General features: G+C 45.0%; 1 protein-coding gene and 1 long non-coding RNA gene across 4 annotated transcripts; one reads left to right on the top strand and one right to left on the bottom strand.

Moving 5' to 3' along the window:
• Positions 1-7,905: 7,905 nt before the first annotated feature.
• On the bottom strand, positions 7,906-45,216 carry LOC140206763 (NACHT, LRR and PYD domains-containing protein 3-like). Of its 3 annotated transcripts, none has more exons than XM_072274966.1 (12): positions 45,067-45,216; positions 41,299-41,465; positions 37,103-37,199; positions 34,797-35,156; positions 34,061-34,227; positions 30,873-31,044; positions 30,708-30,773; positions 13,321-15,058; positions 12,643-12,729; positions 12,317-12,487; positions 11,994-12,161; positions 7,906-11,829 (listed from the first exon to the last, which is right to left on the bottom strand). In XM_072274966.1, exons 3-12 carry the CDS (start codon positions 37,110-37,112, stop codon positions 11,742-11,744), a joined length of 3,027 nt encoding a protein of 1,008 aa, XP_072131067.1. In that variant the 5' UTR covers positions 37,113-37,199; positions 41,299-41,465; positions 45,067-45,216; the 3' UTR covers positions 7,906-11,741. The 3 variants fall into 3 exon arrangements, with proteins under 3 accessions (XP_072131067.1, XP_072131068.1, XP_072131069.1); XM_072274967.1 differs by having other exon boundaries at positions 41,299-41,461; XM_072274968.1 differs by lacking the exon at positions 45,067-45,216 and adding an exon at positions 44,638-44,772 and having other exon boundaries at positions 41,299-41,461.
• Positions 45,217-50,866: 5,650 nt separating this feature from the next.
• Positions 50,867-66,159, top strand: LOC140206762 (uncharacterized). The gene is made up of 2 exons (XR_011888382.1): positions 50,867-51,112; positions 65,200-66,159. It is a non-coding gene; the product is annotated as an uncharacterized lncRNA (long non-coding RNA).
• The last annotated feature ends 61,325 nt before the right edge of the window (positions 66,160-127,484 follow it).

The raw sequence follows: 127,484 nt of genomic DNA, 5'->3' as shown, positions 1-127,484 counted from the left end.
AAGGTAACCTCACCACAGTGACAGGGACGGCATCAATCTGGTTAGCAGCTCCGGTGCCTGCCTAACGCTCACCCGAATTCGACTGTATACCAGTACTAGCCTGATAGAGGGAAACTCCCTAGACTGATAAAACTCACTGCATTTCACCACTGGATGCTCTGCGTCAGGTGAACAGGACAGAGACACCACCGATACGTCTGTGCACAACAGTCATAAGGGTATTCCACCGCCTTTGTCTTTAAAAGACTAAACTGCCCTGTCTTTGCAGATTAAGGTCTAGCCATCAAGCTGTAGTGCTGCGTCCAAAATAGCGGAGGTGAGCCAAGTTATCATGAAGTACACAGCGGTCTCTGATGTCCGTCCAAAACGACCATCTTGTTCTATAGTCTTCAGATATATTTTCTAGAGACCGTACACCCGAAAGCAGAAGATTGAGAGTGGGTCCAGGCCTCTGAGCTTCAATCATATCCGCAGACCAGGTCCGCACCCGCGCTTCCAGTTGTTTACAGCGGATCTGCAGTCGCAACAATGTCTGCAGTGTGGGATTCGCCGATATCGCTATGTTTTATTATCGATAGATTATTTTAAAGTTATACAATGATGTCCTTGCAGCACCTGATTACCTTGTGATCTCTGTCTCGGAACTAAACGTCAGAACATCTTCAAGAGGGTCAGACCCTGATGGCTTACCTGTTTGGGTATTTGAAAGCAGTGCCAACCAACGGGCGGAAGTGCTCAGGGACATTTTCCATCTCTCACTGCTGTAGTCGGAGGCTCTCAGCTGCTTCAATCGAGCGACATCATGCCAATGTCCAAGAAGAGCATGGTGAGCTGCCTTAACAACTGTCATTCAGTTCAACTCAGATACTATGATGGAATGCTTTGAGAAGTCGGTCATGGCGAAAATCAACTCCTGCCTGAGCAAGGACATGGTCCCGCTGTGATCTGCCTACTGCCCTGACAGGTCGGCAGAGGATGCAGTCTTAATGGCTATTCTCTCTCCCTAGAATCACATGGACAAGATCAATACCTACATCATGTTGTTTTTTTATTAATTTCTTTTTATGAACGTTGGATATAATCATACCATCGAGTCAAATAACAAAGTCCAAAACCTGGCTTTCTGTACCTCGCTCAGCAAATGAATCCTTGAGTTACTCACCGGGAGACCACAGACAGTCCGGATCGGAAATAACAAATTCTTTTCGCTGACGATCAACACTGGTGCAGCTCAGGGATGCATCCATAGTCCACGGATCTACTCTCTCTACACCCATGAGCACCAAATATACATTTGCCGATGACACAAATATACTTGACAGATTTTCAGGTGGTGACGAGCAGGTCAGCGAGATAGGTTTAGCTGGCTGAATGATATCGTGACCTTCCGGGCAACGTCAGTAAGACCCAGGGATTCGTAGTGGACTTCACGAAGAAGAAGTCGAGGAAACGTACATCAGTACTTATCTAGGGGTCAGCAATGGAATGGGTGAGCAGTTTCAAGTTCCCGGGTATCAACACCTCTGAAGATCTCTCCTGGCCCCAACATATTCGTGCAATTACAAAGAAGTTTGTGGAAACTTGGTAAGTCACTAAAGACACTCGCTGTTTTCTACAGATGTCCGGTGGAGAGCAATCTAACTGGTTGCATCCACATCTGCTACGGAGGCGAAACTCTACAGGATCGGAACGGTTGCAGACACAGCCACATCGATCATGGGCACTGGCCTTCCCGGCATCGATGGCACTTTCAGAAGGCGATGTCTCCAAAAGCAGATGTCGAGCATTAAGGAACCCTACCTTTCACTCATTGCTCCCATTAGAAGGAGGGACAGGAGGCTGAAGACAAACACACAACTTTTCAGGAACATATTCTTCCCCTCCTCCATCAAATTTCCGAATGAACATTGAACCTACGAATACTATCTTTTTTTTTTGTTTTCTTTTTGCTTTCTTTTTGTACGATGTAGTTAGTTTTATATACATTTCCTACTGTAAGTTATGGTTTATTTTTCAATACTATGCATTGCAATGTACTGCTGCCGCAAGGTCACACATTTAACGACATACGCCAGTGATATTGAACTGGATTCTGATTCTGTCAGGCACGTTCGTGTCTATCACCCTGTGACCGCACCACCGCCAACCCCCATACAGTTCAGCAAGTGCGTCTCCCCCACCACAACTCCACAGAGGTTCGGTTCCCACGCCTGATTGAGAAATATTTCACACCATATGGAAATATCAATATTTTTCCAATAATGTAGCATTATTCATTTTCTGCTCAATTATTTAAAACTTCATTATAAACAAATGTGAAGGCAAATAATAACTAAATTCAATTGTCAGTACCAATGGAAATCCTTAGAGCACAGAAAAGTACACCACACGAAAATACCTTTCGTCCTACCCTGTCTGTGCTGAACGATGCCAATCCAAGTATTTCATGTGAACATACGAATATAGATATAGGAACACGCAGCAGCATCTATTCAATCAGGACATGGTTGATTTGACCATTACCTCCATTCCCCATTCCCCCACCTCACCATCACCGGCGCCATAGCTCTTCACTCCATATCAAATCAAGAATTCGCAAGCTCCGACATAGCCAGAACTCCACTGGCCTTTGAGGAAGAGAGTTCCAGTTCGAGTTCCGTCTATTGTCATTCAACTGTTCTCATGTATACTAGCAACGGAATCAACACTCCTCCAGAGCAATACAGTCCCAAAAACTCACACACATATCCCATCAAGTAATATTACAACAGATAAGTTAACAGATATTAATATATGCAATGCAAGTTAAAAAGAGAAAAGTATAACACTACTGGCGATTCATATGTGACGAGAACTGCGTGGTGATAGGTGTTTCAATAATTCTACTGTCTGGGGAAGAAGCTGTTGCCTATCCTAACAATCTTGCCTTAATGACACAGTTTCTCCTTCCTGATGGTAGGAGGCCAAGGAATTTGTGGGATAGATGGGAAGGATCATTGTGAATGCTGATGGACCCGCGGACGCAGCGCTCCTGATAAATATCTCTGATGGGTAGAAGAGAGAATCCGATGATTCTCCCAGCAGTCAGCACGATCTTTTGCAGGGACTTGTGGCCAGAAGCCTTTCAATTCCCGTACCAGAAGGCGACGCAGCTGGTCAGGGCGCTCTCGATGTTGCTGTTTTGAACCCTCTACAGTTTCAGCACATCTTTTCTAAGATAAGGGGCCCAACATCGCTCACAACCCTCCAAGTGAGGCCTCGGCAGTGCTTTATAAAGTTTTAACAGAGCATCCTTGTTTTTCTTTTTATTCTACTCATCTAACATTGCACTTGCTTCCTCACCACACACTCAACCTGCAAATCAACATGTAAGAAATTCTGCACAAAGACTCCCAAGGTCCTTTGCACCTCAGATTTTTACCATTCTTCTAATCTGTCTATGTCCCTCTGTAGCCTCTCCTTTCCACCTATGTTCATATTGTCTGCAAAATTAGTTACAAAGCCATCCAAATCATTGACAAAACTCTAAAAGGAATCAGCATCAACACAGACCCTTGTGGAACACCACTAGTCGCCGGCAACCAACCAGAAAAGGCTCCTTTTATTCCCACTCTCATGCCAATGCATGCTAGAATGTTTCCTATAATGCTCGGAGCTTGTTAAGCAGCCTCTGTGGCCTTCTGAAAATCCAAGTACATAACATCATCCGATTCTCCTTTGTCTCTCCTGCCGACTATGTATTTAAAGAATTCCAACAGATTTGTCAGGTAAGATTTTCCTTTGAGGAAACCATGCTGAATACGGCCTATTTTATCACGTGTCTTAAGTACCCTGAGAACTCATTCTTGATAATCGACTCCGACATCTTCCCGACCACTGAGGTCAAATTAACTGGACGGTAGTTTTCTTTCTTCTACCTCTCTCCCTTGTTGAAGAGTAGAGTGACATTTGCAGTTTCCCAGTCTTCTGAAACCATTCCAGAATCTAGTGATCCTTCAAAGATTATTACGAATGCCTCATGATCTCTTCAGCCAACCTTTTTAGAACGCTGGGTTGTCCACGTTACTAACCTACCTTCAGACCTTTCTGTTTCCCAAGAAACGTCATTTCACATTTCATGGCCCCAGAAACTTGGAACTTCCACAATACTGCCAGTGGCTTCCACAGTGAAGACTGATTGAAAATACTTAATGAGTTTGTCCGCTATTTGGATGATGTCCACTTTCGCCTCTCTTTTACGCTTTCTGCATTTGAAGAAACTTTTGGTATCATCTTTAATATTATTGTCTAGGCTTAGTTACTTATTCCATCTTCACCTTCTTAATGACTTTATTGACATGAACAGACTGTGGCCTTTGCATTATGAAGCCCGGGGTATAGTTACGGTGAATGAACGAGAACAGTTTACCCACCAGCTTCTGTGAGATAAAAGCCAAGGTGGAGATGATGAGCAGTGTCCTGGCGTATGTGTTACTAATTCCTGGTGGGACGTGAAGGAGTGGAGGTGCAGAAGCATCAACACCATCGATTTGAGTGATAGGTGACCTAGAAATGTTTCAATAAAGATCGGATTGAATGCCATCCATAATGGGCAGCTAAAAGCAATTCATTTCTTTTTTTCAGAGGTCAGCATCTCTGGACTGCAGTCATTGAGACGTCTTTCCATCGACCTTTTTGGAACCGCAATGATGGTGGCCGCCTAGAAGCCCGAGGGGACAGTGAACTGTTCCAGAGAGATGATGAAGATAGCTCTTAGAACCTGCCAACCGGGCTGCACAGTCCCACAGAATCCTTCCACGTAAGTTATCAGGATCCGCAGCTATACATGGGTTGACCTTGGCTTGGGGGTCTTCCTCACATCAGCTGCGGCCAGACAGAGTGTCTGTTCCTTGTGGGTTTTGGGGTGGGGAGGGGTGAGTCATCGTTCCCGACATGTCGTTCCGTGTATCAAACTGAGCATAAAAGACCTGAGAACTGTCTTATTCCGCCAATATGACGGCAGAATCCCAATCTCTCACCGTCAGCCATGATTTGTCTTCACGTTGATATGTTTAATAACGGTGACTTCGTCAATGCCCTTCAGAGATCTGGCATATTCATCGATGTTAATGTGACGGTCGTAGGTAGCCGCCTCTCTGAACGTGATCCAGCCCGTGTTTTCAAAACAGCTCCACAATGCTGAGGTTTCTCCCTCTGGTCAGGTCTGTATCTCCCTCTGAACTCGTTTGACTAGTTTTGTCAGTGGCTGATATGCAGGAATCTCCACAACAGCTAAGATGTCAGAGAGGCAGACTCAGTGCAGAGACCCTCCTCATCTCCAACCTAAATCTTCTCCCCGAATCTTGAGGCAATGTCCCCTAGTTCAAGGGTCCCCACCCTTTTTCGCACTGCGGACCGGTTTCATATTGACAATATTCTTGTGGACCGGCCGACCGGTGGGGCGGGGGGGTCGGGGGTGGTAGGGTTGCCAACGGACTAGAGCAGCAGTGCAGTCAAATACGCTGGGTTTACCCCGAGAAAGACTACAATTACCATGAAGCCGTGCGTGGGCACCAGTGTGCATGCGTGTACGATTTCCACCCCCCCCCATCGTTTTTGGCGATTGTCTTCGGAGGAGGGGGGTGGGGGGTGTTAATCACTACCAGAATATTGGTGATAAGTGGCTAATGCACTCAATTTCCTTTCTAAAAGGGTTTATCTAACGAATTTAATATTAAGCACACAGCGCTTATTTTCCTCGCATGAAAATAGTGATAAGTCAATTATCAGGGGAGCTTGAAGTAAGTGTTGAATGAACTTCCGGTAGAAGTGATAGAGGCAGGTTCGATACTATCATTTAAAGAAAAATTGGATAGGTATATGGACAGGAAAGGAATGGAGGGTTATGGGCTGAGTGCAGGTCGGTGGGACTAGGTGAGAGTAGCGTTTGGCACGGACTAGAAGGGGTGAGATCGCCTGTTTCCGTGCTGTAATTGTTATATGGTTATATAAGTCAATAGCATCATAACATTTTAAGTAACGTTTGGATATTAAACACACAGCACATATTTTCCCCGTATGAACATATAAAATCATTGCAACACACCAATATCACTGAATCAGTGGGAGCCCTGGGCTTGTTTTCCTGCAACAAGACGGTCCTATCGAGGGGTGACGGGAGACAGCGATACTCGAAGGAGGTTCCTTATGTCCAGTCTGTTCCGCAATTTAGTTTTTGTTGCATTCATTGCAGAGATTTGATGGAAATGGAAGCAACGTTTTCAGTGCTTCCGTGACTATCTCAGGATTTTTAGCCTTGACTTTGATCCAGAATGCCGGCAGAGATGTTATGTCAAGCATACTTTTCAGCCCGTCGTCATTTGCAAGCTGGAGGAGTTGATCTCCTTCCCGCGCTGACATTGATGACGCGCTGTTAATGACCTCGCGTGCGTAATGGCTCCACAGTGGGCGTGACGGGGAACGAGGAAAGGTGCAGCTGAGTCATATCGCCAAATCATATCGTTTCCTCGCGGCCCGGTGGCTGGGGACGGCTGCCCCAGTTCTATCTCACCTACCAATGGAAACAAATTTCCTACTTCTATCTTATGTCAGAGAGACAGACTCAGTGCCAGAGACCCGGCCACTGTGACTTTTCTCTATTAGGTCACCGCCTCACAACAGTATCCAAAGTGGTGAGGAGGCTGGCCACAGGGATACTCTGCACTGGCTCCCGAAACCCCTTTTTCTCTTCCTGGTTGTCACCCAGTTTCCCGTGCCCTGTACCTTGGGTGTAACTACCTCTCTATTTGTCTAATCCGCCACCCCTCAGCGTCTCGAATGATCCGGAGTTCATCCAGTTCCAGCCCCAACTCGTTTAACACGGCTTGTAAGAAGCTGCAGCCTCTCGCAGTTGTAGTTGTCAGGGACACTGGAGGTCTCGCTGCCTATCCACATCCCTGAAGAGGAGCATTCAACGATCCTGCCTGGAATCTCTGCTGTCCTAACTGAGCAGATGTAGTTTACCAGGAGATGTTACTTTATTTCTTTTTCTTTCTCTGACTGAAGTCTCTCTTGCTGAAGCCTCGAAGAGCCTCAAGATCACCACTCTCACTCCGTCCACTTAGACAATGGCCACTGCGACAATACACAGTTACTGAATTGATTGTACACACTACTATAGAGTTTTATCAGGTAGCAACGTAGCTTCCTGGCTTTTTCACTCAGTGCCTTGACTAATAAAGGCAACCATGCCATTTGCCTTCTTAAACACCCTTTCAATCTCTGCAGCCACAGTCAGGGAGCTGTGGACTTGGATTCCAATATCCCTCTGTTCATCAACACCATTCAGGGTCTTGCATTTAACAGTGTACTGCCTTTTTACATTTGACCCAGTGAGGTGCCAAGGAGAGGGTCTGATTCCAGGAATGAAAGGGTTATCATACGATGAACGTTTGATGGCTTTGGGTTTGTACTCGCTGCAATTCAGAAGGCTGAGGAGGATCTCACTAAAACCATTCAAATGCTGAAAGGCCTGGACAGAGTAGATGTGGAAAGGACGTTTCCCATGGTGGGAGAGACTAGGATAAAAGTGCACAGACTCAGGATAGAGGGCTGCCCTTTCAAAACAGGGATGCAGATAAATTTCTTCAGCCAAAGGGTGGTGCATTTGTGGAATTTCTTCCACGTGCAGCTGTGGAGGCCATGTCACTGGTGTATTTAAGGCAGAGATTGATAGGTTCTTGCTTGGACATGACAACAAACGTTATGGGGAAAATGCTGGGAACTGGGGTTGAGGAGGAGATAAAAAGGGTTAGCCATAATTGAACGGTGGAGCAGACTCAACCGGCCTGGTGGCCTAATTCTGCTCTGAAGTCTTATAGTCATATGGTCTTATGATCATCACTGCTCAAATCTCATTGTTTTCTCTCAGGTCCTGTTGAATTTATTGCCAAGTGCACAAATATGGGAAGGTACAGGTACAGAGAAACACTGACTTGTAGAAGCGTTATTGGCAAGTACATTCAGATAACACACGGAAAATCAATTATACAAAACTCTGCCAGTAACAATACAGAAATATACATTTTGTGTCATTATCAAGGTATAAATTTTGTGTCACGATCAATATATAACTGTACATTTTGTGTCATTAACAAGGTATAAATATAAATTTTGTGTCATGACCAATATATAATTATACATTTTATATTATTGAGAACATATAAATATTCATTTTGAATCAATAACAGACTCGGAAATGTTGAATTTGGTCCCTCAACCAAATTGTTGACACAGTTTGGGAACAACTGGGCTCCAACAACTGGTCCCTACAACACCGACTGGATCAGCCTGCAGGCCCAACAAGGGTCTGATTATTCCATTTCTTTAAACACACAGACAACAGGAACAGGAGCAGGCCACAGGAGATGGGATGGTGTGGTGGGAGGTTATCTCAATGACTGACCCTGTGTGTGTGTGTGTGATGTGACGCTGTGGAGGGATCTTCACTATGCCTGACACAAGAAATTTGTAATCGGATAGCCCAAAGTGAGACTTTCTCAAGGTCTGACCATGGAGATGTATCGTGGGATGGTGTGGAGGGAATTCGCTGTCTCTCACCCTGTGACTATGTGATGTGAGGGAGCATCACTCTGTGTCTGACACAGGACTTTTGTCATGGTATGGCCCGGTGTAAGCTTTTCCCAATGTCTGACCCTCGGAGTGTATCATGGAATGATGTGGAGGGAATTCTCTGTGTCTGATCCTGTAAGTGTGATGATACTATGTGGAAGGAGATTCATTTTGTGCCTAATCCAGGGATTCTGAGCTGGGATGGTGTGGAGGGAGCATCACTCTGTGTCTGATCCAGGGAGTGTTAACTAATATGTTGTGGTGGGAGATTCACTCAATGTCTGAGCATGTGAGTGGTGATGTGACAATGTGGAGGGAGCTTCACTCTGCGTCTGACACAGGGATATTGTAATTCAACGTCCTGGAGTGAGACTGATGGGACGATACAGACGGAGCTTCACTCTGTCCGACACCCCATGCTGTTTGCTTCTGTTCCATTCTCTTGTTCGCGACCTTTGTGGACGCAGGTCAGATATGACACAGTATATGACCTTCCTATCTCTTTTGTCGTTTTTGTCTGTGAGAGTAAGAGAGCATGGGGGTCAGAATAGTGCTCATATCTGGGGGTGCGAGGAAGCGGTAATCAGCCTGGATGGGGATGAGGAGTGAAGAGATCCTGGGGACCAGACACTATCAGACTGACATCCCTCAGCCTGGAGCTGAGAAGCTGCTGTACCAGTGTGAGGAGCTCAGACCCATTATTGCAGTTCACTGGGTGTGTGGGGGCAGCAGTATCCTCAGGTCACTGTTTCTCCTCGAATGAGACTCGAGTCTGACTCCAAGACAGGAAGTTACAGCGGTTTATTGATTTCATCAGGACAAATGTAAATTAAACAATGTGTGAGCTGCTGACGTGCAGGAATAAATAAGCTGTTCCCGACTCACTGACAGTCACACTGACCCGGGTGACAGATTGAATAATCAGCTACGTTTCTCACTGTCACTCTGCATCGGGGAACTGATGATTATAAAATCACACTTCAGGGCCGTGTCCGGGATCGCTGCAGATCCAGGGTCACTGCCGAGGTATTGGTCAATTTAACATCATTATATTGGCCAGACTGCCGAATACACCGTCCTCAGCAAAGGGAGCAAAAGGATTCTGTCAAACATGAGGAAATCTGCAGATGCTGGAATTTCAAGCAACACACATCGAAGTTGCTGCTGAACGCAGCAGGCCAGGCAGCATCTCTAGGAAGAGGTACAGTCGACGTTTCAGGCCGAGACCCTTCGTCAGGACTAACTGAAGGAAGAGTGAGTAAGAGATTTGAAAGTTGGAGGGGGAGGGGGAGATCCAAAATGATAGGAGAAGACAGGAGGAGCGGGGATGGAGCCAAGAGCTGGACAGGTGATTGGCAAAGGGGATATGAGAGGATCATGGGACAGGAGGTCCGGGAAGAAAGAAAAGGGGGGAAGGGAACCTAGAGGATGGGCAAGGGGTATAGACAGAAGGACAGAGAGAGAAAAAGAATGTATGTATATGAATAAATAAATAAATAAATAAATAGATAAATAACAGATGGGGTACGAGGGGGAGGTGGGGCCTTAGCAGAAGTTAGAGAAGTCGATGTTCATGCCATCAGGTTGGAGGCTACCCAAACGGAATATAAGGTGTTGTTCCTCCAACCTGAGTGTGGTTTCTCTTTACAGTAGAGGAGGCCGTGGATTGACATATCAGAATGGGAATGGGATGTGGAATTAAAATGTGTGGCCACTGGGAGATCCTGCTTTCTCTGGCGGACAGAGCGTAGGTGTTCAGCAAAACGATCTCCCAGTCTGCGTCGGGTGTCGCCAATATATAGAAGGCCACATCGGGAGCACCGGACGCAGTATATCACCCCAGCCGACTCACAGGTGAAGAAGTGTTGCCTCACCTGGAAGGACTGTCTGGGGCCCTGAATGGTGGTAAGGGAGGAAGTGTAAGGGCATGTGTAGCACTTGTTCCACTTACAAGGATAAGTGCCAGGAGGGGGATTGGTGGGGACGAATGGACAAGGGAGTCGCATAGGGAGCGATCCCTGCAGAAAGCTGGGGGCAGGGAAAGGTGTGCTTAGTGGTGGGATCTCATTGGAGGTTTTGGAAGTTATGGAGAGTTATAAGTTGGACCCGGAGGCTGGTGGGGTGGTAGGTGAGGGCCAGGTTAACTCTAACTGGTGGGGTGGTGGGAGGATGGAGTGAGAGCAGATGTACGTGAAATGGGGGAGATGTGTTTGAGAGCAGAGTTGATAGTGGAGGAAGGGAAGCCTTTTCCTTTAAAAAAGGAGGACATCTCCCTCCTCCTGGAATGAAAAGCCTCATCCTGAGAGCAGATGTGGCGGAGACGGAGGAATTGCGAGAAGGGGATGGCATTTTTGCAAGAGATGGTGAGAAGAGGAATAGTCCAGATAGCTGTGAGAGTCAGTAGGCTTATAGTAGACATCAGTGGACAAGCTGGCTCCAGAGACAGAGACAGAAAGATCTAGAAAGGAGAGGGATGTGTCGGAAATGGACCAGGTAAACTTGAGGGCAGGATGAAAGTTGGAGGCAAAGTTAATAAAGTCAACGAGCTCAGCATGCGTGCAGGAAGCAGCGCCAATGCAGTCATCAATGTAGCGAAGGAAAAGTGGGGGACAGATACCAGAATAGGTTTGAAACATAAATTGTTCCACAAAGCCAACAAAAAGGCAGGCATAGCTAGGACCCATACGGGTGCCGATAGCTACACCTCTAGTTTGGAGGAAGTGGGAGGTGCCAAAGGAGAAATTATTAAGAGTAAGGACTAATTCTGCTAGATGGAGCAATGTGGTGGTAGAGGGGAACTGGTTAGGTCTCTCCCGGGATAATCCCACCCCGGGACACTGGTGTCCCAGACTGAAACCCGCCATCCTCAGGATCTTCCTGTCTGAGTTATTCCCCGGGGTTTCACGTGGGGGAATCTCGAACCTGCACATCTGGCGGAAGCTGCATCAGCGGACAACAGGTGGAAATAAGACACTGCAGGATCGCTTCCGGTGTCACAGAGCACGAGGCTGGTGTCAGTTCCATTAGAACCGTTGGGAATTACATCAGGCGCGTGGCCATTAAAGGGGAGGGCAGGGAATCGGCCAAAATATCCCCATCCCGCGGGCGGGGAGGTTCACACATTCAGATGTTCACAGGATCACTGTCAGTCCGGGTCTGGGTTCTTGCAGAGATCTCAGCTCCTTCTTCCCGGTCTCACTGAACCGATTCTTCACAAGCCTGAAACAGATCGAAGAATAAAGATGAAATAAACAGATTACACAACAGTGTCAGAAACAGGGGACTGGGGTTAATGTTTCAACAACAATCACAGACAAATATCACTAGAAAGCCCGAGGATCCGCTGATATTTTATCACATTGAACATTAACACAAACACTCACTGAATCCGCTTCAGACTCGGTTGGTTCAGTATGAGGCAGCGGAGATCGGGGACAGATCGGTCTGTCAGCAAGTTCCATCCCAGCCTCAACTCCGTCAGCGACAGGTTTGTTCTGAGAGTAGAGACGAGATCCTCAGCACCAGAATCTGTGAGACTGACACTGTCCAACCTGGAGATAAGAGAGAGTGAGGGTGAAGGACACAGAGAGACAGGAGACGGTACAAATCCCCAGTGTTTATCAGTAACACACTTACTGATCACATTTATGTTCAATGTCAGACACCCAGTGACTGTAAACACAAACTCCCACAGTCTGGTACTTACCACAGTTTCTGTATTTTACACTCCGAGTTCCTCAGAGCCGCAGACAAAAGTTTCACTCCTGAATCTCCCAGTTCATTCTCACTCAGGTTCAGCTCCGTCAGTGATGGGTTTGTACTGATAGAGAAGACGAGATCCTCGGCACCAGAATCTGTGAGACCGACTCTCTCCAGCCTGGAAATGAGAGAGAGTGAGGGTGAAGGACACAGAGAGACAGGATTCAGTACAAATCCCCAGTGTTTGTCAGTAACACAATTACTGATCATATTAACGTTCAGTGTCAGACACCCAGTGACTGTAAACACAATCTCCCACAGTCTGGTACTTACCGCAGTTTCTCTATTTTACACACCGGGTTCCTCAGAGCCGCAGAGACCAGTTTCACTCCTGAATCTCTCAGGTCATTCTCCCCAAGTCTAAACACAAACAGACAAATTGATGAACAAAGTAATTCAACCAGAGAGTCTGAGGGAATTTCTCTCACATGGATATTTCAGGGAACATTAAGCCCTTCAGTAAGTCACTGATCGGAGTTCCCATCAGTGTCAATGTCCCTCACTGCCCAGCTCCAGGATGTTCACTGAATGTCAGTAATTTAGTCTGTTGGTGTGACCCTGTAAACTCCACATATTCTGTCTCATTCCCTGATGGTTAGAAAAGTGTTCCTGACTTGAGAGCATCGGAAGGGGCAGGGCCACAGTGAGGAAGATTTATTTATGGGAGATAGTGGACAAGACCCCACCTGAGGAAAGGGATAGGAAGAATGGGGAAGAGAGATCACACAGGAGGACGGGGGATGAGGGAGAGGTCCCAAAGGAGGATACCAATGGGAAAAGATAATCCAATAAGATGAACCCTCCCGTCCTTGGGAATTACTGACCGATCCTCTGGTCATTTGTCCCAATTCTTCACAATCTGATTTACTACAGTTTCACCCAAATTCTTTTATGTTGAAACAACACAATGGAACAGTTTCAGAGTTCAGAGTGAGAGATAAATAAAGTTACCTCAACTCCTGGCACTTGTGCAGCCCAGGTCCCAGCCGCTGAATTCCTTCACATTGAATGTGGCAGTTGTTCAGTTCAAGCTGTTTTATTGTGTCACAGAGTCCGATGGCATGAGACAGGACTGCGCAGTCAATCGGGGTCAGTGTCATTCCATCGAATGAAAGTGTTTCCACAGATCCCAGTGCGGCCTGAGCCAGTCCACGATTCTGAGACTCAAACAGGTAGTGCAATGTGTTCAGGAGGCTCCTTTTACCGGCTTCACTCCACGTGTTTCCACTCTGGCGTTTAACCTCCTCCTTCACCCAGTCAATCACCCGGCAGGTTGTTTGATGAGGAAATGGACCCAGAAACTCCTCCAGGCCTCGAGCTGTCATTGGGGAAGAGAGACCAGCAACAAAACGGAGAAATATCTCAAATCGCCCATCTGTCGTGTTGTGGGCTTTAGTGAGGAATTTGAGGATATTCCCAGGATGTGGATTCAGGAATTGTGCGACTGCAGCTACAAACTCTTGGATGGTGAGGTGTGGGAATGTGTACACCACACATCGGGCAGAATTCTCTCTCTCCAAAAGCTCCATCAAAAACCCGGACAGGAACTGGGAAGGCTGCAGATTGTAGTTGATCAAATCTCCATCTGTAAACACAATCTTCTTCTCGGACACTCCTCTGTAGGCCATCTGACCAACCCTGAGTAACACATCACGGGGGTTCTCAATCTCACGGCCGTGGTTTTTCAGGATGTTGTAAATATAGTAGGAGAACAGTTGGGTGATGGTCTTGGGAACTCGCTGCGGGTCCCTGACTCTTTGTGTGAAGAAGGGTCCCAGTGCCAGAGCGAGGATCCAGCAGTAGGAGGGGTTGTAGCTCATGGTGTACAGGATCTCGTTCTCCTTCACATGTTTGAAAACAGCTACTGCCACTGCCTGATCTTCAAAATGCCTGATGAAATATTCCTTCCGTTCCTCACCAACAAATCCCAGGATTTCAGCACAGACACTGATCTCTGCCTTTTCCAGTAAATGTAATGCAGTGGGGCGGGTGGTCACCAGCACCGAACACCCTGGGAGCAGTTTGTGCTGGATTAAACTGTACACAATGTCAGACACCCTGCATTTGAATTCAGGATCTGGGCACTGGTGCTTGGGTTCTGTATCTCTCCGACCGTCAGCAAAATCGATTCTGTGCTTGAATTCATCCAAACCATCGAATATAAACAGCAATCCCTCTGGGTTCTTCCAGACCTCTCTCAGGAAATTCCCAAAGTAAGGATACTGATCCAAAATCAGTTCCCTCAGGTTTACTCTGCAGTTAATGGAGTTTAAATCCCTGAATTTGAAACTGAAGACAAACTGGAATTGTTGGTATATTTTCCCTGTGGCCCAGTCATAAACAATCTTTTGTACCATTGTTGTTTTCCCGATCCCCGCGACTCCGGCCACTGCTGCTGAACTCCCAGATTTGGATTTACTCCGGGAAAAGCTGCTCTGGAATAACTGATCAGTCCGGATTTTTTCCAGCTCTCCGCGGAGATGTTTCTCTCTCCACTCCTCGTGGTCTCTGCCTCTTGCTAGCAGCTCATGTTCCACTAATCGTCGATCTCGAACAGTAGAAATGACCGTGAGCTCAGCGTATCGATCAACCAGCTGGAAAACCTTCACCTTCTCCCTCATCAGGATCGTGTTCACTCTCAGTGTCTCAGTTTGTGCCCGCAGAGTCTCCTTGTGTTTCTGTTGAACATCTTCCATGGGAACAGAGAACATTGTCAAAGTGTTAAATGGCTCATCTGACAAAGAATTTTATAAATTCAACATTCAGTGCTTGAGATTACATGAAGTAATTGAATGCTTCCATGGATATTGGGATAGAAAGTAAAACTCTGTTCACGGACACCAGAACTGACAGCGATGGATATCCCAGAAAATGCCCAACCCTCATATTCTGGTACTACTGACTTGTGAAGCTGAGCATCCCCCTGATATCCTATTGCACTTCTATTACAACAACATTTCACTACATTTAAAGCGTTGTTTGTAACATTAACAGACGATGTTAATGTTGATCTGGTGTGGAAATATGGAGAGCAGGACACTGTGCGTTTTGGCAAATCTGTACACTGGGGAGTCACAGGTGTCCACTGCTCTTGTATCTAAACAGGAGCAGAATATGCGGGAAATACTCAAGTCGGGCAGCATCTGTGGAGAGAATCACAGTGAGGTTTCGGATCGACAGCTCATCGGAAAGACAAGAAAGAAAATTGTTTACTTTCGATTTCAAAGATGGAGGAGCGGTGGACAGATGGAGTCTCTGTGAATGGAAGAGACAACAAATGTGTCAGTGATGTACGTCGTGTTTCTGGGAGAGGGCGGTGAAGTCTTGGCAACTGCTACTGATCAGTCTGGCAGTGGGGTGTGTGGAACTGTCTTATGAGGTCTCCGCCTGTCAGGGTCGACCATGGATGTTACCTCCCAGCTGACTCGATACGGGAGCCAGGACACTGCGATATGGAGAGCCAGCTGTTGCCCATGTAGCGTTCTCCCCTCTTCCATGCATCTGATGAAGACAAAGGAACGGCAGAGACTGATACAGCTTGGGACCAGAAGCATCGCAGGAGTAGCCAGTTTGCGCTGATCACAACATAAGTCTGCCTTAGGAGCTCCAGCTCTAGGTTTTTGCCTGTGGGTTTACTCCCATGAGGGATAGAGTTGCAAGGCAGTGGAGGATTGAGATCAGAGTTTTCCTTCCCCTGGATGAGATGCCAATCATGTCTGACGAAACCCAGCTGCCCGAAGCGACTAGTTGTAAGGCCCAGTAACCCGCCTTTGCCCTGTCTGCTCTCGGATGAAATGCTTCCACCGGGCTTAGTAGCTAAGCCACACATGAAGGCCAGGAGCTGGACTTGGTTGACAGAGGGTATTTGATTCGGACGCTATTGGGAGAATTTAATAGGTCATGGGGGCTTATCCCCATCACCACCCCACGGTATAACAATCTGAAGCAATCAAGGGTCACTGCATAATTGACAACAATAAATCGGTAAATTGATTTATTATTGTCAAATGTACCGAGGTACAATGGTAACTTTTCTGCATGCGATCCAAATAGATCATTTCATCACATCAGTGCATAGAGGTTGCACAAGGCAAAACAGAACAGGATAGTTCAGGGAAACAGTATTGCAGTTGCCAAGGAAATGCAGTGCAGGCAGACAATAAGGCCAAAGGATCTTCAGGGAAGGGTTCAAGAGCTTAATCCGGAAGTGTATTGAGGGTGTTGTTCCCCAGATATCAGTCACGGTCCACCCAAACCAGAAACCCTGGATTAACAGTTCCGTGCGAACAGCACTTAACACGCGGCAGACAGCTTACATTGCCGGTAATTAGAAGGAGCTCAAGAAATGCAGCAAAATCATCAAAATGCAGCAGGGAGCCCTTGGAGTGAGCTGTACTTTGGCATTGCTCCATACCCTTTACTTTTTTACACGTAACCACTCTTACTTACTTCAACTATTCCCACACTAAACGATTTATGTCACATTTATGTCATTGAACTGTGACTTTCACTCACTGAAAATGAATACCAGAGCACGAGAAGTTAAAGAAGGGAAAGGTCCCGGCAGGAACGGGAAGAAAAATGGTGATCCTGGAACATCGAAGGAAGTTCCGATAACTACGGAAGTAATGAAGGAACTTCCAGATGAAACAGTTAATCAAAGACTCACCCTAATTGAAGGAGTGTTGAAGTTGATGCAGGAAGATTCCAGATTACTCAGACGTGAAATCGATCAACAACAAGTTAGGATCTCTGAACTAGATCAAGATGGCTGCAAAAGGGATCGAAAAATTGAAGCTCTTGAAAAATGGTTAACTTCGGTAACTCAGCAGCTGGAACGTCATCAAGCTAAGACTATTGATCTTGAAAATTGCTCCCGACGACAGAATTTGCGAATAATCGGTTTTCCTGAAGATGTTGAGTCGGGAGATCCTACCAAAGATTTTTCTAAGTTGCTAATGGAAGTGTTTGGTTCCGATATATTGGAGGAGCCCCCACTACTAGATCGTGTGCATCGTACTTTTCATTTTAATCCGGAGAATTTGGCCAGACCGAGACCAATCATCATTCGGTTTCAATATGTTCATGACAAGGAATGAATTATTCGAGCTGCTCGAAAGAAAGGTATGATCCAATTTCAAGAATTCAAGTTCAGGATTGTCGATTACAGCCAAGATGTACTGAAAAAACGGATGGCTTTTAAACCACAGATGGCAGAACTTTATCGTCGGGTCTATAAAATAGCGCTACTGTTTCCAGCCCGTTTGAGAGTGGTTATGCTGGACAACTCGCACCGCCTGTTTAAAAATCCGATGGAAGCCCAAAGTTTTCTCAACAATCTGCCGCCCTCTGCGGAGAATTAATTAATGTATCATTTTTTTTCTCTCTCGTCTTTGATTTGTATAGTTCGAGGGTTTTTCCCCTTGATCTTGCAGTGTAGGTACACTTTATACTGTTAAATGATATTATGCTTTTCTGTTAGTGATCTTGTATATCTTACTCTATAATTTTTTGAAAGTTATTTAATTACAATTTTAAGGCTTGTTTTCTTTCTGAAATGTTACTGGAGTATTATATTTTAAGATGGTGGATTGTTTTCTTCTTCTTCCCAGAATCCTTTCTGTTTCTAACGTCACTTCCAATCATTTATATATGGAGAATTAATATAGTAATATGATCTGACATTTGATGTTCTTTGAAATATGAGTAAGAAGGAACTATTCGATGCTTCTAATCGCTGTAAGCTTTTTCTTACCGTTATGGCTATTTTTTTTAAAACTTTTTTTGAATATGGGTGGTATTTCTTTTGATAAACATATTTCTCTTGGGTTGCCTTCTGGAAAAATGGGGTTAGGATTAGCTTTAGATTTAGCACTGGCCACTGTCTGGCTTTTTTCTGAGTTTTTGTGGGAGGAGGGTGGTATTCTTGTTTTTATTTTTAATTCATTTTTGCTTTTTAAACAGGCTGACCTGAAACTACTAAAATGTCCGAAACGCCGTAACTTCCGGTTCCTCTTTGGACCTTTTTCCCTCTTCCGGGGTCATGAGTCTGTACTCTGGTCAACCCTTTACATACCTTGTGCTCGAGCTCGTTACGATGGATAAGATTATTAATTTGGTTTCTTGGAACACAAGTGGTTTAAACCACCCAATTAAACGGAAGAAAATGTTTTAAGTATTCCATAGGATGAATGCTCATATTATTTTTGTACAAGAAACTCATGTCCGGAAAGAGGATAATCAGCGTTTTTTTAGATTCTGGAAGGACCAACAGTATTAATCGAATTCACAGGCTAAAGTAAAAGGCATTTCTATTTTTATAGATCCGTCAATTTCGTTTCTGCACTATGAGACGATTTCAGATCCGAATGGCAGATTTTTGTAAATTACTGGTTTGTTATTTAACAAAACAGTTGTTATGCTTAATGTTTATGCCCCAAATGTTGACTTTCCTGATTTTTTAAGAATCTCTTCACATCGCTTCCTAATTTAAATGACAATATGCTGATTATGGGTGGAGATTTCAATTGTTGTTTAAATCCTTTGATGGATAGATCCAAGTGCAATCAAGTACTTCCGAACAAATTGGCTACCCTTATTAACTCTTTTATGACCGACTCTGGTATCTCAGAAATTTGGAGATTCTTACATCCAAATGAGAAAGAGTTCTCATATTTTTTCACATGTATATCAGCATTATTCAAGAATTGACTATTTTTTTTAAATCGACTCTCGACTAATTTCTCGTTACTGGTTGCGAATATGATTCTATTGCTGTTTCTGACCATGCACCGTTGAAATTATTTATTAACTTAAGGGATACATTTACTAATTCTAGATAATAGCGATTTAATACCACTTTACTTCAAGACTCGGATTTTGTCAAGTTTATTGAGGAACAGATTATTTTTTTCTTTACAATGAATTCTACGGAGGATATTTCCAGTGGGACATTATGGGATACTTTTAAAGCATATATTTGTGGACAAATCATTTCATATACTGCTGGATTAAAAAGGTGAACTAATAATGAAATACTTAAACTGGTTGACAAGATTAAAGAAATTGACAAGAAATATTCTATAGCCCCTAATCAGGAACTTTATAAACAGAGAGCTGAACTTCAAATGGAACATAATCTCTTATCATCATCTTTAATTGAAAGTCAATTAATCAAAACTAAGAGTCAATTCTATATACATGGTGATAAAACTGGGAAACTATTGGCTGATCAATTGAAATCAGTCTCGGTTAAATGACAGATTCTTAAGATTTGTAAACAAGATGGCACTTTGACAGTTGACCATGACTAGATTAATAAATCCTTTCAAGAATTTTATACCTCCTTATATCAATCAGAATTTCCTGATGACTCTACTATAATGCATGGATTTTTTAAGAAATTGAATATTCCAAAATTATCATCTAATGAACGGTCAAAACTAGATGTACCTATTACAGTAGAGGAAATAAAGAACACTATTTTTTTGATGAACTCAGGTAAAGCACCTGACCCAGATGGATATACAGTAGAATTTTTAAAAAAAATTCTCTACTATACTGACTCCTTGGCTATGTAGAGTTTTTAGGGATGCAGTATCTATAGGTAAATTACCACAATCTTTTTATCGAGCTTCTATTTCCCTAATTCTTAAAAAAGATAAGGATCCTACTGAATGTGCATCTTATAGGCCTATATCCTTGCTGAATGTGGATTCTAACATTTTTTCCTAAAATATTGGCAATGAGATTGGAGAATGTATTACCTCAAATTATTTCTGCTGATCAGACTGCATTTATTTAAAATCCTTACTCTTCTTTTAATATTAGGAGATTAATGAATATTGTTTATACGCCTTCACCCAGAATTCCAGAATGTGTTATCTGATTGGATGCTGAGAAAGCTTTTGACAGAGTTGAATGGAGATATTTATTTAACACCCTTGAGAATTTTAATTTTAGTTCTATATTTATATCTTGAATTAAACTAATATATTTCACCCCTTTGGCTTCAGTATTTACTAATAATCAAAGATTCACTCTTTTTCATCTATTCCGTGGTACTAGGCAGGGTTGCCCTCTTAGTCCACTACTATTTGATATCGCTTTGGAACCGCTAGCTATTGCTATTCGTGACTCCCCTAATATATTTGGCATTACCCGTGGAAATGAGACTCATAAATTATCACAATATGCAGATGATCTACCGTAATATATTTCTAACCCAGGAAAATCTATTCCGGCAGTATTAACTTTACTTGCTCAGTTTAGTAGTTTTTCTGGTTAGAAACTGAACCTAGGTGAGAGTGAACTTTTCCATTAAATATGCAGGTTCCCATTTACAGAAATTCTCCATTTAGAGTGACCACTGACTATTTTACTTATCTAGGAGTTAAAATTACTAAGAGACATAAGGATCTATTCCATTTCAACCTTTCACCATTAATTAATCAGGTTAAACAACTGATCACTAAGTGGTCCCCATTGTCTCTATCATTGATTGGCTGAATCAATGCTATTAAAATGATTATTTTACCTAAGTTTTTATATTTATTTCAAACGATACCAATTTTTATTCCTAAATCCTTTTTTGATACTATTGATTCTAAAATTTCCTCTTACATATGGCAAAACAAAAGTCCCAGATTACGTAAAAAATACTTCCAGAAATCCAAGAAAGAGGGTGGTTTGGCATTGTCCAACCTAAGATTTTATTATTGGGCAATTAATATTCGATATTTAATATTTTGGACGCAAGATTGGAATACAACTCCAAGCCCACATTGGGTAAACCTTGAAGGCCACTCCGTACAAGGGTTCTCTTTAGCTTCCATTTTAGGAACTTCACTTCCTTTTCTACCATCTAAATTGAATAAACAAATGTTTAACCCTATAATTAAACATACATTGAGAATATGGTTTCAATTTCGTAAATTTTTTGGCCTGAATGAATTTATGTTATCAAGTCCTATTGTATCTAATTTCTTTTTTCAACCCTCAGTTTTGGACCAAGCCTTTTTGATATGGAAAACGAAAGGTATAATACGCTTTTGTGACTTATTTCTGGATAGCTGTTTTATATCTTTTGAGCAGTTATCTAAGAAATTTGATTTGCTTAGATTCCATTTTCTTAGATACTTACAAATAAGAAATGTTTTAAATACTACGTTGCCTACCTTTCCGACTTCAAATCCTACTGATATTATTGATAAAATTTTAGGTTTAAATCCTTTTCAGAAGGGATTAGTAGCTATTATCTATGATATAGTTATGAAATTACAGCCAGGTATATCTGATAAAATTAAAAATGAATGGGAAAGAGAACTTCAACTTTGTCTACCTATAGAGAAAAGGGATAAAATTTTTCAATTAGTTAGCACTTCTTCTATACATAATACATAAACATACATTAACACAATTTAAAGTAGTACATAGAGCCCATATGTCCAAAGATAAATTAGCCCATTTTCATTCCCATATAAACCCTACTTGTGATAGATGTCACTCTGAGATGGCTTCTTTAATTCATATGTTTTGGTCCTGTCCTCTTTTGGAAAAATATTGGAAAGATATTTTTGATATTATTTCTACAGTTCTATGTTTTGATTTAAAACCCCACCCTATTACGGCAATTTTTGGATTGCCAATGTTAGAACATAGATGTTTGTCTTCTTCAGCCTGTCGGGTGATAGCATTTGTTACGTTAATGGCCAGATGGTCTATTTTGTTGAACTGGAAGGAAACCAATGCTCCTACTACATTCCAATGGTTCGCTCAAACTATATTAAGTTTAAATTTAGAAAAAATTAGAAGTGATATTTTTGATCCTTCGGTTAAATTTGAAGAAACTTGGAAACCTTATATGCAACATTTTCATATGATGTAATTTGACCTTTCTGAATTTTTTTTTATTAACTTAAATTATATGAATAGAGGAGCGGAGTTGATGACATTACTGAACGTGTCTGATTCAAGATACAGGTGTCCCCCGCTTTTCGAACGTCCGCTTTACGAAACCTCACTGTTACGAAAGACCTACATTAGTACCCTATTTTCGCTTTCAGAAGGTGTTTTCACTGTTACGAAAAAAAATTCAGCGCGCAAAAAAATCAGTGCACGATAAAAGGCAGCGCGCCCCGAGCAGCTGCTCTCCCCTGGATTCTCGCCGGCATTGCTTAAACACGAGCCTGTGAGCAGCTGTTTGCAAGATGAGTTCTATGGTATCGGAAAAGCCTGAAAGAACTCGTAAGGGTGTTACATACGGTAAAACTAGACATAATTAAGCGTTTTGATCGTGGTGAATGAAATAAGGACAACGTGAGTTTGGCTTGTGGAAGTTGACAAAGATGATGTTGAAGACGTTTTGGCATCCCATCACCAAGAACTGACAAATGAAGAGCTGATACAATTGGAAGAAAAAAGGATAACAGTTGAAACCGAATGAGTAATGATAAAGTACAACTTTAATTTTGAAAGGGTACGTCGGTTTAGGGGATATTTGCAGGATGGTTTGAGTCCTTATTAAAGAACTGTGTGATAGAAAAATACGCAAGGCTCAGCAGTCAAGCAAGCCTCTACATCAGCCACAGCAGACGACGAACCTTGATCTTCGACATCGAGGCAGGCAGTCATAGGAGAAGATGTGCTGCCTGCTCTAATGGAAACAGGCAACGAGATGACACCCCAGTGTCCCACCACCCCAACCCCCAGGCCACCGACAGATACCGACTCATGGAAAATGCAACGGTAGCCGGGAGGCACACAGCACATCTTTAAGAAAAAAGCCGAAATAAACATGCTAATTAATTAGGTGCCGACGACACGTAATTGTCGGCCCAGATCAGAGACGACGCAATCGGAAATTGGCACTGATCTGGGCCGACAATTACGGATGGCACCTAATTAATTAGCAAGTTTGTTTTGGCTTTTTTCTTAAAGATATGCTGTGTACCTCCTGGCTACCGCTGGACCCCTGCGTTCTTCGCGGCAATGTATCGCTCAGCGGCCTGGAGGGTGGGGGGGGGGGGGCCACTGCACCACCCAAACTCCAACGACTCAGTCTAACACCATCATCAGTCTGCTCGGCGCTGAACCAATTCTGGTAAGTGATACTACACTGTACATACATTATTTCTACTTTATATAGGCTGTGTATTTATCATATCATTCCTGCTTTTACTATATGTTACTATTATTTTAGGTTTTATGTGTTATATGGCATGATTTGGTAGGTTATTTTTGGGTCTGCGAACGCTCACAAAATTTTCCCATATAAATAAACGGTAATTGCTTCTTCGCTTTACAACATCTCGGCTTGTGAACCATTTCATAGGAACGCTCTACCTTCGGATGGCGGGGCAAACCTGTACTGGTCTAGCTCTGTTCCTTTTTGTTTTTTTTCTTTTTCTTTTGGGTTTTTTTTCTTTTTTTCTTTATGACTAATTTCATTATGAGTTTGGAAGTCTATTATACCTATGTTACTTAAATCCTTTTTGTATATGCTTATTAAGATTATTCCAATCTCTTTGTATGAACTTTGTTACTGTGTTTATAATTTTGAAAATTAATAAAAAGATTTAAAAAGAAAAGAAAATCATCGAGGCAGCGAAACGACAATACAGGCACAACTCTCCAGCAAGAACACACGCCGCAAGGTCTGTACACCACTGCAGACTTAAAAGCTAAGCGCAGTGGTGTTGCCAACATTGCTGCCTCTCTCCCAGAGCAGCTAGATCTTTTTTACGCTCGGTTTGATATCGCCAACACTGAACCTCCGAGGAGAGCCTCCAAAGCGACCTGCACCTTGGTTATCTCTGAGGCTGAAGTTCACAGGTGTTTCCAATGAGTGGACAGTTGCAAGACTGCGGGACCAGACGGCATCCCGGGGCAGGTACTCAGGATGTGCACGGCAGAACTGGCAGGTGTGTTTACAGATATTTTTTATCTCTCCCTCTCCCAGTGTAGAATGTCCTCCTGCTTCAAATCATCCCCCATTGTCCCTACCTAAAAGACCAAGGTAACATGTCTACTGACGTCCGGTGGCACTCACCTCAATAATAAGCAAATGCTTTGAGAGCCCGGTCAAGGACTACATCTGAAGCTTGCTACTACCCACACTGGACCCTCCACAATTCATCTACCGACACAACCGATCAAAAGATGATGCAATAACCACAGCTCTACACACAGTCCTTACACATCTGGAGAAGAATGATGCTTATGTCCTTGAACCTCAGTTCAGCATTCAACACCATCATTCCCTCCAGGCTTGACAAGAAGCTCAGAGTCCTTACCTTGTGCAGCTGGATCGCGAACTTCCCGTCAGATTGCCGGCAGGTGGTAAGAGTGGGCTCCCTCACCTCTGACCCTAAACACAGATGCCCCTCAGGGCTGTGTCCTAATCCCCCTCCTTTACTGTCTGTATACCCATGACTGTGCTGCCACCCACAGCTGCAATCTTTTGGTGACACTACATTGATTAGTCTAAACTCAAATAATAAAAAGGCAGCCTATAGAGAAGTCATCACCCTGACCTGGTTGTGGACGACAGGAGGAATGGAGACAGGCTGACTCTTATTGACATCAATGGATCTGGGGTTGAGAGAGTGAACAGATTTAAGTTCCTCAGCGTACACATCACCGAGAATCTCATGTGGTCTGTACTTACCGGCTGTGTGGTGAAAAAGGCACAACAGAACCCCTTTCACCTCAGATGATTGAGGAAGTTCGGGAGGGGTCTCCAAATCCTAAGGACTTTCTGCAGGGGCACAATTGAGAGTATTCTGACTGTCTGCATCACTGCCTGGTATGGGAACTGTACTTCCCTCAATTGTAGGACCCTGCAGAGAGTGGTGTGGACCGCCCAGTGGATTTGAAGTTGTGAACTTCCCAGTATTCAGGTCATTTACAGAGACAGGAGTGTAAAAAGGGCCCAAAGGATCATTGGGGACACAAGTCACTCCAACCACAAACTGTTCCAGGTGCAACCATCCGGGAAACGGTACCGCAGCATAAAAGTCAGGACCAACAGGCTCCGTGACAGCTTCTTCCACCAGGCCATCAGACTGATTAATTCTCTTTCTACAATTGTATACATATATACACGCTCACCACACACACCATACTGTAATTGTGCAGACAATTTTCCCAATATTTGTCAGTGATATTAAAACCTGATTCTGAGAACTTTTATCTGACTGTTCTGTAATTTTTTTTTAGATCTCTTATTCTTCTTCCTCATAGTGTCCTAGTTTGGGTTAATCTAAGTGCACTCGAGTGCACATGGTATTTTCTAAAAATTGCTATTTAAGTTCTTATTTTTTTTTCCCCATATTTTCCAGATCTGTTTCAGACCAGGATATTATACCAAAAGACTTATCAATATGGGCATAGGGAGTGTTTAGTACCTTTGTTATAGTTTTACTGTTCAGCTCTGTTTGGCAGATTTTCTTGAGCCTTGAAGTAAATTGTGTTGAAAGATTTTCTTTTATCACACGATGATCTCTTTTCTTTGCTTGTAGATATCCTAAATATATGTTTCACATTCATCCTTCGGTTGTATTGCATCCTGATGCTCTGTTTTATATTCTACTGGTTCTATTGCATATTCCTTTATGTTATTTTTCTGTACTTTTCAAGTCTACAGTTCATGTTTTTTTCTTGGGAAGTTAGTGCCATTATTTGAATTGATTGTTTTAGCTTTACTGATGCAAGAGTAACTAATTTCAAATCATTCCTGTATAGCTGTGACAAGGTATAATTAGTTTTTTTTGTTCTGATTTGATACCCGATTGTTGTCCACTTCACTAAATTACAGTGGGTTTAAAGCCAGACTCTGGAAAATGGCTCCATTTATTTTGATAATGGTGTTTGCTCCTTTGTGGTTGTTAATGGGGAGATTATTGTACGTCACTGTCTCATTAGATGTTGCAGAGATTGCATGCATCTTGTATGTATTAGGAACTTCTCTTAACCTTGCAAGAGATAGAATGAAATGGTTTTTGATAGGCAATATAACATTGAAAGAATTCTGCTTTCCCCAGGGCTTGCTATAGAATTACGTAATCTATTATCAGTTGTTCCTTAAATCCGTTCATACCCTAACGGTATCTTTCCACTCTTCTGTCAGCATATTGTGGTTATCTAAGTGAGTGGTCATTAGCTATGAGATGCACGATGCTACAATTTTATATATAAGGTTGCAGAGTGGTGGTGGGGGAAGGGGAGACGGGAGTCGACTCCAGCCCTGAACTCCAGGCCAGGTCTTTATGTGCTGCTGTTGTGACTCCCGTCTCCCCTTCTCCCACCACCACTCCGCAGCCCCGTCTTCCTCAGATCCCACCGTCAACTCCTGGGCCCTCGGAGGCTCCATCTTCCTCTCACCCCAACCCTCCCCTCTCCATTGACACCCCCAGCCTCCCCCCTCCCCCCTCTGATCCCAGCTCTCATCCGTGCCGGGTCTTTACCATCCCCTCCGACCTTCAACTGTCGGAGGCAGAACGCTCTGTTCTCAGTAAGGGCCTCACCTTTGTCCCCCTTCGCCCACACCTCAGCGAGTTCCGTGTTCGCCACGATGCGGAACTTTTCTTCCGCCGTCTCCGTCTCCGAGCCTACTTCTTCAGCAAGACTCTTCCACTCCCACCGATGACCCCTTCTCCCGTCTTCAAACCTCCTCCTCTTCATGGACACCCCGCTCTGGTCTTCTGCCTGCTCTGGATCTCTTTATTGCTAACTGCCGATGGGACATCAACCATCTCGACTTCACCGCACCTTGTCCCCATTCCAACCTCACTCCTTCCGAACGCTCTGCTGTCCACTCCCTCCGCACTAATCCTAACCTTATTATTAAACCCGCCGATAAGGGAAGTGCTGTTGTAGTCTGGCGTACTGACCTCTACCTTGCCGAGGCACAGCGACAACTCGCAGATACCTCCTCTTATTTACCCCTCAATCATGACCCCACTAAGGAGCACCAGGCCATTGTCTCCCATACCATCACCGACTTTATCCGCTCAGGGGATCTCCCATCCACTGCTCCCAACCTTATAGTTCCCACACCCCGCACTTCCCGTTTCTACCTCCTACCCAAGATCCACAAACCTGCCTGTCCTGGCCGACCTATTGTCTCAGCTTGCTCCTGCCCCACCGAACTCATTTCTGCATACCTCGACACTGTTTTATCACCCCTTGTTCAATCCCTTCCTACCTATGTTCGTGACACTTCTCACGCTCTTAAACTTTTCGATGATTTTAAGTTCCCTGGCCCCCACCACTTCATTTTCACCATGGATGTCCAGTCTCTATATACTTCCATCCCCCATCAGGCAGGTCTCAATGCTCTCCGCTTCTTCTTGGATTCCAGACCTAATCAGTTCCCCTCTACCACCACTCTGCTCCGTCTAGCGGAATTAGTCCTTACTCTTAATAATTTCTCCTTTGGCTCCTCCCACTTCCTCCAAACTAAAGGTGTAGCTATGGGCACTCGTATGGGTCCTAGCTATGCCTGCCTTTTTGTTGGGTTTGTGGAACAATCTATGTTCCGTGACTATTCTGGTATCTGTCCTCCACTTTTCCTTCGCTACATCGACGACTGCATTGGCGCTGCTTCCTGCACGCATGCTGAGCTCGTTGACTTCATTAACTTTGCCTCCAACTTTCACCCTGCCCTCAAGTTTACCTGGTCCATTTCCGACACCTCCCTCCCCTTTCTAGATCTCTCTGTCTCTACCTCTGGAGACAGCTTATCCACTGATGTCTGCTATAAGCCTACTGACTCTCACAGCTATCTGGACTATTCCTCTTCTCACCCTGTCTCTTGCAAAAATGCCATCCCCTTTTCGCAATTCCTCCGTCTCCGCTGCATCTCCTGTCAGGATGAGGCTTTTCATTCTGAGACGAGGGAGATGTCCTCCTTTTTTAAAGAAAGGGGCTTCCCTTCCTCCACCATCAACTCTGCTCTCAAACGCATCTCCCCTATTTCACGCACATCTGCTCTCACTCCATCCTTCTGCCACCCCACTAGGAATAGGGTTCCCCTGGTCCTCACCTACCACCCCACCAGCCTCTGGGCCCAACATATTATTCTCCGTAACTTCCGCCACCTCCAACGGGATCCCACCACTAAGCACATCTTTCCCTCCCCGCCCTCTCTGCTTTCCGCAGGGATCACTCCCTACGCAACTCCCTTGTCCATTCGTCCCCCCCATCCCTCCCCACTGATCTCCCTACTGGCACTTATCCTTCTAAGTGGAACAAGTGCTACACATGCCCTTACACTTCCTCCCTCTCTACCATTCAGGGCCCCAGACAGTCCTTCCAGGTGAGGCGACACTTCACCTGTGAGTCGGCTGGGGTGATATACTGCGTCCGGTGCTCCCGATGTGGCCTTCTATATATTGGCGAGACCCGACACAGACTAGGAGACCGCTTTGCTGAACACCTACGCTCTGTTCGCCAGAGAAAGCAGGATCTCCCAGTGGCCACACATTTTAATTCTACATCCCATTCCCATTCTGACATGTCTATCCACGGCCTCCTCTACTGTAAAGATGAAGCCACACTCAGGTTGGAGGAACAACACCTTATATTCCGTCTGGGTAGCCTCCAACCTGATGGCATGAACATTGATTTCTCAAACTTCTGCTAATGCCCCACCTCCCCCTCGTACCCCATCCATTATTTATTTATATACACACATTCTTTCTCTCACTCTCCTTTTTCTCCCTCTGTCCCTCTGAATATACCCCTTGCCCATCCTCTGGGTTTTCCCCCCTCCCCCTTTTCCTTCTCCCTGGGCCTCCTGTCCCATGATTCTCTCATATCCCTTTTGCCAATCACCTGTCCAGCTCTTCGCTCCATCCCTCCCGCTCCTGTCTTCTCCTATCATTTTGGATCTCCCCCTGCCCCTCCCACTTCCAAATCTCTTACTAACTTTTCCTTCAGTTCATCCTGACGAAGGGTCTCGGCTCGAAACATCGACTGTACCTCTTCCTAGAGATGCTGCCTGGCCTGCTGCGTTCGCCAGCAACTTTGATGTGTGTTTCTTGCTAACTTGATTGAGTTCTTCCAGGTGTGATAGATGAAATTACACATTGATATTGTCTACTTGGATATTAGTCAGGTGTTGACAACGTCCCACATGGGAGGCTTATACAGAAAATTAACATGCTTGGGAACTGTGGTGAATTGTCCTGGCTGGCGGGGACTCACACTGGGAGAAATTTCTTCCACTGGCGGGTGGTGAATCTGTGAAATTATTGTCATAGACAGCTGATGAAGACAAGTCATTGGGTATATTTAAAATGTTCCTGATTAGGAAAATGGTCAACGTTTACTGGGAGAAGGCTGCATAATGGGGTTGAGAGGAATTGTGGAGCAAATTCACTGAGTCGAATGGTTTAATTCTGTTCCTAAGTCTTAGGGTGCATCAGGAGTATTGTATTCACTTCTGATTGTCCAGCTCTAGCAATGATTGGAGAGGGTGCAGAACAGTTTCATCAAGACGTTGCCTGGATTCGGTGGCATGTGAGACAAGTGAAGTTTGATAGACTTAGTTTCTTTACTCTGGGGTTAGAATAGAGATCTGACAGAGGTGTACAAGTTTGAGAGATAAGAGTTTGGGTAGATGGCCTGTATTTTGTTTTTTTTCCCACATATGACTGGTGTCTAATACCAGAGGGCATTTGGTTAAGGTGAGATGGGGTAAATTTACAGCACTTGTGGGTAGCTTTTCACAGAGTGGTGCGTGCCTGGAATTCACTGCCTGGGTCGTGTCGGAGGCAACTATGATATATATTGTCCTGGATATAAATGAATGTCCAAGAAATGGAAGGATATGGTCAATAATACAGGAGAGGATAACAATTTTTTTTTTCCCCAGATATATAAAGAGTAAGGAAAATGGAAAGTGTTGATATCGGACCACTGAAAAATGATGTCTATGCAGTAATGGGTGAAACGGAAATGCCAGGCAATCTCTATGGAAGTCACTAGCGGAATTACAAAATGAAAAGAGCATCCGTGAACAGAATTGAATGGACTGCAAGTACGAAGGAGGTGCTTCAGGATCTGAAAGGTCTGAAGATAGAAAAGTCACCTGGACTGAATGATACAGTGTATCAGGAGCCTGCCTGGGGTGTGTGGGGATTCCCAGAGCAGCAGGGCCTGGAGTGAAGGCTTCAGCAAAATCAACAGCTGGATTAGTGGGAAAAATTTATTCTCTGAATTGTAACCTAAATCCATAGACCAGCAAGTGATTTATGGTAAATGTTCATTACCAGGTTCTGCCAAGTCAGTGTAACATTTGAGATGTGGTTTGAACTTAGCATTTCATCACTCACCTATCAGATGAGTGGGTAACTCAGATAAGCCTTGGGCGATGTTCATGTATTCCCATGGACCAGGACCTGTTTAAATCAAAAATACGTCAATGAAAACAGAGCTAAAGTAATTTAAACTGTTTATTTCAATATGGCTTTGTGTTCACTGCGTGTTTTTTAACGTACCGAGCTCCTGTATTTCCTTCAATATTCTGTCCAACTTTGGTAACTCAGTCCTCCACGTCACAAAGGATTCCCACATCGCCCTCCGGGCCCTGGAGCCTTTGCCCATCACCAAACGGAGGAAGAGTGTGGAACTCTCTGTCCGGTTTCCCTTCTCTGTCAGTTCAGTGACTTTCTATAAAAGGAAACAATGAATTTATTGTGGAGCAGACAGACAGACATGGAGAATGTGGAGGAAAATATCTGTTCATGGCCCCAGTAGCTTCAGAACTGATGCAGTCACTGGGCTGCTGCCTCATCCTCCCTGTGTTCAGTCATTAACAGAGAAACAGTAACTGAAGGAAATTTTAAATGAATAGTGTGAAAGAATAAAGATTTACTGACACCCTGCAGTCGATGCAACGTGCTTAATTTCCTCAATCCGTCAATGTGCAACATTACATCAAAAAGATGTAACAAAAAGAATGGAAAGATTGAGATTGAGAGAGTGAAAAATGGATGGTGGGCATCACTGAATCGTGACTGAAAGAAGATCCTAGTTGGGTGTTTACATCCAAGGATAAATATTTAATCGAAAGGATAGGCAGGTAGGTGAAGGATTGCATTGACTCTGTTGTCATAAAAGGAAAAGTACTTAGAAAGAGGTAATATCGGATTGGATGATGTAGATGTTAAGAAAACGCATAGGTAAAATGAACCTGATGGAAATTATGTACAGGCCTCTTAACAGTAGCTAGGATGTGGGCTACTAATTCCAATGGGAGAGAGAAGAGGCATGTAAAAAGGTCAATGTTAAAACAGTCATGGGGAATCTCAATATGCAGGTAGATTTTGGAAAATCAGGTCAGTGCTGAATCCCAAGTGAAGGAATGTATAGAATGCCTATGAGATGGCTTTTTGAGAGAAGGTTATGGTTGAGCCCACTATAGGAAAGGTGGATCTGGATTCTGTGTTGTGTATTAAACCAGATTTGATTAGGGAACTTAAGATAAATAAACCCTTAAGAGGCAGTGATCATAAAATAATAGAACTCACGCTACGGTTTGAAAGGGAGAAGGGAAAGTTAGATGTGTCAATGTTACAATGGAATAAAGGAATTACAGAGGCATGAGAGATGAGCTGGGCAAAAATAAACTTGAAAATGGCACTAGCAAGGACAATGGCAGAGTAGGAATGGCTGCAGTTTCTGGAGAAATTTGGAAGGCACCGGATAGATAATCCCAAAGATGAAAAATTATTCCAAAGGATGGTGGACAGTGTCTGACGAGGAAGTCATTGCAGCACAAAAGCAAAGGAGAGGGCATAGAGTATAGCAAAATATCATGGAAAGCTGGAGGACTGGGAAGCTTTTACTAACCAACAGAAGGCAACTAAAAAAACCACAAGTAGAGAAGATATGAAATATGAAGGTAATCTAGCTAATAATGTAAAAGAGCTCACCAAAAGGTTCGCCTGATATATATGCTCTTTTAGGACAACCTATTGATTTTTGGGGTCATGAGATAACAGCTTTGTGCGTGGTAGTTCATGTCTAACCAATCTTAAAGCTTTTCCAGGAAGATACCAGGGAACTTGATGAATGGATGGAAGTGGGTGTTGTCTACATGAACCTCAGCACGGCATTTGACAAGGCACCACAAAGGAGGCTGGGCAAGAAAGTTCAGCTGCTCAGCAGTCAAGGTAAACTGGTAAATTGGAAAATTGGATTGGACAATGGCTTTCTGGAAGACGACAGAGAGTGGTTATAGACCATTACATCTCTGACTGGGAGTTTATAACTCGTGCGGTGCCACAGGGATCGGTGCTGGGTCCATTGTTGATTGTCATCTATATCGATGATCTGGATGAAAATGTGGTTATCTCGATCAGCAAATTTGCGGATGACGTCAAGAGTGAGGACGTGTAGCGGACAGTGAGGAAGACTACCAAAGCTTGCAGTGGTGTCTAAAGCAGCTGAGAAATGCGCTGAAAAATGGCAGATGCAATTTAATGCAGGCAAGTGCAACGTGTTGCACTTTGGAAGGGTCAATCTTATACAGTGACCGATAGGGCACTGAGGAGTGTGGTAGAACAAAGTGATCTGGGAATACAGATCCATAATCCATTAAAAGTGGCAGCAAAGGTAGACAGATCAGAAAGAAAGTATTTGTCACACAAGCCATAAATGAAAATATTGAGTACAGGAGGTGAGTTATGATGTTGAACGTGTATGAGACGTTGGTGAGGCTTAATTTTGAGTACTGTGTGCAGTTCCAGTCACCTACTAATAGTACAGATGTAAAGAAGGTTGAAAAAATACAGAGAAAATTTACAAGGATTTTTCCAGCACTGGAAGATCTGAGTTAGAAGAAAGAATTGAACAGGTTAGGTCTTCATGCCTTCAAACAGGGAAGACTGAGGGGATTTGATAGAGATATACAAATTACGAGAGGGAAAGATAGGGTAAATGCAGGCAGGCATTTTGCACTGAGGTTCAGGGGTACAACAACAAGAGGTCAGTAAAGGATGCAAGGTGAAAAGTTCAAGGGGCACGTGAGGGGAAACTTCACTCAGAGGGTGGTGAGTGTGTGGAACAAGCAAGTGGTACAAGCGGTTAACAGAAGTCTGGATAGATACATGAATGATAAGGGTATAGAGCACCATGACCCAGTGCAGGTCAATGGGAATAGACGTTTTAAATAATCCGGCATGGAATAGATGGGCCAGAGGGCCTGTTTCTGTGCTGTACTTTTCTATGACTCTGACAAGTCAGCTACTCATTGTTCAGGAACTCAGATGGAGACCAGACCAGCTGTGGTTGGCAGGTTTCCCTCCTGCAAGTACCGCAGTGAAGCCAGATAGCCCAATTTTAATATTCATCCTGGATTAGTGAGCTGAGGTGAATTTGACCGACGATCCCGATAAGATGTGAAATTAGTTTTAGACTGAATGTCTGTTCAACAGCCCAGATATGCGGCCACTGCTCGTATATCACACTGATAAATACAGCAGGCGTGAGAGGAAAAGGTGACACTGAACCTGTCGTTCCCAGTGCTCCCCACCTTAACAGCTGAAACCAGATCTGCGAGAGACAAGCTTGAGCTAAAAGTCTCCACTGTCATGTACAACTCCTAGAACGTGCAGCAGATTAATATTGATCACTATTCCCTCTGATACCAGCAGTTTGGTGACAATACACTAAATACACTCACCTCATTTTCTTCTCTACTGAAGTGTCCCTCCTTTGTCAACATCCAACCGAGTCTTTCAACCTTTTCTTCAATCGCTTGTTCCAGTCTGTCCCTGTAGAAATTTGTCAGCTGGTACAGTCGATATTCACCCACCTGCGCCAGGAGGTCAGAGATCGTAAACGCTGGCGCTGTGAATATAAAAAGAGAATGTAGACACAAACTCAAATATCGCTTGTCTCCACCGCTCTCACCCAAATTAAACCAATCATGTCTTGAACCTCAGTATTCACCTGCCTTCAGCTGGAAACAGAGATTTTATCCTAATCTCTGACACTGGCCTTAAAACCGACCCAACACCGCTCTGGGCATTATGTTACCAGAAGGACCACATTTACGAGAAACCTGTCTCTCCCACCATCCCACCCACTCACCTATTTCAGTTTAAGATGGGCAATAAATGTTCGGACTGTCAATAATTGTCACTTCCCAGAGATACTCCCTACATCCTGGTGAATACATTTCCCGTCATTCACCTCCTGGAAATATTCCCTTATCTGGAACACTGCATTTCCTCCAATACACAGCCTGGAAAACAGAGCAGGTAGTACATGCCTAGTAGTGGGTTAACAGGTGCCTCAGTAAGCCAGTTGTACCACACCCATACATTTCCCCTCTCTAGTAACCCTCCAACAAGGCCTCACATTTTCCCTCCTCCCTGCCGCATTCTGTGAACACATCATGCTCATATTTCACTCACCTGCTCCTGGTTGGGGACTTGACAATTCCGTGTTTAATGAGTCTCCGAGCTGACAGACAGTCGCCTCACTTGTACCGGTTCCAGGGTCCCGATCAGTGTTCCTGACGTCACTGTCTCTGGGCTGACAGACAGTCGCCTCACTTGTACCGGTTCCAGGGTCCGGATCGGTGTCTCTGACGTCACTGTCTCTGGGCTGACTTTGCTCTCCCTCCTCTGCGGCCGGACCACATTCTATTGGGACATTGCTCTCAATCTGACCCTGCTTTGGTACCTTGCTCCCCGTGTCCCGATCATCTTTCCTTGGTGAGCTGCCTGGTAAAAACCTCTTGAGTACTTTCCGTACATGATTTAATTTCCCACCTGAAATATGTGATGAATTGCAGGTTATACTAGAGTGATTTAGAACTGAGAAGAACTGATTGACAATGGGTGTCTGCAATGGAGCCGAGACTCTGGCTGACCTGATTTGGACTGGGACTGTGCTGGTGAATGTGAACCACACTTCTTGCTAGCTGACCCTCCCGATAAGCTGCTGACCAGACACATCCACTCCCAGAAAACAAACGGGGTAGACACCGTAATACTGATCTCCAATACACAGTAGTTGAACACACTGATGACCAGGACATCTTAGTGGAACCAGGAGATATTACTGCAATTATCTTCCACAAGCTAAAATCTCCTAGGGCCACTTACTGTCCAGACATCTGTGTCACACACAGACCAGCAACGGGATTACACATGGTCCGATCTGCTGGATCACACTTTCTCCAATCGCCTTGTCACATGATGTCCAGTCCCCTTGGTCACTGACTGACCATTGGCTTAAGATGCACATTGTCAGGTCTCCTGGGTCACAGACTGACCATTACCTTGAAATCTATGCTGTCCAATGCCCTGGTTCCCTTTCTATCCCCTGCAGGATGATCGTCATGTAACAATTTTGCAGGTCATTGGCAAAGTCTCCCTTAGAGAGCTCTGTGTGTAGTATCAGTTGCTAATCTATAGGATGGAAATGATTATGCTGGAAAGAGTGTAGTGGAGAATGACCAGTATGGTACTGGACTAGGGTGTTGGGTTTTCTGTTATGTGGATCGGCTGGGACAGTTTGCCCTGGAGCACAGGAGCTTGAAGGGTGACTTCACTCAATTACATAAAATAATCAAGGGTGCAGATACAGTTGATGGTCACAGTCTATTTCCCAGGGTAGGGGAGTCTCGGACTCGAGGGAAGAGATTTGAAAGGGACCAAAGGGGCATTTCTGTATGTGCAGGGTGATGGGTATAAATTACGTGCAGCCAGATGAGCCTGCTAACACTAATAAAATTACATTTTTAAGAAGATGTTGCTGGAAAAAGGATAGAAGTCAACTCCGAGGATAATTTGAGGAAAAACTGCATGAAATGGGGCAAGCTCGAACATTTAGATCAGCATGAATTAGTTGGGCCAAAGGACCCGTTTCCAGGCTATAATCTCTGTTTTATTCCAGCTGGAATCACAGAGTTGAGCACAATCACAATGCCTACGGGAGACAAAGACAGTTGGTTATTGGTTATACTGGGTTTCCCATCAGAGATCCTGGGAATTTAAATCCAGGTAGCAGATCATCTCCATAGGGAAATATTCAGAAATCATGTTCACTATTTGTCCACAGCCCAGGCATTCATTGGGGTATTAAAAATCTGAAGCAGACCACATGTTTATCGACAGTGAGCTGAGCATCTGAAGCTCAGCTTTTCCCAACACCGGCAATGTTCTCGGCTCAGCTACAGAAAACAGATTTTGGAAACTCCCCTCCTCACCATTGCGCAGCAGACAAGGAAACCAGGGGATTGATACCTGTTCTTCCAAAATCTGAAATGTTGTGTTATCACACAATCTCTCATATCCTGGAAATGCTCCAATCATCAGGCATTGAGCTTTTAGAATAAAAGCTGGAGATGTCTTACACATCAGGGCCTGTCTGAATGTGAAACAGACCCTGATCCTGGACATTTACATAACCCACAAGACTGCTGTGACATTCCTGTCTGTGTTTCACTCACAACCAGCTGATTCAGGACCTCCTGGTCCTTTCACTTAACTTAAGCTTTGCAAGGTGAGTGGAGTGATTTGACCATTATCGGTGTCAGGTCCCTGCACTGGAACTGTTAGATTATCAATTACTCAAGGCCGCTTTACCAGTGGGATCAATGACCCTGACGAAACTTCTCTGTGCCCTGTTAGCACCTGTGTAAGTTTCTTCATCTGATCTACTGTGGACAAACACAACAGAAGTTTAATTATAAATATCCCAGTGAACATACCTGTAGCCATTCTGATTCTGACTAACAATTGTTGATTGTCGTCTTCTTGCTTACATTTTGGTCCCGGTGCAGAAAAGCTCCGCCTGCTGGTGATGCCCTGAATTACACACAACAAGCAGACAGTGAGTCAGGGAGAGTAAAATTACCTTGCAAATGTGACAGTATCGCCATCTGCTGTATCAGAGCAACATTCCAAACATTCCTCGTTGCCATCAACTTAAACACTATGTCTGTATGTCTATCCAGTGATACCTAACACATCCTACTGATAGGGACACAGAGCAATACAGCAGATACAGACGCTCAGTCCGACAAGAAAATGCTGACGATATTGCCCACAGAGATGGTCCTAATTTCCTGTGTTCCATTTCCTTCTTGGCATTTTCATTCCATCTACACATCACAACTGCTTCTGGAATTATACAATTGTGCCTGCCTCGTCCACTTCCTCTGGCAGTTGTATCAACATCATCACCAACCTCTGCATGAAACCATTGCTGATTGTGTCGGTTTTGCAATCTATTTACTACTCCTCTGCACATTTAGATCCCCTATAAGCTATGATAATCTTCATCATTAGCACCATCTACTAATTTTGTGTCATCTGCAAGCTTACTAGTCAAGTCTTGTGCATTCGCATCCAGATCATTGCTATCAAATAGGAAGAAACCTTCAGCCACCACTCTTCGCTTGCTGCTTTCAAGGTAATGTTTGAATCCATCTAACTTTCTCTCTCTGTACCGCATGGGGCCTTATCTTCCAGACCAAGCTGTCATGTGGCATCTTGTCAAAGGCTTTACTGTAGTCCAATGTACAACATCCACTCACCCACCCTCATTGACAACCATCTTCAAACATCTTAAAAATGTATTGTTGAACACAACTTTCCATGCACAATGCCATGGTCACTCCTGATCAGACTCAGCAGATCCAAATGTTGGTAGATATTCTGTGTGTGACTGGTCCACATTGTGGAAAATTTTCTCTGTCATCTCCCCTTCCATTCTCTCTACTCATCAACAAATAGCCAAAGTGGCAACCTATAGTAAGATATTGTTTCTCCAAATGCTCAAAATTTCCTTTCCAAGCGTTTTCCGATGACTGATGTAACACTCACTGGATTTTCCCTTTTCCCTTTATAGAATGATGGAACAAAAGATGCCATCCTCCAATCCTGTGTTACTGCTTCTCTGGCCGGAGAGGACACAAAGATCATTGTCAATACCTCTGAAAACTCCTTACTTCCTGTCGTAATGTGCTGTACATTGGGAGCTTCATCAACACCTCTTTCTTAACATTGCTGTGCTCCTATGCTAACGTCACAATCACAGTCTATCTCATTGGTAACTTTGAAGCAAAGCATTCATTAAGCACCTCACCTATCACCTCATTCCATCTTTGCTCATGAGCAGTCCTACCCTCAATCCTTCTGTACTTCACCCATGTGGTGAAACGCCATGGGGCCTTCCTTAATCCTACTCACTAAGAATGTCAAGTCCCCTTTGAACTCTCAATCCCTTCTTAATCTCCTTGCTGGCTACATTATAATTCTCCAGAGCCTTGCTTGAATGTTGCTTCCTAAAACTGAATAATACTTCATTTTTCCTAAAGGTCCGCATCTCTTGTGAACCATGGTTCGTTTATATGAACATTCTTTCCCTGTCTGTGGGACGAATCTATCCAGAACCCCATATCAGTGTTCCAGAAACAACTTCCCAGTTCCATTGTGCAATGCCCTGACAAAATGTTTTTTCCAGTTTATCCTCCCAAGTTGCTATGACTACCATTGTAATTATCCATCATTAAATACTGTCCCATATCATCTGCTACCATCCTTGTCCATGATCATTATAAAAGTTGGGGTGTTGTGGTCACCCATCTGACCAGCATCATTGCCTAGTACTAAACACAGTATGGCATCTTCTCCAGTTGGCCCATCCACAGACTATGACAGGAATCATTCCTGGACACACAACACAATCTGCCCCATTGACACACTTTGAAATGACAATTCTGTTGGAATACTTTATCCTGCTTGGTTATTTCTTCAAAGGAGAATTGGTTGATATTGTGTACCCGGATTTTCAGAAGGTGTTTGACAAGGTGCCACACATGAGGCTCCTTAACAAGCTATGAGCCCATGGTGTTGCAGGAAAGATCCAAATATGGATAAGGCAGTGGCTGATTGGCAGGAGGAAAAAAAGGAGATACAGGCAGCCTTCACTGACTGACCCCCGGTTGCTAGTGGTGCTGGGACCGATTTGTATATGCCAATGATTTGGATGATGGAAATGAAGGCTTTGAATGAAGAAAGGCCTTGATCGAGTGGATGTGGAAAGGATGTTTCCTATATTGGATGAGTTTATAGACTGGCCTCAGAAGAGGGGCATCCTCTTAGAAAGGAGATGAGGGGTTTTTTTTTTTGGCCGGAGAGTGGTGAATCTGAGGAATTCTTTGCCACAGGCAGCCGTGGATATTTAAGGCAGAGGTTGCTAGATCCTTGACTGGTCAGGGCATGAAGGGATACAGGGAGAAGGAAGGAGACTGGGACTGAGAAAATTGGAACAGCCATGATAAAATTGAAGAGCAGATGTGTTGGGCCCAATGCTGCTCCAATAACTTATGGATTTAGGTGGGGCGCCAGAGTGATGTCACATGTGGGTGAGAGCTGTTTAATGGATGTTTTAAATTTCAGCAGGACAACGAAGGAAACAACGGGTTTCATCACTGAATCCAATGTTTTGTGATTTAAAGTCCCCTGCCAGGTGCCCTGCTCTACCATGTTGTCCGTAGAGTGGGCAGTGTGACCTATCTCTCGAGCTGGGTCACAAAGCCCCAATGTTTCTGAGGAGGACTTTCCAGAGTGATCTGGTCTGGGGTGGTTCAGTCAGTGCAGTGTCTCGTTGTTTAGTATTTTCAGAAACAACAGTTTTACTAATATACACCGGAATTGCCAGCAGGGTAAAGACATGTTCATATCAGTTAACTGAAGACCTCTCGTCCCTGTGGTCCTTGTCTCCCGGCAATCTAAACACCCCAACAGTGTAGGTACCCCTTCATCTAAAAATGAGTGAATCATTCAGTTAGCTGATCCCTGAGAGGAATTATATTTGTTGGTGGTTAAAATTGGTCCAGATTTGGCTGGATGGAGTTAATGCAGAGTTCGGGGGTGTCACAGTGAAAGAACCGAACAGCCAGATCCTCTACGTTGTCCCTCCAACCTCCGGCCACTGGTGGCGCCGTGGGGACCTCCTGCAAATCACAGCACAGGGCCAACCCCAGCTGTTGCTGGCGGATCTCCTGGTTGGGCAGCGATGAGGAAGGGAATGATCTCGGGTTTGTGTAAATCGAGGGGCGGATGCAGTGGGAAAGGGCCAGGACGGAGCCAGCCAGCTGGACAGTCTGGGCCGGGGATGTAGGATCAGTTCGTTCTGGCTCCCCAAGCTGTAAGAGTGGATTTGTTTATGTGTATGGGTGTGGGATAAATGGTGGGAAAGTTGTGGGGCTACTGGCAAGGTGGAGGGAGGTTGGGGATGTGGGTTATCGGACACAGTGTGACCCGGGAGGATGGGTCCTTGGCCAGATTAAGTTGTAAACAAGGGAGGATCTGGTCCATTGTGTCAGGCAGCTTTCTGGAAGCAACAAATCTCCCTTTATATCACTGTCTAATCTTGCTGCTAACATTGTGTTTGTCACAGAGCCCAGAGTCTGGGAACAGCAAGATGGTAGGAAGCAGATGGTGATGATGGGAGGCTGTTTATTGGAGTCAAGGCCCGTGCCTCGTGGAGTTCCCCAGGGTTACACCCATTGCTACTTGTCATCTATGTCAATAATCTGGTTGATAATGTACAGGGTATGGATCGTGAGTGTGCAACAAGTAATTTCAAACAATTACTTCTTTTTGAAAGATGGTAAATATAAACAGCCCTCTTTCCCTCTCCACACTCAGAACCGACCAAAAGCTACTTCAGAAGATGCAAGTTCTTCAAATGAGCAAACACTGAGGGAACGTGTGTGAGTTTAAAGAGCTGGGATACTGACAGTACATTACCAGACCTGGAGTGATTGCAACTGGGTCTGACAGATGCATAACTTGTATTTCTGGGCACATTCAGTCTCACCACAACTATTCCCTGCCTTACTCTGTACAGATATGTAATGTCTAAAGGACCAGTGTTTGAGTAAATGAGACTCACCAAACTTTCTCCTGATGAATCACTGGATTCTCCGAGTCAGATGGGTTCTCTCCAGTTGATGCTCTCAATCCTCAGGCTGGTTCACTTGTTGCTGTTCCCTCGTCTTCAGTCGTGGTTTGCTTCCAGTTGGGGTTTTTCTTCCAATAAATCTCTCAACGCAGGTCTAACTTTAACATGAAAGATAATGAAGTACGTTAACAATACAAAGGAGAACAAATATTTCTGCTCACTGAAATCTAAACATTGAAGACAAATATAATGATCTCAGTGAACAAGTCTGTAATTGTCCCTGACACCTCACAAAACCTGATAAGGAATAGGAAGGAGTCATCATTCAGTCATGGTAAGACATGAGATGTAGGAACAGAATAAGGTGATTCGATCCATCGAGTCTGCTCCACCACTCAACCATGGCGGAGATTTATTCCAACACCGTATTCTTGCCTTCCTCCTGTAACCCTGAAGCTACTTAGCAATCACGAATATATTAATCTCTGTCATAAATATACCCAACTAACAGTCTCAACCAACCTCTGTGGCAACAAATTCCACAGATCAGCCATCTTTTGGCTGAAGAAATTTTTCTCATCTCAGTTTTAAAGGGAAGCATCTTTATTCTGAGTGTGTTGTCAGATCACAGACTCTCCGTCGAATGGAAACATCTTCTCCATGTCCACTGTATCCAGGCTTTTCAGCATTCAGTAGGTTTACTTAACCACCTCCCCTTTCACCACCCCGCCTGACCTCCATTGAGCACAGCCCCATAACCATCAAATGCTCCTCATTCATAAAGCCGATCATTCCTGAGATTATTCATGTGAATCTTGTTAGCAACAACTACACTGAACACATTCCCAAGTATAACAGACAATCAGGAAATGTAAACCATTCCAGTGTGAATGTAATAAAAATAAACTGGAATCACCAGAATCACTCAACAGGTAAGGAACTGCTGTGGGCAGAGCAACAAATTTAACGATTCAGGTTCACAATCTTTTGTCAGAATGGATTCACAATTTCCCATTTTTAGTGCAGATCTCCAGCAACTTGAATTTCTGTTTGATTTCCACTGCCTGACAGACAGGTAACAGCAAGGAGGAATTTCCAAACACAGTTCAAACACTGAACCCCCAGGTCTATTTTGACTGGTGCTGTGACGCCAAACCAAGTTATCAGATGATTGAAGCTAATGAGAGAGATAAGGGAGACAATGGAGAAACGTTCAAAATGTTAATGAGAGAGGAGAGAGACATTAACAGAAAAGAGACACAATTCAGAATATTGACAGACCGGTTGCTATGAACCTGAACTGTTTGAAGTTTGATGGACAGGCGATACCTCTGCAGGGGTATAAAAAGAACAGGTTCGCTAAGGCACAGGACACACCACGAGATCATGAGATAACGAGACCCTGGAAGAGCGGTGTGCCCCCATAAGTTGGTGGGAGATTTGGAGGTCGGTTCGCGGGAACTGACCATAGACTCACAGGGTGTAAATGTACGATCGGTGGGAGCCTGGTGTGAATGTCCGCACTTGCCTGGGTGCCGGGATCACCACGGAAGAACGGTCGTATCCGGAACGGAGCGGTCACAGTCGGTGACCACAGCGGGATAGAAGACATAAAAGAGTCTGCTCGAAACCAACTGCGAAGAACATCAAAGGTCTGCCTGAATCAAATTTGCATCCCCCCCCTTCTCTCTCTCTCTCCAACGGCACAACAGCGATTACTGCGAACTGCACTAAGCTCAACTGAACTCTGCGTCACTTAAGACTGATCATTTTACCCCTAGACTGCGATAGAGCTTGGTTTGATTCCTATTACCCTAATTCTGTGTACATGTGTGTATTATCATTGCTAACCTGTTGCATTTATGTCCTTACGATTAGAGTACTGTGTTACTTATTTCTTTAAAACTTTATTAGTTCCTAGTAACCCAGACTCCAATGAGTGGTCCAATTCTGCTGGTTTGGCAACCCAGTTACAGGGTACGTAACGGTACAAACACAGAACAGCCCATTTAATCACAGCCTCTCCTCGTGAGGGATGGAATACAAACTCATTCTCTCCTCAGATTAACAGCCATTGCTTCCAAAGGAACTCCAGAGACAAACATCTGATCCCAGGCCAGGAATATTCACTCAACACCTCATAAACCCTGGCAGCTTGATCCCCAGGTCCATTTTACTTTGATCTAAAACTGTGATATCCCAGGACCCAACCTCACAGAGTCACACAGCTGAATCTGCCACTTACCCACCCTGAGAGTCTCACACATCGTTCCCGCATCTCACACTGGGTGGTGCAATCCGGGATTTCCCCACAACCAATGTCCAGCTGCTCGAAATTTCTGCTTCATTGCAGCAGGATGAACATCCAGCCCCACCTGTAGAAGCACTAACCAAAGTCAAAGCCAAAACACCAACAGTTCCATATCACAGGATTATTGTCCAAGCACCAACTCTCCCAGTGCTGTTTGCTGCCAGTAAAAATGCTGCAGTGTGTCAGCCAGTCACAATTCAATAACTAGCATCTCCACACCAATACACAACAGAACTGGTACCTGATGACCCTCTGGCATTCCAGCTAACAAAAACTGATTCTGGAAATAACTCAGCGAGGCCAAAGGTGTAAATGAACACTTCACAATGAAGACAAGGTTAGAAGAAAGATTGCTGATATATAATACTGAGGTGGTAGGATACAGGGTGGACTGAGGTTAACCCAGATGGCTGATGTATATTGCTGAACCAGGGGAGGTGGGGTTAGGAGACTGGACAGAGGTTGAACAAGATGGGCAGGGATGAGCAGATGGAATCAGGTGGGAGAAGGGATCAAGGACAATCACTGATGGTCCTCCAGCAATACACAGATACTGAATGAATAGTACACACTACTGTATAAAAGATAGCAAAATAACAAAGTTAGAACAAACAACAAGAACTTAGTCATATATACTTTGACCCTCACCAAATTTTTATCAACACACCATAGAAAATTTCCCATCCGGACACTTATCATTTTTGCATGGTAACTACTCTGCCCGTGTCTGTGAGGAACTGCACAGACCTTTGGATACAGATCTTGTCTTGTGCATACTGCACCAACCACCGTCGCTCGGCCCTTAACGTGCAGGAGCAATGTGTGGTTAAGTGCCTTGCTCACGGACTCAACACTCTGCTTGGACTGAGGCTCGAACTCACGACCTCAGATTGCTAGTTCAACAGGTTAACCACTTGGCCGTGTGCACATCACAAAAACCATTCTCCCCTCTAGAGTTCCCAGTCTGTCAGTGAAATCAAAGATCCCCACAATTTGGGATGTTCTCCTTTTTCACCCACCCCAAACAGGTAGAAGACACGACAGCCATGAAGCTCAATGACAAATGCGAGGAGCCTCAGGAAGCGAGGCGAGTTGGGGGAAGTTAATGGGACTCAGTGGCCAACATCAGATTTTACAACACAACATGGAGAAATATCATCACCCATCCGGGGATTCGGAGCACACACCACGTGATATTGCGTCACAAAGCGGAAGGCGGGCAGAACTGCGGTAAACAGCCTCACGTGACCTGTTGGCGGGACTTCCATTCAATTCTGCAGAAATAGACAGCCTGGGATCCTGGTTTGGATCGTTCAATGCAGATTAAGTGAAGTCTGCACATTTCTGACGAGCCCATCTAACTGGAAAATAAATGAGTAATTGGCCCTCAGTTTGGGGCTCATGGCCAACATCGGATCTCCCCGCTCGGGATCGGTCTCAATACTCACCGTTGGGAAAGTGATATCTTCGGCCCGCAGACAGTGATCCCGACCCAAGAGGCGAGGAGCCTTTGCCGATCGCGTAGACGATTCGTTTCAGCACTGAGCAGAAAAAAAAACCGACCACCCGGACACAGTGAGCATGCGCGAAGTGATTGTTGCATCATCCAGAGGGCGGGGCCTAGGCTGCCCATCTGCGGTTAAACAGGTGGGACAAACGGGATCACGTGACTGGTGGGTGTCTCCCACCCCAGGCAGAGACTCCAGCTACCCACCACTCCGTAGAAAGAAACAAACTTGCCGCTCACATCTCCTCTCACCTTAAATGTATTAGACATTTCAACCCCCAGGAAAAATATATCTTCTGTCCACTCTGTCTCTACCTCTCATCATCTTACAAACGTCTATCCAGTCTCACACCAGCCTGCGCCACTCTGGAGAAAATAACCCCCGGTTTGTGAAACCTCTCGTTATAACTCATGCCCTCTAAAACAGGCAGTATCCTGGTAAACTCTTCTGCGCCCTCTCCAAAGCCCCGACATCCTTCCGAGAATGGGGACGACAAGAACTGTATGAGACACTCCAGATGTGGTCTAACTAGTTTTATAAAGCTGTGTTACGAACTGTAACGTTTTAGAAACGATCCAGCAGCAACAGAGTTCACACTGGAATCTGGTTTTGATGTTAAAACCACTATCTTTATTAGTATCTACTAAAAATATAGTAACAACGAAATAAAGAAAAGTTAACAGTATTGTGTAAATATTGCTCCCAAACTATCGAGCCCGAGGGAGCAAAGTTTAGAGTCTTGAGAAGGTAAAGTAGGAAAATTCAGTAATCCATGGAATAAATGATGGGAGAGAGATATTTGTAATCCAGGGTGAAACGTAGAGAAAAGGCCGTTACATCAAAATAACCGTCGTCGAAGTTCTTATCCGTTGAATCCGTCCACATACGAGTTATCAGCGAAAGTGACCTGTCACAGGAATACCGTCTTCCAGGGGTTACCACACAAGCGGTCCCCCAAGATATTCCAAAATCCACTCCTATGGATTATACGAAGTGATAGCCACACACATTCGTTGTGGTTCCCTGTACCGATGATCAAGAGCATAGGAGATTTCCGAGCCTCAGCTGCGACAAACTGAAGCTATCAGCTTTTCCAGTCTCTCTCTCTCTCTCTCTTTAGACTGGCCGACTGCCTGTCTGCAGATCGCTCTCTCTCTCTTATGGTTAAATCCACAGTTAGCGCCGTCAGCCTGTGACTGACGTCATAGTCCCGCCTCCTCACTCCGGCGCTCTTAAAGACACAGTCACAGTCCGACCGCAGGCTCGCAACAGCCGCAACACAACTTCCCGACTTTTCAACTCAGTGCTTCAACTAATAAAGACAACCACGCCATTTGCCTTCTTAACCACCGGATCAATCTGTGCAGTCTCTTTCAGGGAGCGATGAACTTGGAGTCTAAGATCCCTCTGTTCAGGGTTTTGCATTTAACAGTGTACCGTCTCATACATTCGACCAACCGAGCTGCCAAGATGATCATCACTAATCAAATCTCACTGAGATATCTCAGGTCCCATTGAATTTATTGCCAAGTGTACAAGTACGGGAAGGTACAGGTACAGAGAAACACTGACTTGTGGCAGCATCACAGGCGAGTACATTCAGATAACACACGGAACACAAATTATACGATCTCTGTCAGTAACAATCTATAAATATGTTTTATGTCATTAACAATGTATAAAATACATTGTGTCGTGATCAATATTAAAATGTGCATTTCGTGTCAATAACAGACTTGGAAATGTTGAATTTTGGTCCCTGTCTCCATTCCTCCTGCAGTCCACAACCAGCTCCTTTGTTTTTGTCACCATGAGGGAGAAGTTGTTTTCTTAACGCCACTGTGTCGGGGTGATGACTTCTTCTCTGTAGGCTGCCTCGTTATTATTTGAGATTAGGCCAGTCAATGTAGTGTCGTCAGTGAATTTCTTTCGCAGATTGGCGCTGTGGGTGGCAACAAAAGTCATGGGTGCACAGAGAGTAAAGTAGGGGGCCAAGGAGACAACCCTGTGGGGTATGTGTGCTGAGAGTCAGAGAGACAGAGGTGAGGGAGCCCACTCTTACCACCTGCCGGCGATCTGACATGAAGTCCAGGATCCAGCTACACAAGGCAGGGTGAAGGCCGAGGTCTCTGAGCTTCTTGTCGATACTTCACGCCTTCGTATGGCTACTGCTCTGCCCATGACTGCAAGGAACTGCAGAGAACTTTGGAGAGCAGAGAACATCAGAGAAACAAACCTCCCCTCCATGGACTCTTCCTGCACTTCCCCTGTCTCGGAAAAGCAGGCCATGTACTCAAAGATCCTCACAACCTGGACATTCTTGCTGCAAACCCACTCCCCTATCGGGGAAGAGATACAAAAGCCTTAAAGCGCGTACCACCAGGCTCAAGGACGGCTTCCTGTCTGCGGTTATAAGCCAAATGAATGATAAAATGGACTCGACCCTACAATGTAAATCAACGTGACCCTGTACCATATGTCTATCTGCACTGCACTTTCTCTGCAGTCATAATGCTTTGTTACAGTTATTGTTTTGTCGCTATTCAGGTCACTGTACTGTTGCAATGTATAGATCTGGTGACTGAAGGCAGATGCAGGTTCATGAGGGACTGTTACTGTCAGATTCTGCAGTTCTTGCAGTTGCTCATCGCACCCAGGACTGACCCCTGGTCACTGAGCATTGGAGGAGTCTGTTCTGCTGATGTTAGCCTTAAACTAGACTGGTGTTTAATATTGTGGATCTGTGAAAGATAAATCAGTTCTGTATCAAATCCCGTGTCTCAGGTACATACTGTCTTTACTACACTCACAATGTACACTAGAGAGGCCACTCGGCCCATCTGGTCCTCGCCCATATTTCCGTTCCATATCAGTATATCAAAATCTATCCCTGCTGCTCCGCTGTCACTGTCCCTGTGATGACAGGTTGCAACTCCGTGGGATAGGAGATTTCCCTTGAATTTCATAGAATCATAGAAATCTACAGCACATTACAGACCCTTTGGCCCACAATGTTGTGACAACCATGTAACTTACTCTTGAAACTGCCTAGAATTACCCTACCTATTTTCCTAATCTCCATGTATCTATCTAAGAGTCTCTTAAAAGACCCGATTGCATCCGCCTCTATCACCGTTGCTGGCAGTGCATTCCACACACACACCACTCTTTGTGTAAAAACTTAGCTCTGACATCTCCTCTGTACCGACTACCAAGGAGCTTCAATCTATGCACCCTCGTGTTAGGCATTTCAGCCCTGGGAAAAAGCCTCTCCACACGACCAATGCCTCTCATCATCCTGTACACCTGCATGAATTTCCTGCAGGCGAGGACCGCCCCGTCTGCAAATGAAGCAGCAGTAATTTTGTGCTGCTCTTAGTTTTCTTTCTCTTCGCCTAGTTTAAACTTTGAATTTAAAATTTTTATTTGCTGATTCTTGAGGGGGAAACAATATGTCTATGTCTACAAAAAGTGGGAAGAATTTACCTGAACCTAGTGATAAAGGTAATGGGAAAGGAAAGGTGCAAAAGCAAAGATCTGATGAAATGCCATCGTGGGCTGAAGATATCGTTCGGACACTGAATTCAATTAAGAATCAGAATGGATGATTTAAAGATCCACTGGAAAAGAATAGTAATGAAATGAAGTCATTTCTGGGAAAACATAAAGACCTGGAAACTCAAGTTATTACACATGAAGAGGAATTGAAGATAACTAAGCAGAAGTTGCCTGAAGCTACAACTCATTTGCAAAGATAACAAAATAAGATTATAGACCTGGAAACTAGGGCTCGCCGAAAGAATATACGAACTGTTGGGCTGCAGGAAGGAGCTGAAGATGGAGATTTAACTGCTTACTTTGGTAAGCTTTTCCACACTTTATTTCCTACCATTCTATCAAAGCCGCCTGCTATAGAAAGGGCACACAAGGCATTTACTTCGAAATTGAAGGATTCTCATAAACCAAGATCTGTTCTGGTTTGCTTTCATCACTTTAAAATTAAAGATCAAATAATGCGACAGGCAAGAAAACAGAGAGTTTTTAGATTTATGGAAACTGATCTCCGCTTTTACGAAGATTACCCAAGAGAGATAATGGAGCAAAGATCAAAATCTCACCTGGAAGGATGTTTGGACAACGAGGAGAGTTCGGCCGTCCGGCCCTTTCACTGTGACCCCCGAACTCCACATCAAATCCGTCCAAACGAATCTGGGTGAACTTTAATGACCAATAAATATAATTCCTCTCTTTGATCAGCTGTCTGAATGATTCCCTGACTCTGAGAGGAAGGGGTGTCTATGGTCCACATTGTCAGGGTGTTGAGTTTACCAGGAGACAGAGACTGCAGGGACGGGAGGTTTTCTGGTCACTAATACACTGTGTGTGGACCCCGCTGGCAATTCTGGTGTTGTGACCCGAATCGAGACAAACACCACGCTGCCCACTCCACCAACAACACGGCACAGCCGGACACATAACAGGAACTTTACATCTCACAACACTGGATTCAATGATGAAACCCGTGATTAATGTTGTTGTCCAGCTGAAATCAGAAGAAATGTCCATTGAGGTGCTTTTAAACACGAGTGCTCTCCCACAGGTGACGTCACACACGCGCACCCACGCGCCTGACGTCACACATGCCCCCCCCCACACCGGGATCTGCCCTCACTTGCGCGGTGTCTTACGTCACCCACGCGCTGGTGAGCACGAGCTTTACCGGTTTAACGGCTGGGCTACTAATCACGTGACCAGTCCCTCCCCCACCGCTGTCAACAGAGGATTCAGGCGCTGCGCTATTCCCATTGGTGCGAAGCGATGTCAATCACCGGTTACAGCCAGTCGCGGAGGCGGACCAGCCGAGAGGGCGTTACCCTCGCTGACTCCGTCGTCCCCACCGTCAACTCCTCCATCAGAGCGGAACAAAATCCCAAAGTAAATGTCCGCTTTCTGATTTATTTCCATTTCCCTCCGAGGGAAGTTGGGGCGTTTGTGAAGCGTCTCCTGCGGCCGGAGTCTGATGTATCGCTGAGAGGTAGGAGGAGACCGCTCGGCCCGTCGGTTTGATGCCGGTTCCCCGGGGAGGGAGAGGATGAAGACGGTGAGAGAGGGGGCGGACAGGATGTTTGTCCCGGTGGGGACAGGAGGGGCTCATCTGTGGAAATGTCTGAGCCCACGGTGGTGGCGATTCACCACATTGGGGGGCAAACACTGGCAGACTGTTGCCCTGCAAGCGGGGCCAATGGTCCGGGCAAAGTGACAATTATTTGTGTTTTGTTGAGATTGTACCGGGAATATGGTGTAAAATCCCGCTCCCCACACTAACACGGGTTATACAGACCAAAGAACAAACTGCCGGAGGAACTCAGTGGGTCGGGCAGCATCTGTGGAGGGAAATGGACCGTCAACATTTCGGGCCGAGACCCTCCCTCTGGACTGAGAGTGGACGGGAAATAGTCCGAGAAAAGAGGTGAGGGGTGGGGATGGGGCAAGAGCTGGGGAGTGAGAGGTGGATCCAGGTGAGGGGGAGGTGGAAAGGTGGAAATAGTGACAGGGGTGGGAGGTGAGTGGCTGGGGCAACACGGGGCTGCAGAAGATGGAAATTAATTCCATGATGGAAATCCGGCAGAAACATGCGGTTGAGAGGGGAGAGTTGTGAATGTGAAATAATGAGGGAAATGTGGCCGGTGGGTCAGGCAGTCACCGGGTCACGTGGGAGACCCTCTGCCGTCACGTGATCCCGTTTTATCGCAGATCGGCAGCATCTGCAGGTTTGTATCCGAGGCCCCGCCCCCTCTCTGATGACGCAATATGCACATTGCGCATGCTCGCAGTCCCGGGACTGCCGGCGATGTTTTTTCCCGTCTTTGTCCGGAGCGGCTGATCGTCTGCGGGATCCGGATCGGGTGAGGGTCCTCGCCCCCTCGGGCGGGCAGCCGGATGGACGGATCATTTTCTGCGGAGCGAGAGCGACAAGATCCATGCGGTGAGTATTGAGTCGGTCCCGAGCGATGTTCGGCAGTGAGTCCCGTTAACTTTCCCGAAATCGCGGTCTCACCCCGCTTCCTGGACAAAACCTGCCGGGGTGGGTCCGGGTTGTGAGACCTTCACACCGAACCTTGGAATACTTTCCATGCTGTGTTGATAAAAGTTGGTTAGGGGAGAAGGGTAAATGCCAAAGTTGCTGTTCTGTTTTTGTCATTTTCATTCATGGTAGTATGTAGTGTTAATTCAGTATCTGTATATTGCTGGAGGACTATCAGTGATCGTCCTTGATCTCTTCTCCCATTTGGTTCTATCTGCTCATCCCCTGCCCATGTTGTTCAACCTCTGTCCAGCCTGTATCCCACCACCTCAATGATATGCCAGTATATCAATCATCTCGTTCAACTTCTGTCCAGCCTGTATCCCACCACCTCAATGATATGTATCAATCATCTTGTTCAGCCTCTGTCCAGCCTGTATCCTACCAATGATTATAAATCAACAATCTCTCTTCTACTGTTGCCTTCACTGTGAAGTGTTTTGCCTCACTGAGTGATTTGTGTTTGTTACCTGGAATGACCAGGGGATTTATTTAATGCAGAATGAGGAAGGATAAAGACAGTCACCACAATTTTAGTTTCAAAGTTACCAAATGGTCGCTATGTTAATCTTTGATAACAGAAGACTCTCCACATTTAAAGTTGAGTCTGTTATTTCCTGTTTTGGTCTTTTTTGGAGAGGCAATTTCCCGGTTGCCAGGAGCAGCCGCAAGATCTGCAGGGAGTGGTGCACATTTTTACAGCACTCTGGTCACTTCCCCTCATTGAGAGTTAGTGGCCTTGGGACCAGATGGAACAGATTGATAGCGGGGTGGGGAGGATGTTGTGAGCATTGACTGTGTTAACTCTGTGTTGGAATGAAGAGAAAATTAATGAATGTGGTCATTATATTTGTTCAACATTATTCAGGCCATCACAAACATCTTGTGATCAGTCAATAGTTGTGCGTCATTTAAAGTAAAAAGAGAAAATGCTGGAAGTGTTCTGCAGATCGTGCAACATCAGTTCTGATACTCAGTTTTCCACATTTACTCTTTCCACACCCCCAATCTGATGTACCGAGTTTCCAGCACTTAATTTCAATTTGAAATGAAAAGCCTGTTAATCCTGTTAGCCTACAGAAAATGTAATGGCCAATTGTGCTAGGCAAAATCTCATTTAACAATAAGATAATGATAAAATGTGTTCATTTTAGCTGCTGGAGACCCACACCCAGGTTTTCCAGCCCAATATCTGGCCCAGTCAGACGATTATCAGGTTCCCGTTCTACCACAGGTTGATGCAGGAGTGTTAGTTTTTGAACTCTGAATGGCCAACACACTGCAGCATGTTACCGGCAACAAGGGAGTCCTGGGGAAATTGGTGCTTGGGCTGTAATCCTGGGATGCAGACTCCAGGCATATGGAACTGTTAGTATTTGGGATTTGACCCAAGTCAGTACTTCTGTAGATGAGGCTGAATGTTCCTCCTTCCACAATGATTCAGAAGTCTCAGGTTGCTGGACATTGGTTGTGGGGAAATTCCTAATGTGGGGACGATGTGCGAGGATTCTGGGGTTGGTAAGTGGCATGTTCAGCTGCGTGACCCTATCACAGATTTTCACGAAGGTAAAATGGATTTGGGGATCAAACTGCTTGGATTTATGAGTGAGTATTTCTGGTTTGGGATCAGATGTTTGTTTCTGGAGATCCTTTGGAAGCAATGATTGCTAATCTGAGGAGAGAGTAAGGTCACATTCCATCCCTCACAGGGAGAGGCTGTGATTAAATGTTTGGAAAGGTAGAATTGGATCCAGGGGTTCAGAGTTCAAACCATGTTTGGAAATTCCCCCTCACTGTCACCTGTCTGTTAGTCAGTGGTTCTGGGCCTGTGCTGAATGGAGTTCAGAGAGATGGTGGGGGTGGGGGTGGTGCTTGTTTAAGTAAACCTACCAAATGTTGAAAAGCCTGGATACAGTGGACATGGAGAGGATGTTTCCATTAGACAGAGAGCCTGGGATCTGAGAGCACAGTCTCAGAATAAAGAAGCTTCCCCATAAAATTGATCTGAGGAGAATATCTTAAGTAAAGGGTGGCTTATTTGTTGAATTTGTTGCCACAGAGTGTGGTTGAGGCTGTCATTTGTGTATATTTGTGGCAGAGATTAATATATTTGTGATTGCTAGGTAGCTTCAGGGTTACAGGAGGAAGGCAAGAATATGGTGTTGGAATAAAAATCAGCCATGGTTGAATGGTGGAGCAGACTCGATGGATCGAATCATCTAATTCTGCTCCTACATCTCATGTCTTACCATGACTGAACGATGACTCCTTCCTATCCCTTATCAGGTTTTATGACGTGTCAGCGATATTTACAGATTTGTTCACTGACAGCATTACATTTGTCTTCAATGCTTAAATTTCAGTGAGTTTTATTTTTAGGAACATTGAACAGAATTGTTTTGTTCTCCTTTGCATTGTTAACGTGCTTCATTATCTTTCATGTTAAAGTTAGACCTGCGGTGAGAGGTTTATTGGAGGAAAAGCCCATAACTGTAAGCGAACCACAGCTGAAGATGAGGGAACAGCAACAAGTGAACCTGCCAAAGGACTGAGAACGTCAGCTGGAGAGAACCCAATGTTGCCTTGGGCTTGAGTGGGTATTGCAGAAGGGATGGGAGAGTCTGTCCTTCTTTCACGGTGATCCGGACAGTGGGGCAGTGGTACGGCCGACTTCATGGCTTCAAATTGCCCAGAGATGGGGAACAACATCTTGGGTTCGGTCAATATTAAAAGAATGTCTTACCAGATGTCCCGTCTTCACCTCAGACTCCTTCCAGTATTGGAGTTGGCCCACCAGCAAGTCTTGCCAGTCTCCCTCTGTGTTGGAGGCTTGTTTCATCAAGGTGTAGGCAAGGAACCCTAGGCTCTTTGGCTTGAATCCAGGGCAAACCCTAACGGTGGTATGGGGAACCACCAGTCCTGTCTGTCGCCAAAGGAAATCTGGAACTTTGGCCAGAAATGCACTGCTCTCTCTTCCTTTCACCTCTCCAATCACCGTGACTGGGAACTTCTGTCCCTCGAGGAGTGTATAATATTGGCTTTCCTCAGCTGAGCACCCCGTAGGCTCATAGCACAGAGTCACACGAGAGTCAACCGCTGGCAGAAGGGGTTCAAATGCAGTGGAGTCCAGGTTAAGTGCCCACCACTGGGGGGGTCGGTAACTGGGGAAACTGCCGGTTGTTCACTGGTCCCAGGGTCGTACCCTTGTCTGAGCATAGAATCTCGACTCCCAAGGTACATAGCAAGTCTCCCCCTGCGAGATTACACCCCAGTCTGGTGGTGGCTGTAAATGAAACATCACACTGGTTCCCCTGGAATTCCACCTGCACGTGAGTACATGCGTTGCGTGCTTTGGTTCCCATTTCTGATCCCCAGATATAGCCTGCTTGTGTCGTTCTTCCCGCTGAACATATTCACCTTTGATATTACTTCCCTTCGGGGTTCGTCGGGATTCAAAAGCCGGGTCCCAGTAATATGTCAAAGCTCATCGCATTCGATTTTGTTCATAGTCAGGCCAATCCATATTACTTGTTTTAATCATGTTGGCTAACTTAGTTGGTAAGCATTGGAGCAGTAAGGCATTAAACTGGGGGGGACAAATTCCCATCATTAAAGGCTTGGTCTCCTGAGAAAGTGCCATAGCAGCCCACAATTTGCTCCCAATACTCTGGTCCCAATTCTCCAGGCTCAGGTTTGCATTCAAGTACTTTAATGATGTTTACAGGTTGCTGGAGAGCCCTTCCAAGGCTTGAATAATCTGGTCTGTCTGTTCATTCCCATTATGATGTTCCGTCTGTAACTCCTGATAGGTGTGGTGTTTCAATTTGGCCTTCCATTTCCACCCCTCATCAGCTGAGAGAATCATGCAGCAGAGACTGAATAAATCTTGCAGGGTTGCATTAAACATTTGTTTAGTACTGCGGACATACTGAGCAAACTGTGCTGGTTTTTCTTTTCTATCTGGGGCCTGATTCATGATCATTATCATTTCTTGAGGCTTCCAGGGTGCGTACACAGGAATCACTGAGGGCTGTCCCTCCTCCTGCTCGTGGATTGGGCAGCATTCGGGTGGGCAATGGTCTTTGTGGAGCCATTAACTCTGCGGTTTTATTGGATTCTTCCCTCCCTGTCTCGGAATAATCCTCGGTATTCCCTTTCTGGATCTCAGGGTATAGAGTGCCTCCCCTCCCCTGCCGCCACTGTTTTACCTGAGCGGCCACCGTACCTGAGTACTGGGAGGATTGGGGTTCAGGGGCACTGGGTGCACTTAGCCCCTGGTAAGCTGGGGTGGGGGGACGGGTACGGTGGGTGCCCACTCCTCATCACGGTTATCGTCCTCAAACAGGTTCGGTATGCCAGACATGGGTTCGGGATCCCTTGTTTCCTTATCAGTTCGAACTTTAGACTTGCGTTCCTGCCCTTCTCTCCTATCTACAAGATGTGTATCCAGCTACAGCTTGTAACCCTGCACTTGAAGGAACTGGAACTTGAAATGGATGAATTCTGGATCATCCAGAAGATGGAGGGGTTGATAGACATGACATGAAGAAAGGTGAGTTACACCTAAGGTGCAGGACACAGGAAACTGGGTGAGAGTCAGGAAGGGGAATGAGGTTCAGTAGCCATCACAGAGTACTCTTGTGGCCGACCCCCACAACAACAAGTGGGCCTCTTTACAAATTGTTGGGGGGATTATCTAGTTAGGGCAACAGAACAAGAGGGGACTAATATCCTAGTGGTAAGGCTTGCTAGTGCCAGTGTGTGGGGGAGGGGTGATGTGGTTAAAATAGGTTGCAGGGAGAATGGGAGCCAGAATGACAGAACAGAGAGTGGAGATGGTGAATTGAATTGAATTGACTTTATCACATACATCCTTCATATACACGAGGAGTAGAAATCTTTACGTTACATCTCCATCTAAATGTGCAATGTGTAATTTATAGTAATTTATAATAGATAGTTCATACATCTGTCAGTCAATATAACATAGAAATGCATTTGTATCAGCATGAATTAATCAGTCTGATGGCCTGGTAGAAGATGATGCCCCAGAGCCTGTTGGTCCTTTGCTGTGGTACCGTTTCCTGGATGGTAGCAGCAGGAACAGTTTGTGGTTGTGGTGAATGGGGTCGCCAATATCTTTTGGGCCCTTTTTACACACCTGTCACTGTAAATGTCCTGAATAGTGGGAGGTTCACATCTGCAGGTGCTCTGGGCTGTCCGCACCACTCTCTGCAGGTTCCTGCGATTAAGGGAAGTACAGTTCCCATACCAGGCAGGATGCTCTCAATTGTGTCCCTGTAGAAAGTTCTTAGGATTTGGGGCCCCATCCCAGACTTCTTCAACCGACTGATATGAAAGAGCTGCTGCTGTGCTCTTTTCACAACACAGCCGGTAAGTACAGACCATGTGAGATCCTTGGTGATGTTTATGCTGAGGAACTGTAAGCTGTTCACCCTTTCAACCCCAGATCCATTGATGTCAGTAGGGGTTAGACTGTCTCCATTCCTCCTGTTGTCCACAATCAGCTCCTTTGTTGTTGTGACAATCAGAGAGAATTTGTTTTCTTGACACCAGTCAGATGTTGTTCAGGACACAGAGAGAGTCAGCAATCAAATGGCTGAGCATGGTGCGATGAATGTGCTGAGCTGTATATATCACATTGTAGGAAAGCCAGATGAGCTGAGGACAGGGAATTATGATATTGTCGCCATTATTAGGACTTGGTTGCACCCAACATTCAGAAAGGTTTAGAGGAACAAATTTGTGAAGAGTTTGCAGACCATGCCATGAAACAAAGCTTAATTCATTAAGTGATTTTAAGTTTCCATATATTGACTGAGACTCCCGTACTGTTAAAGGACTAGATGGGGTAGAGTTTGACAAATGTGCCCTTAATTAGTACGTAGAATTCCTGACGTAAAAGAGTGCAATAAGCTGTTAGGAAATGATCCAGGGCTGGTGACAGAAATTAGTGATCATAATTCCATAAGATTCAAAGTAAAAAAAAAATGAAAAAACTGAGGTCTGGACCATGGGTTGAGATTCTAAATTGGAGAAAGGTCAATTTTGATGGTACCAGAAACGATCTGACAAGTGTGGGTTGGGACAGGCTGTTTTCTGGCAAAGGAGTACTTAGTAAGTGGGAGGCCTTAAGAGGTGAAATTTTGAGTGTGTAGAGTTTGTATGTGCCTCCAAAAATAAAAGTTGAAAGGTAACTGGTGCAGGGAACTTTGGTTTTCAAGAGATATTGAGGCCTGGGATATTTTGTTCCTCTAAATGCCTCAGAATTTTGAGTGCTACCAAGACTTATTAACGACTACAATATCATAATTACACCCCCGAGCTCATCTGACTTTTTTTTTAGTCGTCTGCTGTTGGTTTCTAAAAGCTTCTCAATAGTTTTTGCTCTATATTTTGCCCTCTCTTTGGCCTTTATATTGGCTTTGGCTTCTCATTTCAGCCACAGTTGTCTCCTCCTGCCCATCCAATGCTTTCACTTCTTTGGGATGTATCTATCACTTAGCTCCCGAATTGCTCCCAGAAACTCCAGCCATTGCTGCTCCATTGTTACTCCTACCTTTTCCCTTCTGAACAAGTTTGGCCAGCTTCTCTGTCACAGAAACAGAGAAACATGGTTCAGTATGGAAACAGGTTATCTGGCCCATCTAGTCAATGCTGAAAATACATTTAAGCTGTCTAATGCAACTACCTGCACTGGGACCATTGCCCTCCATACCCCTACCATCCAGGTACCTATCAAACTTCTTTTAAATGGTGAAACCAAGCTTATATTCACCACTTGTGCTGGCATCTCATTCCTCACTCCAACGCCCATTTCAGTAAAGAACTTTTCCACTTGTTCCTGTTAAGTTTCTCCTTCCCTACTTACCCAGGACATCTGGTTGTCGTCCCACCCAACCTCAGTGGAAAAAGTTGCTTGCACTTACCCTATCTATACCCTCATAATTGTGTATACTTCTAACAAATCCTCAAAGCAATGTATAATTTCTTTGTTTATGTTTAGAGCCTTTTTTAGGTGTATAGGATGATGAGGGGCATTGACCGTGTGGATAGCCAGAGGTTTTTTTCCCAGGGCTGAAATAATGAACACGAGGGGCATAGTTTTAAGGTGCCTGAAATAGATACCGAGGGAGATCGATGACCTGCGGATCATTCGGGAGAATGCGGATATTATAGATCGTAGCTACAGGGAGGTAGTTACGCCAAAGGAGCAGAGGACAGGAAATTGGGTCACTGTCAGGCGAGGGAAGGGGAAAGGGCAGGCAGAGCAGCGTTCCCCTGTGGCCATTCCCCTCAACAACAAGTATACCGCATTGGATACTGTTAGGGGGGGGCTGACTTACCTGGGACTAGCTGCAGCAGCTGGATCTCTGGCACTGAGTCTGGCTCTACAGTGCAGAAGGGAGGGGGGGAAAGAGGAGAGCGGTAGTGATAGGGGACTCGATAGTTAGAGGTGCAGATAGGAGGTTCTGTGGTCGTGACAGAGAATCCAGGATGGTTTGTTGCCTCCCAGGTGCCAGGGTCAAGGATGTCTGTGATCGATTGCATGACATTCTGAAATGGGAGAGTGATCAGCCAGATGTCGTGATGCACATTGGTACCAATGACATAGCAAGAAAGAGTGAGGAGGTCCTGGAGAGTGAGTATAGAGAGCTTGGTAGGAAGTTGAAAAGCAGGACCTCAAGGGTGGTAATCTCAGGATTGCTACCTGTGCCAGGTGCCAGTGAGGGTAGGAATAAGATGCTCTGGAGGAGGAACAAGTGGCTGAGGAACTGGTGTAGGGGGCAGGGTTTCAGATTGCAGGATCATTGGGACCTCTTCTGGGGCAGGTGGGACCTGCACAAGAGAGACGGGTTACACTTGAACTACAGGGGGACCAATATCGTTTCAGGGAGGTTTGTTAGTGCTATTGGGGAGGCTTTAAACTAGATTTGCAGGGGGGATGGGAACCAGAGTGCCAGAGCTCACAGTGTGGATGGGGTGAAAATAAATGATGTTGAAAGTTTAAGCAAATCCGCTGATAGAAAGGTTGTGAGTGGTTGTAAAAATCTTCTGAGGTGTATATATTTCAATGCTAGGAGTATTGCGGGGAAGGCGGTTGAGTTGAGGATGTGGATTGACACATGGAATTATGATGTCGTAGCAATTAGTGAAACTTGGCTACAGGAGGGGCAGGACTGGCAGCTTAATATTCCAGGGTTCCAATGTTTCAGATGTGATTGAGGCAGAGGAATGAAAGGTGGGGGAGTAGCATTGCTTGTTAGGGAAAATATTACAGCAGTGCTCAGGCAGGACAGATTAGAGGGCTTGTCTACTGAGTCCTTATGGGTGGAGCTGAGAAACAGGAAAGGTATGGCCACATTAGTGGGATTGTATTACAGACCACCCAATAGTCAATGAGACTTGGAAGAGCAAATCTGCAGACAGATAGCAGGCAACTGCAGGAAACATAAAGTTGTGGTGGTAGGGGATTTTAATTTTCCATACATTGATTGGGACTGCCATACTGTTAGGGGTCTAGATGGTTTGGAGTTTGTAAAATATGTTCAGGAAAGTTTTCTAAATCAATATATAGAGGGACCAACTAGAGGGGATGCAATATTGGATCTCCTGTTAGGAAATGAGTTAGGACAAGTGACAGAAGTCTGTGTAGGGGAGCACTTTGGTTCCAGTGATCATAACACCATTAGTTTCAATTTGATCATGGACAAGGATAGATCTGGTCCTGGGGTTGAGGTTCTGAACTGGAAGAAGGCCAAATTTGAAGAAATGAGAAAGGATCTAAAAAGCATGGATTGGGACAGGTTGTTCTCTGGCAAAGATGTGATTGGTAGGTGGGAAGCCTTCAAAGGGGAAATTTTAAGAGTGCAGAGCTTGTATGTTCCTGTCAGGATTAAAGGCAAAGTGAATAGGAATAAGGAACCTTGGTTCTCAAGGGATATTGCAACTCTGATAAAGAAGAAGAGGGAGTTATTTGACATGTATAGGAAATAGGGAGTAAATAAGGTGCTTGAGGAGCATAAGTGCAAGAAAATACTTAAGAAAGAAACCAGGAGGGCTAAAAGAAGACATGAGGTTGCCTTGGCAGTGAAAGTGAAGGATAATCCAAAGTGCTTTTACAGGTATATTAAGAGTAAAAGGATTGTTAGGGATAAAATTGGTCCTCTTGAAGATCAGAGTGGTTGGCTATGTGCGGAACCAAAGGAAATGGGGGAGATCTTAAATAGCTTTTTTTTTACGTCTGTATTTACTAAGGAAACGGGCATGAAGTCTCTGGAACTAAGGGAAACAAGGAGTGACATCATGGAAACTGTACAGATTGAAAAGGAGGAGGTGCTTGTTGTCTTAAGGAAAATTAAAATGGATAAATCCCCAGGACCTGACAGGGTGTTCCCTCGGACCTTGAAGGAGACTAGTGTTGAAATTGCATGGTCCCTGGCAGAAATATTTAAAATGTCGCTGTCTACAGGTGAGGTGCCGGAGGATTGGGGAGTCGCTCATGTTCTTCCGTTGTTTTAAAAAGGATCAAAAAGTAATCCGCGAAATTATAGGTGGGTAAGTTTAACATCGGTAGTAGGTAAGTTATTGGAGGGAGTACTAAGAGACAGAATCTACAAGCATTTGGATAGACAGGGACTTATTAGGGAGCGTCAACATGGCTTTGTGCTTGGTAGTCATGTTTGAACAATCTATTGGAGTTTTTCAGGAGATTACCAGGAAAGTGGATGAAGGGAAGGCAGTGGATATTGTCTACATGGACCTCAGTAAGGCCTTTGTCAAGGTCCCGCATGGGAGATTAGTTAGGAAAATGCAGTCGCTAGGTATACATGAAGAGCTGGTAAATTGGATTAGACATTGGCCCAACGGAAGAAGCCTCAGAGTGGTAGTAGAGAATTGCTTCTCCGAGTGGAGACCTGTGACTAGTGGTGTGCCACAGGGATCAGTGTTGGGTCCATTGTTATTTGTTATCTATATCAATGATCTGGATGGTAATGTGGGAAATTGGATCAGCAAATTTGCCGATGATACAAAGATTGGAGGTGTAGTAGACAGTGAGGAAGGTTTTTCAGAACGTGCAGAAGGACTTGGACCAGCTGGAAAAATGGCAGATGGAGTTTAAAACAAACAAGTGTGGGGTATTGCACGTTGGAAGGACAAACAAAGGTAGAATATACAGGGTTAATAGTAAGGCACTGAGGAGTGCAGTAGAACAGAGGGATCGGGGAATACAGATACAAAATTCCCTAAAAGTGGCGTCACAGGTAGATAGGGTCGTAAAGAGAGCTTTTGGTACATTGGCCTTTATTAATCAAAGTATTGAGTATAAGAGCTGAAATGTTATGATGAGGTTGTATAAGGCATTGGTGAGGCCGAATCTGGAATATCGTGTTCAGTTTTGGTCACCAAATTACAGGAAGGATATAAATAAGGTTGAAAGAATGCAGAAAAGGTTTACAAGGATGTTGCCGGGACTTGAGAAACTCAGTTACAGAGAAAGATTGAATAGGTTAGGACTTTATTCCCTGGAGCGTAGAAGAATGAGGGGAGATTTGATAGAAGTATATAAAATTATGATGGGTATAGATAAGAGTGAATGCAAGCAGGCTTTTTCCACTGAGGCAAGGGGAGAAAAAAAACGGAGGACATGGGTTAAGGGTGAGGGGGGGAAGTTTAAAGGGAACATTGGGGGGGCATCTTCACACAGAGAGTGGTGGGAGTATGGAATGAGCTGCCAGACGAGGTGGTAAATGCGGGTTCTTTCTTAACATTTAGGAATAAATTGGACAGATACATGGATGGGAGGTGTATGAAAGGATATGGTCCGTGTGCAGGTCAGTGGGACTAGGCAGAAAATGGTTCGGCATACCCAATAAGGGCCAAAAGGCCTGACCCTGTGCTGTAGTTTTTCTATGGTTTTCTATGGTTCTAAAAGAAAGAAGGTTGTGTGGTGTCTATTCTCCAGAGGAAAAGGTCAGTTCCTTGAACCCGTTTTATTTCTGTCGTCGTGAATCCTATGGATAAGGCAGGTTCCTACTGCGACCAGCAGTAACGTCAGGTCTTCGAGGAGATCTTTACTTCAGGAAAGTCTCTCCTAATTGACTGTGTAAACTCTTGGACTTTCGAATTTTCAATTTTAAGACCGTGTTCGCATTTACCACTTTAAGAAGTATTCCAGAGTTTGATGGTTGGTTAAATTGCCGTATAGCTGCTGACTTCCGTTTAAGTTAGTCGTTTGTTTATTTTTCACTATCGCTGAGCAGGGTTTAATAAATGTTATATGTTTGTTTGTATAATACTGACTAAAATTCTATATTCCTTGCTGCCTAACACCATAGCACTTCACATACCTGTAGAATTGCTTGGCGTTTTCCTTAATCCTGCCCGCCAAGTTCAGTATTCTCCAGTCAGACGGACATTTGTGAGGAGAGCGTTAAACGGGCCGATGTACGACGACATATTGAGGTTAAAAGAGAGGATGCACTGGAACTTCTGAAAAATAAAAACTTTAGGATAGATAAGTCAGTTTGTGTGGTAGGGAGAAACCCTGGGAGACTGCGGGAAGCGGTGAGTCCTACATCAGTGATGGGCAGATTATCAGAGAACATTCTTAGAAACAGGATTTACGAGAATTTGGAGAAGCATTACTTGATTTTGGAGAATTAGTATGGCTTTGAGAGTGGCAGATAATGTCTCACAGGCCTGCTTTAATTCTGTGATGCAGAGGATAGTTGGGATGGACCGTTTTCTCTCTGGATTCTGGTGCCAGTCGAGTCCTGCAGAGATTTGCTCTGAGCCCCCGGATTTTTGTGCTTTAAGATGATGTGAACAAGGAAGTGAAACGGTGGGTTATTGTATTTGCATTGATGTGGAAGTTCGTGGAATTATGGATAGTAGAGAATGTAGCCACAGATTAAAACAGGACGCAGAGCAGCGCTGCGAAGTTGCAGAGGGAGTTCAAACCGGAACTTTACGGAGTGAGTCACTTTGGAAGGATGAACTTGAAGGCAGAGGTGACACTCTCGAGTCAACCGAGGGCGGCACATTTGTTAGAGTTCCACAATGGAAAGAGAGTGATGAGACTCTCTCCAGTAAGCGGAGGGCCGCTCATCGGTACGAGAACCACAACAGGGACGGAGTGTTGCACTGCAGGAGCAGGAAGAAGTGTGATTGAAAGGTGAGCTGGAACCCATCCGCTGTTCTGCACATATTTATAGTGACGCTCAAAAGGCAATATACTTGAAAGTAAATCAGGAGAAAAGAAAGAAAACTTAATGGCAAATAATAGAACAGCCTGGGATAGTTCACAGATTTCCCTTCCTACTTTTGTTCGAACAGAGAATGGATGGAGAAATAGCGGTAGAATTGTGGCAGTTTTGAGAATAACTTTAAAGTTAAATAGACTGCATCGCACGTCAAGGGTATGGGGTGGTCAAGCCATTGACTGGAAGTGGTCGGGTTCCTGCCAAACGGCCCATGTGTGCGCTGGAAAACATTGCTCTTCAAACCGACTGCAGCCCTCGCTTATCTCCCGAGGACGCGTTCCCTTTTTGATCACAGATCTCTGGAATATCGCTGTGGATCTTTTAAAGTGTTTGGAGGAATATGTGCAGTGTATTTTATTGTGACATATGTCAGCTGTCACTATGATTTCCAACAATCAAAGCGCCCGGAATGAATGGAACGAATGAAAGAGAAGAATGAACGAATGTTCCCCTTTAATAAAGAAGTGTTCTCCAGTTCACTTGCCAGAACAAACTTCTTCCCTCAATTTCAGAAGCGAATGTTCTCCGTGAAGTGTTACAAAATAAATCGACTTCAATATAAATGCCTAATTTAAAAGCAGCACAGATATGAACATATACTATTTAAATAGCTGAAGCCAGGTATAATGGAAAGTAACATGGAAAATTTGCATCATATTTTGTTTTAAAGTAAATAGATTGCAATATCCCTTGAGGAGTCAAATTCAAGACACGGGAACAGTGCGTAAAAGTGGTTTAACGTAAGTGTTTATGCAGTTTTTCACTAATGTCTCTGACGCTAATTGCCTCAGTGGAATTGCTCTCACCGCAATAAAAGTCTGCTAAACCGATCAGCAGTCCATCTGAGCAGCTGAAACGTTCCGTACAACTGAACGCTGCTTCTGACGGAATATGGGATATTCGACGATTTACTGCCTCGCAGCCGTTTACTCTCCCACACTTATAGCGGTTGGTGTCCCCGGTAAGATGCCGGAGCTGGTTACTTTACGTACGGTACCGTAGTCTTGCTGTCACTCTGCTGCGGTATCCACACTGTTACTGAGCACAAATGCTGCCATCGGCTGTAACGTGTTTCAGGAAAGGAGGAAACAGGCATCTAATGGTTTTACTTCTATCTTCCATACTTCAATCACAGTGTTTCTTCTTTTGTCAATTAAGTTGGTGCCAATATTGTCACTGTTTCATAATTTCACCTCGTTTGGCTTTCTGAAGTGACGTTGGGCTCTGCTTTTCTAGGTCCGAGTCTCTATCAGTGCAGACACTTCGACCTTATAACAACTTGGCAGCTTATTTAAATGACGGTCCAGTCTATTTTCGACATGTAGGGCTGTTCTTCTGTAAGTCAGGAAATGGGAACTCGTGCTTTATATCTCCTTGAATCCACTTTGTCACCGCTACAAACAATCCCTTCAGCTATTTCACCTGTAATAATGGAAATGGTGTTGCTTACAGGAGTGATCAACTGCTCGCCAGGACTTGAGTCGTGGAACTCGGATTCCTCGCTCTAAGCTGTGGGAAGGTCGCCAATCCACGGACACTCACATCCGTCATTGTCCTCCAGCCGGAGCGCAGCGACGGAGACCGCACACACTGGGTTTTCGCTTTCCACTTCCAAACAGACCATACCCTCCATAGCATCGGTAGAATCGGGGCATTCAGGGAGCTGACCATATTTCTATTTTGTTTCCAAATTTCTTGCAGTTAACCTAACGACGATTGTGAACCTTTCTCGGGGTAAATGCGGAATCTCCAAATGCATCACCCGTTACCTGGTTGGAATGGCAACAGCGGATCTGATGGTTGATGTCGTTGTTGCTTTAGTGGAACAGACCAACAATATCTACATTTATTCCACATCCCTTCTCATCACTCCTGTATGCGCTCTGACACTTATATTTCGGGTTGTAAAGACCGACTGTTCTATTTGGTTTACGGTCAGTTTTACCTTCGATCGCTTCATCGCAGGATGTTGCCAAAAGCTGCGGGAACGATACTGCACGGAGTGAAGAGCAACGGTGGTTATCGTGACCGTGGTTATACTGAGCTGCGGAAAATCTGTCCCGATTTACCTTGCCCTTGAACCTTACGTCATCATTGACAACACGCCGTGGCGGTGCACCCGCACACGTGAATACGCTACTTCACCCGTGTGGAGAGGATACGCATTACTGGGGAGTATTTTAAAACCATTGCTACCAATCGGCTTAATCCTGGTATTTAACGGGTTAACCGTAAGACTTATCATTGTGGCAAATAGAGTCCGCAGAAGGCTTCGGCACAGCAGCGACAATCAGAAAGATGCCGAGGCGGAAAACCGCAGAAAATCGATTATTTTGTTGTTTTCTATATCAGCTAATATCATATTATTTTGGATGCTCTCTGTAGCCCGTTCCCTGAAATGGCAAGCACAAAACTAATTTTATCAAGACAGATATTTGTGTTCCCCGGTATACATCCTACAGCAATTTGGGTTCATTTTGCAAACACTCAGCATGTGCACCAATACTTGCATCTCTACAGTGACACCGAGGAAATTCAGAGAAGTGCTGAGGAATGTAATGACATATGTGTTTACATTAACTGGCCATCTGTGCAGATAACACCCGCGTCTAATGACACATTCAGCGGAGTTTTCAAATAAAGCCTTTTTACAATGACAAATATGTCATAAATTCAAATAATCATATGCCTGGTTATCCGGAAATTGAAGAATTGGCGGAAGATTGCTGACTTCATACAGTTCTGAAAAGTAGCAATACAAACATTCAATGCTGCTGGCGTGATTCTTACGTTGGTTGAAGTATCTTCCAAACTATCACAGACACTCGACTGTCAAAAGGGCAGGAATGGCTTCAGGACTTTCCGTGTTTCAGGCAGGGTCCGGTAAAAGTGTGTAAAGGGAGTACGATGGCAAATCAGGGATAGTATAGCAGCTACAGAAAGGGAGAACAACATAAAGCTTTCATTTGTTAATAGACTGTGAGACTAACACAGAAACATAAAGGGAGAGATCGCCTCATTTGGAGTATTCTATACAGCCGCCCACCAGATTAACAAAAACAAACGCAACGGAAACAATCTGGAACCGATCCGGAAGCGGAGCTTGGGCATTTTCTATATGTCGACATGGGCAGCTGAAACTTCCCTAATATACTTCGGCACCTCCCCAGGATAAAAGGTTTAGGTATGACATAATTTCCCAGTTGTGTCCAGGAAGGATTCATGTCACTATAAGAAGAGAGGCAGACTAGTGAACAGTCCAGACCGGATCTAATATTTAAAAAGGAAACGGATCAGGTGACAGATCTCTCCGTGAGTCAGCATTTCAGAGCGATATGGCAGAACTCCCCGATATTTGTCTTGCACGGGAATAGGACCACGGAGCATGGGATGTATTTAACTGGGGGGTCTGCGATGAATGGTGCTACCTGGCAGGAACTTGAGAACGTACATTGGGAAAAAATGTACGCAGGCAAATACGTAATAGATATGTGGAAATTGTTTAGGGAGCAGTCACATGGGGTTCAGTATAGGCTTGTCTCACTGATGCAGGGAAAGGATGACAGAGTAAAGTAACCCTGGATGAGAAGAAAATTGGAACAAATCGTCAAAAAGAAGAAAGAAAAGTACTTAATGTTTAGGAACAAAGGATAAGTTAGGGCTTTGGGGAGTTACAATGTACACAGGAAAGAACTTAACAATGGAATTAGAAGAGGTAGAAAGGGACTTGAGAATGCCTTGGCGAGTTGCACTCAGGTAAGTGAAGAACGGGAGGATGACTAGAGAGATTGTGGGTAAATGAGAGGTGAAAGAGGAAAACTTGTGTCTGTAGTTCAAGGAGGCAGTGAAGCTCCTCACTGAATACATTCATGAATGTGAACATAGGGTGAACAGGCAGGTATGCTAAGCAAGAGGATGCGCTGGAAATTTGGAAAATATTATGATAGGTGATTACCCAGTTCCCAGAAGGGATATAGTCCAGGTAATTTGGGAAAGCGAGCAAAGGTATTGCTAAGCTTCTGGACAGGATATTTGAGTCTTCGGTGGGCACGGAAGTAGAACAAGAAAATTGAAGGATGGGAAATGTTATTTTTTTTGTTGACGAAAGTTAATAAGGACACTGCTTGGAATTACAGACCAATGAGTCAAACTATTGGAGAAGATGATTGCAGACGGCATTTATGAGCATTTGGAGAAACGTACTCTGGCTAAGGAGAGTCAACAAGGCTTTCTGAGGAGCATGCTGTCCTTTATTAGACAGATTTAATTATCTGAAAAAGTGAAAACAAAACCAACAGATGAATCAGGACAGTGGATGTAGGTGTATTAATTTTGGTCAGGCGCTTGATCAGTTCCCCACAGTAGACTCATTCAGAAAGTCAAGAGGCATGGGATCTGGGGAAATCTGGCTGTATTGATTCAGAATTGGTTTCCTAACAGAAGGCAGATTATATAGTTGGTAGAGTGAATTCTGGCTGGAAGACAGCGGGCAGCCCTGTCCGCACGGAGGGTTGAAATTCTGGTACACTTTACAACTCTATTTGGACTCTGCAGTTACAATGCTTCAAGAAGTAGGGCTGAGGGAAATGACCGATTTAACCCGACCACCCAGCAGCAGCTGAATAACTTATATGATTAGGGCTAAGGATCTAAGCAAATCTCTGAGCTACTGACTGCACCGCCACGTTATCTAAACTGACCTGCCATTTACATATAACGGGGAAGATGCTACAACGACCTCAAAACAATCTTTTCCAATGGAACCCTACAACTTAAAACCAGCATTTCAAAGTGTTCAGCAGCAGCTTTTTCTGCTCATTAAAATAAGCAACCTTCCAAAATGCCAATTCCAAATTCCCAGTTCAAGTACGCGCCAATTTATCTCTGAAATGTTGTTTATTCGTATCGGGTGTAGATACGCTAATATTTCGATCCATGTAACCCTGAATCCACATGACCGGTGTGGAGTCCGTGTCTCCCTCTGAAATCAATAATAAATGAAACATACAAAACGACACAAACTGAAAACGCAGCGCGAGCAAGGCAACATCCGGGCTCAGACTTGTCGCCCTTCCGAACCATCGCAGGCAATTGGAGAATACAGAATAAACAACTGCCAAAGCAAAAGGCCTCAGCACGTATTCTAAAGAACTTAGGAGAGTGAGATATGGGGAGCTGAGGCTCACATACACTAACACTTTATAGAATTTCAGAAAGATACGCAGCCTCCGAATTTCGCATCAGTTCCTGGAAATCACTTCTCGCAAGGAGACACAATATTTCTGCCACATGTACAGTGAAAAAGATGATTAGTTCAAACATCCCCGCAACACGAACTAAAGAAACACACGACTCCCATAAAGTTATTCATGGCCATAATTTTCCTCTTTCTCTTTCAATTGAACACGCTTATCTCCACACCTTGTGCAATGTATTAAATCCGCAATGCATTCATATATTTAAAATATCGCAGAAAACAGCATGCTCTTCTTTGTTCAACCGTTAACAAACATCTGTAATTGCAATAATACATTTAATAAAGCCCTTCGACTCTAAGACAAAGAGACGCAAAAAGTGATGTATAGTGCACGAATTAATATTCAACACAATTAAGATATGACACCTCCACAACTCCAAGCATCCAACGACTGCCAGGATTTCTCACCTCCAATTTCTGACCAAGGATAGGATTCGTATTAAATGACCACTTTGCTGTATACTATTGGGGCCAGTCATCCCCATTTCCACCGCTGAAGCATCAGATTTGTTCACCGTACTGGAGCCAATGTCACATCCATCTCCAGCCGAGAACTATTGTCTTTATAGCCTTACCGAAGGAGTGAAGGTATTTTCCTGTATACTCCCTTTATTAGCTCACACCTGCACTTCCATCTTCTAATGCTATAACCATCCATTTTACTCAGTCTTCAAGCTTCAGTGTGTGCAAGGACAGAAGGATTGAAAGGTATCAACGATTGGTCGGTGCTTTGAAACACTAAAGTTCTAACCTAGACTTGCAGTCAGACAGCCACAGGAAACCACTGCACAGAAACAGGGTCTCCAGCCCGTCAGGAGAGTGTGAAAATATTTAAACCACCTACTTCCATCGAACTGTACCCGGACCGTTGCCATCCATCTCTCTCTCTCATCTCTGTACTTATCCAATCACCTCTTAAACGTTGACATCGAAATCTCAATTACCATTTGCGTTGGCAGCACTGTCTACACTCTGACGACCCTCTGGGTCAAGTAGTTTCCCATCATGTTTCCCTTAAACATTTCACATTTCACCCTTCACCCATGATCTATAGTTGTATTCTCGCCCGAAATCAGTGGAGAAAGCCCGCTTGCATTTACACTCCCCATACGCCTCATCATGTTGTATACCTCAATCAAATCGTTATGCAATAGTTCAGCAAAACTGTTCACATTTTATTTTCCAAATTAGGCCGCAATAAAGTCTTAAAACAACATCAACATAACATCCCAACTCATGTACACAATATTTTGGTCTGTGAAGGCCAATGTGCGAAAAACCGTTTTTTAATGACACTGTCTAACTGTGCAGCGACTTTCATTGAATAACGGATCTGCATTTTCAGATTCGTTTGTCCTATCGTACTCCTCAGTGCCCTATGTCTCATTGTGTCAGACCAACCCTGGTTGGTCCTCCCAAAATGCAACAACTAACAGTTGTCTGCTTTAAATCCGTTTCTCCATTTTCAGCCGATGTCTTCAACTGGACCAGACCCCGTTGCATGCTTCGGTATTTTTCCTCGATGTCCTCCACACCGGTATTGTCGTCGTCATCGGCAAATCCAGTTACCGACATTATTATCCAGATCGTTGCTATAGATCACAAACAATGGACACAACAACGATCCGTGCGGCACTCCACTCGTCACAGGTCCCCAGTCAGAGAGACAACCATCTATTACCACACTCTACTGTCCCCAACATAGCCAATGGCGAATCCAATTTACTACTTCATTGTGAAAGCCAAGCGACTAAACCATCTCGAGCATCCTCCCATACGGAACCTTGACAAATTCTTGATTTACTCCCAGTAGACGGCCACCGCTGCCTTGCCTTCAACGCCATTTCTGGTAACTACCTCGTAAAGCTCTGTAAGATTAGACAGACATGACTTACAATGCACTGGCCCAGACTGACTATCGCTAATGCTCCTGTTTGTCCAGATACATCCCTTCACACCCCATGATTAGCTTAGTCTGAACATCGAGGGCAACTCCTCATTAGGTAGCACTTGAGGGGTCCCTTCCAAACAAAGCTATAGGTATCATCCAGCGGCTATCACTGATATTTATGGCCTATTGTTGTTAAATTCTCCTGCAGTATTATCACGGAGATTGAGAGTAGTCTGGAAAAACAAGGCGTTGTTGCTTTAAATAATTAATCGACTGGACGTAAATAGTAAGATATGGTGCACTAGTAGAGAGCATTACAGCAAGTGTCCTTCGTCTCACAGGGGTCCGATAGCCTTTCAACTAATTTTAAGTTCAATCAAACAGATCAACACCCCCTCCCACACATCTGAATAAGAACCAGAACCAGATTTAATATCACACGCATAGATCATGAAATTTGTTAACTTCATGGCAGCAGTACTGTACACCGAAATACAGGATAAATAAATGTAGAGAAAATATACTGAGTTCCAGGTGGCGGAGGGAAAGAAGCTGTTTCTGCATCGCTGAGCCTGAGCTTCCAGGCTTCTGTATCTCCCACCCGATGGTAACGCTGTGTCGAGGGCCTGTCCTGTTGGTGGGAAACTTTAATGATGGACGCCACTGTTACAAGAATCGCCACTTGTAATAATGATCAGTGAGGCACAGGGAATCGTTTTTTTTACCAACAAGTAACATTTGTTATTTCAACTAAAAACTCGTAGGCTCACATGCGATCTAACTGTATGCACCCCACTAAAACCCCTGACACTCCCTGAACAGTCAATGAAGAGAAAAGTTATTACCCGGGAAAGGAGTCGATGCTGGCCAGAGAGACGGGAGAGGCAGACTGGGGAGAAAGAAACGGGGGCAGAGACTGGTGAGGTAGCGAGAGAAAGTGAAGGGTAGAGAAAGACCACGGGGAGAGACGCCCGGGAAGTTGAGGGATCTGGTATGTGTAAAGAGATCTGGGATTGGGGTAAAGTTTCAGATGGGGAGAGAGATCGGAGTCGAGAGTTTGGTGTCGGTTAAAAGCGGGAGGGGGATAGCCGGGAAAATGAGTGAGAAACGCGGAGGGAGAGGGAGATGGGAAAGAGATATTATGCAGAGAGACAGGAGGCCTAAGGAGTCACTGGATGAGAAACAGAATGGCGGAGAGAACGTACGGAGGAGGGAGAGGGTTTGGCGTGTGTAGAGAGAGAGAGAGAGAGAGAGAGAGAGAGCCGGGATTTTGGAGAGACGGGGTGGAGAAACTGAGAGAGATGCGTGGGAGGAAAAACAGACTGGGGAATGTAGAGAGACGGCGGCGAGAGTCTGAGAAGAGAAGGACGAGAGAGAGACACACACACACAGAGCCGAGAATCTCGGAGAGTGGAGAGAGTAGAGGGAGAGGGAACCGGAGGGAGACAGAGTGGGATCGGGGTAGGGGGAGAATTTTATGATTGATCTAGGGTAGAAAGATGGAGGAGAAACTTGGGAGAGAAAGCGGTAAAGTAGAGAGAGACCAAGAGGTTAGAGTAACACCAGGGAGAGGGAGGGTGGGGATGGGGAAAGATCAGTGTCAGGAGGGAGATTGGAAGTGAATTTGGAAGGGGAGAGCCTGAGACGTGGTGGGAGTGGGGGGTAGGGGAGGAGTGACGGCGGAAAGGGAGAACAATTTATGGGAGGGAGACACAGGGATTGGGGAGTGAATCTGGGAAGAGAGAGGTAGGGTTAGGTAACGGTGACCGGGGGTTTGGAGAGACTGGTGGATACATAGACGGGAGGTTCAAAGACTTGCGGAGGGAAATAGACACTGGGGGTTGAGAGGCAGAGAGAGACTGGGATGAGGTAGGGAAGAGTGAGTCAGAGAACACTGTTCCTGAATGCACTGAGCGATGAGACGACTTTCCTTCCTGCAGGGCATTCTGGGATTACAGCGGTTTCATTCCGAAACAAGCAACCTGTGCAATCTCGCTGACGTATCCGGGAACTCCCTTTCCTCAACTGGTCTCGGCGATCTTCAACCCCGTCTCTATGACCACATCACACTGCTCCTGTAACGAGCGCACGGAGTAGTATAATGAACCCCTTATACTGAGTCATGTTATGTAATGGGACACTCTGGGCAATTTAGCGTGGGAGCTACGAACCCACCCGAGACGAAAAATACGGATATTGTAAAGCCCGCGCGGAGACAGCGCTTGTTACGCGCAAGAGGCACACCTGCCACTTTGTCGCAATCGATCTGATAGACAGGTTCACATCCTTCCGCTACACTTTTTTCTATCTTCGCGACACCATATCTGCCCTCCGACTTGACCCTCGCTCCCTCGCTACACAGGAATCACCCTTGCTGCATCCGAACCCAGCTCTTTTCAGACGGTACTGTCTCCCTGCCTATCGGCGGGAGGCGAAAGTTCCCCAGGAGGATCAAGCCGGGGACATGGTCAGCATCCTGTTCATCCGAAATCGCAGATGGTGTTCAGTGCACCCTGGAGCCGGCACGGAATGGAGCTCGGGGACGGTCCTTTATCGAGGTCCTGACCTGGGTCGTGGTCGATCATCCCCTGGAGCACCCCAACCTCTTCCGTTCCCATCTACCTATCTTCGACAGGGAGATCCGCCGGTGCTTAGTCTCATTTCCAGGCCCAAAACTTCCCAGCCTCCTGTGTGGCCTTTCGGAGCTACCGCAGGCTTCTTTCTCAGGCGCTGAGGGAGCGGGAGGAGGGTGGCACCTAACGAGACGGTGTTCGGAGAGGCTTCGCAACCCTTTCGGACCCATGAGGGGTAGGCGGCGAGTTTCGCGTATTTATCTCGGCTTCAGTTTCCCGGGAGGAGGCGGAGTCTTTTACCGGACGGCGTGCGACCATCCAGACGGCCGGAAGGGTCATGGCAGGCTCTTCCTCCCGCTGCCCCGGCGAGGGGTAGCAGCTGATAGGTTGACATGGTCCTGAGACTGGCGAACGAAGGGGATGGAAGGTTGGAGATTTATCTGACCACTCTGGGGATGATGCAGGGAGCCAGCAGCGGCAGAGAAAGTGGGGGGGGGGGGGTTTGGGAGGGGAGCCCCGGATTCCCGGCACTTGCGGGGTGGGCGTTGCTCCTGGGCTCTGTAGTCCGTGGTCTTGAGCTCAAAGGAAGTGTGGAGTGACAGTGCGGTAATGCAGCGCTGGGTCGTGAGGGGGAGCCCCTCGATGGAAAGGAAGGAGTTCCCTGCATGGTCTTAAATTAGCTCAACAGATCACTTTAAATACTTATGGAATAACACAAACAGAGGACTTGTGTAGAATATAATAATATTAATATTGTATTGTGATTCACTCTGTTCCAGCAGCCTCCATTCATGAACAGGGAACACACATTAGTCCCACAACCCTGCGTCAGTCCTCAAAATAATCCGCTATAAACGCGTCAGACCCGAAGTATTCCCAATGCACCACGATTGTCCCACAGCCTCGTGTCAGTCTCCAAACTAAAACTACTGCCCTGCTCATTACCCACAGGCTTGTGTCAGTCCCCAAATTCATCGCACTATCCCATTCTCTCCCCACAGTCCGTATCAGTCCTCAAACTAATCGCACCGTCCCACTCTCTCCCAGGGCCCGAGTCAATCCCCAAACTAATCACACTTTCCCACTCTCTCTCTCTCCACAGCCAGTGTCAGTCCCAAAATTAATCACTCTGTACCACTCTTTCCCCACAGCCCGTGTCAGTTCCCGAACTAATCACACTATCGAACTCTATCGCCATAGCTCGGGGCAGTCTCTAAGCTAATCACAGTGTCACACTGCCTCCCCAGAGTCCGTGTCTGCCTCCGAACCAATCACACTGTCACACTCTCTCCGCACAGTCCACGTCAGTCCGTAGACTAATGACACTGTCACACTCTCTCCCCACAGCCCGTGGCAATGCCCAGATTAATGCCACGGCCCAGTTCTCTTCCCACAAGCCCACATCAGTCCCCAAACTAATTCCATTGCCACAGTCCCTCAACTCATCCCGCCCTTGTCAATCTCCAAATTAATCACACTGCCCCATGACCTCCCCACAGCCCCTGTCAGTCCTCAGATCATGCGGACCCACTATCTCCCCGCTGCTCTGTTTCAATTCCTAAAATAATTAGTTGTGGAAAGTGAAATTACGATGCTATATTATGATGCTTTAAATCGGGAACGGTTGTGCTCTGGGAAATGCACAACAGAAATGGGGAGTTATTTTAGGCAGCACTTGCATGGGGTTCTGGATAGTTTGTCTGATTGAAGCAGGGAAAGGATGGTCGGGTGAAAGAACCATGGTTGCCATGAGAAACATGCGCCTGGAGACGGGGGCGGTAGGGTAAATCTTTAATGAAGACTTTACTTCAGTATTCACCAGTGAGAGAGATCTTAACGTTTGTGAGGGCGTTAACTGGGCTGAAGTGCTGGAACATATCCAGCTGAAGAGAGAGAATGTGCTGGAAATTACACGAGCCTGCTTGAAGTCTCTGATGTGACAAAGCATATGATAAAAATAGAGAGTTTGATCTGGTGATATTTAATAAGATATTTGATAAGGTTTACCATGGTTGTGTCCTTCAGAAAGTAAGTAGGCGTGGTCTTCTGGGAATGATAGCTGCAGGATTCAGAATAAGTTTTGACCATAGAAGACAAGGGATGATTACACACAGAGGTGGTGTTCTGAAGAGATCTGGTCTCGGACCACACCCACCCCCTCCACTTTTGTGATATTTATAAATGATTTGAATCAGGAAGTGGAAGGGAGGAATTAGTAAATTGGCGGATGATATGCCAGGTTGGTAGAGTTGTGGACAGTGTTACAGATTGTCATAGGTTACAACAGGACATGGACAGAATGCAGAGCAGAGCTGAGAAGTGATTCACCATGGAAGGACAAATTTGAAAGCAGAGCACAGTGTTAACGACAGGAATGTTAGCCGTGTGGTGGAACAGAACAATGATAGCGTCCAGATCCAATGATCACTCAAAGCTTCTTAGCAAGTTGATAGGGTGATTAAGCAGGGATATTGGGAGTTGCCTTCATTTGTCAGGGGCTTGAGTTTAAGAGCCGCAATCTACTGTTGTAACTCTGAAATCCTGGTTAGATCACACTTGGATTATTGTCTTCAGTTCTGAACGCCTCGTTATAGAAAGGATACGGAATCTTTATACAGGTTGCATGGGATGTTTACCATGACGCTGCCTGGATAAGACATTCTGTACATTCTCTTTGGAGCAAAGGAGGTTGAGAGTTGACTCGATAGATTTGTACAAGATACGTCTCTACCGAATCAGGGCCATGTGAAGCTGTGGAAGAATGTGGTGGATGGTAGCATGAGCAATCAACGCAGGTCTCACGTTGTGTTTATGTGATCACTGACACTGGGCGGACAACATCTGAAGAGCATTGATCATGGCTGGAGTCATTTGCCTTGTAAAGATAATCTCTGGGAGAAGGCAATAGAAAAGCGCTCCTGTCGAAAAAAAATTGCCAAACAATGAGCGTCATGGAAAGACCATGATCACCGATATCACAGCAAAGAAAGGAAGGTAAGCTGGGACATTGTTAGTACAAGTGGTTTAGAGGCGGCATCCAGGTGGGTTTATCAAATTAGTATGTATATTGTCCAACAGGAGCAGAAGCTGTATTGGATCTGACGTTGGGTAATGAACCTGGCCATTTCAGACCAAACAGCTACCACATCTCCTTAAATTGTACGATAGCAACAGATAAGGATAAACATGGAGTTTGTGAAAGGATGTTAAAATGGAGCAAGTTACATTACGAGAGCTCCGTGCAGTACCTAGGGAGAGTTAATTGGGAACAGCTGCATTTGAGCAAGTCCACAACCAAATGTGGAAGGTAACTAATGTCTAACTACACAGACTACAGGACAGGTATGTTCCAGTCAGAAGGAAGGACATGGATGGCAGGGTAAGAGAACCGTGGATGTCGAGGGAGGTCACGCGTGTAGTCCAGAATAAAAATGAAAAATAGGTAAAGCTGTGGAAGCTAGAATCAAAGGGTGTCTTGGAGGATTATAAAGAAGCCAGAAAATAACTTAGGAGGGGAGTTGGGAAAGCTAGGATGGGCAATGAAATGCCCTTGGTATGCTCTATATACATCAGGGGCAAGAGATAACAAGGGAGAGGGTGGGAAACACACAACGATAAAGTGAGAGGGTGGCGGGGGAGCATTTGCTTGAGTTCAAAGGATGTGGGTGAGGTCCAGAATGAGTATTTTACATCAATATTTACCAAAAAGAAGGACGTGGAGGATGCGGAGATCATTGCCAAGAGTACTATTATGCTGGGGCTTTTTGAAGTATAGGAGGAGACAGTGCTCGGTATCTTAAATAGCAATAAGTTGGATAGGTTCCGAGTGCCTGATGGGATATACCTCAGGTAATTGAGAGGAAAATGAAGAGATTGCTGGGGCCTTGACAAAATATACTTCTGTCCTCCGTAGCCACAGGCCAGGTCCTGGAGGACTGATGAGAATTTCATGTTGCTCCATTATTCAAGAAGGACATCAGGGATAATCATGGAAACTATAGACCGGCAAGTCTCACCTCAGTGGCAGGGAAGGTACGGGAGTATTGTGACAGATAGGATTCATGAGTATTTGGAAAACCTGATTAGGGAGAGTTAGCATGACCTTTCGTTTGGCAAATTGTGTCTTACTACCTTGATTGATTTTGTTGATAAGGTGACGAGGATGATTGATAAAGGTAGAACTATGGTTGCTATTTCACCTCATTTCAGAAAGGCGTTTCACAAGGTCCCACATGGGAGGCTCATCCAGAAGATTAAGATGCATGGCATCAGTGGTGATTTGGCCATTATTGAATTCAGAATTAGTTTGCCCTTTGAAGACAGAAGGTGATGAATGAATGGACCTATTCTAGCTGGAGCTCTATGATTACTGGTGTTCCGCAGGGATCGGTACTGTGACCTCTGCAGTTGATGATGTATATAACCGACCTGGCTGAAAATGTACAGGGGTAGGGATAGCACAGATGACTGGCAAAGAATAGAGTGGGATGTACTGCACATCAGTTGCAGACATGGACAGAGAAATGGCAGATGGGGCATAACCCAGGCAAATATGAGTTCTTGCACCTCGATATGTCAAATGTAAACATACAATACACTGTTAAGTACAAGACGCTGACTAGGTGTTAATGAACAGAACGATCTGGGATTGAAATTCAAACCTCCCTGAAATTGGCTATGCAGGTTGACTATTTGGTTAAGAAGGCATTTGTCATACTTGACTTTCTTACTCGAGACGCTGAGTCCAAAAGTCAGGAAGTTATGTGCACCTGATAAAACTCTAGTCAGGCCATATCTGGAGTATTGCGAACCATTGCGGTTGCCTCACTCTTGGAAAGATTCTGAGGCCTTGGAGAGAGTGCAGAAGAGGTTTACCAGGCTATTAGCCCGATTACAGGGCATGTGGTTGGACAAACGTATTGTTTTCTCTGGAGCGGTGGAGTGTGAGGAGCAGTATGATAGAGGTTTATAAGATTATGAGAGGTATATATATAGTAGGTCGACTCGCTTCACCTGTGAGTCGGCTGGGGTGATATTCTGCGTCCGGTGCTCCCGATGTGGCCTTCTATATATTGGCGAGACCCGGCGCAGACTCGGAGCCCGTTTCGCTGAACACCTACGCTCTGTCCGCCAGAGAAAGCAGGATCTCCCAGTGGCCAGACATTTTAATTCCACGTCCCGTTTCCATTCTGATATGTCTATCCACGGCCTCCTCTACTGTCCGGATTAAATATATATATATACTTTCTGACTCTCTCCTTTTTCTCCCTCTATCCCTCTGACTATACCCCTTGCCCATCCTCTGGGCTCCCCTCCTCCCCCTTTTTCTTCTCCCTGGGCCACCTGTCCCATGATCCTCTCATATCCTTTTTGCCAATCACCATCCAGCTCTTGGCTACATCCTTCCCGCTCCTGTCCTCTCCTATCATTTTGGATCTCCCCCTCCCCCTACCACTTTCAAATCTCTTACTAGCTCTTCCTTCAGTTAGTCCTGGCGAAGGGTCTCGGCCTGAAACGTCGACTGTACCTCTTCCTAGAGATGCTGCCTGGCCTGCTGTGTTGACCAGCAACATTTATGTGAGTTGCTTGAAATTCCAGCATCTGCAGATTTCCTCGTGTCAGACGGTATCTTTGTTGAGTTGTTGAAATGTCTAATACCAAAGGATCTGCATTTAATGTGAGAGGTCGTACGTTCAAAGAAGAAAGGAAACCCTTGCGTGAAAGGCAAGCTCGTTTACACAGTTTCGGAGTGCCGAGGATGAGAGCCGAGTGTTTTGGTGGAACCATATACAGTAGAGACTTTAAAGAGACTCTTAGATCGGAACATGACTGTGAGGAAAATGGAAGGAGATGGATTTTCTGAAAGAATAATGGATTAGTATCCATAGCCGTTGGATTACAGATTTACTTGGCCACTTCCAGGGAACTATAAACATTGTGGGCCGAAGGGCCTGTTTCTGTGCTATACTGTTCTATGTTCTATGTCTATGTTCTATAACATTGTTCAGTCTGCAATGTTTCAATGCAATTTTCATTTCAGTGTGTTACACACCGAGCTCGAGAACTTCTTTAATCATTTTGTCCATCTTTACCAAGGCATTCCTCATTTCCACAAAAAATTCCCACATCACTCCCTGGGACTGGGAAACTTTCTCCATTACCAGACTGAGAAAGTGTGGGGAAACCCTCCGTGTGGGTTCCTTTCTCTGTCAGTTCTGTGACTTGCTGTAGGCAATGAACTTGTTCCGTTACAGACTGAGAGAAAACGACTGGAGAAGACAATATCTTTACCGTGAAGAGACGTCCCAATAACATTGAACACAGGACTAGTCACTGCGCAACCTCTTCACCCATTCTGAAATTTCTGGGTTCAGTCATCAGCAGTAAAGCACTGACTGTGGAAATTACAAATCAGAATACTATTAGGTTAACAGAGCCCAGCAGCACTGAAACAGGCCCTTCAGCCCTTCTAGTCCCTGCTGACCTGTTTTTATCTTGCTGTTTCGATCCGCTGCATCATCTCCTCCACAAATCTCCCATCCTGTACCGATCAAATTTCTGCTAAATATTGAAATCCAGCCCCAATCAATCACTTCTGCTGGCAGCTCGTTCCCAAATGTCACCATCCTCTGCGTGAATCGCCCCTCAGGTTCCCTTAAACATTTCACCGTTCACCCCAAATCTGGGAACTCTGAAGGACAGAGAGGGACAGATAGAGTGGAGAGGGAAGACAGGTGGTATGTGGGGTGGAGACAGAAGGCGGGAGGGGAAGGGGGAGGCTAAGTGGGGAGAAGGAAACGGAAGGGAGTGTTTATACTTATCAGCTTTCAAAAAAAGTAATTGTTGGAACTTACTTGCTGCAAACTCACTACTCATACCCTGTACATTCACAACCAAGTTATTGATATAGTTGACAAGTTGCAATTGGCGTAACAGTGGGGACCAGCACTAGGCACTGGCCTCGAGTCCAATAAAGATCCTGCCGCCATCACTCTCTGCTTGCTACCATCAAGTCAAATGAGCATCCTGTTAGTCAGCTTTCCCTGGATCCATTGTGATCTAACTCTCCGCGGGAAATTACCATGCTGAACCTTATCAAAGGCCTCACTGATGCCCATGTCGGCCAGGTTTAGAGGGATCTGAGGAAGTGATGTTTCACTCAGAGGGTAGCTGAAATCTGGAACACACTGTCCGAGGTGGTGGTGGAGGCAGGGCCCTTCACAACATTATGAAGTGGATGAGCATTGAAACTACCGAGATACAGTCGGCTATGAACCGAGTGCTGATAAATGGGACCAGTGTAGACAGTGAGTGGATGGTCAGAACAGGTATGGCCGGCCAAAGGCCTGTTTCCGTGCTGTGTGATTCACCACTCCGGACATGCTTGATTGACGATGGTGGCACCGCAAAGCATTGATTTCACAACCCCTCACCCCTCTCCAACCTGAAATAAACCAGATGGCATCCCTTTGTCGCCATTGCGAATATCTGTTTTGTCAAGGTAACGTACAGGTTGATCATTTCTGCTAAACAACTGTTAATTGATGACGCTTCCGTGTCTTCTTCCATTAACATCGCTTCCTTACAGCAAATCAACACCCTCTCACTGTGTCAGAATCAGTGATTAAACCGGGCCCAAAACACTGTGCTTTCATTCCTGTACATTGTAACTTGAAGCATCTCACTGGGGGTCTGATGGAGACGTACTGCCTACACACGCAATTACATCTGCCCTGCTTCTAACATATCAACCACCCTCGGATTTTTTTTTCTGATTCAGTCTGAAGGTGACGGATTATTCAGCTCGTTATAACAGGAACTCACATCATTGTCGCACTCAACGTTCAGAGTTCAAATTAATGTGTCATCGCCACACACCAACCTGAGGTTCTTTTTTTTCTTGCGTGCTTACTCAATAAATCTATTGCAGAATAATTTATCAATGAAAAAACACGCCATCGAGGGCGTACAACCAATGTAGAAAAGTCAACAAACTGTAATAATAATAATAATAATAATGATAAATATTCAGAACATAAGCTGAGGGACTCCTGAAAGTGAGTCCATTGGTTGTAGGAAATTTTCAATGATGAGGCAAGAGAAGTTAAGTGAAGTTTCTGCATTTGGTTCAAAAGCCTGATGTTTGAGGAGTAATAACTGTTCCTGAATCTGCTAGTTTGAGACCTGAGGCTTGTATACTTTCCTCCTGATGCTATAGCAAGTGGAGAGCGTGGACTGTATGGCGGAGTTCTCTGATGATGGATGATGCTTTTCATGTAGATCTGCCCAGTGGTGAGAACGACTTTATTCCTGATGGATGGGGCCGTATCCAGTTCTTTTCATGTGACTTTCCGTTCAATGGCAATGGTGTTTCCATAACAGGTTGTGTTGTAGCCAGCCAATGTGCTGTCCACTACACATCTATAAAAGTTTGTCTGTTTTAGATGTCATGCCAAATCTCCGCAAACTACTCAGGAAGTAGAGGCACTGGCATGCGTCCTAGGTAACTGCATTTACATTCTGGGTCCAGTCGAGGCCTTCCAAATAATAACGTTAAGGAGCTCATGGACCTCTGGTTTCCTCCTCTTGAATTTATAAGCAGCTCCTTGGTCTTGCTACTTGGTCAATCTCCTTCCCGTATACTGATTCGTTACCGCTTTGGATATAATAAGCCTATTTAGTGCAATGTTAATTTTCTGTTCAACCTACGAACAATTGGCATGTGTCATTGATTTCCTTCTGTACATACTAATGCGCATAGGCCACTCACGCTACTCCTGGCGGTAAACTGATTTAAACTTTGCTTGTCAGATTCCCACATCCAGCACGCCCGCTCCATAGAGCTCTTCACCCCCACGTTTATCGATCATCTGGCCCTTGAATGTAATCGAAAACGTTGCTTCTATTGGCCATTGTGAGATATTACAAACGCTCACAATCTACCTGGAATATATATTCATGTACTCATCTGAAATGAGATGTTTTCAAAATCTAGCGGGCGTTGGCTATTGCCCAAGAATATTCTGACATTGTCGATGTTTTCAAGTCGTGGATTTCAACTCGCCCGACTCACTGCCCCACAGCAGTCCTGTCGGGGTTATTTTGCAACCATGGCAATACACAGTATACTGTAAGAATTCAGTAGGTCAGGCAGCATCCATGCATGCAAGTGAACAGTCGATGTTTCAATCTGATAGCTTTCATGAGGACTGGAAATGAAGAGGGAAGGAGGAGAATTGACTGATTTTTCACGTGCAGGTTGTTGTTCTGTAAGACTCGGAGTTCAGGTTCTCTCGTAAGCAGCTGCGTGTTGTAGCACATTTCTGAGAACAGGGTGCGGCTTTCCGACTGAAATCATGTCTCATCCGTTCCTCAAGACACTCACCTTCAGATGTGAGCAAAGTCACTTTAATATTGTAATTAACCATTTCTGCTGCAGGGACAAACACTTCATACTCTAACATACATTTTGTTTAAACCGAGTCTTTAATTGATGTTAGACTCCAATTTTCTCAACAAAATATTCTTCACGATTCTTTTTGGTTAATCAGCCCATTGCGTCTCAACAACAACATCCTTTAATATATAAAAAAACAACAACATTATCTGCAGAATGGAACAGTTAAAATTTCCACTTACATTTTCAATGCTCTTTATGTAAGTGTGAGGGTGGGTGTGAGGAAAAGGGAGAGAGTGAGGGTGAGCATTGGGCTACAGTTTATGATGAGGCGAGAGCGAAGTTCGGGGTGAGTGTGGGGGGCGGTGGTAGTGAGAGTAAGAGTGAGTGTGGGGGGAGGGTGAGCGAGTTTGAGGATGAGGTTTAAGGTGAGGTTTAGAGTTAGCGGTGACAGAGGGAGAGGGCGATGGGGAGTGTAAGCGGAGGGTGAGGGGGAAGGAGTGGAAAAGTGAATCTAAGAACCGTCTCTAGGGGCAACGGAGGGACGAGGAGAAAGTTGACGGGATGGGTATGTGGAAAGTTGATGCGGTTGATGACATTATGGTGAGAGGGAGAGTGGGGAAAAGAGGGAGAGTGAGGGTGGGAGTGGGTAGTGAATGTGAGTGTTTGAGGAAGCGAGGAGAAAGGAATGGTGAAGATCGGTAGAGAGGAGGGATGGATGAAAGGGATGTGAGGAGTGGAGGAACGGTGACAGATTTGGTAGGGCAATGAGGCAGTCGGTGTGAGGGAGACGAGCGTAAGGCAGAAGGAGTGAAGGAGTGGGGTAAGGACGAAGGGCTGAGCATGCGCGATCGGTGAGTGAGAAGAGCAGGTAGAGGAAGGAAGGAAACTTGGGCGAGATAGGAGGGGTGAGTTGAAAGGAATGGAGAAGAGGGATGGGTGGGAAGGGGCAGTGAGGAGAGACGGCTGGGAGAGAGAGGCAGCAAACAAGGAGGGATGAATATGGCGAGGAAGGGGAGGTGATGGCAAAGGGCAGGTGGAGGGAGGTCTGGCCAGTATTGTTAGACTAACTATTTATTCATTCCACAGCGAGAATGAAGTTATTCCCGGTTGTTCAGAAGTCACCGAACAAGTTCACAGTGAGATTATATTTCCTTGTCTCTGTATCGCAAACCCGGGGGTTTGCCACGCACTGTTCCCTTTCTCCATGTCCCACATCGATAGTTTTACCTCACACGATTACCAGTCTCTATATCCCACCGCACACCATTTCCAGTCTCCGCATGCTACATGGGAGTTTTACTGCGCATAATTCCCAATCTGCCACCCTGAGAGGTTTAATGTGCACGGTTGCAGATCTCCGTTCCGAACCGTTAAACTACCGAGACCCATTACTTGGTCTCCCTACTCCTCCCATCCCACTACATATCCAAATATCTCAACCAGATGTTAATATCTCTGACATGTCGGGAATGAAAAGATTAAGTTTGGTACGACTAATATTCTGAGCTGCGTGCATTCCATTCCAAGAAGTATTGCATAAAAGGGTATGGGGAGAAAGGGACGTAGAAAGATTGGGTGAAGGAGAGGGGGGAGGGGGAATGAGAAGGTTGGAGGAGTGGTATGAGACAGATGGAGAGGTGGGGAGGTGGAGGGAGGAGAAAGGGCGAGCGGTTTAACAGAGAGAATATGAAAGGAAAGAAAAAGGAAGGAGAGAGGCGAGAAAAAAGGAAGGGGAGAGACGATCTACAGATGAGAGAGCAAGGATTATCGCGAAGGCATAGACCGAGGGTGCTGAGAGAGAGATAGAGAGAGTGGCATTGAGCGGTACGGCGAGGGAGAGAGGGAAGACACAGAGCTTGAAGGACGGTTTATTATCTTCTTTACCTCTCTCCTCCCTTTTGTTGGCAAAATCCCTCACTTATCTCTGAACACTACCACTCTCTCCCCACACCTGTGTCCCTACAAAAGATAATGGGGCTCCATGCTGTCCATCTCGCAATCGACACCTCGTCTCTATTAGTCCAGCAATTCTGAATCCCACTGCTGCCTTTGCTGGCCAATTTGACAACACCCTTCCCGCTCCACAGCCTGGAGCTGTCCGGGCCTATCCTCTGAGAGGGCGGGAAATTTCGGGACGGGGTTTGGAGACGAGATAGGGAGGGGGCAGCTCCTCCTCATAGCAAACTTCTTCCACGCGCGTTCCACAATTTGAGTACACCATGGCGTGAGTCGCACACAACCTCACCATCCCGTCAGTTATAGCTTCCTCCCTCGGTAAAACTTCGGTCCAATTGGAATAGGCGACTTTTAGCAGCGACAGACACCACAAATGTTTCTGGCGGGCTGTGGATCAGCAACCATTGCTCGTGAAATGAAACTCGTTTTTCAGCGTGGGCGAGGGAATTCAGGTGGCAACAGCTGCCCGGATGGAAAAGCAAAAATCTCTGAATGTCAGTGTTAACAAAATAATATTAATAAATTGTCCTAAAGCGAGAAGCTCACTGAAAATCTATGACAAAAGTTGTTCAGATTTCCCCTGGGGGCAAATTGTCGAACGTGTTTGGTTTTGATTTCAGCAGAAAGGCGACTCCCTGTACCGGGGTAGGTGAGGGATGTTCCAGCTGAAACTCGTCCTGCTCTGGGAAGCTCTGTTCTCACACAGGGTGGAGTTCAGAACCTTCCAGAACCCAGGATGGATCAAATCCACAGCCTGTGATTCGCTGAATTAAATAAAGAATCTCCGTCCCTTTGGTTGTGATTGAAGAGCAAGGAGGGAAATCGTGAGATTTACAGGGAAATCCAGACAGGACCATAAGGCAGCCTTTGATATTCCTGTCTGTGTTTGCTCCACTTGCCGCAGTCCTCTCTCCTCCCGCGGTCGGACATGTCCCGGGCCGCCGAGGGTGTGCAAACCAGAACAGCGGCCGTGTGCGCGTATACCAGCTCAATCAGATCAGTGTATCTGTAATGAACGACGGAGACTATATAACCGAATAAGCTCGGGGGTAGCAGCTTGGACTGAAATCTCTGTGCACACCGCTCACCCGGGACGGCACTGAACTCCGTCCGGTTTCAACATCACAGTAAGTGTTGTCTCCGACTCTTCAGAGTTAGAGGGCGTTTACAGAGGGGCTCGGCTGTTTTCCGGACCGAGAAGGAATTCAGTGAGAGAAAGAAGCTCTGAAATGCTTAAGTTAACGAATGAATTATTTACCAAATGGGTTAGGGGAAACGATGTTGTTACCTTCAATCACAAACATAGTCCAGTCGGTTTCTACTGAGTCAGTGCAGAAGAAACTTTCACACCAATAGTGATATCCGAAATGTACCATAGGGCAGGGTGCCGTCTCCGATCTCCGATCTCTCTCTCTCTCTCTCTCTCTCTCTCTCTCTCTCTCTCTCTCTCTCTCTCTCACACACACACACAGTAAAACTAACTACTCAAAATAACAGAGATCCGTGAAATTTTACTGTGCGAATTGTCTCATTTCAGAATGCCGCAGATCTCTTTATGAAATTACATTAAAAATAATAATACTAAAGCCACAGATGATCGGATGTTGAGGTAAATTAAAATACTGGAAACTCACAAAGTCTGATAGCAATTGTAACAAGGAAACCTGCAGACTGCAGACACTAGGGAACTTTTTTTACATATTATCCTGCACCAATAGTTTTTTCTTCTGTAACAAAAATATTTAAATACAGCTTTAAATTAGCTTTGTTCACAGTTGTATGTGAGGGCGAAATGTCGAACTGGCTTGCTTGTCTTCAGCCGTGAGGCCGCTCCCTGCTCTGAGGAATGTCTGCGTGTCGGAGTCCGCCCGGTTGACAGGCAGCCGCTTGCACACAGAAAATCGCGCTGTGAGTCTCACAGAACAGCAACACCGGCCCCTCCCCACAGCTACTAACTGAACTTCACCTGATTGTCTGCTATGCATTTGGAAGAAAAGGACTTGTAAATATATCCACACGGAAACTGAACATTCCATATAACCATATAACAATTCCAGCTCGGAAACAGGCCATCTCGGCCCTTCTAGTCCGTGCCGAACTCTTACTCTCACCTAGTCCCACCGACCTGCACTCAGCCAATAACCCTTCATTCCTTTTCTGTCCATATAGCTGTCCAATTTAACTTTAAACAAAGACATCGAACCTGCCTCAACCACTTCTACTGGAAGCTCTTTCCACACAGCTACCACTCCCGGAGTAAAGAAGTTCCCCCTCATGTTACCCCTAAACTTTTCCGCTTTAACTCTCAACTCATGTCCTCTTGTTTGAAGCTCCCCCAATCGCAATGGGGGAAAAAAAAACTATCCACGTCAACTCTATCTATCCCCCTCATAATTTTAAATACCGCCCTCAAATCCACCCTCAACCTTCTACGTTCCAAAGAATAAAGACCTAACTGGTTCAACCTTTCTCTGTAACTTAGGTGATGAAACCCAGGTAACATTCTAGTAAATATTCTCTGTACTCTCTCTATTTTGTTGACATCTTTCCTACAATTTGGTGACCAAAACTGTACACAATCCTCCAAATTTGGCTTCACCAATGCCTTGTACAATTTCAACATTACACCCCAACTCCTATACTCAATGCTCTGATTTATAAAGGCCAACGTGCCAATAGCTTTCTTCACCACCCTATCCACATGAGATTCCACCTTCGGGTAACTATGCACCATTATTCCTAGATCCCTCTGTTCTTCTGCATTCTTCAATGCCCTACCATTTGCCAAATATGTCCTATTTTGATTACTGCTACGAGAATATAGCACCTCACATTTATCAGCATTAAACTCCATCTGCCATCTTTCAGCCCACTCTTCTAGATGGCCTAAATCTCTCTGCAAGCTTTGAAAACCTACTTCATTATCCACAACTCCACCTATCTTAGTATCATCTGCATACTTACTCATCCAATTTACCACCCTATCATCCAGATCATTAATGTATGTGACAAATAATATTGGACCCAGTACAGATCCCTGAGGCACACGACTAGTCACCAACCTCCAATCTGACACACAGTTATCCACCACTACTTTCTGGCGTCCCCATCCAGCCACTGCTGAATCCATTTTACTACTTCGATATTAATACCTAACGATTGAACTTTCCTAAGCAACCTTCCGTGTGGGACCTTGTCAAAGGCCTTACTGAAGTCCATGTAGACAGCATCCATCGCTTTACCCTCGTCAACGTTCCTAGTAACCGCTTCAAGAAATTCAATAAGATTTGTCAAACATGACCATCCCTGCACGTCCATGTTGACAGTTCCTGATCAGAACCTGACTATCCGGATAATTATATATACCATCTCTAAGAATACTTTCCACCAATTTACCCACCACTGACGTCAACCTCACGGGCCGATAATTGCTATGTTTACTCTTAGTGAATTAAGAGTAAACCTGGCAATTATCTTGGTGAATTAAGTTGAGAATAATTCAGTTTCTGATATTTATTTCCGATCTTTGTTTCAATTTATTACGGCTGTAAGATGACCGGGTGGGTGCTCATTGTTACAGATCACAAGAATGCTGTGTGTGAACAGCAGCTCAAAAGCAAAGAGGCGACGTCGACGTTAAGTGAGGATTCCGAATGTTTTTTTCAATTTTGATATAAGTTACAAGTAATGCAAAGAAGGTGCGATTGTAAATCAATGTTAGCAGGGAAATCGTGCTACGAAAATAATGAACACCAGAGAGTCTGCAAGAGATGGATGAGATTAGGAACAGTTCTCTAACCAGGTGTTACAATTGCAAAGCAAGCGTGCGAAGAGCTGTTCAGGCAACATGAGTTCCCTTTTAGCAAAACTTGCCGTTTCAGATGAATGATGTTGGTTTCTGTTTGAGACTGTGTTTATTGTGGGTGTTTCTGAGCTGATGTCCTGAAAGTCCTGTCGAAGCAAAGACTTTGTCTGTTCAAGGCCTCGATACATAGCAAACAGTGGGGGGTGACCAGTTACAGAAAGCGGCGGGCGGCATTCGAAGGGTCTCGGCCTGAAACGTCGACTGTACCTCTTCCTACCGATGCTGCCTGGCCTGCTGCGTTCACCAGCAACTTTGATGTGTATTGCGGAACGAAAGCTTGGGGCAGAAGGCTCAGTGGGCTGGTGGCAAATTTAGTCCTGTTATTTTACAAGAAAAGCTCTGACTACAGAGTGATTGCAAACCAATTTAATGAGGTCGGACCAAGACTCGCGGGTATCCTTCTAGAAGCCTCAATAGTTTTCTTTACTATTCTGAAAGCGTCATGTCTGTGTCCGGCCAAATAGCGCTTACAGATGACTGGGTCTGGGTGCTCATTATTACAAATTGCAGGATGCTGTGAAAGAACAGAAGCTCAAAGGGCAGCGCAGATGTTAAGGAAGGAATCCGAATATTCTTCAGTCTTGATATAGATGTAGCGGTAATTCAGAATGGGCGTGATTTTAAAATCAGACTATCGAAATAGTAAACACAAGAGAGTCTGCAGGTTCTGGAAATTTAGAGTAACACATGCTATTTGCCGGAAAAATCCAGAAGTTCAGACACCATCTATGGGAAGGAATTTCTCGACGCGAAACATCGACTGTTTATACTTCTCCGTAGATGCTGCCTGCCCTGCTAATTTCCTCCGGCATTTTGTGGTTGTTATGGGAACAGTGTCAGAGAACCCAAACTCAGATCTCTCGATTGGACGAAGGTAAATTGAATTTGAGGGTATGCATTTTATATTGACAAACGAGCAATTGCCAAAGCTTTCACTGCTTATAGAGTCTGGCTTATCGCTTCTCAGTGTGTATGTTGCCAACCTACCAGGAAAAAGTTTGTTTGCGTTTGCTTCGCCCTGTGAAACAAATAACAAATACTGTGAATGTCTCTATGCTGCTGGGTGAGGGATCAGGCTCCTCCCAGTGTGGCTGAGTCAACGGGCCTCCAGCGATCTGCAGCCCCGTCACAGCATTAGCTGGATCTGGAGCGACAGTATGTTTGTGAAACAGGACTGGCGGGGATGCTGTGCGCAGATTTCGGAGTGTCCTGATGTGGGCGTTAATACCAGAGTAATGCGGGATTAGACACTGTTACTGGGAAGGACGGGCACCTGTAGAACGGGTAATGTGCGACTTGGCTCAATGAGCTTTTTCGCCGTCTGTAAGTTTGTCTGTATCTATCTCTTCCTCAGTAACGGCCTATCCCCACTCCTCCTGTCACGTTACCTTTCCAAACAGCTGCCCCTGTCAGGAAGCAGGACTGAGACCGTTCAGTCCCTCTCTCTATGCTTTGCACTCTCGGGTAGGAGCGGAATGACTCAGTCCATGCCTGGGTACAAATCCCCCTGTACGCCAGGCGCATTCTCCGTATCCAGGGGGAGGCCACCGAGCGGGGTTTATCTCACCTTCCCATTGGCGCCGGGCTTCCTGGGGCATCAGGAAGGACGGGAGGGTCCTCAGCTTAGTTAGATACTTCCAGCCTGTGAACACAAAAGGGGAAGAGACCGTTATCAAGCTCCACACCTGAGATCCACCGCCATTCTTCTCAGAGAGGGGATTGTGTCACTGGGGCAGTGGCCAGCGGCCGGTGGTCGAGGAATTCCCGGGACGGGGGAAGGCGTGATGTGCGGATGTGGTTCGACGAGTTCATCCTGGCTCGCTTTCCAGTTGCTCTCAGAAGTTGCACTGATGGTCAAGTCCTGAGCTTTGCCTTCTGTCACAACATTAATCTGCGAATAGTTTGTTAACAGCTTAAGTTAAATGCAAATACATTAAAAATAAATCAACAGACCACCAACAGCGATTTTACTTTCACTGCTCTGGGGAGAAACTAAGCACGGAAGTTATGAAATGGGGGAAGAAATTGTGTAGTCGTGCTGTCGCCCAGTTTCCAGTGTCTGAGTCCATGAGCTGATATTCCCGGGGCTGCGACAGCACCGTCCGCACTACAAGTGCCATCTCAGGTTGGTGGGAGCGCGTCTGCTTCAAAAAGCCTCGGATGTCCCTGTGAGCACAGCTCCAAATCTGCAGCGACCAGAGTCCGCCTTTCCGGAAAGTGAAACGAAAAAGGTGGGTTTCCACCATTAACGAGCGGAACAACGGCATGACTGGCCCACGACGGCCCCCGTCTGTTATTGGGTTCGTCTGTCCCTCTCTGTCCGTCAGTTTGTCATTGGGGAACAAGGAAGATCACAGGAAGTGGCCCTCAACCCGATGGATAAATCGGATTCAATCCCGGAAAAGCTATCAGAACTAGATGTCATATTGCAGGCATATATCGTAAACATTTTTGTCTTGGCGGCAGCAGTGTAATGCGACGATAAGATATAGGATATAGGGTATGATCCTGCATGATTCCCAGTTACTGTTCCCACTAAACCTTTCAATACTGTTGATGTAAGGGCGAATGTTGGGTGGGGGGGAGGTGACTGTGAGAGTAAGGAGGAGCGTGATGGGGAGAGCAGGTTAGGGGGAACGGCAGGGTGAGTGTGTAGAAGGTGGAGACGGTGAAGCTGAAATTGTGTGGGGGCAGGTAGAGAGTGTGGGGGGAGACTGCGGGAGTGAAGGATGGGGAGAGTGAGGGCAGAGGGCGATAGAGAGAGGAGGAAGAGCGATGGACGGAGAGAAGGGAAGAAAGAGTGAGACGTGGGAAGGGAAAGGAGGAGGGACAGAGAGGAGAAGGTTTGTGGAGAGAGGGATAGCAGAGTGAGAGAGATCTAGAAAGAGGAGTGAGAGAAGGACGGAGAGAGTGGGACAGATACGGAGACGGAAAGAAGGGGAAGAGAGAGGGAGGGACAAAGACGGGGGAAAAAGCTGGTAGAGTGATGGAGTGACTGAGAGACAAGAAGTGAGAAGGTAATGGGAGGCATAGAGTGAGGGGCGTGGGATAGGACAGAAGACGAAGGAAAGGGGAGAGAGAGGAGCGAGAGCGTTGAAGGAGTAAATGTTAGGGAGAGTGAATGACTTGAGTAGTGAGGGAGTGACAGAGGGAATTAGGGAGAGTGGAGGGGAATGTGTTATAAATGGTGTGGAGGACAGGATGAGTAAATGGGATGTGAAAGAAGGGGAGTGCATGAGGCGTCGAGGAGGACTAGGTGAGCGAGGGGTGCAGCGAGGAAGGAGTGCATCTAGAATGGTAAGGAGAGAGGGATGAACGAGGAGGAAGGTGAGGAGGGAGGGGTGGTGGCCTGTACAGTGAGGAGGATGTGTGACCGAGTTGGGCGACGAGAAAAGACGGGAGACTGAGAATAACATCAATGACGGAACAGTGTGGGAGCCGGGATTGGGGCAGAAGAAGTGAAGGTGTGGTTTGCGGACTGGTAGGAGGGTGAGCGCTAATCCGATGATGAGAAAGGAGGGTGAGGTTGACGGGTGGCGAGTAGAGTGGAGTGATTTCGGAGGGGTGAGGGAGAAGGTTGGTGAAGAGAGCAGGCTGAAGAGCGGCGGTCAGGCGGTATGGACAAGTGAAAGAGGCCAGAATTATTGGACTAAATATTTATTCTTTCACAGTGGCAAGATGTTCGTCATGGCTTATCACTAGTCACTGAACTAATCCTGCGTGAGACTGCGGTTCCCGGTCTTGGTATCCCACAGTCGGGGATTTTACCACGCACGTTTCCCGGTCGCCAATCTCACATGGGTATTTTTCCGCAAACGATGCACGGTCTCTGGATCCTATCACGCCGGCTTTTTTACGGTGCATGATTGTCATTCCCCCTTTCCCACGCCCGGAGTTTTACTGTGCACGGTTTCCGGTCTCCATATCGAACTGTTAATCCGTCGAGTCCCATTGACCTGACCTCCATCCCCTCCCATCCATGTACCTATCCAACTTTCTCAAACAGATGTTGTTAAGATCTCAGACAAAGTCAGGAATCGAAAGGTAACCAATTTGTGACTAATGTTCTGAGCTGCGTATATTTCAGTGCAAGAAGTATTGAAGGAAAGGCAGATGAGCTCAGGTCGTGGATCAACAGATGGAATTATAATATCGATGCCATTATTGACTTGCAGAGCAGTAGCAGATCAATATTCTGAAGTTCCGTTGTTTCGACGTGACATAGCATGAGGGATAAACCACCCAAGAGTCCGCGGGATTTAGAGGAACAAGTTAGTAGAAGTCGCAGAATATTGCAAGAAACATTATATGTTATCATTAGATTTTATCCTTCCACATATGGATTGGAACTCTCATACTGCATATCGAGCAGATATACTGATGACTTTGATTCATATGTTCAGGAAAGCTTCCTTAATCAGTACATTGAATTCCCAAAGAGAGAGTGTGTGATACTTGTTGTCCTAGTAGGGAATGAGACAGGACACAAGTTACAGAAGTCTGTGTGGGAGAACCCTTTGCATTTGGTAATCACAGTGCCATCAGATTCAAAGGAAGTACGGACAACGATACCTCTGCTCCATGGGTTGAAATTCCAAATTGGAGAAATATCAATTTTGATGGTATCAGAAAGGATCTGACTCGTGTGGATTGGGTCAGGCTATATTCTGGCAAATGCGAACTTGGTAAGTGGAAGACCTTGAAAGATAGAATTTTTAGAGTTCAAAGTATTTATGAGTCTATCAGATTCATAAATACCAGTTCTTGGGAACCTTGGTTTTCAACAGATATTGAGGACCTGGAAAAGAAAAGAAAATAGGAGGTGCATAGCTGGTGTAAGCAGGTAGGAAAAAAGTGAGGTGCTAATGGAGTCGAGGAAATGCAAAATGACACAGGAAAATGAAACCAGGAAGGCTATCGGGTGGCATAAGGTTCTCCTGGCAGACAGGGTGAGGGATTATAGAGGTATTTTAAAAGCAAAAGGATTGCAGTGGACAAAAGTGATCGTCTGGATTATCAGAATGGTAATGCATGCATAGAGCAAAAATGCTAGAGGAGTTCTTAAGTGGATGTTTGCAGCTGTGTTCACTCGGGAGAAAGACACAGAATCTCTAGAAGTGAGGCCATAGATGTTATATTACGGATGAGTAAGTGTTCAGTAATTTGGACAAATTCGATTTGATAAATCCCAGCGACTGACAAGTTCAGCCTTCGGACCCTGAGGGAGGCGAGTGTGGAAATTGTAGGAGTGTAACCGATACGTTGAAAATGTTCAGCGATAGGAGAGGTACCAGAGGATTGAAGGATAGCTAATTTTGTTCCGCTGTTTAAAAAAAAAGTCTCCAATATTAAACCAGAAAATTGTAGGCCGGTGCGTCCGACATCAGAAGTGGAAATGCATTGGAAGGACGGGAATAATGAGTATTTGAATCAACAGGACTGAATAGGGATATTCAACATGACTTTGTGTATTTTGGACAACTGTGTAGAGTTTTTCGAAGAAGTTACAAGAAATGTTACGAAGAAAGTTGATGAAAGCAAAACACTGTATATCGTCTACATTGACTTTAGCAAGGTATTTGACAAGGTCCCGCATAATATGTTGGTCATTCTCTTAGCATTCAAGACGAGGTAGTAAATGGGAGTAGACATTGACGTTGTGGGGGAAGGCAGATAGTGGTAGCAGATGGTTGCCTCTCTGATTGGAGACCTGTGACTGGAGGAATATACCGTTTTGGATACTGTTGGTGGGGATGACCTACCAGGAACAAGTTGCAGTGGTACTGTCTCTGGCACTGAGGTTGGACCCTCGACTCAGAAGGGGAGGAGGGAAGAGAGGACAGCGGTAGTGATAGGGGATTCTATAGTCAGGAGTGCAGATAGGAGATTCTGTGGGGGAGATCGGGAGTCTCGGATGGTATGTTACCTCCCTGGTGCCGGGGTCCTGGACATCTCACATCGGGTGCAGGTTATTCTCGAGAGGGAGGGCAAGAATCCAGATGTTGTGATCCATGTAGGGACCAACGACGTGGGTAGGAAGAGTGAGGAGGTCCTGCGTAGTGAGTTCAGGGAGGTAGGTGCGAGGCTGAAGGGCAGGACCTCCAGGGTAACAGTCTCAGGATTGCTACCTGTGCCACGTGCGAGTGAGGCGAGGAACAGAAGGATTATACAGATCAATACGTGGCTGAGAGGATGGTGCAGGAGGGAGGGCTTCAGGTTTTTAGATATTTGGGCTTTGTTCCAGGGAAGGTGGGATCTGTTCCGACGGGACCGTTTACACCTGAACTGGAGGCGTACTAACATTCTTGCAGAAAAGTTTGCTAGTGCTGCTTGGGGGGGTTTAAACTAAATTTGCAGGGGGCAGGGATCCAGAATGTGAGAGAGGATAGCGAGATGAAGTATAAAGGACAGGTGAGGACCACACGGTTCCGGACTATTAAGTGTGAAGTAGAGAAAGGTGAGGCGGAACGAGTGATAAGGAGGATACATGTGCAGAGGGATGGTCTGACGGAGCATGGAGTTAAATGTGCAGAGAGAGTAAGTAAATTTAAGAAGGACAGCAAAATTCAAGGGGCGTATAGCCCGTTGAAAGTTTGGGGAGCTGGGTTATGCACAATAGGTAGCGATTTAAACAGAGAGAGGAACAAAGGGTTAAGCATTCTATATCTGAATGCGCGAAGTGTCAGAAATAAGGCGGGTGAGCTTGAAGCTCAGGTGCAAATGGGTAACTATGATGTTGTTGGGATAACGGAGACATGGCTGCAGGGGGATCAGACCTGGGAATTGAATGTACAAGGGTATACGTGCTATCGAAGGGACAGAAAGGTGGGCAGAGGGGGTGGGGTGGCCCTGTTGAGATTCAGTCCCTTGCAAGGGGGGACATAGAATCAGGAGAAGTAGAGTCAGTGCGGATAGAACTGAGGAACAGTAAGGGGGAAAAAAAGACCCTAATAGGTGTTATCTACAGGCCTCAAACAGTAGCATGGATATTGGGTGCAAATTGATCAGGGAGTTAACAATGTCATGTGGCAAAGGAAATGTTGCAGTAGTTATGGGGGATTTCAACATGCAGGTGAACTGGTATAATCAGGTTGGTACTGGACCCCAGGATAGGGAGTTTGTAGAGTGCCTACGGGATGCATTTTTGGAGCAGCTTGTACGAGAGCTGACCAGGGATAAGGCTATTCTGGATTTAGTGTTGTGCAATGAACAGGATTTGATAAGTGATCTTGAAGTAAAGGAGCCATTAAGAGGTAGTGACCATAATATGATAAGTTTTTATCTGCAAGTTGAGAGAGATAAGGGCAGATCAGAAGTGTCAGTATTGCAGTCGAACAAAGGAGACTATGGAGCCATGAGGGAGGAGCTGGCCAAAGTTGCCTGGTCGGATATCCTAGCAGAAAAGACAGTGGAACAGCAATGGCAGGTATTCTTAGGAATAATGCACAAGGTGCAAAATCAGTTCATCCCCCGGAAAAGGAAGGATTCAAAGGGGGGGGGGGGGGAAGAGACCACAGTGGTTGACAAAGGAAGTAAGAGGTAGCGTAGTATTAAAAAATAAGAAGTATAACAGAGCTAAGCTGAGTGGGAAGACGGATGATTGGGAAATTTTTAAGGAGCAACAGAACTTAACTAAAAAGGCAATACGGGGAGAAAAAAAATGAGGTATGACCGCAAGCTAGCTAGGAATATAAAGGAGGATAGCAAAAGTTTTAGGTATGTGAAGAGAAGAAAAATAGTTAGAAACAATGTTAGGCCCTTGAAGAATGAATTGGGAGAAATTGTTATGGGAAACAGAGAAATGGCAGACGAATTTAATAAGTACTTTGGATCTGTCTTCACTAGGGAAGACACAAGCAATCTCCCAGATGTATGGATGGGCCAAAGACATAAGGTAACAGAGAAACTGAAACAGATTGACATTAGGAAGGAAACTGTGATGCGTAGACTGATGGGACTGAAGGCTAACAAATCCCCAGCTCCAGATGGTCTGCATCCTAGGGTACTAAAGGACGTGGCTCTGGAAATTGCGGATGCATTGGTGACCATTTTCCAATGTTCCTTAGATTCAGGATCAGTTCCTGAGGATTGGCGAATGGCTAATGTTATCCTACTTTTTAAGAAAGGAGGGAGGGAAAAAACAGAGAACTATCGTCCTGTTAGCCTAACATCAGTAGCGGGGAAGATGCTAGAGTCCATTATTAAAGATGAAATAGCGGCATATCTTGATGCAGTGATAGGATTGGGCCGAGCCAGCATGGATTTACCAAGGGCAAATCATGCTTGACTAATCTATTGGAGTTTTTCGAGGATGTACCTAGGAAGATAGACGCGGGAGATACAGTGGATGTGGTGTACCTTCACTTTTTGAAGGCATTTGATAAGGTACCACATAGGAGATTGGTGGGTAAAATCAGAGCTCATGGCATTGCGGGGAGGATATTGATATAGATAGAAATCTGGTTGGCAGATAGAAAGCAAAGGGTAGCAGTGAATGGGTGTTTCTCGGAATGGCAGGTGGTGACTAGTGGGGTGCCACAGGGCTCGGTATTGGGACCACAGCTGTTTACGATTTACGTCAGTAATTTGGAGGAAGGCATTGTGAATAACATCAGCAAGTTTGCTGATGATACTAAGCTGGGTGGCAGTGTGACATGTGATGAGTATGTTAGGAGATTTCAAGGTGACTTGGATCGGCTGGGTGAGTGGGCAGTAACTTGGCAGATGGCGTTTAATGTGAATAAATGTGAGGTTATTCACTTTGAGAGCAAGAACAGGAAGGCAGATTATTATCTGAACGGTGTGGAGTTAGGTAAGGGAGAAATACAAAGAGATCTAGGAGTACTTGTTCATCAGTCTCTGAAGGTGAATGAGCAAGTGCAGCAGGCAGTGAAGAAGGCTAACGGAATGTTAACCTTTATTACAAAGGGAATTGAGTACAAGAGCAAGGAAATCCTTTTGCGTTTGTACAGGGCCCTGGTGAGACCATACCTGGAGTATTGTGTGCAGTTTTGGTCTCCAGGGTTAAGGAAGGACATCCTGGCTGTGGAGGAGGTGCAGCGTAGGTTCACTAGGTTAATTCCTGGGATGTCCGGACTGTCTTACGCAGAGAGGTTAGAGAGACTGGGCTTGTACACGCTGGAATTAAGGAGATTGAGGGGGGATCTGATTGAGACATATAAGATTATAAAGGGATTGGATAAGATAGAGACAGAAAATATGTTCCAGATGCTGGGGGAGTCCAGTACCAGAGGGCATGGATTAAGAATAAGGGGTGGGTCATTTAGGACAGAGTTGAGGAACTTCTTCTCCCAGAGAGTTGTGGAGGTGTGGAATGCGCTGCCTCAGAAGGCAGTGGAGGCCAATTCTCTGGATGCTTTCAAGAGGGAGCTAGATAGGTATCTTATGGATAGGGGAATCAAGGGTTATGGGGACAAGGCAGGAACCGGGTATTGATAGTAGATGATCAGCCATGATCTCAGAATGGCGGTTCAAGCTCGAAAGGCCGAATGGTCTACTTCTGCACCTATCGTCTATTGTCTATTGTCTATAAATCTGTTCCATCATTCAATCACTGTTGATCCTTTTTCTTGATCTTCTTCTCAACCACAGTTCCTGGTCATATCCATTGATATCATGTCCAATCAAGAAGCTATTAATCCATGCCTTAAATACGCCCAGCGACCTGGTCTCCACAGCTGCATGTGGCAACAAACTCCACAAATTCATCACCCTTTAGCTAAAGAATTGTCTCCGCATCTCTGTTAAAAAGGGCGACCCTCTGTCCTGTCGCTATACTCTCTTGTCCTAGACTCTCCCGCCATGGGAAACAACGTTTCCACATCTACTCTGTCTAGGCCTTTCAGCCTTCGAAAGGTTTCAACGAGATTCCCCACTTCATCCTTCAGAACTTTAGCGAGTCCAGACCGAGAGCTGTCAAACGTTCCACGTATGATAAGCATTTAATTCCTGCAATCATCCTTGCGAAACTGTTCTGGACTCTCTTTTATGCCAGAAAATATTTTCTAAGATGGCCACCCAAACTATTAACAACGCTGAGGGTGAGGCCTCACCAGTGCCTTATAATCCCTCACAATCACATCCTTGCACTTATATTAAAGTTTTCTTGAAATGAATGCTAACATCGCATTTGTCTTCCTCACCACTGACTCAACCTGCAAGTTAACCTTCAGGATGTACTGAACAAGGGCTCCTAGGTCCCTCTGCATCTCAGATTCCGGGATTTTCTCCACGTTAAGAAAGTAGTCGAAAGAATGAATCTGATAAGAGTGCACAGTGGAGTAAGGGGATGAGACAGGAACCAGAGGGGGTGATGGGTAATTACGAGGACGGGGAGGAGAAGAGAAGGATGGTAGTAGCTATCTTCTGCTTCTGTACCCTTCCACTCCAGTTCTGATGAAGGGTCTGAGGTCAAAATATCCGGCGTTTATTCTTCTCCACAGATGCTGCATTTATTATCTGCATTTACACCGTTTATTTACAGTTTACAGTCCTGATGTTGACAGTTTACAGATCCTGTAGACCATAGCCCATAAGACATAGCAGCAGAATTTGGCCATCTTGCCCATCGAGTCTGCTCCGCCATTCAATCATGGCTGATCCTTTTTTTTCTCCTCTTCAGTCCCATTTCCTGGCCTTCTCCCCGTAACATTTGATGCAAATCCAATCAAGAACCTATCAATCTCATGCTTAAATGCACCCAACGACCTGGTTTCCACAGCTGCATGTGCGAACAAATTGAGCAAATTCAGCACCCTTTGACTAAAGAAATGTCTCCGCATCTCCGTTTTGAAAGAGCTCCCCTCTATCTTGAGGCTGTACCCTGTTGTCCTCGACTCTCTCACAATGGGAAACATCCTTTCCACATCGACTTTCCATCTCCAATACCAACACAGATAAATAAATAGATAGATAGATAGATATTCATATCTTCACTACTATGATCTCGGTATTTCATTTATCAGCTCTGTCAGAGCAGTTTGTTCTACTCTCAGCCCGCCTGGGTTATTTTTGAAGAAGAGTGATGGTGTAGAATGTGTGCCATGTGAGAAACGACGCTGGGGAGCGTCTCATGGTGGGGGTATCGTCCGGGATCGGTTTCGTTGGATGCCGTGTGATTAGCCTGTATATTGATCAAGTGGGTTTTGTGCTTAAGTCTCTCTTAAACTATTAATCGTAAGAGTGATTGCGATATGTGGTTATGGATGATGCAGGGGTGGAACGGAAGTTTGATAAAATGGTGGGCAGAGACTTTGTTCTAGTTTCGAGTCAGGGTCTCGGCCCGAACGTCGACCATACTTCTTCTTATTGATGCTGACTGGCTTACGGCGTTCCACCGGCATTTTGAGTGTGTTACATGGTGATGAAATTAAGTGTCTGCACAAATACGTTTATTTATGGGGTAACTTAGCCCAAGTTCAGAGCGCCGTTCATGAGCGAAGTGAAATACCTGCTCATGTCAATTATTCAAATAATTACTAAAAAATATTTATGCTCTTCACGGTGTTTACTACCTTGACACTACAGAACTGGCGGTCATTGGAGAACGTGGCAGCGGCGAGAATAAATTTAGTGTAGAACACGAACGAGTCACGGTACTGAACAGACCGCGACCTACAACTGCTACCAATTATTCAACTCATCGCAACTTTTATATTTAATTTTTCAGCATATCCGCGCTCTCGTCACCGCTAAACAACGTGACCATGAATCCGATAACACAGTGTAAATGCACATCCGTCAAAAGCCTTTGCTTCTCGGTGACTGAGAGGAAACGGATCATCCAGCCGAAGTGTTGCCATCACAAGGTGAACGGGCGCAATTCACACTGAGCCTCTTGCGATCATATCGGGCCTGGTGCAGATTGGGAGAGATTAGGCGGTGCTATACATGGATTTAGCTGATTGCATCGAACAGGCGATGAACAAACAAATCCAAGAGTACAGATGTGCGAACTTCAACTGTAAGTGTACCTGTGGCCAGTGACCTGGTATCAAATTAGTAATGTGTTTACCTGCCCAGCGACTGTCTGCCCAAGCTCCAGTTATCATCTGCAAAATTCTACTTCTAATTATGACGATCGAATGAGCAGGGATAAGATCATCGTTAAATAAACAGCTAAAACGTTTGGATAAGAATTCTACGAAAAAGAAAGTCAACAGCCTTCAGAAGCTAGAGTAAACATTGCACTTGTCCTTCGTATTAGATAAACCAGCTGTGCAGGCATGCTTAACGCCACAGAACTCAATCATTCTATTCATAATTTCTATAGAAAATCCAAATTGCCCTATCTCTGCTAAGGGTCAGTCGCAGTGTAATTTGTGGGACTCTAAATCTGAATCAGTATTGTATTCATAGTAATGTATAGGATCTTTCATGCGTTTCTATTTTAAAGCATGATTTTGGTGATTGATGATTGCCACTTTATTATACCTGTGTAAGTAATCAGATTGAAATAAACTGTCGCAGGATCTTGGAACATCCTTCTCTTCGCATTTACCGCTTTTATCGCCGTCAATCTATTGGCCTTTTATTGTGTATCGTTTTTGTGTGTTAAACAACCGGTCTTGTATTGCCACAGAGGGGAATTCGGTTCTTGTGAAAAGGACTCCAATCCTGAGCCAAGCGATCGACGCTTCCTTAGAGTGTACTGAGAAAGAAAGAGTATGGAGAGAGGGAGAGTCTGGGGAGAAAGAGACGGGGGAGATAAAGAATAGGATGGAGATAGACTGGAGGAAGTGTAGGAGAGAATGACCGATGGAGTTCACAGAGAATGGCGTGACAGAGAGGGAGTGAGAGACATAAAGAGGGAGAGGGAGGGAAATAGAGGGAGGGAGAGAGAGAGAGGAAAAGAGAGGGAGAGGGAGAGGGAGGGGAGAGAGAGAGAGAGAGAGAGAGAGAGAGAGAGAGAGAGAGAGAGAGAGAGAGAGAGAGAGAGAGAAGGATAGGGAGAGAGACTAATTAACATTTCCCCCCTCGGCAATTCTCGGAGGGGACGGTTTCGTAACTGCCAGCAGGGGGCAAGGGGGCAGAGTCCCCGGGGAGGACGCGGACGGCGACGCAGCGGATTTTATATCTCCTCTGTAGTCAGAGCTGGAGTCACAGCCGGAACTCAGTGCAGCCTGCAACCCGGCCGGACGAGAGTTCGGGGAAGGTTAGGGAGAAAATATCTCCCTCACCGCCCCTGAGCGAATAGTTGGCCCGGTCTGTGGTCGCCTACCGATACACCGCGCATGCGGACCTGCAATGTTGTCGCAATGAATGTGATACGTACACACCCTTGCCCTGCAATTTTTTCAATCTGCACGATTGCCTCCCACCCCTCCTCCGACCTGACCCTCACTCCCTCACACCGCGATGATTAACCTTCCCGTCCTCTGCGATTCTAGGAAGGCTACCAGCAGGGGACGGACAGTCACGGGGAGGACGCGAACAGGGACACAGCCATCTTCCGATCTCGTCTGGAGTCGGAGCTAGGGTCACAGCCGGAACTCAGTGCAACCTGGAGCCCAGCCGGACTGGAGATCGGGAAGATTCGGGAGAAAACATCCCCTCCCTGAAAGAAAAGCTGGCCTGCCCCATGATCGCCTCTGTTTTGAAGCAAACCCCTACACTCTCCGTCTCTTTATACTCCCTATTAAAGAAGGAGACCTGCCAGTGCCTAGCATCCCGTCCCGGAACAAAATAAAAACACATCAATCTCCTGCCTCGCCTTTCAGACCAACCGCTGGCTACTGACCCGCATGTTAAAGAAGCTGAGAGGACGCAAGGAGGGGGAAGACCCTGGTTCTGTACAGAGGTTAGCAACACACATCAAAGTTGCTGGTGAACGCAGCAGGCCAGGCAGCATCACTAGGAAGAAGTACAGTCGACGTTTCGGGCCGTGACCCTTCGTCAAGACTTTGCCTGGCCTGCTGCGTTCACCAGCAACTTTGATGTGTGTTTCTTTAACTTCCACCTTCTGCAGATTTCCTCGTGTTTGTGTCTGTATAGAGGGTCATCCTTCCCTTTTGGGATCCCGGTGAGCTCCCCATCCCCATTCCCATTAGAGAGGCACATGCTGATACCCCCTTGTGAGGATTTCCGGGTCGACTGTGTCCTGAAGACGAAGGGGCTGTTGGGAAAGTATGAAAGGGTCATGTTCCTCCCCTCAGTGGAGTGATCCTACAGCCGGTGTCGAACAGGAAAGGTACAAAATGATTCACTTTAGAAAGACGAATGTGATGGCAGAATGCAGGGTTAATGGTGGAGTTGTTAATTAGAAACAGCTGGTTTTGGGTAAATCCACCTCCGACCTGCAGACGGTGCTGAAAAACCATCTGCACAGAGTCTGGGACAGGTATGTTCCATTCGAAAGGACAAGGACGGCAAGCTCAAAGAACCCGATATGTCGAGTGAGGTCATAATTGTAGTCAAGAAGAAAGAAGAATGTGTGGAAATGTTGAGGAGCTCAAATCAGAGTGTTGGAGGATTATAAAGAAGCCAGAAAAGTACTGAAGAAGGGGGTTTGGAAAGATAGAAATTTCTTGGCAAATCTGGTTAAAGAGAATCCCAAGGCATTTTATGCGTTCATCTGGAGCTGGACGATAATTGGAGAGAGGGTGGAACCACACAAAGATAAAGATTAGTGGAAGAGTTTGCTGGGATGCTAAGGACGTGATAGAGGTGTTTAATGAAGACCTTACGTCAGTATTTACCAAGAAGGACATGGAGAAATGAGACATCAATGTTGAGAGTATTCTCTGCTAGGGTATTTGGAAGTATCGGTAGTGCTGCGTCTCTTATACAGCATTAAGTTGGATAGGTCCCACGGTCTCACGGGATATAATCTAGGTTATTGAGGAAAGCAAGAGAAGAGATTGCTGGAGACTTGCTGAAAAGCTATGTACCCCCCGCTCCCCCATAGTCATAGTCATGTCCTGGAGGACAGACGAAAACGTAGTGTTGATCGATCATTCAAAAAGGGAGCCACGGATAACCCTGGAAGCTGCAGAGCAGTGAGCTTGGCTTCAATAGTAGGGAGTTACTAGACAGAATTTTTAGAGATAGGAGTTATGAGCATGTGGAAAACCATGGCCTACTGAGAGACAGTCATCTTGGTTTTCTGTGGAGTGAGTTGTGTCGTTATAAACTTAACTGGCATTTTTGATGGGTTGACAAGACTGATTGACGGAAAATCCAGTTCTCCATGTTCTTTGGACGCATTATAGGAAGGTCTTTGACAGGGTACCAGAATGGAGACTCAAACAGAAGATTATGATGTTGAATTGGCTGTTTGGTTTCATAACCAGATTTCTCTGAAGGTAGTCTGTGATAGTCGAGGCAACTTATTCTAGACGGAGATCTGAGATCAGTGGTGTTCTGCAGAGATCTGAGCCGGAATCTCTGCTGTTCCAGATATAGGGAGGGGGCGGGTATGGGGAGGAGAAATGGCAATTGGTGGTTAACCCGTCTAAATGAGAGATGTTGCACCTTGGCAGGGCAAATGTAAATGGGCAGTACACTTTTAAAAGCAAGACCCTTAACAGTGTTGATTAGCAGAAAGATCCTGGCAGTCTAGCCTTTATTAGTTGTGTCATTGAGTTTAAAGGTCATGATGCAACTTCCTAAACTATGGTGCTTTACATTCAGTTTTGATCATGCCATTATATATGGAGGTAAAGAATTTGGAAAGAGCGGAGAAGAGTATTTACCGGGATGTTGCCTGGACTGTAGAGGGCACGTACTACAATGCGTGGCTGGCTAAGGCTGAGGTGTTTTAACATAATTTGATAGATGTTTATAAGATTACGAGAGGTACAGGCAGTGTAGACAGCCAGAATTTTGAACCCACTGTTGAAATGTCTGACACCAGAGGCTATGAATTTAATGTGACAGGGGATAATCTCAAAGATGTAAGAGGCAAGCCCTTTTATACACAGATTGGCCGATGGCTGGATTAACCACCTGGGGTGGTCGTAGAGACAGATATATTAGATACTTTTAGATTATGAAGACATGTGGTCCTCTTTTATTGTCATTTAGTAATGCATGCATTAAGAAATGATACATTAGTTCCTCCGGTGTGATATCACAAAACACAGGACAAACCAGGACTAAAAAAACTAACAAAACTACATAATTATAACACATAGCTACAACAGTGCATAATACCATAACTTGATGAAGAAGTCCGTGAGCACAGTAAAGTTCAAAGTTTCTCAAATGTCCCACACCTCACGCAGACGGGAGAAGGAAGAACTCTCCCTGCCATGCCGACCACAATCCGACTCTGAGTCAACCGAACACTTCGAGCTCTGATCAGATCTCCAAAACCGAGTGCTGAGTGCCACCTCTGTCCGAGCGATTGGACCTCTTTCTCGTTCGGCAAAAGCAGGCAAAGCCGGAGATTTTGAGGGCTACCCTCCGAAAGATTACCGACCACAAATTAACGACAGCAGCGGATGGGCGTTTCAGAAATTTCTCCAGATGTTCCTCTGTGCTTTCACGTCCAGACGCTGGCAAGGATGGCGACAGGACAGCAATGGCTCCAGTTTATGGAATCAATTGGGAAGGGATAGGATATATGCATCCAAAGAGGAAGACGTACTCAGAAGTTTATCTTGTTAACCGTGGGTAACAAGATAAGTCAAAGTCAGGATAAAATTCGAAGAGACTACACAGAATGGATCAATAGTCGGAAGTTGAGGATTGGGACACATAAAAACACAACACAAGGAAACTAAAAGGTCATTAAGAAGGTAAGATGGAATACGAAAATAAGCTAGCCCCCAGTATTAAACAGGATACGAAAAGCTGATGTTTGTTTCAGATGTATGAATTATAAAACTGAGCTGAGTGTGGATATCGGACCACTGGAAAATGATGTTGGACAGGTACTAATGATGAACAATGAAATGGCTGATGAACTGAATAAGTATTTTGCTTCAGTCTTCTCTGTGGAAATCACTAGCAGTATGCTGGATGTTCCAGATGTCGGGGTATGCAGTGTGTGAAGTCGGCATAACGATAGGAAAGGGTCTTGGGACATTGAACGGTCTGAGGGTTGATAGGTCTCCTGGATTAGATGGTGCACACGACAGAGTCCTGAAAGTGGTGGCTGAAGAGATTGTGGAACACTGGTAGTGAGTTCACTAGATTTCGGAATGCTTCTGACAGACTGGACAGTTATAACTGTCATTCCACTTTTCAGGAAGGGAGGGAGGCAGAAGAAAGGAAGCTATAGGTCAGTTGGTACGAACCAATGGTTAGGAAGATGTTGGAAAATGAGGTAGCTGGATTATGAATAAATGCAATGTGTAGTGTGGGGAGGGAATTGATAGGGCTAATTTCAGTCAACAGGATGACACTGTGGAATTCCTTGTCACAGACTGTGAAGGCCAAGTCTTTTGCAAATTTCAGGCAGAGGCTGGTAGATTATTCACTAGTCAGGGCAGATCATCAACCATGGGTATTTGGAGGCACATAATAAAACAGCCCATGTTCAGTATGGTTTCCGCAATGGAAAATCTTGCCTGACAAATTAGTTAGAATTCTTTGTGGTCATGCATTTTGGTAGAGGAACTGAAAGTTTGACTAAATAGGGAGAAAATACAAAAATAACTGAGGTGCAAGGCGACTTGTGCAGGATCCCTCGGTATGTTAAAAATAAAAGAGACATGAGAGCGGATATATAGGACGGCAAGAAAATGAGGCGGGGAATTAATAACGGGAGACAAAGAGATGACTGATGAATTAAATATTTTGCCGCAATCGTCACTGTGGAAGACATTAGCAGTATGTTGTAATGGTGAGGAAAGAGAAGTGGGTGTAGTTTACTGTTTCAAGATAGAAGGTGCTATTAAAGCTGAAGGTCCATATGTCACTCAGACCAGAGGAACTACATCCAAGGTTTCTGAATGATGCAGCGTTAGAGATTGTAATGGCATTAGAAATGATTTTTCAAAAACCATTCGACTCCGGCATGGTGCCAGAAGACTGGAAAATTACAAATGTTACTCCACCCTTTAAGAAAGGAGGAAGACAGCAGCAAGGAAATTATAGACCTGTTATCCTGAGCTCAGTGGTTGGGAAGATGTTAGAGACAATTGTTAAAGTTTAGGTGATGGAGTACTTGGTGATACAAGGCAAGAAAGCACACAGTCAACATGGACTTCTTCAGGGAAAATCCTACCTGACAAATCTCTTGGATTTAATTGATGAGATTCAAAGTAGGATAAATAAAGGGGATGCAGTAAATTTGTATTTGGATTTTGAGAAGGCCTTTAAGAAGGTGCCACACATGAGGCTGTTTACAATGTTAATTGCCTATGGTATTACAGCAAAGTTGCTGAAATGCTTAGAGAATTGGCTGATTGGTAGGAAGCAGACAGTGGGAATAAAAGGATCATTTTATGGTTGGCTGCCAGTGACTGGTTTTCGCAGGGGTGGGTGTGGGGGGGCACTTTTTTATGCTCTGTATAAATGATTTAGGCGAAGGAATAGATAGATATTTTGCGAAGTTTGCAGATTCTACCAATATTGTGGCAGGGGCAGGTAGTCTTGAGGAAACAGATAGGACTTAGACAGATTTGGAGAATGGACAAGAAAGTAGCAAATGAAATGCAATGTTGGAAAATGCATGGTCATGCAATTTGTTAAAAGGAATAAATGTGTGGACTATGTTCTAAATGGGGACAAAATCCAGGATTCTGAGATGCATCGGGTCTTCGGAGTCCTTCTGCAGAACACCCTGAAGGTTAACGTGCAGGTCGATTCGGTGGTGAGAAAGGCAAACGTCATTTTAGAATTTCTTTCAAGAGGTCTGGAATGAAAGAGCAAGGATGTGATGCTGAACCTTTATGAGACATTGGTGAGGCGTCACTTTGAGTATTGCGAACAGGTTTGGGACCCTTATCGTAGAAAAGGTGTGCTGGTACTGTAGAAGGTCCAGAGGAATTTCATCAGGATGACTCGAGGAATGAAAGGGTGAAAGGGTTATCATACGAACAATGGTTGATGGCTATGGGTCTGTACTGGCTGGAATTCAGAAGAATGATGGGGGATCTCATTTAAACCTTTCGAATGTTGAAAGTCTCAGCAGAGGAGATGTGGAAAAAAATGTTTCCCATTGTGCGAGAGTCTAGGACAAGAGTGGACAGCCTCAGGATTGGGGGACGCCCTTTAAAATCAGAGATGCAGAGATACTTCTTTTGTCAAAGGGTGGTGAATATGTGGAAATTTTTGCCACATGCAGTGGCGGAGGCCAAGTCCTTGTGTGTATTTAAGGCAGATCATGATAGATTCTTGATTGGACAAGGCATCAGTGGTTACGGGGAAAAGGCTGGGAACTGGGGTTGAAAAGGAGATTAAAAAAAAGGCATCAGCCATGACTGAATGTCGCAGCTCGACTCGATGGGCCTCATGGCCCAATTCTGTTTCAATGCTTTATGATCTATGTTTTGCATGGTGAATGACATGACTGGAGCATTTCCGGTTACAGGTCCAATAACTCAAGGTGTTTTTTTGCACTGAATTCAGTGACCCAGTTTGCTCAAAAATATTTTGCCCCCTTAGCACCAGCATGTTACTTCCTCTGAACTATTGATAATTCGGCTGTATGTGTAACAACAGAACAAAATGTTAATGAGAAAGAACTCAATGAGCACACTGTGCCTCTGTCCATTCCATTTAGATTGACGATGCTTCTTGCTTTCGGTCCGTGGTGGAGTGCTCCATCTACAGGCAGTGCTCCGAATTACACACAACAAGCAGAGAGTGAGTAACAGTGTGATTACTTTGCATCTATGACAGCATCTCCATACACTAGAATAAAACAAAAGATTGATTATGAATCAAGCATTTCTCATCCGTATTGCATTTACTTCATTCATGCCTGTGCAGTGGTATCTGGTGTATGCCGCTGATAGATTAATTAAGCAAAACACCACAGTTACATGGCATTTGGCCCAGTGAAAACATGACGACCTGGGTGCCAAGCAAGCTGGTCCCGACTTCTTGCTTCAGGCGCATATCCATCCAGTCCCACATTTCGATGATACCATGAGCAGAATTAGAGTTATTTACCCCATCGGGTATGAACCGCCATTTCATCATGGCTGATGTTTTCCCATCCCAGAACCGAAGGGGTGGGGCACGACATCACCTATCAGCTACTTACAATGCAGTCCCAACACTTCTAACCCGGCGTTTTCACAACAATTCACATCTCCATTCACGCACAGACAGGACTAATGATCTCATTACCTCTACGACTCTTAAAGTCTCTCATGAGATTGCTGTAGATTTAAACAACCGACAGAATTTATAAGCCGGAAAACTACCCACCATGGTTTAGAACTGAGGTGCCCTCGCCGATGTGGCGAAATATCTTCTAGACAACACAGCAAGCCCAATTGCCTTTCTTTGCACTGCTTGATAACCCTTTCATTTGTTCTGACAAGGTGCATGACCATACATTTCCTGACACTGTAATTAATATGCCATTTCTTTGCCCCTTCTCCTACTCTGTCTAAGTCCTTCTGTAGCTTCTATACTGTCTCAAAGTTACGATCCAAAAGATCGCCATTATAAACACTTTGTTTCACTATCCTCTGATATCAAATTGAATACTCATCATCCTAAGTCCTTGTGTTTCATTACAGGGTCCATTGCCCTAACATTCATTTCACAAGCCCTCCGTATAGTTGATTTCCATCACTTCACACTCATCTGTATTGAGATCATTTGTCCATTCCTCCGTCCAATCTTTTACGTAATCAAGTCCCTCATAACTGTCTGATAAACCTCAGTATCAATAGCACCTCCTACATTGGTGTCATCTGCAAATTTGGATTAAATTAGATTCAACTTTATTGTCATTGTGCAGAGTACAGATACAAGCCAAAGAAATGCGGTTAGCATCTGACCAGAATTGCAAAGAATAGTTGTATTTACAAAATAACTGCGAATAAAAAGTAAGTGCTGCAGCACACAAATGCAATAGTACTGATACAGTACAATATGGGCGCAATACTGCTTAGCGCATGTGATGATGTGAGCTTCAGCAGGGTCACAGCCTCAGGGAAGAAGTTCTTCCTGTACCTGCTGGTGCGGGAACGGAGGCTGCCATAACGCCTACCGGATTGGAGGAGAGTGAAAAGTCCGTGGTTAGGGTGAGATGCATCCTTGATAATGCTTTTCGCCCTGCCCAGGCAGCGTTTATAGTAGATGTTCTCAGTGGTGGGCAATTGGGTGCCGATTTACTGATCAAGACGTGTACTGTCCATCGAAATCATTGACCCCTGTGGCACAGCATATGTCACCAGCATCCGTCTATCACACATATTCACCTGGATCCATTTATTCCTTCCCAGGCCTTGCCCCACCATCACTCTCCCCGTACTGGCCACCTGCCTTCAACATTCACTCGAGACAGAGTACGTCGACCAGAAATATCGTCAAACGATTTACTTCGATAGCCACTGGTTGAAGCGCTGAGTTCCTCCAAAATTTTGTCCTTTGCATTATATGACCCGTATTAGGGAAGAAGAGCAGGATGTTACACAATATTGACATGCAACCTCAATACAGTCCTAAATAATCGTGCAATGTCATTTCCAGTCCTTTACCCAATAACGCTTGGAACGAATACGCTGTATCTTTGACCATGCCATTGGAAGTATTTAGTTGGTAGTGGAAGCTTGTTGCCATTACCAACACCGGCTATAACAACCTGAAGGAACATTGGGACGTGCGCCTCAACTGGCCTCTGACAACCAGATCCAGCGTCTGGCCTTCAGGTGTGACTTAGCTAATGACCTCGGCGGAGCCATTTCTGCTGGTAGGAGACGGGGCCGTTACTGCCGTCTGAAACACGGTCGCTTCGGGCTCATGGGACTCACAGGCCGTAGTTGGTAGCTCATCTAGGATATATAAAACTCTGTTCTCAAATAGCCGCTGGTGTTCCCTCCCATCGGCAGGCTTGGGAGTAATTCAAAGGGAAAATCCGGAATTGGAGCCTCTTTGTTAGTCTTACGTTGATTTCAATGGTGGTTGGCAATGTCTTCGACGCTGCTGGTACCTAACCGTATCGGTTTCTGCTGTATCTTAGGGTTCAGCGGTTTCGTAAAGAGTGAAAGCTTGCTACATGGCAACAGCTGGCGCTCCATATTGTACTGCCCAGGCCTAGGTATCAAGACAGCTAGGACGAAATATCCTTGGTCAGCTCTGACTGAAGGAGGCCTCTGACTCAAACATACCTTTGACTTCTGTCAGTGCTTAAGCCATTTCAACTCCTCACTCACTGTACTGTACACCCAACTAACGCTCAGGACATTAATTCGACAATTACTGCTTCCTTAAAAATGTGAATACCTGGAAATGTTGCATTCTGTTCCTCATCCAAATTGTGGGTAGAGATTGGAAACAGCCGGGCTCAGAGGATTGGTCTCTGCAACACCCATCGGGTTTAGCTGCATTCTGAAAGAGGGTCTGGTAATTCCTTGCCTTTAAATATAGAGGCCCGAGAAACAGGAACAGGCCACTAGTCCTCTCCACACCACACTGATATACAATGAGACCCAGGCTGGTCCACCTTGTCCCCAACACCACTCCTCAAGGTGCGTGGCGGGTAACTTTACTCCCGTGTCTATCGCCAATATAGCGAAGCCTTTCCCTTCTTCCTCCCTAGGTTGGGGCAATGTCGTCCCAATTTCTTTCGCCGCCCTCTCAACGGCGCTAATTTACCTCGGAGTGAAACTGACATAAAACGTGGAACATTTGCTATCTACATCTTCACCGGAAATTTGGGGAAGGAGCACGAAGCGAGTTCTGCAGGAGTGTCGCCCTCTTGTCGAATCCAGTATCCCCACTGGATTGACACTTTTGGAAAACAAGGAGAGCTGGATAATACGCACGCACGTGACAACAGTTACAGGTCACCTGGCAAAAGACAGGCGCGTGGACTGATCCCGCGCCAGCCCGAGAGCGCGAGGGGATGAAGCTAAGTGGTTGACAGTGGGCGGGGCCGAACGCACGTGCACGAGTGCGATGGGGAGTCTGCAGACTGAGCGGTCTCTCGGTCCGGTACCCTGCTGCCAAGCTGAGCGAGTGTCGTAACTTCAACCCCCCACCACGGATTTCAAACGCAAAACTCATGCAAATATGTTATTAGGCCAATTTCCATTTGCTGTCAGTCAACTGAAAAATCACATGTGCCGTCGTTAGACCACTGTACACTCATTCAATTTTATTGTTTTCCTGTGAACAGACTAATAGGAGGAATTGGTTCACTTGTCCCGTCGAACCTGCTGTTCCAAACAACTATCTAATTTCAAAGTGATCGATCTGAATTGGCCTTTAACCCTCATTCCTGTGTGCCGTCCTTCTTATGGCTGTCTTGGTCTCGATTTATTAAACATCTTGGCGTGAATATAATTAAAACCATTGCTTCCTCTGGCCATTGTGAGGCGCTAAAACACTCGCAACCAACCCAGACGAAAAAGAAAGAAATGTATATATAATCCGAAATTCGGTATTTCGAAAGCGGAGCAGTTGCTGGCTAAACAAATACCGCACCATTGCTCTCACACTGATGTTGCTAGTTCTAGAACAGTTTTTAAGCTGGAAGTAGGGTGTGAAAAGTATCAACCGCGCAAACAAGTTACTGCAGGAAAACAAACACCTCCCCCCCCCACCACCCCGCCGACAGAAGAGGCTTAAAACAGAAATGATGCCTTCTTGAAGACTGATTCCAAAGTCAGACAGCAGTTTGACTGGAAATAAAGTCCTTAATCAAATATTTTCACCGTAATTCCCAAAGAATATTCTGGCAGTGTGGGTTTCTACAACAAACCTCCGTGCAAGCAATCAGGCGAGGGAGATTTGGCTGATGTGGGAAGTGCGAGTTGCTGTTGTATGAGGCTCAGAGCTCAGTGTCTGTGCAAGCAGCGGCCCGTCCCACAAGCGCACATTCCAAAGAAATGGGAGAGGGCACTCTGCTGAAACCCAGTCCAACCCAGTTCCACGTTCACTTTCAACTGTGAAAAGGGTTGGTCTAACGTGTATGTAACCCTTTGCGCCACAAGAAACACCAATAACACCCACAATGAGATGTACAATCGCATTAACTAGGCTCTGGAATCTAAAAGGTTAATGTTAACGTTGCTGCGAGTTTACACCATTTGTCCCTTAACATATGATTCCAACCACTGTAGATGTTTGTATCAATATTTCTCACTATTCCTTTAAATAAATCAATCTGTGGCACTATCAATTATAAAATCCCACTGCCTGTTATTCGGTTTAGTTACTTTTTAAGGATAGAGAGAGATCGGTGACGGGACCCTGGCCCGTGCGACATTGCAGCTTAATCTGCCGCTGTGAAAGTTACTTTCTGCACGAACACCTTGGAGAGTGTTTGTGAATGGAGGCACCCATGTCCTTTGAAGTAATCTGATTCGATAATAATTAATTCCTTAACTTGGTCAGCTGAGGGCTCCCTTCTCTCATTGTTCCCTTCCCGATCCCAACGGATTTTAAGCCAAGCCTCGCTCTAAACGCTGAATAATTGTGCAGCTTTAGAGACAGCACTTAACTCTGATGTTTGGACTGAACGGCTTTAAATGTGGTCCCGGATAATCACAGTCTGACTACCGGGTGAGCGGCAATCTTCCTGCCCTTGTGTCCTCACCTATTACGGAGAGTTGCGTCTGAGCTGTTGCTCCTGAGGCCATTCGTCTATAAAATGTCCGTCGCTCATTACAGACTTAAAGGGCACGGTGAACCTCGGGAACGCTGAGCTGCGTAGTCTGGCTCACACTTACTCTCACCGGCCCGAGTCAAGCCCGACAGAGTGAGGAGAGGGGATTAGAACAAATGTAGCAACCGTAACCCGGAAAGCAAACAGGCTGTGTTAACTAATCCTCGCGGCCACAGGCAGTTTTTGTCTGGATTTCCTAGTGACATTCCCGCCTAGTTCTTACATTGCAAACAGTGCTGCGGAGTTTCTCTTTTTAACTGAACGAGTCCAGGCTGCAAATTTGGTCCAGCCTGGGTTCGTGAGGGTCTGAGGACCGCCCGGCGCGTAAAAATATCTAACCGAAGCAGGTCAAGTTTCAGCTCAAACATCGCTCACCTGCCTCGGTACAGGGAACTGCCTTTCTGCTGATATTAAAACAAACTGTTTTGAAAATATACTCCCATTCAACTGGAATCAATTTGGTCAAAGATTGTCAGATCAGTGGAGTTTATTGACATTCGTTTAATAACATCAGCATTAAGAGATGTCAAAGTTGCTGGTGAACGCAACAGGCCAGGCAGCATCTCTAGGAAGAGGTACAGTCGACGTTTCAGGCCGAGACCCTTCGTCAGGACTAACTGAATGACTTAGTAAGAGATAGAAGGCGAATGTCCCAAAAGCATTCTTTCCGACTCTATCTACCTGTGACACTACTTCAAATGAAGTGTGGACTCATAATCCCAAATCCATTTTTTTTTTCTGTAATACTCCTCAGTCCCTAACTCTTACTTCTGAAACCTACCCTCGTTATTTCTACAGCAGAGCAACAGCTTCCACTTGCCTGCATTAAATTACATCTGCCATTTTCACCTCTGTTTTGTAGTTGTTCCAGATCCTGCTGCAAGCTTTGATAGTCTTCCCCGTTGTCACCTATCACGGTGTCATCGGCAGATTTTCTGGTCCAGTTAACCACATTATAGTCCAGATCATTCTAAAAGATGAGAAACAGCAGTGGCCCCAGCACAGACCCCGCGGCCCTCCACGAGCCACAGGTCTCCACTCAGAGAGGCACCATCTAGTAGCACTCACTGCCTTCCCCCGCGCCGGCCGCCAATTGCATTGTTGAAGTCCATACAGACATCGTCCACTTGCTTGCCTTCATCGACATTCCCGGTAAATTCCTCGTAACCTTGCCGGAAAACTCTCTAAGATTACCCAGTACAGAACGCCACATTGACTATCCCTAATCAGTCCTGCCCATTAAAATCTCACGTGTCCGGTCCTTCCATTAATTCTCCCAATACTGATGTAAGCAGCAACGGCCTACAATTTCCTGGTTGCTTTCTGACCCTTTCATAAACAGCGGAAAAATAAAAAAAAACTATCCACCAATCCTCCAGTACCTTACCTGTCACTCAGCATAATTTAAATATATATGCTGCGACACCACCAACTTCCGTACTTACATACTTCGCTGTCCGAGTTGTTTCCAATTCGGCTGAGAGACAGGATCCAACATTTCATGTTTCTTAATGACATAATACCCGTGTTCAAATTCTATTAATGAAAAAGCAGATCTGAGTTTTATTTGAATGGACTGTATCTCCACGAGCTTCAACACTTGGCAATCTACTGGACTGGGCCTCACAAAACCCAACGAGATGTCAGTAGTGATGGACAAGGTTTTGTGTTTTAGGGTGTGGGAAAGCAGCAGGTCAGATGGAGCCCATTGTTGTTGAATGAAGTCACTCGCTTCTGTGGAAGAGTCAGAGCTGGTGAAGTGTTGAGGTGCGGAGGCAGATGTTGGAATGAGGCAGGTACTGAGGGAGGTCAGATGATATAATCCGAGCGTTATTTGGTGTAGGACTGGAAACATGTTTATTTAGGACGTTGGTGACATTGCATTGCTTTTGGCACATTGGCCTTCTTGATTTTCTGGTTGACTGCCGATTACCAGTGGTGTTCCACAGGGTTGCGTGTTCGGGCCGCTTCTTTTTACGTTGTACATCAACGATTTGGATTATGGAATGGATGGCTTTGTGACTAAGTTTTCTGATGCTATAAAGATAGGTGGAGTGGCCCGTAGTGCTGTGGAAACAAAGAGTTTGCAGAGAGACTTGGATAGATTGGGAGAATGGGCAAAGAGGTGGCAAATGAATTACAATGTTGGGAAGTGTATGGTTATGCACTTTGGCAGAAGAAATAAACGGGCAGACCATTATTTAAATGGGGAGAAAAATCAAAGTTCTGAGTTGCAGAGTTGCAACAGGACTTGGGAGTCCTCGTACAGGATACCCTTAAGGTGAACCTCCAGGTTGAGTCGCTGGTGAAGAAGGCGAATGCAATGTTAGCATTCATTTCTAGAAGAATAGAGTATAGGAGCAGGAATGTGACGTTGAGGCTCTATGATGCGCTGGTGAGACCTCACTTGGAGTACTTTGGGCAGTTTTGGGCTCCTTATTTAAGAAAAGATGTGCTGACTTTGGAGATGGTTCAGAGAAGATTCACTGGAATGATTCCAGGAATGAGAGGGTTAACAAATGAGGAACATTTGTCCGCTCTTGGACTGTATTCCTTGGAGTTTAGAAGAATGAGCGGGGACCTCAAAGAAACATTTCGAATGCATGGACAGAGTGGATGTGGCAAAATTGTTTCCCATGGTGGGGGAGTCTAGTATGAGATGGCATGAATTAAGGATTGAAGGGCGCCCATTCAGAACAGAGATGCGAAGAACTTTTTTTTTTTTTTTTTTTTTTAGCCAGAGGATGGTGAATCTGTGGAATTCGTTGCACCATGCGGCAGTGGAGGCCTAGTCATTGGATGTATTTAAGGCAGAGGTTGATAGGTATCTGAGTAGCCAGGGCATCAAAGGTTATGGTGAGAAGGCGGGGACTGGGACTAAATGGGAGAATGGATCAGCTCATGATAAAATGGCAGAGCGAACTCCATGGACCGAATGGTCAGCTTCTGCTCCTTTGTCTTATGGTGTTATGGTCTTAATTCAATATTTTGAGTACAGCAGACGGGAATTTTTTTGAAGTTGTTTTAGGCATTGCTCAAGGCGAATTTGGAGTATTATGTGCCGTTATGGTCACCTACCGACAAGAAAGAATAAAGGGAAAGAATACATAGAATTTTACAGTGAAGCTGCTAGTGTGGAAGACATGAATTATAAGGAATTATTGGATAGTTTCGGAGTTTATTCCTTGGAAAGTAAAATATTGTGGGACGAATGTTAGATGTAGACAACAAAGATGCGGGGTAGAGTTGGAGTAAATGCAAGCAGACACTTTGCATTGAGTTTGTGTGGACATGCCATCAGAGATCATGGGTTAAGGGTGGAATGTGAAAAGTTTAAGAGGATTACGAGGGAAATCTTCTTCATTCAGAGGAATGTGAGAGTGTAAATGCTGCTGCCGGCACAAATGGTGCATGCGAGTTGGATGTGAAATTTTAAGATGATTTTGGATAGTGGTGCTATGGGTAACTGTGGCCCGGGTGCAGGTGGATGGAAGTCTGCATTGCGAGGACTGTGCCGAAGGTCCTGCTTCCATTCTGTACTTTCCTTTGAATCTATAACTCCTTACTCATTGATTTACAATACCGACAACTGTTTGAATAAAATAAGATCCAAAATAAATATCAGAAGTTCAATTGTTCACAGGTTAAATCTCCAAATATAGTCTGACAGCGTGCTTGTGTTTGGAAGTTGTTTCAAACTGCCCACCCACTGCTTCCGCATACTGCCTTTCGCCAATCTTTCGTACCTACAGTAATACACCAAATGCCGGACGAACTCAGCATCTCAGGCAAGGTCTATGGAATTGAAGAAGAATTCGACCTTTCGGGCCGACACTCTTCAGTGGAACTGCAAAGGAGGGAAGAAGAGGCCAGGTAATTGATTGATAAGGAAGGTTATTGAAGTCGTTTCAACCTGCCTACTGCAGCTGCACACTCCCTTTTGCCGACCGCTCGTAACAATGGTAACACAAATCAATGCTACAAGAACTCAGCCGGTTTGGTAAGATCTATGGAATTGAACAAGAATTCGACCTTTCGGGCCGACGCCCTTCAGAGAAATGAGAAATAAAGCAGGGAGAATCCAGACTATTGATTGATTAGGAAGATTTGAGTTGTTGTGTGAGATTCGGAGCTCAGTATCTCTGCATGATCAGCTACCTCGCCCTCACATACCTGAGAATAGGGAGAGGCCGTTCTGCTGAAATGGAGTGCAGTTTCACTCTTATTCAGGTGTGAACAATTTGTCTTTAATATTGCATTTAACCATTTCTGCTGCAGGGAAGAGAGACAGAAAATTTAAACTTATAAAGAAAATTAACAGGGGTCAGAGCCTGCACTTTATTTTAACTCAGACTCAAATCATCTGCAGTTGTTTAAAGAAATATTTCAACGATTATTTAAATAAATCAGCCCATTGCGTTCCTAACATTTCGCCAGCAATATTTTAAATCTTGTTGTGAGCTTGAAGTTCAGAGTGAGGGAGTGAGGGCGGAGGGAAAAAGGAGTCAGAAGGAGAGAGAATGGGAGAGCAGGGAGCAGGGAAACGACAGGGTGTCTATGGGAGGTGGAGGAAGGGGAGCTCAAGATGGAAGAGCGTGTAGGAAAGTGCAGAGGGGAAAGTGCAGAGCTGGACTGAGATGAGAGAGGCAGAGGAAAAGAGAGATCGAGATGGCAGAGAGATAGGAAGTGCAGGAGACAGGCAGTGGATGATTGAGTGCACGGGAAAGTGAAATGGTTAGAGCGAGGGTTGTGGGAAAGTCTCACAAATCAGCCAGGGAGTTTAGGCCTGTGCTCCTGATATCAGCAGTGGGAAAGCGGGAAAGCACCGTATGTGTGAGTATTTTAATAGAGAGGACTGACTAGGATAGTCAGCATGGCTTTGTGTATTCTAGGCAATTTTTTCATGCAGTCACGAGGTAAATTTCAAGGAGAGTTGATGAAGGTAATGCAGTGAATGAGGTTTTCATGGATTTTATCAACAGATTTTATGAAAATCCGGCATAACAGATTCATCAACAAAATCCATTAGCTTTGCATTCAAGATGAGGTAATACTTTGGGGTGGACATTGGCGTACTGGGACGAGGAAGAGAGTGGTGGCAGATTGTTGCCTTACTAAGTGGAGGCCTGTGACGAGAAGAGAGACCCACGTGTTGGTGCTGGATATGGAAGCAATCAAAAGACACTCATGTCGATGGAACACAAACTTACATTCCGTCTGGTTAGCCTCCCACCTGATGGTGTGAGCATCGATATCTCAAAAATTCGGTAATGCCCCCGTTAACTGCAACATTCCTAATTTTTATTTCTCCTTTCTCTTCCTGCCTGCTTACCTGAAACCCCAACTGCTTGCATTGACAGAAATCAGAAATAAAGCATAACTCGCATGGAGAATCGAAGGAACGACAGATATGAGGATTTTTTAAATCTATTTATTTTCAGCTTAGAGAATGGTAAATCACTGTTATTAATTTTCCAGCCGGCTGTGCAGCTATGCTATTGGGTATAGTTATTAAAGCGAAGGTTAATATGTTTCTGATCAGTTAGGACATCAAAGGTTATAGGACGGAGGCAGCCGGATGGAGTTGCTAGGAATAGTAAATCAGCCACGATTGAATTTTGGAGCAGAATGGTCCGAATGGCCGAATTCTGCTCCAATTATAGGATGATGTGGAAAGTTTAAACACTATGCAGAATAGATTTACCGACATACCTCTCAGGTAAGACAATAAGTCTTATGAGGAAACGTTGAGGCATCTCTGTTTTTTTGTTGAATTAATGTTCTGAGCGTTATTTGAAAGGACAGTTTCACCCCCAACTTGCGCGGTTGGCAATAAATTCGACTGGGCCTCACAAATCCAATAAGATTTAAGTATTGATGGACACGTTGCGGGGGTTCAGGTTGGGGCGAAGCAACAAACCAGATGGAGTCCATTGCTGGAAATGAAGTCACCCACTTCTGCAGAAGAAGCAGAAATAGTGGAGGGCTGAGGCAGTGAGGGAGGTTTTGACATGAGGTAGCTACTGAGCGAGGTGAAAGGTACTATCTATATTCTAAACGCTATTGGGTACACAAGTGGAAATAACTTTGCTGAATTATTCAGGACATTACTGAGAATGCATTGATTTTGGCACATTGGCTGTCATAAATTAATACTTTTGAGTACAAGAGATGGGAAACATGTTGAGCTTGTTTGAGGCATTGTTCAGGCCGAATTCGGAGTATTGTGTGCAATTGTGGTCATCTACCTACAGGGAAGGCTACAGAGTAATAGTACAGAGGAAACTTAACTGGACGTTGTCTGGTATGGAAGACATGAGTTATAAGGTGAGATTGAATAGAATCGGACTTTATTCCTTAGAAATAAGAACACCAAGGAATATTTGTTAGAGGTACACACAAAGATGAGGGATAGTGATAGGGTAAATGCAAGTAGGGATTTTCAGTGAGTTTGGGTAAACTTACAAACAGAGGTCATGTCTTAAGGGTGGAAGGTGAAAAGGATAGGAAAAGGAATGTTACCTCGCATCCGGAGTTTTTCCGGTTAGCGGACAATTTCCCTCCACGCCCTTCTGATGTAGTGGGGAACCGCGTACGAGGCAATTGACAGTAGTGGTTTGCAATTGCCCTCTGCCGGGTGAGATTCCAAAGATATCACCAACTCATAACCCGGCAAGGATGGAAAGCGTGCAGGGGAGCCGGCTGGATTCGAACTCGGGACCTTTCGACTAATGCCACTACGCCACCAACCGAGTCAGAAAAGGTTAAGGGTATTACAAATGAATACTTCTTCATTCAGAGGATTATGAGAGTGTAAAAAAATGCTTCTGTGGCAAGTGGTGCATGCGGGCTACATTTCAAACTTGAAGGGAATGTTGGATAGTGGGGGCCTCTGTACAGGTGGATGGGAGTTTGCAGATGAGAGGCATGGGTCGAAGGGCTTGTTTCCATACTGTACGTTTCCATGACTCACTAACTCCTTAATAATTGATTTGTAACACACACAAACGGATGATTAAACTAAGATCCAATATAAATTTCAGAAGTTAGACTGTTCACAGCTTAGTTCTCCAAAAAAATATTCTAACACCGTGGTTATGTTTTGATGCCGTTTCAAACTACTTACTGTTTCATTACTCCATTTCGCCAATCTTTCGTAACTATGGGAACGCAAAACAATGCCCGAGAAACTCAGGCAAAATCTGTGGAATGGATTAAGAATTCAACCTTTCGGGCCGACACCCTCAGAGAAATTAGAAATCAAGCTGGAAGAGTCCAGATTATTGATTGATTAGGAAGGTTTGGGTTCTTGCTCTGTGAGATTCGGAGATCAATGTCCCTGTCTAATCAGTTGCCTGACCCCACAGTTTCCTCATAATAGGGGCTGGCCTTTCTGCTGAAATGAAATGCAATTTCACTCTCATTCAGGTGTGAACGATATGACCTGAATATTGCATTTAACCAATTCTGCTTCAGAAAAGAGTGATGGAAACTTTAACCTTATAAGGAAAACTACCAAGGTCAGAACTTGCACTTATTTTACACTCAGACTTCATTCAACGGCATTTGTTTAAAGAAATATTTTAAAGATTAATTTAAATTACTCAGCCCATTGCATTCCTAACCTTTTCCGACCAACATGTTTAATGCGGATGTAATGGTGACTTTAAGAGGGAGAGTGAGGGTAAGCGCTATAATGAGACGGAAGGAGAGTGAGTGGGTGAGCAGGGAGAGGGAAAAGGGCAGGGTGTGTGCGAAAGTTGGAGAAAGGGAAGCTCAAGATGGAGAAAGAGGGTAGAGTGGCGAGCTGGACTGAGAGGAGAGAGGTAGCGAAAAAGAGCTTTACAGAGGGCAGAGAGGGGTAGTGTAAGAGAGAGGGAGTCGAAGGTAGAGTGCACGGGTTAGTGAGAGGGATAGAGCGAGGAATGTGAGAAAGGCTCAGAAATCATCTGTGGAATCACAGGTCCCTACTCGTGACATCAGTAGTAGTAAAGTTTGCAAGCACCGTATGTATCAGTATTTTAATAGACGGGACTGACTAGGGCTAGTCACGGCATTGTATATCCCACAGTATGTTATAGAGTTTCCCGAGGAAGTAACGATTTTTTTTCCCCCAGGAAAGTCGACAAACGAACTGTATTGGATGATGGCTAAATTGACTTTATCAGGAGAATTTATCAAAGTCCCGCATCGGAGATTTGTCAGGAAAATCCGTGAGCTTTACTTTCAAGATGAGGTATAACATTGGAGTAGACATTGGTGTAGGGGCAGGAGACAGAGAGTGAAGGAAAATGGTTGCCTTTCTAATTGGAGGCCTGTGTCTAGTGGAAAGCTGCACATTTGTGTGCTGGATATTGAAGCAATGAGGCCACACTCACGTTGATGAAACAACAACTTACATTTCGTCTGGGTAGCTTCTGAACTAATGGTTTAGAGTCGACCCAGACGGAATACCTTGATATATTGGATATCTTGAACTGCCGGTACTGCCCCCTTCCATTTCACATTTCCGCATTCTCATTTCCCTCTCACTCTTTATCTGCCTACCTGCAAACCCAACTACTGGCAGTGCCAACAATTGCAAATAATGTGTAACTCGTCTGGAGAATCGTAGATGGACAGAGATGATTGTGATTTATTCATTTATTAATTGATTAATTAATTTATGATTATTATTATTATAGCCAGAGAGTGGTAAATCTCTTATTATTTATTTTCAGCCAATTGTGGAATCGAAGTTATTGGATTTAGTTTTGAAAGCGAAAGTTCGTATGTTCTTGATCAGTCAGGACTTCAAAGGTTACGGCAAGAAGGCAGCAGCATGGAATTACGAGGAATAGTAATTCAGCCATGATGGAACGGCGGAGCAGAGTGGCGGAAATGGCCTCATTCTGCTGCAATTATAGGAGTATTTGGAGCGTTTAAAGTTGACGCAGAATAGATTTTCCGAGATGCTATTCAGGTATGACAAAAAACCTTTTCAGAAAACGTTGATGGATCTCTGTTTTATGGATCTGGTAGGAAGGAGTATGACATATTGCTTGATAGAAGAGTGATAAGTGATAAGAGATTTTGGGATATTGGACAGCTAGACATTGTCGAGGACGTAAGTGGCTAATACGAAGGGCATAACATTAAAAGAATCGGAAGAGATTATAGTCTGGATGCGAGAAGCAACATTTTGTTACACAGAGATTGCTGCGGTCCTGGAACAGGCTGCCAGGGCTGGTGTTCGGTGCTGAGACATTAGGGACATTTCAAAGACATGTGAGCGAAAGAAAAAAAAATACAGCATTAAGCTGATGGAGTGGTTTGGTTGATTTTGGAGTCGGCTGAAAGGAAGTTCGTATGCACGTGAACTGAAGACTATTAATATCCTAGCCGGAAGGCTTGCTAGTGCTGCTCGAGGTGGGGTGGGTGGGGGAATTGGTGATGGGAGGGGGAAGGGTAAATCCAGACTTGCAAGCGATAATAACAAGGCTGCCGCAGAACAGAAAGTGAGTAGATTGTGGAGACAGATGCTAAGGCCTCAGACAGAATCACGAATTTAATTCACATACATCAACGTTTCTGGTGAACTTTGATGTGTGTTGCTAGAATTTCCAGCATCTGCAGAATTTCTCGTGTCAGGAATTTAATTGTTGATCATGGTGCGAGTCATGTACTCAGCTGCAGATACCTCAATGTAAGAAGTATTGTATTAAAAGGCGGATGAGACCATGGCATGAACGAGCACGTGGATTTACTATATTATCGCCATTAGTGGGATGGTTGCAGTATGAGCAGGACTGTCAGCGCAGTATTCCACCGCTCCGCTGTTTAAGATGAAGCAGAGGGGGAAGGAATAAATGAGGAGGGATGACGTTACTAGTTAAGGAAGATGTCAAATCAGGGTGGATTAGAGAACTCACCTAGTGAGGCGTTCAATGTGGAACGTAGTAATAAGACAGGTATGGCCATGTTAAAGGGGCTTTGGCTTTGGAGCGATGAAGTATCATAGATGTATTACACGGCATCACAGCCCAGACAAGTGTCTGTGGGAGTTAGAGGAACAAATGTGAAGAGAAATTGCTCAGAATTTCAGCAAACGTCAGTTTGTTATAGGAGCTAGGGTTAAATTTCCAGGTTTTGACTGGGACTCCCAAAGTGTAAAAGGACAAGATGGAATAGACGTTGTCATCTATTTTCTGGAATGTTTTCTTAATCAGTAGGTAAAAGTCCCAAATGAGGGAGTGTGCGATATTGATTTGCATTTAGGGAAGGAGGAAGGCCAGGTGGCACCATTTTGTATAGGGGAACACGTTGCATCCAGTAGTCCAAAGGACATTAGCTTTAAAGTAAATGTGCGAAAGAAAAACAGATCGGCTCCGCAGTCTGCGTGCTTAAACCAGCGGGCTCGAGGAGAGCCCAGCATTCTTCCGTTGCTTAAGATAGGCTCTAAATTAATCTGTGAAATTTTAGCCCTCTGAGCTTGCTATCAGTCGTGGGAAAGCTATTAAAAGATATTGTAAGGGACCAAAGAATTTAATTGTATCCGCTGCGGCCCCACCAATTTCCGCACTTACCTCCCATGGTGTCTGACCAATTCCTAATCGGAGTCTACAATTCGCCTAAGGGACAGAAAGCAACATTTCCAAGCTTTATGAAATATCATGTAGGCTCATATTTTATTAATTACACAGTAATTGTCGAATTTATATTCTGAGCAGTATTTGAGCTCCCCGAAATTGCATAGTTGGCAATAAACTGCACTGGGCCCCAGAGAATCCGATGAGATTCGAGCAGCGATGGACACGTTCTGTGGATTCAGCTTGGGGGAAGCAACCGGTCAGATGGAGTCCAATGTTAGAAAGGAGGTCACTCACCTCGGTCGAAGAGGTGGTAATGGTGAAGAGCTGAGGTGGTGAGGGAGATTTTGAAATGTTGTAGGCAGTGAAGAAGGTCAAAGGTACAATGTATATAATCCAAGCGTTATTGGGTATACGACTGGAAATAACTTTGCAGGATTATTTCTGACTTTACTGAGACTGCATTGTTTTTCGAACATTGGCCTACATAAATCAATGCATTGAGCACAGGAAATGAGATTTTTGTTGGTGTAGTATAAGGCATTGCTGAGGCTGAATTTGGAGTACTGTGTGTAGTTTTGGTCGCCTACCTACAGGAAAGGATACAGAATAAGAGTACAGTGAAAAATTACCAAGAGGTTGCCTGGTATGGACGACCTGACTGATAAGGTAACATTACAGAGTATTGGACTTCATTCCTTGGAACTTGGAGCACTGAGCGAAGCTTTGAGAGTGGTGCACAAAATTATGGGGGTATAGATATAACCATATAAACATACAACAATTACAGCACGGAAACAGGCCATGTCGGCCCTTCTAGTCCGTGCCGAACTCTTACTCTCACCTAGTCCCACCGACCTGCACTCAGCCTATAACCCTCCTTTCCTTTCCTGTCCATATATCTATCCAATTTAACTTTAAATGACATCATCGAATCTGCCTCAACCACTTCTGCTGGAAGTTCGTTCCACACAGCTACCACGCTCTGAGTAAAGACGTTCCCCCTTATGTTACCCCTGAACTTCTGCCCTTTAAATCTCAAATCTTGTTTGAATCTCCCCCACTCTCAATGGAAAAAGCCTATCCACTTCAACTCTATCTACCCCCCTCATAATTTTAAATACCTCTATCAAGACCTCCCTCAACCTTCTACGCTCCAAAGAATAAAGACCCAACTTGTTCAACCTCTCTCTGTAACTTAGGTGATGAAACCCAGGTAACATTCTAGTAAATCTTCTCTGTACTCTCTCTATTTTGTTGACATCTTTCCTATAATTCGGTAACCAGAACTGTACACAATCCTCCAAATTTGGCCTTACCAATGCGTTCTACAATTTCAACATTACATCCCAACTCCTATAATTAATGCTCTGATTTATAAAGGCCAGCATACCAAAAGCTTTCTTCACCACCCTCTCCACATGACATTCTACCTTCAGGGAACTATACACCATCATTCCTAGTTCCCCCTGTTATACTGCATTCTTCAATGCCCTATCATTTACCGTGTATGTCCTATTTTGATTAGTCCTACCAAAATGTAGCACCTCACAATTATCAGCATTAAACTGTGTCTGCCATTTTTCAGCCCACTCTTCTAACTGGCCTAAATCTGTCTGCAAGCTTTGAAACACAACTTCATTTTCCGCAGCTCCACCTATCTTAGTATCATCTGCATACTTACTAATCCAATTTACTACCCCATCATCCAGATCATTAATGTATACGACTAACAGCGTTGTACCCAGTACAGATCCCTGACGCACACCACTCATCACCGGACTCCAATCTGACAAACAGTTATTCACCACTACAGTCTGGCGTCTCCCATCCAGAAACTGCTGAATCCATTTTACTTCTTCAATATAAATACCTAATGATTGAACCTTCCCAACTAACAGTCCATGTGGAACCTTGTCAAAAGCCTTACTGAAGTCCATATAGAAAACATCCACTGCTTTACCCTCGTCAACTTTCCTAGCAACGTCTTCAAAAAAATAATAAAAAGAGATTTGTCAAACATGGCCTTCAACGCACAAATCCATGTTGTCTACTCCTAATCAGACCTTGTCTATCCAGATAATTATATATACCATCTCTAAGAATACTTTCCATCAATTTACCCACAACTGACGTCAAACTCACAGCCTGATAATTGCTAGGTTTACTCTTAGAACCCTTTTTAAACAATGGAACAACATGAGCAATAAAACAATCCTCCGGCACCATCTCCGTTTCTAATGACATTTAAGATATTTGTGTCAGAGCCGCTGCTATTTCCACACTAACTACTCTCAAGGACCTAGGAAATATCCTGTCAGGACCCGGAGACTTATCCACTTTTGGTATTCCTTAAAAGCTCCAGTACTTCCTCTGCTTTAATCATCATAGTTTCCATAACTTCCCTACCTGTTTCCCTTATCTTACACAAGTCAATATTCTTCTCCCCAGTGAATACCGAGGAAAAGAAATTGTTTTGCATGGCCAAATCTCTTCTTGCTCCACACATAGCTGTCCACTCTGATTCTCTAAGGGACCAACTTAATCCCCCACTATCCTTTTCCTATTAATACAACTGTAGAAACCCTTTGGTTTTATTTTCACCTTACTTGCCAAAGCAACCTCATATCTTCTTTTAGCTTTTCTAATTTCTTTCTTAAGATTCTTTTTACATTCTTCATATTTCTGCAGCACCTCATTTACTCCATGCTGCCTATATTTATTGTAGGCATCTCTCTTTTTCCGAACTGTGTTTCCAATATCCCTTGAAAACCATGGCTGCTCAAACGCTTAGCCTTTCCTTTCAACATAACAGGAACAGAAAGATTCTGTACCCTCAGAATTGCACCTTTAAATGACCTCCATTACTCTGTTACATCTCTCCCATAAAACAATTCGTCCTAATCCACTCCTTCTAAATCCTTTCGCATCTCCTCGAAGTTGGTCTTTCTCCAATCAAAAATATCAACTCTGGGTCCAGACCTATCCTTCTCCATAATTACATTGAAACTAATGGCATTGTGATCACTGGACCCGAAGTGCTCCCCAACACAAACCTCCGTCATCTGCCCTATCTCATTCCCCAACAGGAGATTCAACACTTCTCCTTCTTTGGTTGGTACCTCTATGTATGGCTGCAAAAGAAAAATCCTGCACACATTTTACAAACTCCAAAGCGTCCAGCTCTTTTACAGTACTTTTACAGTATGGGCTTCCCAGTCTATGTTTGGAAAATTAAAATCTCCCACAATCACAAGCTTGTGTTTACTCCAAATATCTACTATCTCCTTACAAATCTGCTAGGATAAATGCAGGTTGGAATTTTCCACTGAGTTTGGATGCACTAACAATCAGAGTCATGTGTTAATGGTGGAAGGTTTAAGGGCAACATGAAGCAGTTTGCAGTTGGAAGGCGGGGCTGAAGGCCCTGTTTCCATATTATACTGTTCTACAACTCGCTGACTCATTCATCATTGATTGATAACGCAGATATCTGGATTAATGTCCAAATAAATATCATAAGTTAAATCCTTCACAGCTGAATGCTCCCAAAATACTTTAACAGCGTGCTTATGTTGTGAAGTCCACTCATACTGTCCACCTGTTGATCCCACACACTCCCTCTCGCCGATCATCCGTACCTATTGTAATACACAAAATGATGGAGGAACTCAGCAGGTCAGGCAAAGTCTACGGAATTGAATGAAAATTCGACA

Source organism: Mobula birostris, chromosome 13 (genome assembly GCF_030028105.1).
Source record: "Mobula birostris isolate sMobBir1 chromosome 13, sMobBir1.hap1, whole genome shotgun sequence".
NCBI classification, from domain to species: Eukaryota; Metazoa; Chordata; class Chondrichthyes; order Myliobatiformes; family Myliobatidae; genus Mobula; species Mobula birostris.
This window is presented reverse-complemented; position numbering and strand designations above follow the sequence as displayed.

What these genes read in the sequence shown, in the direction of transcription:
- LOC140206763 (XM_072274966.1), bottom strand. An exon ending in GAAGGAAATACAGGAGCTCG is followed by an intron (nt 30,774 to 30,872) that starts GTACGTTAAAAA and finishes TGATTTAAACAG; the next exon opens with GTCCTGGTCCATGGGAATAC. An exon ending in TGTAAAATACAGAAACTGTG is followed by an intron (nt 12,162 to 12,316) that starts GTAAGTACCAGA and finishes TCTTATCTCCAG; the next exon opens with GTTGGACAGTGTCAGTCTCA.